The sequence below is a fragment of the Myotis myotis genome, unplaced genomic scaffold, assembly GCF_014108235.1.
Source record: "Myotis myotis isolate mMyoMyo1 unplaced genomic scaffold, mMyoMyo1.p scaffold_m19_p_1, whole genome shotgun sequence".
In the NCBI taxonomy this organism is placed as follows: domain Eukaryota; kingdom Metazoa; phylum Chordata; class Mammalia; order Chiroptera; family Vespertilionidae; genus Myotis; species Myotis myotis.
In genome coordinates, this window is record NW_023416313.1 from 49058308 (window position 1) to 49202150 (window position 143843).

At 42.6% G+C, this 143843-nt stretch overlaps 4 protein-coding genes, 1 long non-coding RNA gene and 1 pseudogene across 10 annotated transcripts; 1 reads left to right on the plus strand and 5 right to left on the minus strand.

Annotated features, from left to right (window-relative positions):
* Window positions 1–1062: 1062 nt before the first annotated feature.
* On the minus strand, window positions 1063–39123 carry PPEF2 (protein phosphatase with EF-hand domain 2). Its single transcript, XM_036336783.1, has 17 exons — window positions 38210–39123; window positions 30919–31035; window positions 21725–21852; window positions 21520–21577; window positions 20735–20910; window positions 19234–19348; window positions 18011–18057; window positions 16795–16961; window positions 16292–16328; window positions 16050–16199; window positions 11809–12195; window positions 10836–11021; window positions 8200–8342; window positions 5962–6068; window positions 4892–5055; window positions 3199–3286; window positions 1063–2853 (listed from the first exon to the last, which is right to left on the minus strand). Exons 2-17 carry the CDS (start codon window positions 30971–30973, stop codon window positions 2570–2572), a joined length of 2292 nt encoding a protein of 763 aa, XP_036192676.1. The 5' UTR covers window positions 30974–31035; window positions 38210–39123; the 3' UTR covers window positions 1063–2569.
* Window positions 39124–42879: 3756 nt separating this feature from the next.
* On the minus strand, window positions 42880–45063 carry LOC118670021. The gene is made up of 2 exons (XR_004972199.1): window positions 43157–45063; window positions 42880–43056 (listed from the first exon to the last, which is right to left on the minus strand). It is a non-coding gene; the product is annotated as an uncharacterized LOC118670021 (long non-coding RNA).
* Window positions 45064–48975: 3912 nt separating this feature from the next.
* On the minus strand, window positions 48976–72698 carry NAAA (N-acylethanolamine acid amidase). Of its 4 annotated transcripts, XM_036336802.1 has the most exons (11): window positions 72411–72697; window positions 71634–71798; window positions 66807–66933; window positions 64806–64896; window positions 61652–61728; window positions 55020–55192; window positions 54809–54871; window positions 54008–54074; window positions 53338–53366; window positions 49826–49941; window positions 48976–49021 (listed from the first exon to the last, which is right to left on the minus strand). In XM_036336802.1, exons 1-10 carry the CDS (start codon window positions 72617–72619, stop codon window positions 49866–49868), a joined length of 1077 nt encoding a protein of 358 aa, XP_036192695.1. In that variant the 5' UTR covers window positions 72620–72697; the 3' UTR covers window positions 48976–49021; window positions 49826–49865. The 4 variants fall into 4 exon arrangements, 3 of the variants coding, with proteins under 3 accessions (XP_036192695.1, XP_036192701.1, XP_036192710.1); XM_036336808.1 differs by lacking the exon at window positions 54809–54871 and having other exon boundaries at window positions 72411–72698; XR_004972204.1 differs by lacking the exons at window positions 54008–54074; window positions 54809–54871 and having other exon boundaries at window positions 72411–72698.
* Window positions 72699–82380: 9682 nt separating this feature from the next.
* On the minus strand, window positions 82381–117546 carry SDAD1 (SDA1 domain containing 1). 3 transcript variants are annotated; one of them, XM_036336834.1, is made up of 22 exons: window positions 117323–117546; window positions 114794–114898; window positions 113970–114068; window positions 111140–111250; window positions 109432–109503; window positions 109253–109353; window positions 104017–104074; window positions 102606–102680; window positions 98739–98840; window positions 98096–98165; window positions 96756–96859; window positions 95150–95207; window positions 94330–94388; window positions 93594–93670; window positions 92723–92820; window positions 92539–92615; window positions 91570–91699; window positions 89376–89470; window positions 89051–89241; window positions 88859–88943; window positions 87569–87730; window positions 82381–85755 (listed from the first exon to the last, which is right to left on the minus strand). In XM_036336834.1, exons 1-22 carry the CDS (start codon window positions 117410–117412, stop codon window positions 85708–85710), a joined length of 2067 nt encoding a protein of 688 aa, XP_036192727.1. In that variant the 5' UTR covers window positions 117413–117546; the 3' UTR covers window positions 82381–85707. The 3 variants fall into 3 exon arrangements, with proteins under 3 accessions (XP_036192727.1, XP_036192745.1, XP_036192736.1); XM_036336852.1 differs by having other exon boundaries at window positions 113970–114151; window positions 117323–117343; XM_036336843.1 differs by lacking the exon at window positions 117323–117546 and adding an exon at window positions 117032–117182.
* A 12923-nt stretch (window positions 117547–130469) lies between these two features.
* On the minus strand, window positions 130470–137037 carry CXCL9 (C-X-C motif chemokine ligand 9). Its single transcript, XM_036336864.1, is given in 5 exon segments — window positions 130470–132247; window positions 132249–132302; window positions 134296–134380; window positions 135705–135831; window positions 136916–137037. Coding segments are annotated over 5 exon segments (381 nt in total). The 5' UTR covers window positions 136980–137037; the 3' UTR covers window positions 130470–132196.
* A 4414-nt stretch (window positions 137038–141451) lies between these two features.
* On the plus strand, window positions 141452–141984 carry LOC118653408 (annotated as a pseudogene).
* Window positions 141985–143843: the final 1859 nt, after the last annotated feature.

Consider the following 143843-nt stretch of genomic DNA (forward strand, 5'->3'; position numbering starts at 1 on the left):
ACATCCCCCGAGGGGGTCCCAGACTGTGAGAGGGTGCAGGCCAGGCTAAGGGGAGCGCCCCCCCCCCCCCCAGTGCACAAACATCGTGCACCTGGCCCCTAGTAGTATTATATTGCACAATTCTGTGGGCTCTGCTTGGTGATTGTTCTCCATATGCTACCAGCTGGGGCTGCTATTGGCTGGGCTGCAACATTCAACAAACCTAACTTTGTTCAATTACAGGTGTGTTCCTGGTGATATTTGGCTGTATGGTACTGACAGCATAAACATTTTAATTGTATGGTTTCAAATTCCCCATTTCTACATTACCACTTGTCAACTTTTGGTATAGTATCAAAAAGAATATCCACAATTATCTGAAAAAGCTATTAAAATACTTCATCCTTTTTCAACTATATGTCTGTATGAGGCTCAGTTTTTTCATATACTTTACCCAACAAAATATATAAATAGTTGATTAATTGCAAAAACAGATGTAAAAATCTTTTATTAAGACAGTCATGAAAGATATTTGCAAATGTGTAAAACAATGCCACTGTTCTCACTAATTTTTTTTGTTTTGTTAATCTTCTTTAAAATACGTTATTTATTATCAATTTCTTGGTTTTGATAATGCTGTAGAGTTAAGTAAGATATCACCACTGGGAGAAGCTGAGTGATAGGAGCATGAGATCTCTGTATTATCTTTCAATTTCTTATGAATCTATAATTATTTCAAAAAAGTTTAAAAATGTTATTTATGATAATATGTGATAGATACATTATTTTAACTTGATTAATAAGTATCTTATATATTTTGTTTCAATTTCTAATATAGAAAACATCAACAGATATAACCCACATAAGCAAAAGCTCTTTGGGATCCTCAATAAGTTTTAAGAGTATAAAAGCAGCCAAAACCAGTTTGGCTCAGTGGATAGAGTGTTGGCCTGCGGACTGAAAGGTCCCAGGTTCGATTCCGGTCAAGGGCATGTACCTGGGTTGCAGGCACATCCGCAGTAGGAGATGTGCAGGAGGCAGCTGATCGATGTTTCTAACTCTCTATCTCTCTCCCTTCCTCTCTGTAAAAAATCAATAAAATATACTTTTTAAAAAAAGAGTATAAAAGCATCTTGCGATCAAAAAGTTTGATAATCCTGCTATATAGGTAAAGGAGGAAGTGGGGGGGTAATATGGCTTAGACTAGAGAGTTAGCAAAAGAGAAATAAGATGTTAAATTCTGTAGGTGTTTTGAAGGTAAAGCCATCAAATCTGCTGATGGATTAGATATGGGAAATACGGAAAAGAGAGAAGTCAAGCTTCTGTTTTCTGTTTAAAAATAAGGAAACTGGCAGAATGAAATTGACATTAATCAGATAGGGAAGATCTTAAGGGGAACTGATTGGGGGAGCTTATGATCACACCCAAAACATGTGAATTTATGGTGAAACGGGTGTACTCAGTTCTGAAAAGCAAACTGCCATAAAAATATTCACACCTGTGATGCTTAATTTCAGATGTCAACTTGATCATGGGGTGCCCAGATATTGGTTAAACATTATTTCTGGGTACACGTTTGAGGGTGTTTCTGGATGAGAGTAACATTTGAATTGGTAAAGTGAGTAAAGGCTTCACATAACTCCTTGAAGGTCTGAATAGCACAAAAAGGCTGAGTAAGAAAGAATTCTCTCTCTGCCTGATGGTCTTTGAGCTGGGACGTTGTCTTCTTCTGCCTTTGGATGTGGACTCAGACTGGGAACACACCATCAGCTCTCCTGGGTCTCCAGCTTGCTAACTGCAGATCTTGGGGCTTCTCAGACTCATAGCCATAGGGGCCAATTTTTAAATAGTAAATCTCTTTATAGACAAATACAACACCCTTTGATAAAGTAACCCCATTCCTGGAATTTGATCCTAAGAAAATGTATAATTTAAAAGATTTTTGTAGAAGAAGCTATGTGCATAAAATTATTAACCACAGTGTTACTTATAATAAAAGAAAACTGAAACAGTACACATGTTGGACAATTGAAGAATGGCTGACTAGACTATAGTGCATCCATTTGAAAGAAAATTATGCAGCCATTAAACTAGTAATCATGAGGACTATGTAGTAACATAGGAAAGTATTTATAATTAGGTGTGGATTTATTAAAAAAAATAAGAACATTAAATTATGTAATACTATAGTTATAATAAGAAAAAGTAATAAAAAGAATCCATATGTTTAGGTCATGGGATTACATAAATAATTTTCCATAACTTTCCTTTACCAATATGACATTTTAAAAGTAATAAATAAAAGGTGAAAATGGAAACAATGAGGGAGTTGAATTATCAGTGATTCATAACTGGGGTAGGCTTCAGACTTTAAAGATACTAATACTTGGGTCCCACCTTGTGAAAATTCTAAATACATAGGCTATGTCACCTATATATTTAAAAACACAACACACACGCACACACACCACCCTGCACCCACAAATACAAAGGTGATTCTGATGTATGCTGATTGGCAAATTCTCAGCATAAAGTTTCACAAATGTATGGAGAATAAGGAAGCTATTCCAGTGATATCGCTTGGCATCGCTTATGAGGCAACTTGGGTAACAGAGACCAGGCTGTCTTCAGTGGCAGGCCAGGAGCCACTGCCCTTCGTGTTGGTGGCTTGTGGGCAATCTGAGGCGTTTCCCTCTGAGCAGGACTGCTCCACGAGGCGGACGGCCTCCAGGAACTCATTGATGTCAATGTGGCCGTCCTTGTTGAAGTCAATGCTCCGGGCAAGGTCACAGATACCGTCGTCTGTGATGTCCATCTTCATATGGGAGCTGAACAGCTTCCAAGTCTGCCTGAACTCGTCCAGTGAGATGAACCCTTACCAGAGAAAGGGAAGTCATTCAGTTAGTCAGTCTAGTTTTCAAGGTTCATTTTCCTCTGACATTCTTACAAGAACACCTGCTCTCATCTACTAATTATTATTCTCCCTATAAGAAGTTCTCATTCAGTTGGTCTTGACTCTTCTCTGCCCAAGCCCTCTCCTATATAGACTGCTGGTATTGTTCAAGTACTTTTCTGGTTTCTGCCATTTATAAGCATTGCTATTATTTCCTTGGCTTCCAAAGGGCTTCAGTAGAGAGCCACATACTCAGGAAGAAGACCAAAGGGTGGGAGGTAAAATATTTGCTGTGTCAGAAATGACAGGAAAATGAGTGCCTTTACCTGAATGATCACTGTCTATGATCCTAAAAATGGTCTCCAGGTTAGATCGGTTGCGATACAGTGTTTCCAGCAAACTCGACTGTATGTTCTGTAAGAAAAACTCACCTTACTTCTGTATCTTATGTTTAGCTTTTCCTAATATATAATCAACACACAATCAATCCTGACAATAAGACACTCTTAGAAAAACCTGAAGATGTTTTATCATCTCTTCACCCTCAACCCCCTTCAGCCTGCCAAATGCTCTAATGCAGCGGTTCTCAACCTGTGGGTCACGACCCCTTTGGGGGTTGAACGACCCTTTCACAGGGGTCGCCTAAGACCATTGGAAAATACATATATAATTACATATTGTTTTTGTGATTAATCACTATGCTTTAATTATGTTCAATTTGTAACAATGAATTTGGGGGTCACCACAACATGAGGAACTGTATTAAAGGGTCTCGGCATTAGGAAGGTTGAGAACCACTGCAAATGGCTTAAGAGTTTGTAGCACCTGGTAAAAATGTTCTAAAGTTGACCAGGAAGGTCGCTGCACATATCTGCGAGTATACGAAAAATCATTGAACTCTACATTTCAAATGGATGAATTGTATAGAATGTGAATTATATTGCAATAGAGCTATTTTAATAAAGTACCTAGCCCAGAGCTTCAAATACATCACGCATTCAACAAGTTTTATTGAATAAATCCTTTTTTATTTTATTTTTATTTATTTTTTAAAAATATATTTTATTGATTTTTTACAGAGAGGAAGGGAGAGAGATAGAGAGTTAGAAACATCGATCAGCTGCCTCCTGCACATCTCCCACTGGGGATGTGCCCGCAACCCAGGTACATGCCCTTGACCGGAATCGAACCTGGGACCTTTCAGTCCACAGGCCGACGCTCTATCCACTGAGCCAAACCGGTTTCGGCATAAATCCTTTTTTAATGGAGGAAGCAGAATGAAATCAAAGAAGTCAGACCTGGGTTTGCGTCTCAGTTCTATAACTTAGGAACTCTATGATCTGAGGTTGGTAGCTCAACCTCTGTGATCAGTGTCCTCATGAGTACGATGGGGCTGATAATACCTATCTCTTGGTGTGATTTTAAGGATAAACTGAAGCAATATATGTAAATCCCTTACTGTAAAGTCTGACACATGGAAACTCAACAAATTGTTGTCCCCTTTCCCCATTCATCTTCCTTTTGGGGTTCTCAATATTCGGTTGATCTTATTCAAAGTTCTCCATAAAGTTCTTACCATTTGCAACAGCATGGATGGAACTGGAGAGCATTATGCTAAGTGAAATAAGCCAGTCAGAGAAGGATAAATACCACATGATCTCACTCATTTGTGGAATATAATGAACAACATAAACTGATGAACAAGGACAGATCCAGAGACAGAGAAGCATTGATTGGACCGTCGGGCCTCGGAGGGAAGGTAGGGGAGGGTGGGGGTAAGGGGGAAAGATCAATCAAAGGACTTATATGCAAGCATATAGGCCTAACCAATGGATACGGACAACGAGGGGGGTGAGGGCATAAGTGGGGGGAGATAGGGGGTAACGTGGGGATAAGGACACATATGTAATAACTTAATCAATAAAAAAATTTTAAAAAACACACAAAAAAACACAAAGTTCTCCATAAGGGGCTTCATGGTCCACAATATGCCCTCATCCACCATTTTCTCATCATTACCTCATGACTCAGTCTTTCTTTGGCCAAGTCCTCCAGCCAGGACTTGTACTCCAGCATGTTATCTGTGGAGCTGTTCACCAGCTGTGGCCTCAGCATCCGCCATGGCAGTCCTAGATGCAACACAGACTCCACAGCTGCTGCCCAGTCACTCAGGGTGATTAAACCTATAGGAAAAGGGCTAACTTGTTGTCTTGTCACCTATAAGCCCAGTTTCCTGCCCAACAGTGGGTACCATTTTAACCTGACATTCTTCTTACTATCCGTAGGTAATAAAAATATTATGCACTGTCACTATTTTTGTTGGTCATGGTCATGAAAGTAGAGTTGCCAGATAAAATCCAGAATATTCAGTTAGATTTAAATTTCAGACAGGCCAAGAGGTATAAGTATATCCCAAATACTGCATGGGACATACTTATATTTAAAGATTTTTATTATCTGTCCATAATTCAAATTTAATTTGGCATTCAAATTTAAATTGGCTATATTCGGCAATACTACTGGAAATCACACAAAACTCAGACAAATAACAGGAAAAACCATTATACAAATGCAGCACTGGTTGTTTACTTGGATAGGAAAAATATTGTTATGACTGTATGACAGTTACTGCTGTTTTTTAACCTGAGTACATGTAGTTAATGTCCATTACACATTCCAAAAGACAAAATTGCCAGTTTTTATAATAGAATGAAGAACAGATAAATACACACTTGACAACAACAAGAAGTCAAATCATTAAAATTTGCTAATCTTGGGCAAACTTCTGTAACCTGCCCCACCTGTTGCTTTTTGCTTAGTTCTGGCCTTGTCACCCTTCCCTTGACTTCATTTCTTTTCACCATCTCCATCTATATTTAGCCAAATTCATATTGTTAAGAGCATGGAATTTTAATATTTAGAAAAGATAACTGGGGCATTAACTTGAATTAAATGGAGGAAGTAGTCAAAGAAGTCTTTTGGCCATCTGTTCATTCAGCAAATATTTGTTTGCTAATTACTGCGAAACAAGTTTTTGTTTGTTTTTACCAGCTTCCTTCTCTTATGAATATCTTACTTGATTAACTTACCCGTGTTACCATTATCATGCTTCTTAAATTCCTCAAGAAGATCTGAGGAATGAGCAAATAACTTTCCCCGCAGAGCTCTTAGAGCTGACTCCTCTACTCTGCTAATCCTGGGATAGAAGAAAAAAAGGGACATTTTACTAAAGAAGAAATAGTCATGGGTTTTTAATATATTTTGCCTCTCTCGTCTTTAATGTCCCAACTTCCCAAGGGCTCAGTTTTTGAGGGAAGTGCTCCACCTCTTACTTCTGCCCCCGCCCCCCTGCTGCCCCACTTTTCCCTGCTGTGCACAAGTAGGATAAATTTGAAGTATTCTGTGGAATGCTGCTGCCCTGCCCAGTATAGGATACTATGTAAAGTTATGTGACTTCACTGTACCTCAGTTTGCCCATCTGCAAAATAGGGATAAAAATGTTACCTACCTCACAAGATTATTGTGAAGAATAAAAGAGTAAATTCATGTACTGCACTTAGAAGAAAGCCTGGCACTTAAAAAGCACTCAATAAATGATATGTTTCCAAAATCATGCTTTCCTTATAATTTATTATTACATTAAACAGTCACAAGGCAAGATTTATGAATAACAAAATAACACTTATTCCGTTTTCTCATAGTTACAATACCCACTGAGGTGGGTAAGACTATTATGCCCATTACAGAGTAAGGAACAAGCCTAAGGTCACATAACTAATAAGGGGTGGAGCTAGGAATCAATCTTGACAGGTAGACGCCAGTCTGGCTAACCTATTACTGTGAGATGTGGATTTACACCAAAAGTAAGTGAATTCTGAGTGAGGATTTCTCTAAGTAAAACACATGATCCTGAGTTCTTGTACAACAAGACATCAACTATGGCTGGTCAGAAGCACTTCCCCCCTTCCTTCTAAGTTCTCCATTGTGGTCCAAATAGTTGAAGTCGTTGGACAAGTGACTTCTGGGTGCTGAATCAATGAATATTTCAAAGAGCTGAGTGATCTTTCACTATGTTATTAAACATATTACTTATAGGATTCCCTACAGTGACTCCTCTTGTAGTGACAACACTGAAATCATATGAAATCATGGCATTTTGGGTGCCTGGGGCCCACCCTTGGATACTCTAATCTGGTGGAACTGGGATGAGGTTCAGATGACTGATTTATTTTTTTTTATAAAGCTCCACAGATGATTCTGCTGCACAGTAGGTTTAACTACTATTGTTTGGTGAGTTTAAATTTTCATATAATATTTCTTTTTAAAGTAATGCTGGCCTTAATTTTTTAAATAACTTGACTGTTTAATAACTCTGAGTGTTTTGGACTCAAGAATGATTTAAAATAATGTATTTTTATAGCACTCTCACAAGGCAGATGCTAAATATTAATGTGTTCTTTTCAATGGATTTATACTAACTTTGTTTTGATTTCGAATTTAGTTCATCTGATAATTTTAAAAGCTGGTTTAGTACCACTAAAACTGTATCTGTTAGTAGCTTTATATTCTGGAGCCCAGTTTTTGGTGGGAGGCAGTATTGCGTAATAAGTGTATGAGTTCTTAAATAAGACTACCTGGGTCAAAGCTAACTTTCACTGCTTATTAGCTGTGTGACCATGGGCCAGCTGATTTAACCTCTGTTCCTTAATAATTTAATATATAAAAGTAGAAATTATTACATGATGTATTTCATAAGTTCATTGTGAGACATATATGGTTTATAATAGCACTTAATGTGTGGTATGTTCTAACTAAGATTACAACTCAGAATCATCCCAACAAAAGCCATTTAAGTAACATTATATATTTCCTTCCCAGGAGGAAAGGGCCATTGTTAACAGGTTGTGTACACTGAAATCCATCCGTCAAATCCCCAGATAGTGCAGGGACCTTTGGCTGGGGTTGATGGGATAGCACAAATTCTTTAAGGATGAGAGAGAACAGAAGAGTGGCCCTGGAAAGACTTGGTGGCTGGTCCATGGATTTTACCCACGATGCACCCACTGAGGAAAACTTCAATAAAAGCAAATTTGCAGGAAACAAACTTGTTCCTTCCATTAATGAGGAGGAGGTAGAGATTTTGGAGTGTGTGGAGAAGGAAGAGGCCCCTGCCTATAATGTCTATGATAGATCCGCCTTACTTCTGAAAGAGCCAAATTCTGAATTCTCACTTAGAATTTAGATAAATGTAGTAACATTTGACACTTCAAAGGTTCCATAAACACTATAATTCTGCTTTTCTGAAATCACTCATGGGAAAGTCTTGCCTTTGCCTCATGGTCAGCATGTGGGTCGCCTTGTTAGCTTGATACTGCACGATGTGGGGGGTCAGGGCTGGCCCCAGTTTGACATAGGCCCCTCTGTTACTGCCAACTGCATAGTAGTTGGAAGCAGAAAAGATGGTTAACACCTAAATCAAGAGAAGAGAGACAGACACTCAGGTTCACTGGAGAAACCTTTGCCCTCCATCCTAGAGGGTCCAACCCAATTTCAGGGGCTGCTATTTCTCCTTGACCTCACCTATGGGTTTATTTAAAGTCATTAATGCTAGTAGGGCAGGAGTTGTGACCCAAGTAATAAAAACTTGAATTCTGATAGAACATCCACAACATACTTTCTTCACATTTTTGTCCCAAGTAAAACTAGGAGTCAGAGAAAAAACTTCATTGATTCCACTCAGAGGCCAGCTGGGCCCAATGAACTGAGGCGGCCATTATAACCAGCATGCAAATAAGCTACTAACTAGCTGGTGGGAGGCCTCACTGCAGTTTCCCACAGTGCCGAGCCCCCAAGATGCTCTGTGAAAAAAGTTTCCATTGTCAATATATTGGAAAATGCTAAACACTGCATCTTTTTTTGGAGATTTACAATGAATATAGGAAATTAAAAGTCCTTATAAGTCCTATAATAAAGAAACTTATATAAGTATTTAAACATTTCTCATATTACTTGATCTCTTATTTTTTCTGCATGGAAAACTGTTATTCTCCTGTAGAATTAGTATTCCTGGGAACACTCTCATCCAAATGGTATTAGCCCCTAGGCCAGCCGTGGGCAAACTACAGCCCGTGGGCCGGATCCGGCCCGTTTGAAATGAATAAAACTAAAAAAAAAAAAGACCGTACCCTTTTATGTAATGACTAGATGCCTGTGCACAAAAATTTGTTCACTCGGGCGGGAGGGGGGGTCCCTCAGCCTGGCCTGTGCCCCCTCGCAGTCTGGGACCCCTCGGGAGATAACCACCTGCTGGCTTAGGCCTGCTCCCGGGTGGCAGAGGGCAGGCCTAATCCCTAGGTGCAGCCCCTGGTCGGGCTCAGAGCAGGGCCGATTGGGGAGTTGGGGCCCCGCCCCATCATGCACAGAGCAGGGCAGATTGGGAGGTTGTGATGCCACCCTCAGTCACGCTCAGGGTAGGACCAATTGGGAGGTTGGGGCACCGTCCCCTGTCACACTCAAGGCAGGGTCGATGGGGAGGTTGTGGCACCACCCCCTGTCACGCACAGAGCAGGGCCCATCAGGGGGTTGGGGCACCGCCCTCTATCACCCACAGAGCAGGGCCGATCAGGGGGTTGGGGCGCCGCCACTCTCACACTCAGGGCAGGGCCGATGGGGAGGTTATGGCTCTACCCCGTCACACACAGAGCAGGGCCCGTGGGGGGGGGGGGGTTGGGGAGCTCCCCCCTATCAGGCACAGAGCAGGGCTGCTCAGGGGGTTGGGGCCCGCCCCCTGAAACACACAGAGCCGCAGGGCGATCAGGGGGTTTGGGCGCTGCCCCCTGTCATGCTGATCCTGGTGCCAGGAGGCATATTACCCTTTTACTATATAGGGTAGAGGCCTGGTGCATGGGTGGGGCCAGCTGGTTTGCCCTGAAGGGTGTCCTGGATCAGGGTGGGGGTCCCCACTGGGGTGCCTGGCCAGTCTGGGTGAAGGGCTGAGGGCTGTTTTCAGGCTGGGAGTGACTGAAGTTCCCAACCGCTCCTTTTTTCCTTTTTTTTTTTTTATTCTGGGCCAGCTTTACCTTGAGGCTTGGCTCCAGCTCTTAGGCCTCCGCGGCTGAAGTAGGTTTCTGGCCTTTGCTTACAATGTTGCAAATCTGCTGGCTGAAGTCCGGCGGTATTTGTTACAATGTTTCTTAAACTGCCCGCTCAGAGGCCTGCAGCCACAGGCAGGGAACATTGGTTTCCTCCAACAATCCTCCGTCACTGAGGCAAGCAAGCCTCATGTTAGTTTCAAGCTGCCTGGCTGTCGGCCGCCATCTTGGCTGACAGTTAATTTGCATATCTCGTTGATTAGCCAATGAAAAGGGTAGCGGTCGTACGCCAATTACCATGTTTCTCTTTTATTAGTGTAGATGTTTACTTTGAATTTATATTAGTTCACACAAACACTCCATCCATGCTTTTGTTCCGGCCCTCCGGTCCAGTTTAAGAACCCATTGTGGCCCTCAAGTCAAAAAGTTTGCCCACCCCTGCCCTAGGCAAACACTGCAGGATTTAGAGATGCCCAAAGGTTAGGCAGGAGCAGCCAATCCAGAATCCCTGCCTGGGGCACAGTGAGAAGTCCTGTTACTCTGTGCTGCTGTTTGAGACATGTGAGAGCGAGCAATGTGACTTAAAGAACAGAGATGTGGCAGGGAAAACCCCAGGCCATATTTGCATCCATGAGATGGAAGCAAACTTCCCCTTACTCTCCTCTCAGGGTATCGGTGAGTGGTGGCCTCAAACAAAACTGAATTTTAAAGAGTCTCTAAAAGCCAAGGGTAAATTACTGTGAAGGACTCAGTTATGGTCTGCAAGTGGGTAACAAATACAAGGCACAGTTGGTTGTGAGAAGCCTTCGCTAATCCAGACCTGGGAGGAGCAATAGGGACCACTCCTGTGCTACTGCAGAGGGCCCACCCACCTTGCGGCTGTGGCAGAATTCATAGCCTTCGGGTTTGCACTCGTGTGAGCGGATCAGGAACTGCAGGTTGTATTTCTGAAGCAGCTGTTTGGTCACATTCGGCCCAAAATAGCAGCCTCCGCCTCGAACAGTGTTGGCCTTGCAGCCCTCCTGAGCCATGGGATCACTCCACAGAATATCTACAACCTGGAGAGAACAGAGGTGGTGTCTTCCCTAAAAACTAGACAGATCTGCATTCAGGGTCATTTCTACGAATAGAGGAAGAAGAAGAGGAGGAAGAAGAGCAATGAAGCGAGTTGTAATCTTTTTGCTGATGGAAGGTTTTGCTTTCAATTGGGGAAAAAAAATGCAACATCTGTAGGGCACAACAAAGTGAGGTGCACTAAAACGAGGTATGCCTCTATTTTGGCAAGCACTGTGAATACATCCTTAGTAGCCATTCTTCTTCCTTGCTAACAAAACCCTGATTGGGCGTTTGGGGTGGCAATGTGCCAAGCTAAATATTTGGTTTCTCAGCCTCTCTTGCAGCTAGGGGTAGCCATGTGACACAGTTCAGAGATTTTGGAAAAGCCTTTGGCTGCCTGTTAACAGAGGAGGACAGGAGCTACTGACAGCCCTTTGGCTTTGAGCTACAGCAGCCATCTTTCTGACACATTAAAACAAACAAAAAATAAAACAACAGCGCCCAAGAAATCGTGGCTTACCTTTCACCCCAGCGATGTTACGTCACTAAACCAAGTTTACTCAGGCAATGGAGCCTACATCTTCCCATCCTTCACAAAACTCTAAAATATATGAGTCATCAGGCAAACACTAATCTCTTCCTGGGATGTTCTAACACCAGGGATAGAGAAAGGCGGGCAAAAAAAATACCCTGAATTTACATGGAAAGATGAGATTTGATGTTTTTTTAAATCCTTGGTCCCTCCTGATGGCAGCCAAATCCTAGGGAGCAGCTCCCGGCCACACCCACCTGCCTCCACTCCTCCTGAGAGGGCTCCAGCAGTTCCCCATCTGCAGAGTCAGCTTCTGGGTTGAAGACCCAGGGCTCCTCCTTCTCCTTGATCACCGGGAAGCCTGCTTGCTGCCGGCACCTCTCCAGCTCCAGGTCCACAGAGCGCCTCGCCTGCCGGGAGAGCCCTCTGGGGTTCAGGGGGATGCTGCAGGGGACGCTGGAGGAGCGTCCACCTTTGTGGGTCTTGTGGGAGCTGAGATGAAGGGGCGAAGAGGGGAGAGAGCGGCTTTGGAGGAGAAACCACGGGGAGAGGCTCCCTGCAGAGCTCGTCTGCTTGGCTTTTCCCTTCTCCTCTGCTTGCTTCTCGTTCTCTTTTCTTGTTTTGCACCTCAAAGTGGAAACAATCTACAAAAGTCCAGAAAACACAGATGAAGGAATGAAACCAGAGGTCCTTTTTGAGCATCAGGCCAATGCTCCTCACACTGGGGTCCACAGATAAGTGCTGGTCTGTGAACGGTTTGTCCTGACCCCGGACAAGAGAGGCACAGAACTTGGGAGTGAGCCTTTAGAAACTTCTATAGCCAGTTGGTAGTGCTACGGCACTCAAGCACATGATCAGTGGCCTTATATTTTTTGTTTGAATTTCATTTTTCTAGTCATTCAGATTTTACAAAAGTATTAATCTGTGAAAAATTGGAAATTAATTGCCCGGTTGGCATGGCTCAGTGGTTGGGCATCAACCTATGAACCAGGAGGTCATGGTTCAATTCCGAATCAGGGCACATGCCCAGGTTGCAGGCTCGATCCCCAGTGTGGGGTGTATAGGAGGCAGCCGGTCAATGATTCTCTCTCATCGTTGATCTTTCTATCACTCTCTCCCTCTCCCTTCTGCTCTGAAGTCAATAAAAATATTTTTTTTTAAATTAGAAAATTATAAAGCCTGGTCCTTCACCACAGATAACTCGATAAATGCTAACCTATGTCATGATTTCTCTCTGGGAGCTTAGTGATTTTAGACAAGGATGAAAAAGGGCACCTCTCTCTCAGGAAGACAAGCCCTTACTGGCTTTTCTGTTGTTTCACAGATACTACAGCAGAGGAGAAGAAATGCAGCTTATGGCTGAGAAATGTAGGAACAGGGAAATCTTGACACTTGCTGTGAGATCACATTTTACAGGAGTGCTAGCTCACTTGTTAGCTCACCGGGGCAGGGAACACCTCTTTTCAGCCTAATTGGGAAGAGGGTTGAGTATGGTCCCTCTCACTGACTCAGAGTCATCATGGTACTGGGACCAGGATAAGAACGTAGAGGACACAAGCAGAAAGAATTCTGATCATGGGAAAGAGAGGGGCCAGGCCACAGAGCAGAGCTGTGGCATCGAGCAGCCATTTGTGGCACACCTGCGTGCCACCGTGAAAACTGAGGGACACGCCTCCCACAGGGGTATCAGTGACAAAGGTCTGGTGCACAGCGGGATATCTGTGCAACACAGAATCAGAGAACAAGAGCCTTATATCTTCTGCAAATAGATATAAGAACACCAGAAACCTTGTCCTGGCGTGGACTGGCTGAGGGCAAGGACAAAGAAGGCCACTCAGAGAGGGTCAGCAGAACCTGAGTGATGTTTGAGGAGGAGTCCAGATTAAAGAGAACAGAACAGAGGTTATTCTCTAACACTGGACAAGTGCTAAGTATTTCCTAGGCAGGTCCAGCCCTGGGCACAGAGAGTGAAAGGCCACAAAATGTGAATGGACTCATAATCACCTCTTGCTCTTCTCATTGCCAACTCACATGGAGGGCCAGACTGTCTCCCTCAGGTACCTTTATTTTATTATTATCTGCTTCATGAGGCATCCCTAGCTTTGATTCTTAAGGAGAATAACAGTGCTAACATTTGGAGAACCCTTTCCTGGGCACTTTATATGAACTAATAGCTTAACCCTAAGGCCACCCCTATAAAATGCCATCCTCCTCTATAGTTTCACATGAATTAATTCATTGGGCGTCACACCTCAATGAAGTAGCATCCTTATTTATAGTAGAGATAAGAAAACTGAGGCACCAAGACTATACCAGGGCTGAATCCAGGTAACTGGCCCCAGAGTCCATTTTCTTTGTGTTTTCCTTCCAAGTGGCCCTGAACTCAGATCGAGACATCACCCCTCCCCAGAGCTTTGCAAACCAACTGCTGGGAAGTTAGCTTTTTGCTAAGCCACAGGAAGCTCTAGCAATCTTTCCCGAAGTCCCCACTTTTTCTATATTTACATAATTAAATGTGATTCTTCCCATGAGATAATCTGATCTATCATAACTTGCTGTCTCTACCTGGATGCAGCTGAATAAAAATGTTTGAATTGAAACAAACAAACAAACAAAAAAACACACAAGGACAATGAGCTACCAGACAACATGCAGAACTGACAAAGGAAATACTAAGAGCTGGTTTTACATCACCTGGGACCCTCCCTCTCAGTCAAGAACATGAAAGGGCTGAGACTGTGGAGACATTGAGAGGAGTTTTGCAGGGAGCTACTGAAAATATTGCCGGCCTCCCCTCTTCCACCTTTGCCAAGGGGTTAACCTTTTCTCTTCCCCACACGGAGTTTGGTGCGCAGGGACACATAACATCTTTTAGTCATCAGACACCCAAGGAGCCATAGTCAAACCAAGTAGATAGGACCTGAATCCAGAAACCTCAGACTGAGCTGGATGCAAGTGGATGAGACTTGAGTATAGACGCCCTCAGGGAGGGGATGAACATGATTCTGGGTGTGGGAAGAAAGGCGCGCATCTGGGAGCCACAGGGACAGACTGAGCAGTGTTGCTACACGAACATCTGTCTATCCGTCCTCGTTAGTAATAGAAACCCGGATTCTAACAGACACCCCCTGAAATAAAGACTACACCTTCCAACCTGCCTCTCAGTTAAGTGCTGACCTATGACAAAGCTGTGATCAGAAATTGTGCGTACAAACAAATGTCCTTAAAGGGGAGGAGCATGCCTTCCTTCTGCTAAGTTATGCTGCCTAGACTGGGGTCACGATGCCTGGAGCTCAAGCAGCCATGTTGGGCCATAATGCAACCTGGGAACCTGGGTCTCCGATGGCTTTGTGGTGTTACTCTATACCAGTCCTGGACCGCTGGCCTCCAGCTTCTATTTACATGAGAAACAAATAAATATTAAGCCATTTTTATTTGAAGTTGTCTGCTACTTTAGCCAAATGGAGTTAATACTATTTCCACTTACTAAGTATAAATTTTGTAAGGCAGATGCACATATATTTTCATTTAATTCTCACAACGTCTATGATATAGTTATTCATATCCCTATTGTACAGTTTTAGAAACTGAGGTTACACTAAGTTAAGTAACTTGTTCAAGGTTGCATAACTGTAAGTAACAGAACGGTTTTCTTCTCATCATAGACCCTTACACGTGTATGGTATCTTATGGCTTCTCTACTCCAACTGTTATTAGATCGGGGATGGCAGCACACTAGCTCCTCACTTTCATGTCCATGGCAAACATCACTAATTGGTCACAGCAACTTGTTCCCTGAGCCCAGCCGTGGATTCTCAGTCCTTCTCCTTTTAATGGTCTAATGCAGCAATTTTCGAACTGGTGTGCCATAAGAATTTTTAAAACATGCAACACCTGAACATTTATTCAGGGACACTGACCTCTTTTCCCTTAGATTGTCAAATTACTAGTAAAAAAAAAAATGACAACAGCTAACACAATAGCCATTCAGTGTGAATGGATAAAAATTATACCTATTTTTTTGTCAGATCAATAAAAAATATATTTTTTGGTGTACCACAGAATTTTATGTGCTATGAGTTAAAAAAAAAAAAGGTTAAAAGTTGCTGGTCTAATTTTAATAAATAATAATATATATATATATATATATATCTATATATATATATATATATATATATATATATATTTAAATATATATATAATGATTTCAGAGAGGGAGAGAGATAAAAACATCAATGATGAGAGAGAATCATTGATTGGCTGCTTCCTGCACGCCCCATATTGGGGTTCAAGCCCACAACCCCAGCACATGCCCTGACTAGGAACTGAACTGAACTGTGAGCTCCTGGTTCATAGGTTGATCCTCAACTACTGAACCACACTGGCCAGGCCTTTTTAGTCAACTGGAGTCAGCATGCAAGATAACATTTATTTTATGTTGATAGTGAAACGGGGTATTTTGGTAAAATGTGCACTAATTTCATTATCCAGTCAGTACCTTGTGCCTGTCTAGTTTAGACAAAAGCTCTAGGTCAGTCGTGTCTGACACACCACCGTGAAGAATCAGGACTTTCTCATCCACCAGAGTGGCCAGTGGAAGCCAACAGAAAACATCTTGCAGTCTTTGTAGTATTTTCTTGCCGTGTGTCTGAAAAATGATATGCACAAGACACTAAGTTTCAAATACTTCAGCCAACTATTCAGAGCTCAGAGAAACTTTTACTTTTAGAGGCAGCACACCTTATATTTTTGCATCACTTCCTTGGTGAAGCCATATCTAGATTTAAAAGCAAAAAAATAGATATTAAATTTAGTGACAATAGTTATGACACAATTGCATTTTTATAAAATACATATTCTTATACATGTACTTAACTATATAGAAAAGAGACTAATCATCAAAATGTCTACAATTAAACATTATCTCTGGGTAGACAAGTTATCGTATATTTTAATTTTTCTTCCTTTTGCTTATCTGTATTCCTTAATTTTTCTGTAGTTAAACTTTATTGTTTATATGATAAAGAGTATGGGTATGTAAAAAAAAATTAATGGTTTATTAGAATAGTAGGATAAGGTGTACATTTTTTAAAAAACTTTTAAAATGTTATATCTTGTGTATTCTACTTTATAAAATTGAAAAACTATTTTAAAAAGCATCTAACAGATAAGGAACTCTGACAAAATAACTTTTTACAATTGCAACAAGTAAATATCAAATACCAAGCATGTTTTGGTTTTACCGTAAGTTCACCATGTGGTCCTCATGGTTTCCTCGGTTAAGATGGAACTCTTTGGGGTAAACCAACATGAAGGCAAAAAGGACCATCAAGATCTCTACCGAATCCTTGCCTCGATCCACAAAATCACCGTTGAACACATAGGCTCGCTCTGGGGATGGGAGGCCATTCTTCCCAACAAGGATTCAAGTCCCAGAAGAGGTAGAGAAAGAAGGGAGTAGGAAGTCAGGTTAAGCCAACGTGTACTTGGCATTTACATCAGGTCTAACACCAGTTCTGAGTTTTGGCTCTCCTCCAAATGTAAAGCGCCAGTAAGAGGTGGAAACATTTTCTATTGGTCTTATATTTCCTTTCCAGCCAGGCTGAGGTTATGACATGTTCATAAAAATAAATGTTTTACGCAAAGCCAGAGTGTTGGAATATGGTATGTGCAAAGGACACTGAACTTGTGACCCAAAGGCCAGTTTAAAGTCCTGGCAGCATTGTTTTTAATTAACAATAACAACTGCCAGAGATTCCTTAGGATTAAACAACATAATACATGGCAACATGCTTTGGGAAATGCAGTATATCTATAAAGTTATATTACATAGCCAAAACCGGTTTGGCTCAATGGATAGAGCGTCGGCCTGCAGACTGAAAGGTCCCGGGTTCGATTCCGGTCAAGGGCATGTACCTTGGTTGCGGGCACATCCCCAGTGGGGAGTGTGCAGGAGGCAGCTGATCGATGTTTCTCTCTCATCGATGTTTCTAGCTCTCTATCTCTCTCCCTTCCTCTCTGTAAAAAATCAATAAAATATATTTTAAAAAAAAAGTTATATTACATAAACAGAATCTTCATATACTATATGTTGCTATATGCTCTGCATTTTATAATTAAAAATTGATATGAAAATAGCTTTCAACTGCTTTGATAATAAATGATTCTCTTTATTTGAAAAAAAGAAAATCAATTGCTGAATAATGATTCCTTCTCTTTATTAACCTCAGATTTTGTATTTTTTAAACAGTTTATATAGTGGAATATAATGCAATGCTGGCTTTTATATTATATATTTTCTACTGTGTGTTCTAATATTTTCTATATGTATAAATATGCTATGTATATCTAATATTTTAAAATCCAAGCAATACTTAATAATTTGTTTATTAGATACTGTATTCAAACTTCTAAATTATACCTCAGAGAAAGACAGAAACTTAAATTGAACACTCATACCTTATAAAATATGAATATTAAGTCATCCAACTGACCATGTAAATCTCCTAACAAAAACAGAAAAGGAATATCAGTTTTGATTGGTCCTTACCATTGTTTCTCATTTTTTTACTCTAAAAAAGGAAAATACCCAGAAAAAAACTAACAAGGTTAAGAAACTTACAGTTAGTCATTTTTCCACATGTAAGATAGGAATAATTATTAATTTCCCTTGTTGCAGGGGTAGTTAATATTGAAAGCAGAAACACAATATTTCTCCTGCATAATTATCATAAATAGTAAACAACCTGTGTTCTTACTGAAGCAAAGATGGGGCAGAATAGCACAGGGCTGCAAACCCAGGCGAGAATGGAAGACACTTCACCCGTCTAGAACAGAAGCTGCAACTCACCTATGGGTCAGTCTTGCAAGATTTTTCAAGAGAAGTTGGGAATCTGGATTTTAATATGAAATCCTCTAATTTTCAAATATTGGAAACTAATTTTTAAAATTTAAGACAATTTCAGGACCTATCTGTACACTGCATGTTCCTAGAAGTGCCATTTTACAATACCTGCTGTACCACAGTCTGCCTCCCTTAAATTAAAGGGTGGGGTGTTCATCTATAATATAAAGTGTGGGGGACCATCTAAAATATCACTGAAAACATAAGGAGGTGGAAAAATTGACACTAACAGGATTTCTGTCTGGGACAATATATGTGGATGGCAGGAATATTCACTAAGCTTTAGGGCCTGGTCAAACAATCTATATATATAAAAGCCAAGCAACTGGAATGCCGGAACGACAGGAACAACTGGTTGCTTTGACAGGCACTGCGGCCCTGATCGCCCCCTTCCCCAATTGGGGGCAGGGCCCCTACCTGTGCACGGATTCATGCACCCAGCCTCTAGTTATAAATAAACTAACAAGGGAGGGTCTGCAGGGTTTTTGTTCTGAATGGAGAGCATGAGTTTGGGGTCAAATATGAATTGCTTGGGAAAATAAAGAAGAGGCTGGCCCTGTGACCCCCTAGCCCTTCACTGAACCACCTCTAGTTTAAGAAACTGGAGCAAATATGCAATTGCTCTCAGTGTGAAGGAGTGAAGTCAGCCTGCCCACATGGCCATTGAGTCCCGTCCTCCTCCCCCCTCCCCCCAGCCTTGCCTTTCCTCCTCCCCCATCACAGGCAGAGTTTTCTAGTTTGGGTCTAGCATACAAAACCAATTCCGACCAGCTCTTACCACACACTGTGATCTCCTCACTGTAACAGGTGGAGACCCGATTGATGTTTGGCAGCTGTACCAGATGTTTTCTGGTTTCATGCAAAAGATTCAAGACATAGCGAGCATGTAGCTGCTACTAGGAGGAAGAGGAGGGAGGGAACAGAACAACACTGATATTTGTGAGGGAAGATGGGCCTCCCCAAAAGTGAGCCTAGTCACTGCCCCTGGGGCACTATGCACAGATCCTTCCTTTTTCACCCATTTCTACCCTTGTTTCTGCTTTTCACCGTCACCCAAATGCTGAACTAATTTCCTCTATCTGCTCTATGAAATCCCCCCTGGCCTTTAGCTGGGGAGAAACACATGATTGTTCAGCCAAGTATGAATAAGTGCACGCATGCTGATGGTACCGAGTAATCCTGACATTACTGAGAAAATCACCCCAACTCCTCCTGCAGTGAATTAATTCATATGAAAGAGGGGAAGGATTAGAATCTGGCATAGAGCCAGAATCCGACCACTTTTCCCCACCTCTGCTTCCACCACCAGCATTTCAAGCCACAATCATCTTTCGCCTGGACTATTGTAGTAGCCTCTTGACTTGGCCTCCCTGCTTCAGCCCTTGCTCCATACACTCTATTCAGCACAGAAAATGATTACTTTTAAAAGCAAGCCAGATGATAGCATTCCTGTGCTCAATGTCTCCCCATCTCTTTCAGAAGAATAAAACTCACCCCGTCCTCTTTGCCGCCATCTCCTAATACTCTTTCCCTGGCTCCCTCCTCTCTGGCCACAATGGCCTTCCCAGGCCCCTGAGCTGTCCAGGCAAGGACCCGCCTCAGGCCCTTTCCAATTGTTCCCTCGGCCTGAAATGCTTTCCCCCAGATGTCCACGTGGTGCATTCCCTCGCCACCTTCATTTGACCTTTGCTCAGAAATCACCTTTTTAGAGGCCTTCCCAGACCACTCGATAAAACTGCCCTCTCTCCCACCTAGAACTTAGTTGATTCTTTTGCATAGCTCTTACCACCTTCTAATACACACAATTTACTTGGGGCCTGGGCAAGTAATAATAAATAAACTGTTCTGACAAGGGAGGGCCTGGCTATTTGCTGGGATTTTGTTCTGAATGGAGAGAATGAGTACTCATTTATGGTCATTCATTTATTATGTGTCTGTATCCCACTAGAATGTCAGCCCCATGAGGACAAGGAGCTGTGTCTGATCTGCTCATTGCTATGTCCGCATGTCCAGAACACGCTGGTACATACCGGTGCTCAATACTTATCTGTGGGATGGATGAACAAAGGGGGATTACATTATTAGGAGAAGTTTTGAGTGCATAGGACCTGGTGATTGATCACAGGTCCTGGCTAAGCAAAGGAGGAGTGAATGGAATCTCTCCAGTGAACCCATGACACAAACACCCTAAGTCTGGGGCCCTGCCTTCTGCTCTGATCTGCTCTCCCCCTGCAGGTGACCAGGAGTTGGTGGTGACTCGAGTTCCTAGGTGAGCTTACTTGTTTCAGTCTGAAAGCTTCCACCAGGGCAGTTGCGTGGTCAGGAAGGAGTGGGAAGGAGAGGCGTGGCCCCGTGTAATTGTCTGGCACCTCTATGGATTCATAGTCGCTGCATTTCTCTACCTCAGAGTCACGGGGGACTCTCTCCTCGGTAAACATGCGGTTCAGGAAATCCCCTGCCAGGACAGAAAGGGTGGCGGCTTACAGACATGCAGTCAGTCCACAGGCAACACAGAGGAGTTTTTCCTTGGACCAGACAGTAGGTCCTCACTTAATGCTGTCAATAGGTTCAGTGACTTTAAGTGAAGCAACATATAAGAAAACAAGTTTCACCATAGGGGAGGGGGAGGGGGAGGGAGAGGGGGAGGGAGGGGAGGGGGAGGGGAGGGGAGGGGGAGGGGAGGGGGGGAGCTGCCAATATATGGACTCAGGTTCCCTCTGCCTTCAGGTGGGATCATTTGGGCCTGTGTTTTGCATTATTTCCCAGGCACATTGAGTTGTTAGCTTTCTTGGCTGCCTTCCCTTCCCTGAATCCCTTCCCACTCCTTCCCCACCCACCGTTTCCTGTATTTAACAAATACACTCCTTGCACTCAAACTCTTGTCTCCAGGTGTGCTTCTGGGACAACCCAGAATACAAGTCCACTCTGCATTTATTTGTGGTCCTCCTTGCTCATTCCCAGCTGTCACCAGATTCACATTTTCACTCCCTGTGCATCTCCCACCTCACCCCCAGACCTACGACCCCGAGACAGGAGGACACGCCGTGTGGCAGCCCATACTCACTCTCATTGTGACTGCTGGGGGTGAAGTGGTCCACAAGGTAGCTGAAGAAATCGTGGAGCTACAGAAGAACCCAAGAAGACTTGGCTTTAGAGGTGAGTGAGAAGAGACCCAGGAGTGGTCCAGATCAGCTACACCTCTGGGCACCTGGGCCTTGCTGCCCAGGGGCTGGAAGGCGGAGCCGGAGGCGTCCCACATCCCACCGCACCTTGACCTGGTCTTGCTGCCCAGCATACTCCATGGACTGGAAGATGCTCCAGGTGCACTGCCGCCTCATCTCCAGGCGTGCCATGTAGCGCCGGTACCATCTCTGGATCAGGGCCGCTGCCTTGAAGGCTGTGACATGGAGGGGGAAGCAAGCCTGTGAGCTGGGGTTCCCTGGGCCTGGGAGGAGGGGAGAGGCACCTCTCCCACTGTAATGTGGGGACAAGACGGTGGAGAAGGCACAGACCGTTAGTGCTGGTAGGAAGGACTAGCCTTCCCCCTGGCTGGGGTGCTCCGTTCCCTACTTATGCCTCAGGCCACCTCCATTCTTACCTCTTGGTTCTGCTCCTATCACTGGAGGTGTATTGGATTCCCACTTTTTAATGAAAATATTTAAATGAGTGGAGATGAAAAGGCTGGACTGTCAGGATTCTGAGGAGGATATGAAAACTGGAGCGATTGCAAGGATGCAGCATCCTTGAAAAGTGGGATAAAGCAGGTGTTGGTGGGGAGGGAGCATTTTGATATTGTAACAATACACCGACTGTCAGGAGATCTGGGTTCTGGGCTTGAAACTGTTTTGACCAGCTTTGTGGCCTCAGGTGAGGCACCTTCGTGGTCCTCAATGTTCTCATCTGGAAAAGGTGATGAATTACATGATGACAGGGGAAAACAAACAACAGAAAACATGCACATTACAACACACTGTAGGGTCAGGCGGCGATGAGCATGTGCTGGGTTCTGTGCTGCTCTCCCCATATTCCGACATCCCCAGCTGTAAGGGTCCCCATCGCAATACCGCAATACCGCCACGACGGTGCTGCCTATCGAACACACAGGCAGCCTTTGGGCTGTGCTTTTGCCAGGACCTGTGCGGGGTGACTGTCACCACAGGATGGCCTGAGGACTTTTAATTCTTCATATGGGCTTTGGGACCTGTGGTCCATAGAGCAGGACAGCTGTCCATATAAATAACTAGATTCGTCTTAAGCTCAAGTCCTGGATGTGCCGCCGGTGGTGAATGAAGTTATTTGTAGATAAAGCTGAATCGCACAGGAAAGCTTGCAGGTTCACCCAGGTCAGCCCCGTGAACGGTAGACAGACTGACTTAATATATTTAGCTTGCTTTAGGGAGCTAATACAATTCTTGCTGATTTCCCTAAGAAGAAAAATGATGGTGGAGTGGGAAGAGAGAACCTGGGAGGAATTTAAGCAGAGCTGAATTTGATTTCCTATGAGTGGGAAAAAAGTCATACCATAAATATTTCTCAAAGGCACTTACTAAATTATAAGTGATGAGGGTGAAGCTCTACCAATTGCATTCTGTAAATGCATGTTCAGAAGAGTGACAGACATGCCCAGGTAAGCTCTACAGATTCTTTAAGAACACGTGGGAAACACTTGGAGATCTGGACCTCGCCCTAGACTTGTAGCATCAGAATCTCTACAGGGAACCCAGAAATTTGCAGATTTAACAAGCTCCACATGTGACTCTTTTTTTAAAAATTAATCTTTATTGTTCAGATTATTACAGATGTTCCTCTTTTTTCCCCCCATAGTTCCCCTCCACCTGGTTCCCACCCGCCCCCCCCATGCCCTTACCCCCTGCCACCGTCCTCATCCATAGGTGTAAGATTTTTGTCCAGTCTCTTCCTGCACTCCCCACACCTCCATCCCCCCAAGAATTGTCAGCCCTGCTTCTATTATATTCACCATTTTATTATGACTTAATTTTTAGGTTCACTTGTTGATAGATATTTATTTGTTGTCACTTTGTTGTTCATAATTTTTATCTTTACCTTTCCTTCTTCTTCCTCTTCTTAAAGAATATCCTTCAGCATTTCATATAATACTGGTTTGGTGGTGATGAACTCCTTTAGCTTTTTCTTGTCTGTGAAGCTTTTTATCTGACCTTCAATTCTACATGATAGCTTTGCTGGGTAGAGTAATCTTGGTTGTAGGTTCTTGCTATTCATCACTTTGAATATTTCTTGCCACTCCCTTCTGGCCTGCATGGTTTCTATTGAGAAATCAGCAGACAGTAGTATGGGTACTCCCTTGTAGGTAACTAACTGTTTTTCTCTTGCTGCTTTTAAGATTCTCTCTTTGTCTTTAGCCCTTGGCATTTTAATTATGATGTGTCTTGGTGTGGTCCTCTTTGGATTTCTCTTATTTGGGGTTCTCTTCACTTCCTGGACTTGTAAGTCTATTTCTTTCATCAGGTAGGGGAAGTTTTCTGTCATGATTTCTTCTAATAGGCTTTCAGTATCTTGCACTCTCTCTTCTTCTGGCACCCCGATAATTTGGATGTTGGTACGTTTGAAGTTGTCCCAGAGGCTCCTTACACTATCTTCATATTTTTGGATTCTTTTTCATTTTGCTTTTCCAGATGGTGTTTTTGCTTCTGCGTATTTCAAATCTTTGGCTTGATTCTTGGATTCCTCTAGTCTGCTGTTGGATCTCTGTATATAATTTTTAATTTCAGTCAGTGTATGTTTAATTTCTGACTGGTCCTTTTCCATTTTTTTGGCATTCTCATTAAGATCCTTGAGGGTCTCATTAAGATCCTCGAAGGTCTCACTAAGTTCCTTGGAGGTTCGTAGAAGATTCTTTTTATTTTTTATTTATTTATTTTTTTGTGCTTATCATTACTCATTAAGGAAATGATTTTTTTTTCTTTTTTTTTCTTTTATTGCTTAAAGTATCGTAGAAGATTCTTGAGTAACCTTATAACTGTGGTTTTGAACTCTATGTCCTCCATTATTTTGCTTTCCTCCATTTCTTTCATTATTGACATGTTTCTTTGTCTCCACATTTTTGGCTGACTGCGAGGACCCACTGTGTCTACAGTGGAAGAACTGCTGTGCTGGGGACACCCTTATGGGGTAGGACTTGCTTCAGTGGGGCTTTGGTGCTCACTGAGTCTGCGTCTTGAGTGTGTCCCTTATGGATGTGAGGAGTTGAAATCTAGTATCTGACCAGGAGTACCCTGGCTCCTGGATCTCCAAGTCAACCACTGTGTGGGTCCAGCCAGCAGGGGCTACAGCAACATAAGCAGATTTCTCCTCTTTGTTTGGAGTTTGGAAGTTTTGGAGCTCTCTGATCCAGCTGCAGTTTGTTAGGCTGCAAAAGCGCAGGTGATTGCTTTGTGCCACTGCGCACCTCTTGGGTGGGGATGTAAATTGAGTGGGGTGGGGTCTCAGAGAATCACCAGGGTGGAGCAAAAAGCAATGGCTGTCATAAGCCGTCTCCGCAGACTTCGCATCTCTGCGAGTCTCGCGCCCCCACAGCAACAATGATCCCTGCGAGCAGCTCTGAGAAAGTCACCCTTGCTTTCCTACCCGCTGCAAGACAGTCCAGTTTCTCCCCGTAAGAATCTGGGACACCACAGTCTCGCCGTAAATGAGTTCAGTGTGTTCGAGAGCTTGTATCCCTTTCCTATTGAAAAAAACCGCGCACCCAGGTGCAGCTGCCTTGCATGCACCTCCGTACCTCTGTTCTTGTCGCCTCTGCACCTTCTACTTGGTCTCAAAGTGCTTTTTTCTTTCCTTCTAGTGGTAGAACTTCCACTCAGTCAGCTTTCCTGTGGTTCTGGATGATAGCTGTTTTGTCTTATAGTTGTATTTTTAATGTTGTTGTGGGGGGCAGCACGTACAGGTTTGTACCTTATGCCGCCATCTTGGTTCTCCACATGTGACTCTTACTTGCATTAAAGTGTAACCAGCACTGAAGAATATCATGGCCATTAAGTTTCCCTGAAAATGTTGTTTGCTAACACCTTGCCTCACGCATTTTAAGGCAAGTACTGCCAAGTAGACATACTTATAGCCTGTGTCCTGCTTCGGCCACTTAGGGTCAGGGGAGCAGGCAGCGCCTCTCTCTGCCTCTTTATTCTCCCTCCAGTTCTCTCTCTGGGGCTGGGGTTATCTTTAATTGAGATGGGCACTGTGAGGTACAAGATAGTTTTAGATCCTTTTTCCCATCCTCCCTCCCCACAGCACAATACATTACACTTGAGTACTTCTTGCTCCGGTATTGTGTAAACCAAATGCTAGGGTGCAAGTTACAAATACACCTGATTGCTAAGACCCCATAGGAAGATGCTAAAACCCCATATGAAGAGCAAGGCAATCATGTAGGGAGAGAGCGGTTAAAGGGCGCCAAGGCTTCAGATACTGAATGAAGAGCTGTCATAGAGGTAGAGCTTCCAGCCCCAGCTGCCTTGAGGATCAGAGACAAACCACCCCAGCTGGACCCTTTTCAAATTTCTGACCCACAAAATCATGAGCAGAATAAAATACTTGTCTTAAAGGACTAAGTTTTGGGATAGCTTGTTACACAGCAACATATAATTGGACCAGTAAATGTATAAATGTTTTACAAAATTATAAAACAAATTAAAGTGAAAACCTCAATCTCTAAAAATCCAAAGCAAAAGTTAAACAAGTGATTCTAACCATGTATAAGTTGGTGGCATCACCGCACAGAAAAGAGTTACTGCAAATGACTTGAAAGTTCAGTAATTTGTACATCCCTAGTGGATATATCTGAAGAACAAAAGAACTGCAAAGGGAGGTAGGAATCACTTCTGTAGCCAGGGCCACCAAATGAGACCCATCCAGCGGAGCTGCTCCAGCCTACTGCTAATCCACAACCCCGGAGACAGGCGCTCCATCTAAATGCAGGATAGAAAATTAAGACTCACGGAGGAAAAAGAATAAATCTGGACGGCAACTAAGATGGCGGCATAGGTAAACACCGGGAAATTATCGCCTCACACAACAATTGAAAATTACCGCAAAGGACTGAGCAAACATCATCCAGAACAACAGGAAGGCTGGCTGAGTGTAAATTCCACAACTAGAAGGAAAGAAAAGCACGCTGAGAGCCAGAGGCGCTGCGGAGGTGAAGTGCAGAGGTACGGCGGCGCGCGCTCGCGAGGAAAGGGGGTGGCACCTGAGGACGCGGCTGACTTTTTTGAGTCACAAACTCCCGACTGCTCTGAACTCCGGTTCCGGGAAGTCTCTGGGGACCCAGGACTCATACGGGGAGAGGCTGGTCTGTCCGGCAGCGAGCGAACTTGAGGGCGGCTTTCCCTCAGAGGTGCTTGCAGCCCTTACCGGGACACTGAGATGCGCGACTCCGGGCGGAGAATCGGCCATGGCTGCTTTCTCCGCCCTCTGACTCCCTGAGACCCCGCCCCACCCAGGCTGCGGCAGAGGCTTTTGCATGTGAATGTACCTAACTGCAGCCGAACCAGGCAGACCCGGAACTTCCAAGAGAAGGCCCAAGGCCCCGCAGCGGCTTGCATTGCTTCACAGCTGAGCCTCTTCGTGGCTCCTGCTGTGTGGCCTCAGGCAGAGGCTGAATTAGCACCTCCTTAGATCCAGGAGCCACTGTACCCAGTGATCAGAGGGGGTCCATCCAGACTGCAACTCCTCAGATCCATAAGGGACGCACTCAGGGAGCAGACTCAGTGAGCACCAAAGCCCCACTGAAGCAAGTCTTGCCCCAGAAGGGTGTCTTCAGCACAGAAGTTCTCCCACTTTAGACACAGCTGATTCTCACAGCCAATTGGCCTGGAGGTCAATTCCTCCCAGTGATTCTACAACAACCAAGGCACCAAGAGTGCACCAAGAGTGTCCACCCCAGGTAACTGGGGAGGCTGAGCTACTGGGCCCTACAGGACACCTGGCGCACAGGGCCACTCTATCAACACAGGGAAGCTGCCAAAATGCGGAGACAAAGAAACAGGTCACAAATGGCAGAAATGGAGGAAAGCAAACGATTGGATATAGAGTTTAAGGCCACGGTTATAAGGTTTTTCAAGAATTTTATGGAAACCGCCGATAAATTTAATGAATCCCTCAATAAGTATAGTGAGACCATGGAGGACATGAAAAAGGACCAACTAGAAATTAAGCATACACTGACTGAAATAAAGAATAATTTACAGAGATCCAGCAGCAGACAAGAGGATCCCAAGAATCAAGTCAAAGATTTGAAATACAAAGAAACAAAAAATACCCAACCGAAAAAGAAAAAAGAAAAGAGATTCCAAAAATATGAAGATAGTGTAAGGAACCTCTGGGACAACTTCAAGCGTACCAACATCAGAATTATAGGGGTACCAGAAGGAGAGAGAGGGCAAGATATTGAAAACCTTTTTGAAGAAATAATGACAGAAAACTTCCCATACCTGGTGAAAGAAATGGACTTACAAGTCCAGGAAGCGCAGAGAACCCCAAACAAAAGGAATCCAAAGAGGACCACACCAAGACACATCATAATTAAAATGCCAAGAGCAAAAGATAAAGAGAGAATCTTAAAAGCAGCAAGAGAAAGACAGTCAGTTACCTACAAGGGCGTACCCATATGACTGTCAGCTGATTTCTCAACAGAAACCATGCAGGCCAGAAGAGAGTGGCAAGAAATATTCAAAGTGATGAATAGCAAGAACCTGCAACCAAGATTACTTTATCCAGCAAAGCTATCATTCAGAATAGAAGGTCAGATAAAGAGCTTCACGGATAAGAAAAAGCTAAAGGAGTTCATCACCACCAAACCAGCATTATCTGAAATGCTGAAAGGTATTCTTTAAGAAGAGGAAGAAGAAAAAGGAACTCTTACCATTTGCCACAGCATGGATGGAACTTGAGAGCGGATAAATACCACAGGATCTCACTCATTTGTGGAATATAATGAACAACATAAGCTGATGAACAAGGACTGATCCAGAGACGGAGAGGCATTGATTGGACTGTCGGGACTTGGAGGGAAGGTAGGGGAGGGTGGGGGTAAGGGGGAAAGATCAACCAAAGGACTTATATGCAAGCATATAGGCCTAATCAATGGACATGGACAACGGGGGGGTGAGGGCATGAGCGGGGGTGGGGGGGGTGGGGGGTAGAGGGTAACGTGGGGACAAGGACACATATGTAATATCTTAATCAATAAAAAAAAATAAAAAAAAAAAGAACTGCAAAGGACTCTTAAAGAGTTTTCAGTAATCATATCGCTTATAATAGTATTTTTATATTATTCTGAAACTGTTCGTTAAATTTCATGGGACAGAGTAAATAATACTATATTGATGTCATTAAGGATAAAGAGAAAAGAGATCCTATATAATAGAAGGCTAATATGCAAATCAACCGAACGGCAGAATGACCAGTCGCTATGATGCACACTGACCACCAGGGGGCATGCTCAATGCAGGAGCTGCCCCCTGGTGGTCAGTGCACTTCCAAAGGGGGAGCACTGCTCAGCCAGAAGCCTGGCTCACGGCTGGCAAGCGCAGCGGCAGTGGCAGGGCCTCTCCTGCCTCCACTGCAGCGCTACGGAGCAGCAAGCCCAGTGGTAAGGAGCAGCCAGCAGGCAGGCAGTAAGGAGCGAAGGGTCCAAGACTGCGAGAGGGATGTCCAACTGCAAGAGGGCACAGGCCGGGCTGAGGGGACCACCACCACCCCCCCAAGTGCACATATTTCATGCACTGGGCCTCTAGTATAAATATATCAAGATTGATAAGTAAAAATATTGTGATCCTACATACAAATTGGTCATGATTATTTTTATTTAAATAATATATTTTTTCTGAATCTATTCACTAAAATAATGTAGAAATAATAACTGACCTGGTAGCAATGAATACCCTACACCCTGGAGAATAGCTATTCCTGGTCTGGGATCAAAAATGTGCAAGTTGAGCCTAGAACAAGGGTCCTCAAACTACGGCCCATGGGCCACATGCGGCCTGCTGAAAACATTTATCCGGCCCACTGGGTGTTTTTGCCATTGCTGCCTGTTGCTGAATTTGTTCATAGTTGTTTTTTTTAACTATAGTCCGGCCCTCCAACGGTCTGAGGGACGGTGAACTGGCCCCCTGTTTAAAAAGTTTGAGGACCCTGGCTAGGACATATTGCCCAACTACAAAGCAAGGAATCTGCAAGCTTACAGAGATGCACAGGCCCCTGTAAACAAGGTGCTGTCACTATTCCCTTTGCCTCCTCCCACACCTCCACTGCTCTCCTTAGCCTCCTTTGCTGGATCAGCCTCTTTCTACCTGATGCTTAAGTACTGGTATAAGTTTGGCTTTGTCCTAGGCCCTGGTCTCTGATCTGGTTTTACTCTCACTCTAGGCTACTTCAGTGACCCTCATGGCTTCAACAACCACCTACACTCTGATGCCTTCCAAATGCACATATCTCCAGCCCAACATTCCCCCAAATGCAGATCTGAATATGCAGCTGCCTACTTAGCACTTCCACTTGCATGTCTCATGGGCACCTCCAACCCAGAGTGCAGAAACTCATCAGCAGCATGTATAAACTCATCATCTTCCCTCTAGTCAAAATTGGTTCTTCTCCTTTATCATTACCTCAGTAAGTGGTATTATCATCTACACAGTGTTGATAGCCGGAAACCTGGAGATCATTCTTGACGGATCCTTCTCCCTCACCTCATACATCTAATCAGTTAGATTTTGTCAAATCCACCTCCTGAATATTATTGTAGTTTACCCTATTCTCTCCATCTCTACTGCCACCAACTCTGGACTAAGACGTCATCACCTCTTGCTTAGATGACTTTGGTAGCTTCTAAACTGTTCTTTCTTCTCCTTCTCTTACCCCCTTCAATCCCTTCTTCATGGAAGCCAGAAGAGTCTTTTAAATAAGGGTCTTTTAATATTAAAATCTTATTATAGAACTCTTATTTTTAATTCCTCAATGGGTCCCTCATGCCTTTAGGATAAAGTTTAAAATTCTATAAGATCTCAGTGCTTTGGGCTCTGTCTACCTCAGCAGCCTCATGTCATGCTACCCTCTATCTCACTCACTTCAAACCATTTAGTTCCTTGAATATGCTTCCCTCCTACCTACTTCATGACCTTTGTGCTGTACCCTCTACCCGGAATGCTCTTTCATCCCTTTTTTGCCCAACCCATGTCACTCACTTATATAGTTTGGGATAAACCCCAATGAACAGCCTGACCCCTTGAGTGTATTTTAATTCTGTCAAATATACTTCACCAAGTCTTAAGATACTCAGCTGAACATTCTACTGGTCATAGCACAAGAAGAAGCTGAAGAGTTGCATGAGGAAAATATATTGGTTTTTGCTTCTATCATGACAAGTCCCTCCTTTGCAACATAAACTTTGGGGTACCCAGAACTAGCTCGGAAGGTGGGAAGCACATACCTTTTTCTGCATTCTGGAAAGCAAAATGGTGGTGGGTTGAGGCGCCACTTCCCATGGTATAAGAACAATGTTTCTTCAGGGCTCAGATAGCAAGTCCAAGGAAAAGTGAATTGTTTGCTGACAAAAGGAAGAGGATATCTTCAATAGGGAGGTTCAGGCAGAGTATTAGTTCAGGTGCAGCAAATTATCTATGAACCTTGTCTCCCACATAATAAAAAAATTTGAGACTATCACCTCTCCAGTCTCAGTGCATGTGGTGTACCTGCCCTGAAAAGTCCCTCCATTTGTCAGTACATATCTCTCTTGTGCTTTGTACTTTTCTACTAGCTTTTCCCTTACAGTCAAGAAACATACAGAAGTCTCCTCTCTTCTCAAAGCAGTCCATCATCACCATCATCATCATCGTCGTCATCATCATCATTGTCATCATTGTCATCACTATCCTTTGACCTCCCATATTCCTCCAGCTATAACCCAACCTCTCTTTTCTTCACCTCCAGGAGTAGACTACATATTTTCTCCTTAATTCCTCTTCTGACTTTAGACTACTTTTTAGAGCAACTTGCTGTCGTCAGAACAGCAAGGCCATCTGCCTCCACAAGCCACCCCTTAATTATAATTCTACTCCTTGGGCTTCCAGGAGGCCAGACCCCCTTGTATTTACTCCTGCCTCTCTATTTACACTTTCTCCTTTTTGAGCTCGTTTTTCTCTGTCCCTTTCTCAAATGTTGATTTTTATTTGTAATCTAGTCTCAAATGTCAGCTCTCACTCTGTACAAACTCCCTGGATGATTTAATTAATTATCACATTTTTCAACTATCAATTCCCACCTCTCAAATTCATCCAAGGCCATCCCTAAACAACAGCCCCATATACCCAGCTTCCTGCTAAACTTTCACTGGAGTGTCTTGGATTCCATGTATCACAAATAGAGCTCATCTTCTCAAAAGCCTACTTTTCCAGCCTCATCTCCTTTCTTCAAACTCTGCGCTTTGACCACCATGACCTTTGTGGTTTTGCTCTTACCTGGAATAATCTTCCTATCCCATCCTTTCTAACTTGTCCAACTCCACTCATTCCTTAAGGCTCCCCTTAGGCATCACCTCTCTTAAGGAAGCCAGTTGGACATGCCCCCCTCTGAGGTCCTGAATATTCTATTCACATCTCCATCACTATAATACCATATTAAAAATTTCTACTTTGTGTCTTTCTTTTTTTTTTTTTTGTAAGTACTTTTTTTTTAAATATATTTTTTATTGATTAAGATATTACATATGTGTCCTTGTCCCCACGTTACCCTCTACCCCCCCCCACTCATGCCCTCACCCCCCCCCCCCCCGTTGTCCATGTCCATTGATTAGGCCTATATGCTTGCATATAAGTCCTTTGGTTGATCTTTCCCCCTTACCCCCACCCTCCCCTACCTTCCCTCCAAGTCCCGACAGTCCAATCAATGCCTCTCAGTCTCTGGATCAGTCCTTGTTCATCAGCTTATGGTGTTCATTATATTCCACAAATGAGTGAGATCCTGTGGTATTTATCCGCTCTCCAGTTCCATCCATGCTGTGGCAAATGGTAAGAGTTCCTTTTTCTTCTTCCTCTTCTTAAAGAATACCTTTCAGCATTTCAGATAATGCTGGTTTGGTGGTGATGAACTCCTTTAGCTTTTTCTTATCCGTGAAGCTCTTTATCTGACCTTCTATTCTGAATGATAGCTTTGCTGGATAAAGTAATCTTGGTTGCAGGTTCTTGCTATTCATCACTTTGAATATTTCTTGCCACTCTCTTCTGGCCTGCATGGTTTCTGTTGAGAAATCAGCTGACAGTCATATGGGTACGCCCTTGTAGGTAACTGACTGTCTTTCTCTTGCTGCTTTTAAGATTCTCTCTTTATCTTTTGCTCTTGGCATTTTAATTATGATGTGTCTTGGTGTGGTCCTCTTTGGATTCCTTTTGTTTGGGGTTCTCTGCGCTTCCTGGACTTGTAAGTCCATTTCTTTCACCAGGTATGGGAAGTTTTCTGTCATTATTTCTTCAAAAAGGTTTTCAATATCTTGCCCTCTCTCTCCTTCTGGTACCCCTATAATTCTGATGTTGGTACGCTTGAAGTTGTCCCAGAGGTTCCTTACACTATCTTCATATTTTTGGAATCTCTTTTCTTTTTTCTTTTTCGGTTGGGTATTTTTTGTTTCTTTGTATTTCAAATCTTTGACTTGATTCTTGGGATCCTCTTGTCTGCTGCTGGATCTCTGTAAATTATTCTTTATTTCAGTCAGTGTATGCTTAATTTCTAGTTGGTCCTTTTTCATGTCCTCCATGGTCTCACTATACTTATTGAGGGATTCATTAAATTTATCGGCGGTTTCCATAAAATTCTTGAAAAACATTATAAACGTGGCCTTGAACTCTATATCCAATCGTTTGCTTTCCTCCATTTCTGCCATTTGTGACCTGTTTCTTTGTCTCCGCATTTTGGCAGCTTCCCTGTGTTGATAGAGTGGCCCTGTGCGCCAGGTGTCCTGTAGGGCCCAGTAGCTCAGCCTCTCCAGTTACCTGGGGTGGACACTCTTGGTGCACTCTTGGTGCCTTGGTTGTTGTAGAATCACTGGGAGGAATTGACCTCCAGGCCAATTGGCTGTGAGAATCAGCTGTGTCTAAAGTGGGAGAACTTCTGTGCTGAAGACACCCTTCTGGGGCAAGACTTGCTTCAGTGGGGCTTTGGTGCTCACTGAGTCTGCTCCCTGAGTGTGTCCCTTATGGATCTGAGGAGTTGCAATCTGGATGGTCCCCCTTTGACCACTCGGTACAGTGGCTCCTGGATCTAAGGAGGTGCTAATTCAGCTTCTGCCTGAGGCCACACAGCAGGAGCCACGAAGAGGCTCAGCTGTGAAGCAATGCAAGCCGCTGCGGGGCCTTGGGCCTTCTCTTGGAAGTTCCGGGTCTGCCTGGCTGGGCTGCAGTTAGGTACATTCACATGCAAAAGCCTCTGCCGCAGCCTGGGTGGGGCGGGGTCTCAGGGAATCAAAGGGCGGATCAGGGAGCTATGGCTGATTCTCCGCCCGGAGTCACGGGTCTCAGTGACCCGCTAATTGCTGCAAGCACCTCTGAGGAAAAGCCGCCTTCAAGTTCGCCTGCTGCCGGACAGACCAGCTTCTCCCCGTATGAGACCTGGGTCCCCAGAGACTTCCCGGAACCGGAGTTCAGAGCAGTCGGGAGTTTGTGATTCAAAAAGACAGCCGCGTCCTCAGGTGCCACCCCCTTTCCTCGCGCGCGCGAGCCGCCGTACCTCTGCACTTCACCTCCGCAGCGCCTCTGGCTCTCAGCGTGCTTCTCTTTCCTTCTAGTTGTAGAATTTACACTCAGCCAGCCTTTCTGTTGTTCTGGATGATGTTTGCTCAGTCCTTTGCGGTAATTTTCAATTGTTGTGGGAGGCGACAATTTCCCGGTGTTTACCTATGCCGCCATCTTAGTTTCTCCTCTACTTTGTGTCTTTCTACCATTGGACTGTGAGTTCCTTCAGAGCAAAGACTGGGTGTGTGCAAATTCGCCATTTTTATATCCAGGACTTAGCATGGCGCCTGACACTAATAGGAATTCAATAAATATTAATTTAATTAACTTTATGCCATATTAATTTTTATACAACAAAGATGAATCTTTCTCTAGCTCTTCTTCAGGAATCAATGTGAGATGTACTGACAATGTCAACAGTGGATTTCATTTCAATATTTTCTCCCCTCCCTCACTTCTACCTCACTCTCCTTCCTCTATTTTTGAAGGTTATTATATTGGGGATGGTCAACAAATTATCTTTTTCTTTGCAAATCCAAATGAAAGGCCCACCTTACTTTTGTTGACTGACTTTTAAAAAGTTAATATTCAAAGAAGACTATAATTTCTTTTCTTGTGAGCAAAATTGTTTCCAGATATAAGAGATGTCATGTAGTCCTAGCCAGTACTCAGTTGTTAGAGCACCGGCCCATGGACTGAAGGGTCTCAGGTTTGATTCTGGTTAAGGGCACATACTTCAGCTGCAGGTTCGCAGCCCCAGGTGGGGACACATGCATGGGGCTACCAATCGATGTGTCTCTCTCACATTGATATTTCTCTGTCTCTGTCTCTCCCCCTTCCTTCCACTCTCTCTAAAAATCAATGGAAAAAATAGCCTCAGGTGAGGATTAACAAAAAGAAAAAAAGAAAGAAAGAAAGAAAAGATGTCATGTAATCAGAATCTGAGCAGGAGGTAAAGTGAGAAGCCAACATGAACAAATCAACCAAACTCCCCACACACTTTTAGAGCTGGAAGGGGCATCAGCAATGATTGAGTCTGTCAGTGACTCATAAACTGCTTTGATAATTAATAAACTCCCTAGAGAGCCACGTTGTATATTGAAGCCGTTGGATTTTGGAAGTGCATAGATGGGGTGGAGAATTCCAACTCAGCTTCTCACTAGATCTTAACCATTTAACCTCTCCGTTTTCTCACTTATCTATTACTGAGAAAAAATAAATATGTTTAAAGTGCTTTCAATAAACAGTAGAACCTCAATATATGGACCGAATCTGATATTATATTTATTTTAAAATATTAACAATAAAAAAAAAAAAAAACATGTCCCTGGCTCCAATTCAGGAGGCAGTATAAGACATACTATCTCGCTGAAACCAGTTTGGCTCAGTGGATAGAGCATCAGCCTGTAGACTGAAAGGTCCCAGGTTTGATTCCGGTCAAGGGCATGTACCTGGGTTGCGGGCACATCCCCAGTGGGAGATGTGCAGGAGGCAGCTGATCGATGTTTCTCTCTCATCGATGTTTCTAACTCTCTCTCTTCCTTCCTCTCTGTAAAAAATCAATAAAATATATTAAAAAAAAAAAAAAAAGACATACTATCTCAATGCAGCATTGTTATGAACTGAGTGTCAGGGCTCCCCTAACCTATATGTTGGCATCCTAACCTCCAATATGATTGTATTAGGAGGTGGGGCCCTTGGAAAGTAATTAAGTTTCGATGAGGTCATGAAAGTAGAGCCCCCATGATGGCACCAGTGTCCTTATAAGAAGAGAAACCAGAGCACTCTCTCTTTAACGGGAAGGTGGCTCTCACTAGGAACCAAATCTACTGGCACCTTGATCTTGGACTACTCAGCCTTCAGAACTGTGAGAAATAAATGTTTGTCGTCTAAGCCACCCAATCTATGGTATTTTGTTATAGCAGCCTGAGCTAAGCATAAACCGATGTGAAGGTTACTGAATATTGCTGGGTGAAGGCTTGTTGTTATCACATAAGTTCTCTTTTGCCCTTCAGATATCTTGTTTCTTATGTGCTTATAAATCCAAATACAGTGGTAGAATAAGACAAATCATCTATCCTATAAAAAAGTGTTGAAGGTAGAAATATGACACTGCTATAGAGTGAGAAAGTAATAACTCTCATGAGCCAAGAAACAACTTGAAACAACCTCTAGGAGTGAAAGGAATAAAGTCTCCCATCAGGCAGCATATCCAGTTGTAACTAACTCTGGGTCCCCGAGGACAAAAGGGATGTGCTTTCATATATCATGGGGGAGCGGAGCGGGGCCCCCAGCTGTTACTATGCCTGGGCTCCCTGCTCTGGGGCTCCAGGCCTCATCTGTTTCCCTGCCGTGTATGGGTCATGGTGACTCTATTTCAGGATTGTTATGAGGGTGAAATAAGGTTACATATGAGGAGTACTTTGCAAAGTTTTTCATTGTCATTTAAAACATAGAGGAGCTTTTTAATTGACACTTTCAGAAATTTCTTTAAAATTGTCTTCCCTCAAATTAAAAGCACCTTAAATGGTTATCAGTACAGAGTTGACAAAATACATCATGGTAAATTAAAAACAATGGGATAGCATTTAGCCATGAGCAGCCATGACAAAGGCTAGTCTACATGGACTAGTATGAAAATATCTCCAAGATATAGTGTTACATGAAGAAAAGCAAATTGCAAAACAGAATGCTTAATGTCGTCTCAGCTACATAAAATATATGCCCGTAAGTGTCTAATCAAAGAGTATACACCAAACTGTGAACAGTGATGGCCTCTGGAGAATGGGTGGGTGGGAAGTTTTCATTTTTAACGTACGTACTTCTATTATGTCTTTTATAATTAAAAATCATAAACTATATTTTTCAAAAATTTTTGCATATAAGAAATAAATTAGAAAAAGACACTGAAGAGGGCATAGAGGGGATAAATGGTGATGGAAAAAATAAAATAAAATAAATTTTTTTAAAAGAAAGACACTGACTAAATAGGTATCACATTCAGCTGCGTTAAGATAAGAAAGTGAACCCAACTGGTGTGGCTCAGTGGTTGAGTGTTCACCGATGAACCAGGAGCTCATACTGGGGTTGTGGGCTCGACCCCTAGTTGGGGGCTGCCTTGGGGTTTGCAGGAAGCAGCTGATCAATGATTCTCTCTCATCATTGATGTTTCTCTCTCTCTCTCCCTCTCTGAAATCAATACAAGTTTATTTTTTTAAAGATAAAAAAGTGATATTGTCTGCAGACCAGCTGAGAATATTTTAGAAGTCATAAAGAAAAATGAAGAGAAAAGAGCAATAAAATAATTCTCAAGGCAAAAAGTGAAAACTTCGTAAGATCGTGAAAAATTAACTTGACGTGGCCTCAGATTGTTGGATTATTCAGCACCTTTGGTAACTACTAGCTGTTTCTCTGCTAGTGAGGCCCCTGCCAAGCCTGCTTCCCAGGTATCCAGCACATCTCCACTGCATGGTGGAGACGCCATGTCCCTCTAGGACAGTGGTTCTCAACCTTCTGGCCCTTTAAAGATAGTTCCTCATGTTGTGACCCAACCATAAAATTATTTTCGTTGCTACTTCATAACTGTAATGTTGTTAGTGTTATGAATCATCATGTAAATATCTGATATGCAGGATGGTCTTAGGCGACCCTGTGAAAGGGTCGTTCGACCGCCAAAGGGGTCGCGACCCACAGGTTGAGAACTAGAGCAGTGATCTAGCACCATTCATATCTGACATTATCATTAAAAAGTGTAGGTAATTGTTTATCTGCCCACTAAGTGAACCCCCAAAATAGAAGGAAGATTCACCCAGGGCTTAACGACCTTGAACACGCAGAGCAAAGACCCTCTCGGGGTGAGTCAATGAGATAAACAAAGGGGTTTTCTCTGTCCTCTGTCCCCAAACCAAACCTATTTGCTTATTTCCTGTGTGAAAATACGTTTGTTGTCCTCATGGTCTCATCCATTTCTGTACTTCAGGCCAGAAAGAAAGCTCTTACCTTCTTCGGTATTTTCACTATGAGGCGCAAGGCAGGAGCCACGTTAACACACAGGTGTGCTCCACATCCTGACTTCACAGTTGGCTGAGGGATCCCTGGGTTGATCTTCCAGATCTAGAATCCAATAAATAAAGTACAGGCCTTGTCTGACACACCTCCTCCCCAAAAGGCAATGAGGACGTCCACTGCCCTGGCCACGCATCAGGGCTCCCCGCCTCGTGGCAGTATACACCCCGGGACCTCAGTCAGATCAGGCCTGCAGGAGGATTTGAAAGGGGAGACTGCATAGTCAGTACCTCCCTCATACGCAGGCTAACTTCTGAAGACAGTTTCTCCACCGCTCACTCCCACCCGTCCAGACTGTTAAACCTTCTTGCTCTCCTGGATTAGGAGGCTGTTTCCCAAGCCCTGTCTGAGCTCCTTAACCCAGAAATAGAAGAGTGCTGACCAGGCAGAGGGGACTGGGGGCTCGGGACACCGAACCTGGAGGGGTCCATGCTGAAGCCAAGCAGGAGACAAAGGCATTCTTCCTTGTAGCTGGCTTGTTTCTGTTTGCAAAACTTGATTAAAACACCCTGCCCTTCCTCATTTACTCCTGTCATGGATGCTTTTTCCCTAAGATATGACCAAAACCACTGTAAATCACTATTCCCAGACAGCATAGTTTTAAAATAAATCTTAAGATGCCCATATATGTCCTGGTAGGTACTAAATATTCCTTGGGAATTTGCAAAGAAACCTATACTCTGCTTACTAACATATAGTTAGTAGGTCAAGCTTGTTAATCACGTTACTCTAATCCTCTTTATCCATATTCTTCCTGATCTGCCCATCTTTGAAAAACATGTTTTAGAGCAGCGGTTCTCAACCTGTGGGTCGTGACCCCTTTGGCAGTCGAACGACCCTTTCACAGGGGTCGCTTAAGACCATCCTGCATATCAGATATTTACATGACGATTCATAACACTAACAACATTACAGTTATGAAGTAGCAACGAAAATAATTTTATGGTTGGGTCACAACATGAGGAACTGTCTTTAAAGGGCCAGAAGGTTGAGAACCACTGTTTTTTAGAGATTTCTATACATACAGATTTAACAATTTATCCTTGGAGTTCTGAATCTTTGCATTATATGTTTTGATGCTATGTAATTAAATAATTAGATTAAACCATATAAAATCGCTATTGGCAATTACTAGATCATTATAATACATGAAGGTTTATGGTTGTTTTATTTTCTTGGTAGAGGGTGACTTATCAAAATAAAATGAAACCCTTAGGAAGCCTTTTTGCCTTGATTTCTCTTTTGTCCAATATTAATATTTTCACATTGTCTTAATGCTTGTGAGTGGTTGACTGCTAACATTTTTTCTCCAAATTAACTAAAAGTTAAGACTGATACAATGCTCTATTATTGAGAGTATGAGGGAAAAGGCCCTCTCCATTCACTACTGGTGGGAATGTGGATTATCTCACATTTTTGGAATTAAACTAGATTAACTTTTAACTGAGACTTAGAAAATTATAATTTTTACTTTACTAAATTTGTAATATGTAAACTCTTTGGTCCAGCAATCCCACTTAGAAGTATCTGATAAAACTATATACCCACACAAAAATGTATATAAAAATGTTCATTAACATAGTCTGTGATCATGAAATATTAGAAACAACTTTTGAAAAGTTAAAAAATTGTAGAATGGTTAAATATCTTTTTCTTTTTCTTTTTTTTAAGCACATCAGTGCCCTTGCCGGGTGGTTCAGTTGGTCATTGAGTACACCACAAGGTTGTGGGTTCAGTTCCAGTCTGGGCACATACCTAGGCTGCAAGTTTAATCCGCATTGTCTAAGGGAGGCAATTGATTGATATTTCTCTCACATCTATGTTTCTCTCTCTCACTCTCTATAGTCCTCCCTCTCTCTCTAAAATCAATAAAAACATATCCTCCGTTGAGGAAGAAAGAAAGAAAAAAAGCAGATAAGTATCCTCTGTCATGAAAAGGTGCTCATGTTTTTTAAGTGAAAAGGCAAACTGCTGAAATAGAAGGGTGGGCAATAGCAGGTTTACAGTTGTAATACAAATAGAAATCCAGAGAGAGAACCAAGATGGCGGCATAAGTTAACGCCGAAGTTTGCTGCCTTGAACAACTACTTCAAAAGTGAAACTAAAAAACGGAACAGACATCACCCAGAACCACAGGAACGCTGGCTGAGTGGAAGTCCTACAACTAGGAGGAAAGAGAAACGCATATGGACACTCAGAGGAGGCGCAGTGCTGAAGTCAAACTCTGAGGTGCGGAGTGCGCGGAGCGGGCTGGTGGCAGAGGGCGCGGTTGGCGTTTTCAATTGGGAGGGAGTTGCAGACTCTGAGCTCCAGATACAGGCGAGTCTTTAGGGACCCAGACTCAAACGGGAGAAGCGGGACTGTCTGGCTTCGGTCAGAGCGAGTGCAGCTTTCTCTCCGAGGTTTGCAGCGGGTGCTGGGACTCAGAGAGGCAGAGCCCCTGGGGACAGGACTGAGAGCCGCCATAACCACTCTCTCTGGCCCACCCTGTTGATCCTGTGCAACCCGCCCCGCCCAAGCCCTGCACAGAGGCATTTGCCGGATAGCCTCAGGCAAAGGCTAGATTAGCACCTCCCTAGAGGACAGAAGTTCTCTCACTGCTGACACAGCTGATTCTCATAGCCACTTGGCCTGGAGGTCAAACCCTCCCTGGTATTAGCTACAACAATCAAGGTTTAACTATAAGACTGCGCACAAAGACCACTAGGGGGTGCACCAAGGAAGCATAACAAAATGTGGAGACAAAGAAACAGGACAAAATTGTCAATGGAAGATATAGAGTTCAGAACCACACTTTTAAGGTCTCTCAAGAACTGTTTAGAAGCCGCCGATAAACTTAATGAGATCTACAAGAAAACTAATGAGACCCTCGATGTTATATTGGGGAACCAACTAGAAATTAAGCATACACGGACTGAAATAACGAATATTATACAGACTCCTGACAGCAGACCAGAGGAGCGCAAGAATCAAGTCAATGATTTGAAATGCGAGGAAGCAAAAAACACCCAACCGGAAAAGCAAAATGAAAGAAGAATCCAAAAATGCGAGGATAGTGTAAGGAGCCTCTGGGACAGCTTCAAGCGTACCAACATCCGAATTATAGGGGTGCCAGAAGATGAGAGAGAGCAAGATATTGAAAACCTATTTGAAGAAATAATGACAGAAAACTTCCCCCACCTGGTGAAAGAAATGGACTTACAGGTCCAAGAAGCGCGGAGAACCCCAAACAAAAGGAATCCAAAGAGGACCACACCAAGACACATCATAATTAAAATGCCAAGAGCAAAAGATAAAGAGAGTCTTAAAAGCAGCAAGAGAAAGAAACTCAGTTACCTACAAGGGAATACCCATACGACTGTCAGCTGATTTCTCAACAGAAACTTTGCAGGCCAGAAGGGAGTGGCAAGAAATATTCAAAGTGATGAATACCAAGAATCTACAATCAAGATTACTTTATCCAGCAAAGCTATCATTCAGAATTGAAGGTCAGATAAAGAGCTTCACAGATAAGGAAAAGCTAAAGGAATTCATCACCACCAAACCAGGATTATATGAAATGCTGAAAGGTATCCTTTAAGAAGAGGAAGAAGAAGAAAAAGGTAAAGATACAAATTATGAACAACAAATATGCATCTATCAACAAGTGAATCTAAGAATCAAGTGAATAAATAATCTGATGAACAGAATGAACTGGTGATTATAATAGAATCAGGGACTGACTATTCTTGGGGGGGAAAGGGGTGTGGGAGATGCGGGAAGAGACTGGACAAAAATCGTGCACCTATGGATGAGGACAGTGGGTGGGGAGTGAGGGCAGAGGGTGGGGCGGGAACTGGGAGGAGGGGAGTTATGGGGGGGAAAAAAGAGGAACAAATGTAATAATATGAACAATAAAGATTTAATTAAAAAAATAATAAAATAAAAAAACAACAAATAATATAACAATAATAATACAAGAATAAACTATTTCATGTACTCACAACTATAAACCTATTTTTGCCCACCCCTTTCTAGCCTGAAGTATATTATTACTGCATTAGCCTCACAAATTACCTATTGACTATAACTAAATGATGGTAATTTTTTTAAAAAATATATTTTATTGATTTTTCACAGAGAGGAAGGGAGAGAGATAGAGAGTCAGAAACATCGATGAGAGAGAAACATCAATCAGCCGCCTCCTGCACATCTTCCAGTGGGGATGTGCCCGCAACCCAGGTACATGCCCTTGACCGGAATCGAACCTGGGACCTTTTAGTCCACAGGCCGACGCTCTATCCACTGAGCCAAACCGGTTTCGGCATGGTAATTTTTTTTAAAGGCTTGAAATCGAAATGTTTCCTGTTGGGCACAAGCACAGAAGCTGAGCCTGCTCATTCAATTGCCCTTAATGGAGATATAATAACCATTGGGATCTTTTCCAAATCCTTCGGTATTAGATGAGTTTTTTTGCAATTAGTGCAGCAGTAGCTTTTGGTTTTGAAGTCCCTGCAGCCATAACTTTGACTTTAAGCAGCTGATTACTTCCTCCAGTAGTAGATTAGATGATTTCTTATAACCACGTGAAATTTTTGTTCAGGTTTTTGTTTTGGGTTTTTTTTGGGGGGGGGAGGGGGGCGGGTAGATCTTCATTTATTCAAGGTCTTCTTGATGACTTGCCTCAGCCAGAATTGGCTGGTAGGTTTCACCTTGTGTGACAACTTGGTACACTGGGTTGAGATCGCGAGACCACATTTTGCTCAGTGGGAAAAGGTATCCTGCTCAGCTAGTGATGTCAGCTATGGAAAAAGAATGGATATTAGTGACGGCTGTGCATCAGCCATCAAGTCAGGATAGTAAAGCCTTACGTTACCTTTACAAATCCACTAAGGTACCTACCCTTAATGTGTGAAGGAAAACTCTACTTCTCCCTCTTTAAGTTTAGTGAACCTGGTTTGTGTATTTAACTGGACAAAAGACAGATTAACAGGAAGAAAGGAAAACAATTTTATTAATTTTGTATGTGCACAGGAGTGGGGAAAAGTATCACTATTTAATATATTGGCATTGCCCTGATGTCCCAGCATCATAAGAAAGAGAAATCAACAGATGTCCCACTCCCCACTGCTGCCTCTCTTGTTCTCCCTCCCTTCCATCCTCCCTCCTCCTCATAGGTCTGAATGAGGACTATCTCATGCAGATTTTCCACCTGTCAGTTCCTCTAAGATTGAAATTTTATGCTAAATGTTCATGTGGGGGTGGAAGATCCACATGGATTCTCAAAGGGGGTTGATGACTCCAAGAGAGGTGAAGACAGTGGCATGGAGCATGTCAGACAACCCTGGTCCTCACCATGTCCTAGGCCCTACGTGGTGTCCCCTGAGCACCTCCTATTGAATCCTCCCACGGGGACTACAATGAAGTGCTGCGCCCAGACTTGACACTAGTGGGGGTTCAGTGAGTGAATCTATGCAACAGCCAATGCTGAACTGTCCAATCCCATCCCTTAACTCTTACTTCCTCATCTATCAGAAAGAGGAGAGGGTTCTATGATTTATTTCACTCTGTGCCATTAAAGGGTATTTTTAGAAAGAAAATATAATCATGTGACCATAATGACCTCTTCTGCACTTGGGGGGTAGGGGAAAAGAGAGAGGGAGAAGTTCTCTGGTATCTTTCATAAGAGCACTAAGCCGATCATGAGGCCCCACTCACATGACTGTATCTAACCCTAATTATTTCCCAACCGCCCCCATTACATTGTGGGTTAGGGCTTTAGCATATACATTTTGGGTAACACGAATATTCAGTCCATACCACTGAGCAACTTAGTGAAACTGTGAGTCTTAGTTTCTTCCTGGAACTCATTATACCTACCTAGAAGGGTCTTGAGAGGATTAAATAAATTTTAATGTACATGTATAAATCTGCTTAGGCTGAGTTATGCTATGGAAACAAATGACTCCCAGAGGTCAACGGCTTACAACATCCAAGGGTACTTGTTCATGTTCACATCCTCAGCATGTCAGCTGTGCTCTGCTCCAAATCTTTATTCCAAGAGCAATACTGAAGAAGTGGCTTCCGTCTGGGACAGGCAGGTCTCATGGCAAAGGGAATAGAGAGATGGCGGAACCTCTCAGGGGCTCTCAGAACTGCTCAGAAATGCCATCACTTGCATTCACATTTCAACAGCCAAAGCAAGTCATGGCCAAGCTAATGCAAAGTACAGTGCTTCCATAGGGACAGGCCAAATAAATATTTTAGCAACCATACAATCTATCACAGTACATAAAAGTATAACCAGTAACTGCTAGTGTCCTTCCCTCCTGATCCTGCTGAGGAAGACAGTGGTAGAGCATGCCAAGGCAGTGCGAAGCCATAGTTAGCCGTCTAGATTCTGGAGATGACTGCCTGAGTTTGAATCCGGACTCTGCCATTTTCCAGCTGTGTGACTCTGGGCAAGTTTATTTAACTTCTGTGCCTCAATATCCTCCTCTGTAAAATAGGAATAATAACAGTATCTATGCCACAGAGCTGTGGATTAAGTTAGTTCATGTATGTAAAGTGTTTAGAGCAGTGCATGGCATATAGTAAACCCTATATAATTAACTACTGCTACGGCTGCTGTTATTGTTATTACTGAAGAAGCCTGGCTTGAAGTCAAAAGTTGATTTAAAATTCCAGCTTATCCCACTAATCGGTTTGGCTCAGTGGATAGAGCATCAGCCTGTGGACTGAAGGGTCCCAGGTTTGATTCCAGTCAAGGGCATGTACCTGGGTTGTGGGCACATCCCCAGTAGGGGGTGTGCAGGAGGCAGCCGATCGATGTTTCTCTCTCATTGATGTTTCTAACTCTCTATCCCTCTCCCTTCCTCTCTGTAAAAAAGCAATAAAATATATTTTTAAAAATAAAATTCCAGCTTATCATTCTGTTAATGACCTTGAGCAAGTCACTTAATTTCTGAGTATTGGTTATTTTTTCATCTGTAAAATTGAAGTAGCACTCATTTCTAGAGAGGCAGTGTAGGGCATGTCTCCGGACCTGGACTACTTGGAATCTGATTCCAACTATACCACTTTCAAGTTGTGTGAGTTGAGGCAAGTTACTTAACCCGTGTGCTCCAATTGCATTACCTGTAAAATCAGAATAATAATCACACCTTGTGTTCATAGGAATGTTGTGGGAGTTAAATGGTTAATATATGTAAATGTAAATATATAAATACATATATATATATATATATATATATATATATATATATATATATATACACACACACACATATATATATGTAAATGTGTTAGAACAGTGCCTGGCTCTTGGGAAATGACCGGTAACTGGATGGCACACATAAGTGCTTAGTAAGTTTCACTAGTATTCTTTTCTCACAGGGCTTTGAGGATTGACTAAATAATAGGCATGAAGGTGCTTTATATAATGTACTAGTCAAGTGTGAAGACAGGAATCTGCAGTGTAGACTTCTATGGCTATGTAATTAGGATTAATCAGATTACTCGGCATCAGTGAACACTTTTAAAAGTGTATCCAGTTCAGAGTGACCCTCTTCAATGCCTCCTTGAGGTGTGAATGGGTCCCGGCTGCTATTTTTGGAGCTTGTGAATTACAGAAGCAAAAGCTGGCCCTCTGCCCTGCTTCCAGTAGGACAGAGCACTTTGCACCCTGAGATGAAAAGAGATTGCCGTCATCCTAACTGGTTCTTAACTCCAAAATAATAAAGCCGAGAATTTCCTGCAAACCTGGACGTGCTAACCAAAACCATTTCATCTCTAAGTTCTGCTATGCTGGCATTCACAGGCGCACCATGGCCTTTGTGAAACTGACAGTCATGTGGGGAAGTTACTGTCTTCCCACCATAGCAGACATTGGTAACTGTCATAATCTTGGTGATTTGAGGTTCTATTTTAAAAGAACTTCTGTGGGTTTTTTTGGTTTTTGTTTTAATTTGGGAAATCTGTTCTCTTGTACTCTTTGTAAGTAAACTTTATTTGTCCTTTTCTAAATGTTTCTGTCTTGCCTAGAATTGATTGGACTAGGGGTCACACTTAACATGGGCCAAATTCTCCTTCCATGAATATGTATTTGTTTTCTTTTTCAGCTTCTTAAACCAGGAAGATATGAACTGGGGAGCTGTGGAGTAACCATCTTCACCAGATATGGGACAGAGGTGGAGAAAGTTCAGCCTGCAGAGTGAAATGAAGCGAGGCAAGATGAAGTGGGAATGAGATAGGGATGGGGGACAGTGCTGTCACCCAGTAGCCCAACAGCTTCCACCCTAGCACACTGCTTTATTCTCTTCGTAACACTAATCACTACCTACACGTTTGTTTGTTTGTTTGTTTGTTTGTTTGTTTGTGCCTCTGTTCCTACAAGAATGAATCTAAGTGCTGTGAGGGCAGGATAATTGTCTTGCCCATCTGACTCCGTGCCCAGATCAATGCTTGGCATATAGTGGAAATTCTATAAATACTGACTGGATAAATGAATTCCATTTAATTGTTTAGAATCAAATTAAAAATCTGAGAACTTATGTCCCACTGTTTCAAAAACCTTGTTATCTGCTATGAGCTATTACAACTTTAAAAGAATTAAGAATAGTGACCAAATAATAATCTTATATGGTTAATTTGGAAGCCTGAAACTAAAAATGACAAGAGCCTGCATTCCATGAAATGGGTTGCATTATAGCATCACTTCAAGAAGGCCAAGCCTCATGGGTCATAGGGTCTGGGATGATTTCTCCCAGCCATAACTGGGGTTAAAATGATGAGTCAGCAAAAACAAACAACGGAACTGGATACCTGAGGACTTGAAGATGGAATTTAGAAACAGGATATAAATAAGTATGGGGTAAAAAGCTTACCAAAAGATATCAAAGCAAAGCATAAGATGCTATTTAAAAAAAAAAAAAAAGGATTCTGGCAGGTTTAAAAAAGTACCAAATAGTCCATTAAAAAATACTATCCTTGATAGTAAAAACTCAATAAACCCACTGAAGAAATATTTCTGATTTAAAGGGAGGAAATCTTTAAATGCCTGGAATACATCATTGAGAGAGAAATCCACTCCTCTCACTTTCCCCTCCCCCCCAAAAAAAATTCCAGAAGGGCTAAGACAGCCCCTCACATACCTACTCAGATTTCAGGAGAAGGTGCACTGTAGTGCAAGCACATGGCACAAAGGACCAAGGTCTTAAAAGCAGCCAGAGGTTCAGATGCTTCAATGACTGTCCTGCTTCCAAGCTCTCGAGGGCTTCATTTCCACCCAAACTCACAGTATATATTCAAAAAAGAATGACATGTGACCAGTAAGTAGAAATTTCTGGTCTCAATCACAGTGTGATGTGTCTGGCAAGAGTAAACTACTCTTGATATTTGATTTTAAAAGGGGCATTGGATGATGGAAATTTAACAGTGTTGATCCAACACTTTCCAAGAAGAAACTGTATATTCCGGGCAACTAGAGAGATGTGTAGCGTGATGAGGCAGGATGACCTGTGCCTGGCCAGCTTTTCCTTCCAGACATGCCGTTTCCCTTCCTTAGACTGGTGCTCTGAACAAGAATACCCATCAACTCCTTTTCTCAGGCTTTTAGCCTTTTCTGACTTCATCCCAAAGAAGTTTCTTTCATATACATGTGAAAAAAATCCAGCTCTACAAAGCGGCTGTGCACGTCTTTGAATCCTGACACTCAACACCTGCAAGAGCTGCTTCCTCAGGACAGCTGTTCAGAAGGTGGGAAGAACACAGCACTAAATATCTTGGAAATTTTTATTTTCCTCGCCAACATCTTTTCCAGCATTTTATTAACTAATGATAAGTGACCATTAGAAATTATTTGGCTGTATATTGCTTTCAAAAAGCAGTAAGAAAGTGGCTATTTGAAAAAGGAGGTATATCAGGTTAGAAACATTATACAAAATGAGAATCCCATCACATGGAAATACGTAATCAAAGGTTAGACTAACAAACCAAACAGGCTCTATTCAAATGAGAGCTCCATTTCTTTGAGAAGAATTTTTCTTTCTCAGACTCTTCCACAAACACTTCATAATGAACAAAGAACTTATTTCTTTATAAGCTGAGGTATGACAACATAGCTATGCTATAGTGAGAAGCTGGGATACAGTTTGACCTCTGAAACCAATTATCTTTGAGTTAGTCATTCAAGCCAGGATAGAGGAAGCTTGGGGAGGGGCAAGGCAAACCGTGACAGGAAGGGAATGCAAGGAGCCTGCTCCCCATTTTACCAAAACAAGCTCCAAAGTGATCCTCGTGCTAACCCCCCCCCCCAACTTCACACAGTAGAAAAGTTTAATGAGGAATGAGCCTATATTGCTCACCTATATACATAAAAGCCTAAGAGACCGTCTCACCGTCCAACCAGTAGCTATGATGCACAGAGAGCAGACACTCAACACACAGGCATAGAAACATGGAACAGACTGATGAATCTCAGAGGGAAGTTGGGGGGGGGGAGGGCGGGAAGAGATTAACCAAAGATCTTATATGCATACTAGAGGCCTGATGCGGGTCCCTTGACCTGGCCTTCGGGGAATCGAGTCAAAACCAGCAGTCCAACATCCCCCAAGGGGTCCCGGACTGTGAGAGGGTGCAGGCCAGGCCAAGGGACCCCACTGGTGAATGGATCCGTGCACTGGGCCTCTAGTAAAATAATACAGTCCCTTCACTTTGTTTTATTTTTTAACGTGCAGCTCTTCAAGAATTCATTTTTTAAAAAATCACCTGCAAAGAAAGAAAAAAAAAAGAGAAAGAAATGCCTTTAATTCAAAAACTGACTTTTTTAAAAAATTGAATTTTTCCCATCACCATTCATTCCTCTATGCCCTCTTCCACCTCCACCCTCTTCTAGCTCCACCCTCCCCCTCCCCTGTGCAATTACCACACTGTTGTCCATGAGTTTTCTTTTTGCTCACCCCACCTCCTACATTCACCACCTCCCCGCAATCCCCAGCGGTCTGCCTGCTTTCTATCTATGAGTCTGTTTTTGACTTTTAACATCCCCAGGGTAAGTGAATGACCAAAACCAAAGCCAGGTTCACAAACTCCAGAAGATCCCTGCAGTAGGAAAAGGTGTCCTATCAGTAGGTGGCTGCCCAGAAGGTCTCAGCAAAAAGGGTTCCCACCCCTTCCTCAGGTCCTTCCTCTCATCCATGAGCTCACTGATGCCTAACATGAATTCTGTAAGCATCCCGTGACCTCAGTATCTGTCTTATGCTGCAAAGGTGATGGGCCTACCTCACTATTACTCTGGGGACACGTAAGCCCTACCTGCTATTTTCCTCTCCATATAATGAAGAGATAACACTTTGCCCTGAGCATAGGTTTTAATAAGGGAGCAAAGGGTACCAGGCACCAGGAGATTCGCTCTCATACAAACAATTCAAAATAAATACCTAATAGTGACATTCATTTGACACAAATGATATGATAACATCATATATGTATAAATGTTAAGTATGTTACCATCTTCTGTGAGAAATACCAGCACACACACACCTCTACCTCCCCCAACAAACTTTAACAAACCTTTCATAGCAGGTGAGTTCACTCTTCTGCTTACTTCCTTTTAACCCAGGTTTCTGACCCTCGTCATGTACTTGTCTGGGTTGGCAGCGCTCATTACTGTAGTATAAACCGTGAAGCTGAAAATAATGAGAGAAATGTTTATATAGGCATCATTTTCCCTAGTATTCCAAAGAAGAGAAAAAAATACTAAGCCCTTCCCTAACACTTGGGACCTAGGGTAAGAATACCAACAGAGGCCCACATATGTCAGAATATTTAAAATTTATAATTCAAGGGACCACACACTCAAGGTGATCGTTCCTCCTATTTTGATGACACTGTGAAAGGCCACGTTCAAATTTTAAAATTCTCAGACTTCTCAGAGTTGCATGCTGGGCACTGAGGGAGGTCCAGCCTTGACCCTCACCCCTTGCTCTGCCCTACGCTGCTGGGGAATGGGGGGACGTGTATGTGGACACCTCAGCCTTTGCATCTAGGCTTCATGCATGACCCCCAGCAAACATTCCTTGGCCACAGGATGCCCACAATGGCTGCACACCACCATCAGGAGACCACCGCCTCCCACAGAAATGAGCTAAGAATTCCTGAGTACTTGAGCCAGACTGGGTGGGCAAATGCACCTGGCCCAGGGGAATTTTAAAGGAAGACAGGGTCGAGGATGGCCAGGGCTCAGGAATCGAGATAGGAGGCCCACTTGCTCAAATCCAAGGATGAAAGTATGATGTCATTTACTCAACATTCTGCGTCATTCTGCCCAGCAGGAGACCTGAACAACCTGAGCCCAGGTGCACACACAAGGGCCTCTTCCCTTCACTCCCTTCACCTACCACTTGTGCTGGACACTAGCTGGGATGCATGTTCAAAGCACTTGGAGCTGGGTTGCTCAAGAACAGGCAGAGTTAGTGGCCCTGGGCCCTACAGCTGAATCAGACACCCAGCTAAAGAAAGCACTAAGGGCATGTTTCCTGAATGAGGACCTTGGCTGTTTATTTACCTTAACGATAATTCTATTCTCCAACACGGCTTTAAAATTTTCTCTGCTTTTAGCCACAGCAGAGCATGGAGTTCTACTGCAGGTGAGTGTAATTTTATAGCACAGCATAGAGCTAACTTCTGTTCAGGCTTATTTCTATTAACCTCATACAGTAAAGGGCCCGAGAGTCAGGGATCTGTGTTAATTCTGGCTCAGTGATGATTATTCTTTTTTAAAAAATTTATTGTCTAAAGTTTAGTGGTGATTATTCTTTAAGTGCAGTTCCTCTTGGGATTTCAATTACACAACAGAGAAAAATGCGACTCCGTAAACTTTATGATTTCTAACATTCTATTTCGACAAAACATTTCAGAGTCATTTCAACAAAACATTTCAGAGTCATTTCAACAAAACATTTCAGAGTCATTTCAACATTTACAGCCTTTAACTTAGTAACCCCACATTTGGGAATCCAGGCAAAGGAAATATTCAAAAGTTGGGGTGGGGGTGGGTAAGGCGGAGAGAGAATTGCACAAATGTGTTTATTTCAGAGCTTTAATAGAGGAAAACCTAACAACTGGAAAATGCTTAACTCAATTATACTACATTCTACTGCTATGCAGCTATTTAAAATTATAAGGGTTACTCACAACATTGAAATGCTTTATTAAAGTAAACGTAAGTATTTTATTATAATGCTAATTTAAAAATATATATTCATAATTTATATAATTATTTTCAAAACTATAAGTGAATATAATAGAATCAGGGGCATAGAAAGGGAGTGGACTGACAATTCTCGGAGGGGGGAAGGGGTGCAATGGGTGCAGGAAGAAACTGGACAAAAATCGTACACCTATGGATGAGGACAGTGAGGGGGGGGGAGTAAGGGCATAGGGTGGGGTGGGAACCGGGTGGAGGGGAGCTATGGGGGGAAAAAGAGGAACAACTGTAATAATCTGAACAATAAAGATTTATTTTAAAAAAAGAAAAAAAAACTATAAGAACACAAAAACAGGTTTTTAATCCCTATCTTTTGAATGAACACGAAAAAGGCAAAATTGTGCCTTTCCAGAAGGAGTACAGCCAGTGTTGCATTTGGAGTCAGTTCCTAACGGCTGGTGAGAGCCAGCTGTTAAATACGCAGGACATTTATAAATCAATTGTATGCTTGAAATAAGTACTCCCAGGTAGAAGTACTTATCCCATGGGGGCTAATAAATACTACAAATCAGGGGGGTCTTTTCTTTGTTTTTTGGTCCCCACCAAACAGCTAGTTTACTAGCATACCACTGGGTACCACTTGTTACCCAAGTAGCTCATTTGGGTAGAGTGGTAAAATACTGACTGACTAGGTAATTTGGTTTTTCTGTATTTGGTTGTTAGAATATTGTTTCTGGAACAAACTGTTTAGCATTCATCTTTTCATCAGGCCATTAAAAAAAAAAACCTTTAGAACAGGTATTTTGAGATATATATTCCTACTACTGTACAAAGTAAAAAAGAGTAACACCAGTTTTGAAAATGTCATTACACATAACAAACCTTAAAGCACCATATACGAGTTACTTTCGAGGCCATCAGGAAAACTCCTATTCTGTGCTTGTGTAAAAGAGGATTGTTTTTTAAAAAAAAAAAAAAAAAAAAAAAAAAGCCATTGGGTATTTGAAACTAAAACCCACTTTACAGGTTTTACCTGCATTCGCTATTTCTTGAAGAATACTATTTTGATATTTCTGTCTTGGAGAAAGTGGAAGTGAGGCTGAGGAGTCGGTAGGCAATGCTCGGCTCTGGAATGTACTGAGCAGAACTTAAAACTCTGTATCGACTTGCAGATGCTTCCTCTTTATTTTAGTCAGTTAAGTCCTACCACGGAAGCAAAACAAGGTGCCAGCACTCCTCCTGAGCGGCCTCAGGTGTGGGTAAGGCCATGGACAGCACCCGGAGGGGGCCGATCACCGATCACCAGAAGGCTGAGCTGTCCAGCCTGCGGCGATGGTGAAGTTCAGGTCCTCCTACGAGTTTGGAGGTGGCTGCCTCTCACCTTTAACTAAGAGCTTCCTGTGGCAGTGGTGGTGACAGCCCAGTGGTTCGCTTCAGAAAACGATGTGGGTACAGTCCCAGGCTGTGGACTGTCACGGGCATGGGGACTTAGATACCGAGTGATCTGCGGAATGAGCCCAGGGTAGCAGAACCTCCCCAGGAAGACAAAGGGAGGCCAAAGCTGTCTCAAGTTTAGATCTAACAGTGAAATGAAGGGGCTCCCACACAGAGTTAGGATGACAACAGCTCTGTTTTTCTTTACCTTTGTTTTTCTTGGTGGACTTGTCACCTGACTTATGACATACTTGTTTATCTACCTCTCCTGGGCCAGCAGAATGCTAGTCCCGTGAGAGCAGACTTTGTTTTGTCCACTGCCATTTCCACAGCACCTAGAAAGCCTGCTCCACAGGAGCCCTCAGATCCCTGTTGAGCCAAAGGGCACATGAGTCCACCTTCTGGGGTGACGTGAGAACAGATGTGAACAGATGCCACTTACTTGTTATACACCGGAAACACCGACAAAACCTGCACAGGAGAAAATTGTATTATAAAAACTGTCAGAGTGGAGAAGAAATCCATACAGGAAGAATAAAACCCCTTAACACTTCGGCCTGAGTGACAGTTACAGACTTCTGCATCCTTTAACATCCTGCACATTCAGATGTGACCATTTATCACATCTGTCCCTTTTTCTAACACGCAGAAAAATGTAGGTGAAGACGGATACTTCAACCCACAGAAGCAAATTCAGAAAATGTCATCTGACTTTTAAAAAAATGTTTTCAACCAGGTAAAACTTTTTTTTTTTTTAATTTTTTTTTTTAATATATTTTATTGATTTTTTACAGAGAGGAAGGGAGAGAGATAGAGAGTCAGAAACATCGATGAGAGAGAATCATCGATCAGCTGCCTCCTGCACATCCCCTACTGGGGATATGCCCGCAACCCAGGTACATGCCCTTGACCGGAATCGAACCTGGGACCTCTCAGTCCGCAGGCCGATGCTCCATCCACTGAGCCAAACCGGTTTCGGCCCGGTAAAACTTTTATTCTAGCGTTTGCTTCTACCACATCTGCTTGACTTTAGAGGAGAAAGTGTTCTTACGTCACTACTAACGAAGACACCAAACAGCCTGAGCGAAAACTGGGCGTCCCAATGAAGTTACCTGGAAGAGGGCCTCCAGGCTGAGGTTGGCCTGGCCCGTGGCATTAAGGGCTTTGATGGCGGGTGTTCTGTAAGGACAATGGTCAAAGGTCACTTGGCACTTCAGGAAACCCTGAGTCCCACCAGTTCTCATTTGGGGAGACTCAATGGGAGGCCCAGCCTCCTTATCTCCCTTTCCTCAAAACAGATTCGGCCCCCAAGCATGTTTCCTCCCTACTCCCAGACCCCCTCGGTGGAATGAATCCAACAGTCGCGCCCACTGGCCCCATCTGCTCAGGGAAGCTGGGCTGGGGAAGAACCTATCGCTGCAGGTTGAACAGTTGCCACCAAACCCCAAGGGGCCGTATAGCCAAGGGGAATATCTGCTCTTTGAGGATGCACTGACTTATAACCACAGAAGCTGCAAAATTAGCAGGGACAACAAAAGCCCCCAACTGGTCTAGTTATTTATTTCAGTATGAAAAAGATTTTCCTTCCAAAAAAAAGTCTTACATAGGAACCATGAATCTTGCTCTACCTTTTCCTTTTACAGATGGCTGAACAGAGACTCAAGAGAACTGAAATCATCTTTTTTCCCCACCACCAGCCAGAGCCAGCCTTACGCTCCCAATACGCGACCAACTGCCAAAAGGCTCTCCCTCGTGTCCCCACCACACTCTATCTCACCGCCACCTGGCACTGGCAAGGGGGCCCAGGTATATTTTCTGGGAGGGGATAGCACCTGTAGTGCTAGATAGTTCCTGTGAAGGAGGGGTACGTTCTCCTGACCACAGAATATACTGGGAAGCAGAGAGAGCCCCACCTTCGGTCATCCCTCGCAGGCGCTGGCTTCCAGTGGTCATAATTTGTCTCCACTCGGAACCACCTACAACACAGCACATCATCTTATCTTTCCAAGGTCATTGGAGACATTAAGTAGAGAAGAAATATACAAAAATGAAAAATACCTCCAGTTTCATCAATTAAATATAGATTATTAATGCGAAATGACCAGAGCCTTTCGTTCTACTCACGCTCCATTTAAAGGATCGAGAGGCCAAATGTCTGCCGGGCCTCTTCTGTCCCTCGTGATGACCACGCCTTCCCGGGGGGACATGCCACCAACAATGTAGTACACATCGGCAATAAGCGGAGTCTTGGCCAGTTTGTCAACAGCTGCTTCGAAGTTTTCCGATTCGCTCAGGGTCTGAACAGAGACAAACCTGTGTTAGCATCATCAGTCATACCAGTCGATGGCCAAGCGGTCCAAAGCACATCCTCCTGATATATGAACCCACGGTCACAACCTTGAACTGCTCTGACTTCATCCTCTTGTCATCGGGACTCTTGAAATGGAAGAAACCTCAGCGGGGAGCCAACTGCCCAGGATTTTTCCCACAGAAGGGAAGAACTGCTGACAAGCTCTAGGCCCAGCTCAGAAAACATGGGCCGCGTGTTTTTCTAAGCAGACCACTCCCCTTGTTTCCTCATTCATTTGCTCTTTCAACAGGTATTTTTAAAATATATTTGTATTTATTTCAGAGAGGAAGTGAGAGGGAGAAAGAGATAAAAACATCAGTGATGAATCATCTATTGGCTGCCTCCTGCACGCCCCACACTGGGGATTGAACTCGAAACCCGGGCATGTACCCTGACCAGGAATCGAACTGGTAACCTCTTGGTTCATGGGTCAACGCTCAACCACTGCACCACACTGGCTGGGCTCAACAGGTATTTCTTTTTTTAAAAAAAATATTTTATTGATTTTTTACAGAGAGGAAGAGAGAGGGATAGAGTTAGAAACATCAATAGGAGAGAAGCATCGATCAGCTGCCTCCTGCACACTCCCCACTGGGGATGTGCCCACAACCAAGGTACATGCCCTTGGCGGGAATCAAACCTGCGACGCTTCAGTCCGCAGGCCGATGCTCTATCCACTGAGCCAAACTGGTTAGGGCTCAACAGGTATTTCTTGAGTACCTAGTATGTGCTAGACACCATGTGGTATGGAGACAGCAGTGAATACAACAGACCCAGCCTTGTTCTCCCCAAACTTCTAAGGATGACAGGAAAATCAACAAAATGGTGATGCAATGTAATGAGTGTCAACAAGGAAAAGACGCTATGGAAGTCAGAGCAAGGGAACCATCCTCACCCATGGCATCGAGGAGGCATCTCAGGAAGGTATCACGTGAGCTGAGGCCAAAGAGACTCAGAAGTTAGAGTGGTGACAGTGGTAGCTGCGGGGTTGGGAGTGGCGATGGGGAAGAGAGTTCTATCTCCATGGAAGGGTTTGGCAAAGGCTCAGAGCTGCCACATTAGAGTAGTGAGCTGAACTGGTGTTCAGTGACCCCTGGGGCTTCGTGAAGACTTCCCACGGTCTGTGGCATGGACTGTCAGGAAATCACTTTCCAGATCTTCAGCTTCCAAGTATGACCCTCCTCCAACTGATCGCACAGGAATGTCCTGCACTGGACGGCCTGCCTGTCCCACCCGCGCCTTCACAATCAACCTTCTCCCCCTGTGCAAAAGCAGTACATTTTCTGCTCACCCATCCTGAACACCGCTGAGGCACAGTGTCAAGGGCAGGGTGAGGATAGGGCCAAATCAAAGAGCAATTCAAAATATTCATGTCTGCAAAGGCACCACATTCAGCACCATAACCCACCATCCCAGGGCAGGGGCATGTGGACGTTCCCCTGCCTTATACATATTGCTGTTCGGGGGGAGGTATTCAGACTTGAGTTATTTGTTCTGAACTCAGCAAAATTATAAAGTGAGGCAACAGGACTGATGAAACATTTTCATTTTTTTTTATTTGCTGCCTATACCATCCCCCAACTGCTATCTAAGCATGCATTCCTCTAACAGAACTGTATGAGAAAAAAAGCAAAAGAACACCAGTAAGAAAAACTGGAGGCAGTGCTGACTTATTTCACTCAGAGGTAAACTGTGGGTGAGAACATGTACCTTATGTTTATCTCAGGAAATGGAGGAAATAGATAGTGACGGCTAATGAGTACAGGGTTTCTTTTAAGGGAAATGAAAATGTTCTAAAATTGATTGTAGTGACAGCTGTACAACTCTGTGAGTATATCCTATCTAATAAAAGAGAAACATGGTAATTGGCGTACGACCGCTACCCTTCCCATTGGCTAATCAGCGAGGTATGCAAATTAACTGCCAGCCAAGATGGCGGCCGGCAGCCAGGCAGCTTGAAACTAACGTGAGGCTTGCTTGCTTCAGTGACAGAGGACTCCAACGTTCCCTGCCTTGCCGGCCTCTGAGCTTGCAGTTTAAGAAACATTGTAATGAATATAGAAGCTAAACAAAACCCCAGAAACCTGCTTTCAGCTAGCTGGGATCTCAGGGCTGGAATTGATACAGAGTTTCGATTACAGAACCAAAACAAACCAGATACCTGCTTTCAGGAGTGGAGGCCTAAGAGCTGGAGCCTCAGAGCTAAAGCTGGCCCAGAATAAAAAGAAAAAAAGGAGCAGTTGGGAGCTTCAGTCCCAGCCTGAAAACAGCCCTCAGCTCCTCACCCAGACTGGCCAGGCACCCCAGTGAAGACCCCACCCTGAAGGGTGTGTGACCAGCTGCAAACAGCCATCATCCCCTCACCCAGGCTGGCCAGGCACCCCAGTGGGGACCCCCAGCCTGATCCAGGACACCCTTCAGGGCAAACCAGCCAGCCCCACCCATGCACCAGGCCTCTATTCTATATAGTTAAAGGGTAATATGCCTCCCAGCACCGGGATCAGCGGAGCTGAGAGGCCTCCTGGCATCGGGATCAGCGTGACAGGGGGCAGCGCCCAAACCCCCTGATCGCTCTGCGGCTCTGTGTGTGACGGGGGCGGGGCCACAACCTCTCTATCGGCCCTGCTCTGTTCCTGACAGGGGAAGGTGCCCCAACCCCCTGATCGGCCCTGCTCTGTGCCTGATAGGGGGAGCTCCCCAACCCCCTGATCACCCTGCGGCTCTGTGTGTGACAGGGTGCGGCGCCCCAACCCCTCCCCCCACCACCACGAGCCCTGCTCTGTGATGGGGTAGAGCCATAACGTCCCCATCAGCCCTGCCCTGGGTGTGACAGTGGCGGCGCTCCAACCCCCTGATCCGCCCTGCTCTGTGTGTGATGGGGCAGTGCCCCAACTCCCCTATTGGCCCTACTCTGTGAGTGACAGGGGGGAGCTCCTCAACCCCCTGATGGGCCCTGCTCTGTGCGTGACAGGGGGGAGCTCCCCAACCCCCGATCGACCCTGCTCTGTGTGTGACAGGGTACGGAGCCCCAACCCCCCTGATGGGCCCGGCTCTGTGCCTGACAAGGGGCAGCGCCCCAACCCCCTGATTGGCCCTGCTCTGTGCGTGACAGGGGGTGGCACCGCAATCTCCTCATCAACCCTGCCTTGAGTGTGACAGGGGGAGGTGCCCCAACCCCCCAATCGGCCCTACCCTGAGCGTGACTGAGGGTGGCATCACAACCTCCCAATCCGCCCTGCTCTGTGCATGACAGGGGGCGGTGCCCCAACTCCCCAATCGGCCCTGCTCTGAGCCCGACCAGGGGCTGCACCTAGGGATTAGGCCTGCCCTCTGCCACCCGGGAGCAGGCCTAAGCCAGCAGGTCGTTATCTCCTGAGGGGTCCCAGACTGCGAGAGGGCACAGGCCAGGCTGAGGGACCCCCCCTCCCCCTTGAGTGCACAAATTTTTGTGCACCGGGCCTCTAGTTGAGTATATAAAAAACCAGTGAGTTGCATGCTTTAAATAGGTGAATTGTATGGCACTTATTTATATACCTCAATTAATTATACATCTACCTATGACCCACCAATTCCATCCTTAAGCATGACCCAACTGAAATGGATACATATGTTTACAAAAAGACTTGTACAAGAATTTCTATGGCAGGTTATTCATAATAACCCAAACTGGAAACAACCCAATCAATGTCTATCAACAAGAAAATGGATAAATTGTGGAATATTCATAGAATTGAATATTTTTCAGTAATAACAGGAACAAGCTAGTAACACAAATAACATGGATAAATCTGAAAAACATTATGCTGAGTGAAAGAAACAGAGTCCATATACTATGATTTCATTTATATGAATTCTAGAACAGGCAAAAGTTCTCTGTAGTGACAGAAGTCAAACAGTGGTTTCCTGGGGGAAGACTGGGTGTCAGAGGAGGTTGGGAACTTATTAGAAAGGACGCTAGGGAAATTTCCAGGGACTTAAAAACGCTCTGTGTCTTATTTTGTTTGTGGTTACAGGCATGGCTATATGAGTGAGTACAACTGTCAAAATACATTGAACTAAACTCTTAATATCTATGCATTACACTTTATGTAAATTATGGCAGGTTATTCATAATAGCCCCATGTTTTTTAATCCTCACCAGGGGATATTTTTTTTCCATTGATTTTCTTAGAGTGAAAGGAAGGGAGGGGGAGAGAGAAACATGGATGTGAGAGAGACACACCAATTGGTTGCCTCCCACATGCTCCCCCAACTGGGTCTGAATGAACCTGCAACCCAGGTCCATGCCCTTGACCAGGCATCAAACCCTCGACCCTTTGGTGCTCTACCACTGGGCCACACTAGCCTTCTATGGTAGAAGGACAACTTACATTCAGCCTGGAACTCTGCTATCTGGTAGGTCCTGTAACGGAGATGCTCCTTTTGTTTTGTGTAGAGCTACCTTCTAATGTAATTGTTTTGCTAATTCGAATATTTGCCACTGGGATTTCTAAAGGGGAGGTATATCTATGTCTGTAGAAAAGCATAGTATTATCTCTTATTTCAATCAGCTATCTTGGAAAACTAGAGCCTAGGACCAAGATTCTCTCCTTGCCCAAACTCTGGCCAGCCTCCTCTGAGCCCTCCTCTTGATCAGGCCTTAACCTCGGCCTACAAAGACTGGAACAAACACTAACAGTTTCCAACAGCTCAAGGCCACATCCCTACGACGCTAGCCCTCCTCCCCCCCCCCCCCCCCCCCCCCTTATAGTGACTGCCCAAGAAAACCCCAGGCTGCTGTAGGGGAGCAGAATTTACCTCCCCAAATATGTCTCTGTGGCATAAGGATTATTTTAAGTTGCTTATCTTTAAGAAACAGCAGACATGGCAGAAGCTTTGGAAACCAGGTGGAAGTTACCCTTTATAAAAGGCATTTCCATTCATCAGAGAACTCTCCATTTGTGAGGGTGTCTCCCTAACTGTACCAGAATAAGGGTATATGAATCTCTAGAAACTGTTATCAGTGGAGAAAGCTTAGACTCAAATCTGCATAGAAATCTTACTTTTCAAAAATTTTTTCAATTACAGTTTACATTCAACATTATTTTATATTAGTTTCAGGCATATAGCATAGTGGTTAGAAATCATATACTTTACAAAGTGTTCCCTAATATTTCCAGTACCCACCTGGCACCATCCATAGTTATTAGGATATTATTGACTCTATTGCTATGTTGTACTTTACAGCCCCACGACTATTTTATAACTACTGATCTGTTAAAAATCTTACTCTTGCCCAGCTGATGTGGTTCAGGGGTTGAGCACTGACCTATGAACCAGGAGATCACAGTTCGATTCCTGGTCAAGGCACGTGCGTGGGTTGTGAGCTTGATCCCCAGTAGGGGGTGTGCACTGATGTTTCTACCCCTCTCTCCCTCTATCTTTCTTTCTCTGAAATCAATAAAAACAAACAAAAATCTTACTCTTGCTATACTTTTTCCTGGTTGCCTCCCATAACTGACTCCCCACCCTCAACGTCTCCTTTTATCTTCAGTGAACGTATTTAAGGTGATGGCTTCCACCATTTTGGTGAGAGTTACAGTTTTCCTGGGTATTATACAAGAGGTATAGACGTTATTAAATATTGTTTCTCCTGCTAATCTGTCTCATGTCAATTTGATTATTAAACCAGCCAGAATAACCTAGAAGGGTCGAAGACAATTTTTCCTCCCTGGACACTGACAAAATAATTTACTGTCTGTTTCAGCCAACACCTGAAGATAGGGCCCTTGTCTCCCGGTCTGCTGGAGGGAAGGAGCCTAACAGTTAGCAAACTCAGGTTTTACACAAACAATCCCTCTTTTTGGCTTTTTGTAATTTGTCAATTCTCTGACTCTCCTGTGTTCCCCCTCACCTCCTCCATTACCCACTCTCCCTTTAAAACACCCAGGTACCGCTGTACAAATCAAAGTTGAGTGCAAGTCACGCTTTCTCCCATTGCAGTATTATACTGCTGATTAAAATCTGTCCTTACCACTTTAACATACTATCAAAAGGTCGTTATGCACTTTGCAAACCTTTAGATGCTTATGCTTTGCAGGAGTTTCTTTTTTTTTTAATATATTTTTTATTGATTTTGGAGAAGAAGGGAGAGGAAGAAAGAGTTAGAAACATCAATGATGAGAGGGAATCATTGACTGGCTGCCTCCTGCAGGCCCCCCACTGGGGACCGAGCCTGCAACCCAGGCAGTGCCCTTGACTAGAATCGAACCCTGGACCCTTCAGTCCGCAGGCCGATGCTCTATCCACTGAGTCAAACCAGCTAGGGCTGCAGGAGCTTCTTACGTTAAGAACAACATTGTTAGATGGCACAGAGTGTCACAGAAGATGAAGTCAGGGTGAGGTGGGCTCCAGTCAATATACTCACAGTGCGGATAAGCCAGCTGATCGGAGAGTGTCTCTGAAAAAAGGCAGCGATCGCATTCTCCCACCACCAGCCTTTATCTGCCGAGGTGAAGGAACAGTAAGTGTACACACAATTGCTGCCACTTTTTTAAATTCCTTAAGTCTTGCTTCCTTCCCATAGTCCAAGCTGGTGGGGGAAGGGGGGAAGGTTGGTAGATGAAGAGTGATTTTATTAGCATCCAGTTTTCAAAGATGAAGCTAAAAGCATTGTTTTCAGGCACCAAAGATTCTGTGTTCTGTGTAAACATGTGTGTGTGTGTATCACATCTCTACACAGAATTTCTGGTGCCGGGAAGCAATGATAATTATCTTAAAGGAAATCACTCTATGAATTACCTCAGGCAAAATAAATTTATGGAACTATCAGAAGTGGCTCAGTAAGTATTAGGAAGACTGTAAAGAGTATATATATCTTTCATGACTTTAAGTTTGACTGGGACTCACTTTAAAAAAACAACAACAAATTTACAATCATTTCCCAAAATTACTTTTTAACATCTTGAAATTTTTCTATAGGGGACTTATTTTCAAAGAATACTTTTCATTCAAGAAATAAGCATTGAACATCTGCTATGTGGTTGTTCAGACAGAGTTGACTCCCTGAAAAGCTGACTCCACTTAAAACTAACCCTCCAAGAAGCAGAAGACGGATGAGGATGACTAGACAGCCAAAAAGGAAAAGTTAAACTTAGGACTATATTAGAGATCAAAGAATCTCCTGGTACATCAGTTGATTAGCAGTGCCATTTCCTAAGACACACAAAACCAAGAGAGGAACAGATTTGGGTGGAAGCAGAGTGAGGGCAAGAAAAGGAAAGAAAAAGTCGAGAGATCTGCTTAAGCACGTGAAGTTTGAGATACTCGGTAGACGTCAAGGTAGAGATGCTGAGACGATGGATGGGTACTCCAATCTGGGTTTCAGAAGTCAGGCTTGGGGATGTGGTAATAATAACAGATGTTCCACCAGCCCTTACTGTGTGCCGGGCACTGCTCTGTGCACTTCATGTACATGAACTCATTTCATCCTCACAACAGTGATTATCATCCCTGCTTTCCAGATGAGGACACTGAAGTACAGACAGTTTAAGCACCTTGGTCCTGGGTACCCAGTTAGCAAGTGACAGCACCAAGATATAACCAAGGCAGGCTGGCTCTGGAGTCTGAGATCTTAACCGCCAGGTGGTTAGTTAAGGCTCTTCATCTCTATGCCATTAGTTAGTCTTCATATCCTTACCCCTTCTCACGGTGGTTAGAGGCACTGCTGCCACTCTCCATAATGCCCAGAAGCGTAACTGAATATCTTATCTCCATTAACCAAGAGATCTTACCTTACTGTTCAGGCATTTCAACTCAATCTTAGCAGATTAAAAGATAGTTTTCATTCAAATAAGGTTTTTAAAAGTTTTTACAAAGCAGTTTGACAGCCGAAACCGGTTTGGCTCAGTGGATAGAGCATTGGCCTGTGGACTGAAAGGTCCCAGGTTCGATTCCGGACAAGGGCATGTACCTAGGTTGCAGACACATCCTCAGTAGGGAGTGTGCAGGAGCAGCTGATCAATGTTTCTCTCTCATCAATGTTTCTAACTCTCTATCTCTCTCTCTTCCTCTGTAAAAAATAAATAAAATATATATATATTTTTAAAAAGCAGTTTGACAGTACTTAATTAAATGTGTATTATTTGTAAACTGCTCATACCTTAGGTTCTACTAATCAGTTTGTTAAACAATCTGAGTTGCAAAATGATGGAAACAAAGCCCACTTTTTAATAAATATATATGTGTTTACAGACATTCTGTGTAAAATTTTAATAACTGTCATGCTGTGGTTGGAGTACCACTTGAGAAACAGGCTCACACATAGCTGACATTTGAGAAAATGTTGAAGAAATACATTAGGATAAAGAACTGACTACTATAGCCCTGGCCAGTGTAGCTCAGTTGGTTGGAGCGTCGTCCCATACACCAAAAGGTTGAGGGTTTGATTCTCAGTCAGGGCACATACCCAGGTTGCATGTTTAATCCCTGGTCAGTGCTCATGCAGGAGGCAACTGATTGATGTTTCTCTCTCTCTCTCTCTCTCTCTCTCTCTCAACATATCCTTGGGTAAGGATGATTAATAAAGATTAAAAAAAAGAATAAACCTAATCAGAGGAAACAATAACAGGAAGTCAGTGGGGTTCATCAATGACCAACACTAAACTTTAAGAGACTCCTTGTGCCTGTCTCCTTCACTCAGCTGTAAGCTCCTGAGGACAGAGACAAGAGGTTACCATTGGCTTCCCACATACTGTGGAACTGAACGATGTCCCTGAGATTTGTGGAAGGGCAGCGGCTGTATAACAGAGCGTTGGGCCAGGACCCGTGAAATCAATTTGAGAACTACCTCCCCACCTACTAGCTCTCATTTCTTCTGAGCCTGTTTCCTCCTCTGCTCAGTGAAGGGGTTCATAATATCAGCCCTGCCAGTGTAGAAGGACCGTTGTAAGGCTCTAATGAGGAAACTTAGGAGAAAGTGCACAGGACACTGTAAAGTGCTTTACAGATGCTGCCTGTGGAGGCCATCATACAGCCTCCAGATCACCACAGCTTCCTAACCGTCTCTGCTTCCATCTTAATCCAACACAACTCAGTCTCTTCAGAGCTGCCAAAGTGAGAGCTAACATATAAATAATATCTGTTCACGCCCTGGCCTAAAGTCCTTAAGGGCTTCCATTGCGCTTAAATTCCAAACTCCTCATGCCCTGCACCATGGCCTCAGCCCTCCTCTCCTCCCCCCACCCCTCCCTCCTTCTCCCTTCTGTGACCACACTACTGAACCCATCAGGATGCATGGAGCCTGGCAGGGGTCTGGCAGGATCCCGTGAGTCAGGCCTTCCTGGACCCTCTAGCTATAGAAAGCGTCCTGCCCCTCCTTCATTCTCCATCACATCGTCCTGTTTTAATTCCTTGCACTTATAGCTACCTGCAGTCATCTTCCTTGCTGACGTGCCCACTGCCCGTCTAACCTCACCAGAATGCCCTCGAGTGTAGTAGTTGTTCTACATGTTCTGTTGGGTGAGTGAGTGAAGTACTCGGATAAAAATGAACAAGGATGCTTGGGCGTTCATTTTGATTACCTCGTTCGTCGCCAGAGATTGTAAACTTGTAAGGACTTTGACCAGTCCATAATCCTACATAGCCAATAAAAGTGGTTCCAGTGAATGCAACCTGAAATCAAGAGATAAGGTACCATTTTACCATCCAACCAAATATACTTTGAAATCACCTTATTTTGCCCCACAATTTCATGGATTTTTTTCTTCTAAGGTTCCAACATAATAGAATAAAAACTCTGAAATAACCTTGTAGAAGGTTTAACCTTGGATAGAATTCAGTGGACCTATGACCTTGGATGGGAAAAAAAGGTACATCTTTATTTTCACTAACTTCTAACTGAAATTTCATTTCTTCTGTAATGAATAATGCAATAAACCAGGGGTCCTCAAACTACGGCCCGCGGGCCACATGCAAATACAAATATTGTATTTGTTCCGGTTTTGTTTTTTTACTTCAAAATAAGATATGTGCAGTGTGCATAGGAATTTGTTCATAGTTTTTTTTTAAACTATAGTCCGGCCCTCCGACGGTCTGAGGGACAGTGAACTGGCCCCGTTTAAAAAGTTTGAGGACCCCTGCAATAAACCATGTCATCATAGCAGTGCCTGTCATTCTGTCACCAGCAGAAATTGCAGGTATTTTCACACACATAATGGTATCATACCTATCTTGCTATGCTATGCATACATAACTTGAAATATCATTCACACTTGTCACTACCCTGAAAATTATGGTAGTTATTAAAGCCACTGCCAAATTTTACTATTTAATGTGTTAAGAATAAATAAAATTGCCTGGCTTGTGTGGCTCAGTGGTTGAGTATTGACCTATGAACCAGGAGGTCATGGTTCCATTCCTGGTCAGAGCACATGACCAGTTTTCAGGCTGGAATCCTAGGAGGGGGTGTGCAGGAGGCAGCCTATCAATGATTCTCTCTCATCATTGATGTTTCTATCTTTCTTTCCCTCTTCCTTCCTCTCTGAAATCAATAAAAAATATTTTTTAAAAAAGAATAAATAAAATAATGAAATGGCTGTATTTCAACCTAATGGTTTTCTTTGCAATCCCATACCTCTTATTTTATGTATTATAAGCATAATTCTAAGAAGGGATCAGCAGCTTCACCAAAGGGGTTCCCACACAAAGGAGGTTAAGCAGCTCCATCCTACAAGTGGCCGCATGTGGGAAACCCGGTGCTGTTCGAACTTTTAATAAGAGATTCTGTTTGTAAATGCAGATGACCAAATGAGTAAATGAGTTTTTCATATCTGTGACTCAACCTCTAAATGCAAAGAACAAACAAAATATAGTCCTTGTCCTTAAACAATGTCCCTCAAAGCCAAAACCTGGCTTTAGCATGCTCTGTTCCATTTCATAGCAATAGCCTGCTATGTATAATCAATGAATATTGATGAATGCCATCTCCCTAAAAGTTTATACAGAAATGTGACAATAGTACCTATTAGACTATACTTTTAAATAAGTAACACCACAGAATACAGCTCAGCAGTGGTTTTCTTTTCAGTGTTACTAGACCGTACTATGATGAAAATAACTATCACCATAAAGTAATTATCAACCTCTGAGCTGTAGTCTGCAAAATGGGTTTAAGTGATTTCCCAGGTTCATAAAGGAAATAAGTGACAAAAGCAGGATTCAAAGTCAGGACTGTCAGACCCCAAAGCTGGGTGTTTCTAGCCATTAAACTACACAGGCCCTCCTCCCCCCTGAACAAGGGCAAGCAGAGGAAAGAGCTGGCTTGGTGTCATAAGTGGACGGCAGACCACACCCTTATAGAGATTTCCGCAAGGAATATGCATTGACCTCTTTATGCTAATAATAACAGATGACTCTTCTTTCTATAAGCATAATTGATGTAAACCTCTCTTCTGGTTTTGCTTTTCCAGGAGTTTGATGTTTTTTATATCTTAAACTGATAACACATTTAAGTAGCAGGCCATGATTGCTAACTTGGGTTATCAAGTCTCGGATTTCTGAATCTTATGCTGTATGGACTATACCTGCCCGTTCTTTAAGAATTGTACATCCATAGTCATTTTGCGTAAGAAATCCCCAAATGGATAATCCAGATTCCGGCCATGGTAAATGTGGCCTTTGGAGTCTTGAGCCACAATACTGGTGCAGAATCTGAGAAAAGGGGGGAAAGTTCAACAGGAATGAATGAAAAAAATAAGAAAAAGGAAAATGAGGTTTTCATTTTTAAGATAAATCATTAAAGTAAAACACAATTATTGCTCATTACAATGGACACATACACTATATAATCCTTGTGCAAAACTATGGACTCACAATTCCAGGTGAGAACACACTGGACACAGCGCATCAGCGTTCAGTGTTACTAGACCTTTGCCCTCAGCACACACGGCATTGAAAACATATGGAAAGAGAATTTCATCCTAAATCTAAATCTGGAATTGACCCATCTGGGCTCCACTAGAACTGAACTTTGCTTATTCCTCTGCATGGCAGAGTGTAGCCTATTCAATACATTGTTCAAAGCTTGCTCAAGGTCACCTCTCTAACCCATGAACTTCTCAGAGCAAGTAGATTGGCACTAAACCGTTCTGTTCCACAAACGTTTCATTTTCTCTCCTTGGAAGAATGGTCACCTCTTTAGGCGCTTGCATTTTTCCTGTCCCCTTTAGAACTCTTTGCACAGAGCTAACAGGAAGGAGCCAGAGAGAAGTCATTTGAGGAAGAAGGAAGGGGTGGGGTAAGGTATGTAAATTTTTTGAGGATATGAAATGTTATGTGAAAAGGATATTTACATACAGCATGTCCAATTCTGGAGAATGGGGAAGAAGATATGTTTATCCACACAAAACTGAGAGGAAACACCTTGAAGAACTGATGGCCATTTCTGAGTAACAGGATATCATTAATTTCTTTTCACTTCTCTGTACTTATTAATTTTCTAGAATGATTACATATTATTTTTATAGTTAGGAGAAAAGAAATGTTACTTAATTTTTATGTTTGTTTAAAGAAGGAAGCTTTTCCCAAGGTTTCCGATCTTAACTTCAAAGAATTCATGTCAAGGAGGGGACTGATAAAACATTGCAAGTGGCTAAAGCAAAGTTTGGTTTTTCAAAACTGGCAAGACAACACTACTTCCATGTCATGCCCAAATGAGGTAGCCCAGCAGCACAGGGGTCTTGGGGGGCAGGCTCTGCTTCAGGAAAGGCACTGTGGCACAACAGAGACATACGTGCTTTCAGTAGCAGCGGCTTGGTTTCCACATCACAGAAGGTAATACCATCTTCAGTGCCTGGCACCCAGCGGGCTCAATATGGGGTAGCTAGTCTTATCCTGATTCAAAAAGCCTTTAAACTTACATCAGAAATGAGAATAAAACATTTCCTTTGTTAAGGTTAGTGGAGTCTGCCTGTGTTTTGTATTGTTAGGCAATTCAATATGTACCTTAACATCACATCCCAAAGTTATAATATTCTTCCTGGAACTTTTGTTTCAATCAGTGACTCCAACAAAAGACGGTGAAAGTGTATATGAAAATCAATTTTTCTTTTCAGTGAGAAAGACACATGCCAGAACAAGGAAACAATGGGAGATAAAGAGTGGCAAAATTAGTTCAATTGCAAAGCACTTTAACAAGTTTGTGTCTTAAAACATTTTCCTGACGAGAAATGCAGTCACAATGCATGTTAACCTGCTCTGCCTAGTTGTTCTTGGAAGATGCCAGGGGAGGAGGGGCAGGGGGTAGTGGCAGTAAAGTGCCGGGGTCCAACCCCAGCGGGTCCAGGGGTCCCCAAAGGTGTGGACGGAGTCGGCGAAGAAGGAAGGACACGGAGACAGCGTTCAGTTGATCAGCAGCCTATCCAGGATCTCTAGCCAGGATCTTCAGCCAAGTTCTGGTCTGGATCTCCAGAGAGGTTCTGCTTAGGTTCTCCAGCCAGGTTCTGTCCAGGTTCTCCAGCCAGGTTCAGTCACCAGGTTCTAGTCAGGTTCTCTTGCCAATTTCTGTAGTCAGGTTCAGTCCAGGATCTTTTGCCATGTTCTCTCAATCTAAGTTCTGTGTTCTAAGTTCTGTGTTCTAAGTTCTGTGTCTTGCTGTCTTATTACATCTGTATTTATACCAGTTGATTCAATCCTATCAATCTCTATTACAAAGTTAGGGCGTTTCTTATCTCCATTCCAGGGAGTAAAGATTATGTAGCTTAAGCATGATTGTTCATAGTTAAAGTGATTAATTAACTGCCTGGCACTTAGTTAAGAGGTTTTATTCCCTCCCTAACTTCAGGGGAAAATCCCTACCTGGGGAAACAACCTTTCTCAGAGACCTTGGTTAAAACACATAGTGCCAAGAAGGTGAGCAAACATATTAAGAACAGTATGCCATATATGCCAGGTCCCTTGAAACAGCAAGCATGGACCAGCTCCCGGCAAATTCCCCCTTTTTTATTTTTTAAAAGCAGGCATTAAAAAGAAAACCCCCAAATGCTCTCTTATATCCATTTTAAGAGTAGGATTGACGCTTTCCACTATTACCTGAGTCCCGATCTATCACCCCAGGGAGAGCTTGCCAATCCTGCACTTTCCCAGGGTGGAAAGGCTGCAGTGGGGTTAAGGATAAGGCTCCTTGAGCCTACCTTCTCCCATGCCATTACATTTACCTTTCCTTCCTCAGAAAAGCATGGACATACCCCTTGTATAAAACATTCTGTCTGACTGGGAGTAACCTTAATTCCTCTGCTAGCAAGCATATGTGTTAAAAGATCAATACAGAGTCTTATTTCTTTAGACTCAGTATGGCACATCTTCTTAATCTAAAGATCAATACAGAGTCTTCTTTCTTTGGACTCAGTATGGCACATCTTCTCAATCTAAGTTCTGTACTATCCACCTTTTTACCCTACTTATCCTCTATAGGGGGGTCTGTAGCACCCTGGTGGAGGCCTATCCGTCCAGAGTGTGGGGGTTCTCAATGGGGGGGGGGGCTTACCTAGGGGAATCCTGTTCCAGGGGTTCCCAAAGGTGTGGATGGAGTCGGCAAAGACTATCCACCCTCTTCCTATGGTGGAGTCCTATCCATCCCGAGTGCGGGGGGGCTTACCTAAGGGAATCCTGTTCCAGGGGTTCCCAAAGGTGTGGACGGAGTCGGCGAAGACTATCCACCCTCTTCCTACGGTGGAGTCCTATCCATCCCGGGAGTGGGGCTTACCTAGGGGTTCCTGTTCGGGCGCCAGATGCCGGGGTCCAACCCCAGCAGGTCCAGGGGTCCCCAAAGGTGTAGACGGAGTCGGCGAAGAAGGAAGGACACGGAGACAGCGTTCAGTTGATCAGCAGCCTATCCAGGATCTCTAGCCAGGATCTTCAGCCAAGTTCTGGTCTGGATCTCCAGCCAGGTTCTGTCCAGGTTCTCCAGCCAGGTTCAGTCACCAGGTTCTAGTCAGGTTCTCTTGCCAATTTCTGTAGTCAGGTTCAGTCCAGGATCTTTTGCCATGTTCTCTCAATCTAAGTTCTGTGTTCTAAGTTCTGTGTTCTAAGTTCTGTGTCTTGCTGTCTTATTACATCTGTATTTATACCAGTTGATTCAATCCTATCAATCTCTATTACAAAGGTTAGGGCGTTTCTTATCTCCATTCCAGGGAGTAAAGATTATGTAGCTTAAGCATGATTGTTCATAGTTAAAGTGATTAATTAACTGCCTGGCACTTAGTTAAGAGGTTTTATTCCCTCCCTAACTTCAGGGGAAAATCCCTACCTGGGGAAACAACCTTTCTCAGAGACCTTGGTTAAAACACATAGTGCCAAGAAGGTGAGCAAACATATTAAGAACAGTATGCCATATATGCCAGGTCCCTTGAAACAGCAAGCATGGACCAGCTCCCGGCAGTAAAGTTTCATTATCCCAATAACTTTTTTCACCAATCTTTTGGTAGCCAGAAGCTGTTACCACATTGCGGACGAATCACGAGAATTCTCGCTTCATATTACACAGTGTTTTACAAAGTACCATACTTTAAAAAGATATTAGCTTGTAAGAACATGTAATAAATAACTTCAAAATGCAATGGGTATTTAATTTTAAAGCGTGCCTTTAACATTTATGTAAAATGTTTTTTGTACTCGTTCAATAGAAACTTACCTGGCCACTGGGTAAGGCTAGCAATAAAACTACTGGTCTGCAATGTGTTTAAGTAAATGCAAGATGTTACTAGATGAGGCTGGTCTGGTAGCAAAACAATTAAGTCCTGAAGGCAGAAACCTCTTAATTCCAGGACCTGTTACTGAGCCCATGGAGATTTTAGGCTTCCCTGCCCTTTGCCTGGGATCCACCAGGCACTCCATATTGCTTCCAGGTCTGTGCCCGGCATTTTATCATCCCCGCTCAGCACACCAAATATTGGCTGGCCTGTGGCCCAGCCCTGGAGGGAACAGACCGGGAAAGAGGAATCCGGATCACCAGCTATGACAGACATGGGAGGGGGGAGGACTGCAGGGACAAGTCAGTGCTAGGGCGGCCCGAGGGTCACCAGGTTAACTAGAGGGTCCAGGTGAGAGTGGGGTGAGTTCCAAAAACTTCTTGGAAAGTACACGTTGCGCAGAGTTTCCGAAGTGGGGTGCCACCTAGACTGGTGGTGGGAGAAAGGGGGCCTCAGGTAGAGGGAGAGCTCAGGGTGGAGGTCAGAGAAGCCGCTTGCCTGCGGGAAGCCCAGGCATGACCCGCTGCTCAGATTTAACCAGAGAAGCAGAGACGAAGTGCTGCGGGTTTCTGGGCGGCCCAGACACCACCCCGCTTTTGTCTCCCTGGAAACAAGCCCGCTCCCACTCGCGTGGCCAGAGTCGCTGGCCAGCCGGGCACTCACGCGGTGGACTCGTAGGCCAAGTTGATGAGGATGCAGTCCGCCAGGCTGAAGCCCAGGGCGTCGCACATGCCGCGGATCTCATCGGCGTAGGGCTGGGGCAGGGAGCCTTCCAGCTCCCCCACCGCCACTCGCATCACTGCGTGGACCCACTTGGGGACCTTATCCCTGGAAAAGAAAAGCCACGAGGGTGTTTGCGCTCAGAGGCTGCCGGGGTGCGAGTGTGTGTCTGGGGAGTTGGGGGGACCTACGGCTCTCATTCTTAGGAGCCATGCTGTTGCCCCCCTTCCCCGGGGAGCTGACAGTTCGGGTTACGCATCACCCGATCCGCAGCCTCCAGGAGAGAAAAAGGAAACCTCCACGGGAGGGAGGACGCGCGAGCGCGGTCCCCAAAGGGGCGGGCTGGGAGGGTCCGCAGGCGGGCGTGGGCTGCGTCCCCCGGCTCAGTAGCTGAGCGGCCGGGGCAACATCTCCTGCACCACCCTGACCTGGAATGTTCGAGGACGGGCGTGCCGCTGCTGACACCGAACCTGAAAGCCGAACCAGCCGCGCCGGGTCATCCCCGAGCTCGACGCCGCCTAGAGCAGCAGCAAATACCAGTTCTGGTCCCCGCCAACCCCTTCGCATTCCAGGGGCCGGGGTGCGGGGGAGGGGTGGGCGACCAGGCCGTGGCAGAGGGAGGGAAGGGGCTGAGTTTCGGCTCAAACACGCGCCTGTGGGCTTTCCCGCGCCCGCGCCGGGCAGCCCGTCCCCGCAGACCCGGTCGGGCGCCGCGCTCACCCGAGGATGTGCGCCATCGCGCTGCGCACGAAGTCCAGGTCGAAGTGCTGCAGCACCGGCAGCCAGCGCAGCTCGGGCGCCGCGTCCAGGCTCACGTTGAAGAGCGGCGGGGCTGGGGGCGCGGCGGCGGCAGGCACCCCGGTCCCGGCCCAAAGTAGCAGCAGCGCCAGCGCCGGCGCCGGGCGCGCACCCGGGCGCGCAGTGTGCATGGCTCGGGCTGGGACGGCCACAGCCTGATCGCAGCTGTCACGGCCGGAGCGGAGCCTGGGGAAGCGCTGAAGGAGGAGGAGGAGGAGGAGGAGCCGGGAGGGCTGGAGGCGGAGCCCGCGAGCGACCCGCCCCCTGGGTCACGCGGGACCCGGAACAGCCAAGTCGGTCGCTCCCGCCGGGGCCGCTCCCCCGGGTCCCGCTGCGCGCTCCCTCCCGCGGGGGCGCTGAGTGTTGCGGCCGGAGGCTACTCCCCCCTCCGCCCCCCACCCATCGCGCTCACGTGGGTGCGGAGGGTGCACGCTGCGCCCGCCAGATTAGTGAGGAAACGATTGTCGGTAGCGGAGGGCAGCAGGAGAGCCCGAACTGGTAGAAAGGGGTCCGTCCCTCCCTCCGCCTCTTTTGCTCACGTTCAAATTCTAAAAAGGTTTATGTGGATTTTATAAGGGGGAGGAGAGCCTTTTCTGTTCAACAGGCCCTCCTCCTTTAACTTTTTTTTTAAAAAGAGCTAAAAAGTTGCCAATATTTATGTGCCAAGTATTTTTGCCGACTCTCTCTCATTTCAGCATCAAAATAAGCCCAAACACAGGTTCTGCCAACCCACCCCCGCTGTTCTGGTGAGGAATTTGAGGCTTGTAGTGGTTCAGTAATTTGCTCAAGGTCACACCACTGGGGAGCCTTTGCGCAGGGAGCCAGGCTGTCAGAATCCAAACTCATCTTCTTAGTCTTGAGCCTGAAGGGTCCTCACCACTCTGCACCTCCAGTATCTCGGAGACAGAAAACTTGTCTTGGGAAATCACCTGACTTAGTAAGGCTGGGGCTTTTTTTCTTAAATCCTTACCCGAGGATATTTCCTCTGTTGATTTTTCAGAGAGTGGAAAGGAGGAGGGAAGGGAGGGAGAGAGGAGAGAGGGAGAGGGAGGGAAAGAGGGAGAGGGAGAGAGAAGGAGAGAGGGAGAGGGAGGGAGAGATGGAGAGAGATAGAGAGAGGGAGGGAGGGAGAGGTAGGGAAAGAGGGAGAGGGAGGGAGAGAGGGAGAGGGAAGGAGAGAAGGAGAGAGAGGAGGAGAGAGGGAGAGGGAAGGAGAGAAGGAGAGAGGGAGAGAGAGGGGGAGAGAGGGAGAGAGATGAGGAGAGAGGGAGAGGGAGGGAGAGAGGGAGAGGGAGAGAAGAAGAGGGAGAGAGAGGGAGAGAGGGAGACGGAGGGAGAGAGGGAGAGGGAAGGAGAGAGAGGAGGAGAGAGGGAGAGGGAAGGAGAGAAGGAGAGAGGGGGAGAGAGGGAGAGGGAAGGAGAGAGGGAGAGATGAGGAGAGAGGGAGAGGGAGGGAAAGAGGGAGAGGGAGAGAAGAAGAGGGAGAGGGAGGGAGAGAGGGAGAGAAGAAGAGGGAGAGGGAGGGAGAGAGGAAGAGGGAGGGAGAGAGGGAGAGGGAGGTAGAGAAGGAGAGAGGGAAGGAGAGAGGGAGAGAGAGAGGAGGAGAGAGGGAGAGGGAGAGAAGAAGAGGGAAAGGGAGGGAGAGAGGGAGAGGGAGAGGGAGAGAGAGAGGGAGAGGGAGAGGGAGAGAAGAAGAGGGAGAGGGAGGGAGAGATGGAGAGGGAAGGAGAGAGGGAGAGAGGGGGAGGGAGGGAGAGAGGGAGAGGGAAGGAGAAAGGGAGAGGGAGAGGGAGAAGAAGGGAGAGAGGGAGAGAGAAGGAGAGAAGGAGAGAAGGAGAGAGGGAGGGAGAGAGGGAGGGAGAGAGGGAGAGGGAGAAATATCCATGTGAAAAGCTTCTGCAGGCCGCAACCCAGGTGCATGCCCTTGACCTCCCTGACCATAATCGAGCCCAGGACCCTTCGGTATACAGGCCGACTCTATAACCACTGAGCCATGCCAATTTTAATGGTTAGCAGGATCATCTGTGGGTAAAATAGAGTAAATGTGTAGAGCAGTGGTTCTCAACCTTGGCTGCACATTAGAATCAGCTGGGAGTCTTTTTAAAAATCCTAATTTCTGGGCCTCACCTTCCGGAAATTCTGTTTCTTTGTTATGGGGTGGGGCCACAACATTAGTAACAAAGAAACAGAATTTCCGGAGGATGAGGCCCAGAAATCAGGATTTTAAAAATATTCCCAGGTGATTCTAATGTGCAGCCAAGGTTGGGAACCACTGGTGTAGAGAAAACTAGGAAAAAAATTTTTTTTCAGGGTTTTTCTCCCCCGTCAAATAGAACACCGCTGATTTTCTTCCTATTCTTATGGCTTGCATGTCCCTGGGCTAAAGTTTCACATCTTTGTTCCTGCTTCTTCCCAGTCTTTGCTTAAAATCTAAGCCAAGACCCAGGTCTTAATTTGTTTATTTGCACCTGAGTAACTGCATTGAGAGAATCACTAAGGGAGCAAATTAGCTGAGTTCAAAGAAGTGTGTTTGCATAAAAAAATAAAAAATAAAAAAAAGACTTCCAATCACTGCCAGACTTTAATTTTAAATAAAAATTAAAAACAAATACAAGATTTTGAAAACAACCCATGATAAAATGCATTGAGTGAACAAATCTACAGCATAATAAAAAAAGTATTATTCACAATTAGGCTGAGCTAAATATAATCCTACCTAATAATAGACAAACATGGTAATTAACCATACCTCCACTACACTTCCCATTGGCTAATCAGGGTGCTATGCAAATTAACTGCCAACCAAGATGGCGGCTGGCAGCCACGCAGCTGAAGTGAATATGAGGCTTGGTTGCCCCGGCAATGGAGGAAGCCAAGGTTCCCCGCCTGCTGCGCCCGGCTCTGAGCCTGAAAGCAACAGCTCCGAAATGGAACTATGTTTCAATTATAGAAGCGAAACAAACCCCAGAGACCTGCTTTCAGACAGCCTGGCATCGGAGCTGGAGCTGCAACAAAGTTTCAATTACAGAAGGTAAATAAATCCCAGAATAAAAAGAAAAAAAGGAGAGACTGGGAGCTTCAGTTGCAGGCTTGGTCTGCCTGAAAACAGCCCTCAGCCCCACATCCAGGCTGGCCAGGCACCCCAGTGGAAACCGCCACCCTGAAGGGGTGCGGGCAGCCTGAAAACAGCCCTCAGCCCCTCATCCAGGCTGGCCAGCCACTCCAGTGGGACGCCCACCCTGAAGGGGGTGTGGGCAGCCTGAAAACAACCCTCAGCCCCTCATCCAGGCTGGCCAGGCACCCCAGTGGGGACCCCCACCCTGAAGAGGGTGCGGGCAACCTGAAAACAGCCCTCAGCCCCTCATCCAGGCTGGCCAGGCACCCCAGTGGGGACCCCCACCCTGAAGGGGGTGCGAGCAGTCTGAAAACAGCCCTTAGCCCCTCATCCATGCTGGCCAGGCACCCCAGTGGGGACCCCCACCCTGAAGGGGGTGCGGGCAGCCTGAAAACAGCCATCAGCCCCTCACCCAGGCTGGCCAGGCACCCAAGTGGGCCCCACACCCTGATCCAGGACACACTTTAGGGCAAACCAGCTGGCCCCCATCAGTGCACCAGGCCTCTATCCTATACAGTAAAAGGGTAATATGCAAACTGACCCTAACAGCAGAACAACTGGGAATGACTCGTCACTATGACACACACTGACCACCAGGGGGCAGACGCTCAATGCAGGAGCTGCCCCCTGGTGGTCAGTGCCCTCTCACATGAAGGAGCTCTGCTCAGCCACAGGCCAGGCTGATGGCTGCCAGTACAGAGGTGGTGGTGGGAGCCTCTCCTGCCTCCTCAGCAGTGCTAAGGATGTCCGACTGCAGCTTAGGTCTGCTCCCCACTGGCAAGTGGACATCCCCTGAGGGCTGCCAGGCTGCCAGAGGAATGTCTGATTGCCATCTTAGGCCCATCCCCTGGGGAGCAGGCCTCAACCAGCAGATGGTCATCCCCCGAGGGGTCCCAGACTGTGAGAGGGCACAGGCCGGGCTGAGGGACCCCCCTCCCCGAGTGCACAAATTTTTGTGCACCGGGCCTCTAGTCTATATATAAAAGCCTAAGCGACCAGAATGCTGGAATGACCAGTCACTATGATGCACACTGACCACCAGGGGGCAGATGCTCAGTGCAGAGCTGCCCCCGGGTGGTCAGTGTGCTCCCACAGCCAACCTTCAGTAGCCAGACAACCTCCTGCAGTCCCTCCCCCCATCTGGCAGGAAGGCCTCAAATGGCCCTGATTGCCAGCCATGCTTAAGGACCCCACCCATGCATGAATTTTGTGCACCAGGCCTCTAGTTTTATATAATCTACTCCTCTACTCTTAAAAACTTATAGATATGGCCTTGGCTGGTGTGGCTCAGTAGTTGAATCAGGAGGCCATGGTTTGATTCCAGGTCAGAGCACATGTCCTGGTTGTGGGCTCAAACCCCTGTAGAGGACTTGCAGAAGGCAGCTGATCAATTATGCTGATCGATGATTCTCTCTCATCATTGATATTTCTATCTCTCTATCCCTCTCCCTTCCTCTCTGAAATCAATAAAATATATATATATATTTTAAAATGTATAGATATGTTATAGGACAGTTTAAAACAAAGATTAAAAGGGAGATCTGGCCTATTGATTATGTGAATGTCCCATGGGTTGTCATACTGGTCTTAGAAAGCACATTTTCCTTTACCTGGGAAGGACAGCACAGTTATCCCAAGGTCAGAGGGCTCCAGTTAACGTATCCTTGTTGACTCAGTGTTCCAGAGACCCAAAACTGTAATTTAGATAACATGCCTAAGTTTAACCCAGGTTCCTCATTCCAGACCCGAGGGCTCTAGACAATGTGTTTCTGTTAATTCAATGAGACCCAAAACTGTAATTAACATGCTGCTTCTGTAAACTGCTTTTTTGCAAACCAGGTTCCTCATTCCAAACCTTGAGATGTAATCAATACCTTTGTGATCTTTGCCTATATAAGTCTGGTTTTGCCACCATCTTATCACTATGAGATTTGGGGAATGGCCCCTCATAGTCTGAGATTGCAATAAACATGACTCTTTAATTCGGGGGGGGGGGGGGGAAGGAGATCTGGAATTGCAAAACTCTGAGCCTTCTCCTTTCTGCTGTTTCTGTGCTGTGCAGATTTCAGAGATGCTGGGCATTGCTCATGGTTTATCTGTGCACCAGAGTCTACAGTTTAAAAAATGCTTCTGTGGGGAATGAAAGAAGGTAGTTGATTGTATCAGAAACATGGAATATAACAGCTTTTTTATACCTGGCATCTCATTCTGTTCAGTTTAGAAGCAGTGCGGTAGTTAAGAAACACCACCACTCCTAACTATGGGCTACACTTAGTGACTTGCTTGTAATGAAGAGACTAAAGCCGACGTGGTGATGTCTGACTTCCAACACGAGGTCACAAGAGACATTGCAGCTTCCTCCTTGCACTCGCTCCTGGATGGCTCACCCTGAAGGAAGCCACACTAAAGAAGTCCTATATTGCCGAAACCGGTTTGGCTCAGTGGATAGAGCATCGGTCTGCGGACTGAAAGGTCCCAGGTTTGATTCCGGTCAAGGGCATGTGCCTGGGTTGCGGGCACATCCACAGTGGGAGATGTGCAGGAGGCAGCTGATCGATGTTTCTCTCTCATCGATGTTTCTAACTTTCTATCTCTCTCTCTTCCTCTCTGTGAAAAATCAATAAAATATATTTAAAAAAAAAAAAAGAAAAAAAAAAAGAAGTCCTATGAAAAAGTTCCTAGCGTGAGGAACTGAGACCTCTACCAAGAGCCAGAGAGGAATGAGTCTTCTTACTCATACAATCATGCACCGCTTAACGTTGGGGATACCTTTTGAGAAATGAGTTTGGTGATTTTGTCCAGACAATGGAATATTATTCAGCATTAAAAAGAAATGAGTGGTCCCACCATGAGAACACATGAAGGAAACTTATATGCATATTACTAAGCGAAAGGAGCCAATCTGGAAAGGCTACATACTGTGATGATTCCAACTCTATGACACTCTGGAAAAGGTAAAACTTTGTAAAAAGTAAAAAGATCAGAACTTGTCAGGGGAAAGAGAGGGAAACGGGCAGAGTAAAGAGGATGTTTAGGGCAGTGAAACTCCCTGGATGCTACTACAGTGGTAGATACATGTCATTATACATTTGTCCAAACCCAGGGAATGTACAGCACCAAGAGTGAACCCCAATGTAAATAATGGACTTTGGGTGATAATGTGTCAATGTAGGTTTATCAATTGTAACAAATGTAACATTCTGGTAGGAGATATTGATAATAGGGGAGGCTATACAGAAGTGGGGGGAGCAGGGGGTGCCGTATATGGGAACTCTCTACATTATGCTCAATTTTGCTGTGAACTTAGAACTGCTGTAAAAACGTCTATATTTTTAAAAGGATCTAGAACTTGTTTTGAAAGGTCCCAGACCCAAAGTATACATGGGAACTTAGTTTATCACAGAGATGGCATTTCCTGTCTGTGGAGATATTTGCAATATAAGTAATTGATAAAGAATTCATATCCAGAATATATAAAGACCCCTATGAATCAATAAGAAAAAAGAAAATTAAGTAGATATAAAAACAGGGAAATCAAATAGTAAAGATCCATGTGAAGCAATCTCAACCTCACTGTTAATCACTAAAATCCATCTTAAAACAATGATACCATTTCATCAACAACAGATTGTCTAGAGTTTTAGTCTAATAACCCCAAGTGTTGACAAGGATGTGCTAATATAAGAACTCATGAGTTGTTGGCAGGAATGTGCATTTTAGTAATACCTAGGGAAGTTGGAGAATCATGGGCCCTACAACCCAGAATTCCATTTCTAAGTTTCTATGTAAACTGGATAAAGAAAAGATTCTAACCCTGGCTGGTGTAGCTCAGTTGGTTGGAGTGTCATCCTTATACCAAAAGGTTGTGGGTTCGATTTTCAGTCTGGGCACATACCTAGGTTGTGGGTTCAATCCCTGGTTGGGGCACATACAGAAGTCAACCAATAGATGTTCTCTCTCACATCAATGTTTCTCTCTCCCTTTCTCCCTTCTCCTCTCTCTAAAATCAATGAGCATATCCTCTGGTAAGGATTAAAAAAAATTTTTTAAAAAGACTCTAAGACATATGCCCAAGGAGATATTTACAAAGACATTATGGGGCAAGACTTTTTAAATAGTGAAAAGGTGGACACAATCTAACTGCTCTGCAGTAGGGTAATGAACAGATGGAAAACTTTACAACAGTTAAAATGAAAGAATCTAATGTTGTTACATAGCAAAATAATATGAACAATTATATTTGTTAAATTTTAAAAGATACTAAATGATACTGTCTGCTGTATACATACACATACAAATACATGCACAAATATAGTAAAACATAACTAAAGGAATAACAGGCATGGAGAAGATAGCAGTTAGTCCTGAGAAAGGAGGAAAAATGGCTGAGTGGGGTGTTAGTTATGGTACTCTTAATGTTCTGTTTCTTTAAAAATGACTATGGCAAAAGTTAAAATTGAATAAATCTGGGAGATTGATGTTTATATTCTATATTTTTCTGAATCACAATGAAATGGTAAAATGTTTATAAAATTTTTCAAAAGGGAAACATTCAAGTATCCTTAAAGCAAGAAGTTGTGAAATACAATTTATTCTTAGTTTAGTTTCCATGTAATTATTTTAAACTTCCTCTTTCGTAACATTTTCTAGAATCAGGTTCCCATTTTGTCCACAATTTACCTTGCCACCTGGTCAAATTTCCTTTTTTAAAAAATGTATTTTATTGATTTTTTTACAGAGACGAAGGGAGAGGGATAGAGAGCTAGAAACATCGATGAAAAACGTCAGCTGCCTCCTGCACACCCTCTCCTGGGGATGTGCCCACAACCAAGGTACATGCCCTTGGCTGGAATCGAACATGGGACCCTTCAGTCCGCAGGCTGATGCTCTATCCACCGAGCCAAACCAGTTAGGGCCAAATTTCCTTTTAAAGTATTCCTGGATCTGATGTTAACTTAGATATTAGGCATAGCAGGTACTCCAAAATTGGATCTTGCTAAGAATGGAAGTAGAAGTAATGTTTTAGATTATTTTTTAAAAATGTTTATTATAAATGTTTTACAGCAACATTACAAAATGTTTTATGATGGTTAATTTTATGTGTCAGAGTGACAGGGCTACGAAATGCCCAGCTAAAGGACCTGCTCGTGACAGCAGATCACGGGCTATCTCAGCCTCCAATGTGTGTGTGAGGGACTTTCCAAAAGAGAAAGAATTTGGACAGACTGAGTAAGGAAGGTCACTCTCACTAACGCAGTGGGCATCATCCAACCCTTTGAGGGCCTGAACAGAAAAGGCAGAAGGGCAAATATGCTCTTTGAACTTGAGCTGGGACATTCATCTTCTCTTGCCTGGGACGTTGGCAGTCCTGGTTCTCGGGCCTTCAGGCTCAGACTGAATGGCACCACTTTTCCTGGTTCTCCAGCTTGTGATAGCAGATCATGGGATTCCTCAGCCTCCATAATCTCATGAGTCAATTCCTATTTTATATCTATTTCTCCGTCTCCCTCCTGCTGGTCCTGTTTCTCTGGAGAACTGTTATACATGCTTAATACGTACAGAAAGAGAAAACCTAATCAGCTATAGTACTACCATACAAACCCAGCAACTATTTTCATATGCATACTATATTTATAAAATTGTTAAATTGTAGACTGGTGCAGCCACTCTGGAAAACAGTATGGAGATTCTTCAAAAATTAAAAATGCCTTATGACCCAATGATTCCACTTAAGGGAATACATCTTAAGAATGCCCTTTCCTGTTGCCTTAAACACAGAAATACCTATGAAGGTAAAGGTATTATCATTATCTCCATTTTTACAGATAAGGAAACTGCAGCACAGAAATGTTGATTAAAACGTGGTCATACAGCTACATCAGTCAGCATCTGAATCCAGAGTTTGGCTTCAACACACTAAGAATGACAAAGCAGAGCCCAAGATCCTGAGGGCATGACAGCTCAGACCAGCAGCTGTCCACCTCCAGACTTCTCATGTGATTCTCCAATATTTGGTTATACTATTTTTAGATGTGTATTCAGTTACTTGCAGCAGAACAGCCCCAAACACAACTCTTGCCATATTTCGGACCATTTTCTTAGATTAGACTTTCAGATATAGGTTTGAGACAATGGTTATGACTATTTTCTAGGTCTTAGCACATACTGCAAATTATTTTCCCTAAGAATTATACTAACACTAGAGGCCCAGTGCACAAAATTCGTGCACAGGTAGAGTCCCTAGGCCTGGCAGGCAATCAGGGCCCATTTGTGGGGTGACCGGGGGCCCCCACTGGCACCCACCTTGGCCGGCCTGGCACCACCTGCTCGCTGGCCCCACCCCCCACTGCCACCGGTCACCTCCCTCTGTGGGGCGACTGGCGGGATTATCGGGGGGGGGGGGGGGGCCTTTTGCTAGTACCCGCCTTGGCTGGCCTGGGGCCTGTGGGCAGCTCCTGTGTTAAGTGTCTGCCCCCTGGTGGTCAATGCGCATCATAGTGACCAGTCATTCTGCCGTTCAGTCAATTTGCATATTAGGCTTTTATTATATAGGATAGCACTTTAGCTAACACTGGGGATTGCTGAGTAGAGAAAAAGGGTCCCATCTAGCACCCTATCAGTAAACAAGAGGAGAGAGTGGCTAAGAAGGGGAGATCACAATTCCTCTGGCGTATCTGCACATTAATCCTTGCCTTGGTTTAAGTACATTCCCCTCCAAATAGTCCAAAAAAAAAAAAAAAAAAAACCCCACCAAAAAAACAACAAAAAACACAGGAGTGTCTTAAAGCAACTTTATTCTCTGGCCTCAAATAAAGTTGTTTCTCATACAACGACATAAGTAAAAACATGTACACTGTAAAAGATTCAGAAAGTAAAGTAGAAAGAAAAAGCCCCTCACATGATTCCAACCAACATAAAAGAAAACCATGTTTAATATTTGGCATGTTTCTTGGGCTTTTATTAGTCCCTATTCGCTGTAATTGGATTATACTATAAATACTTTGTGTTTTGTTCATTTCATTTATAAGCATTTCCTATTGTAAACATTTTAAAGGCTACATAATATTCCACCACATGGATAAATCATAATTTAACCATTTCCATATTGAGATCAAATTGACAAATAAATGAAAGCAGAATTTGCAGGAGAAAATAAAATGATCACATAGGAGTGCCCTGATATATATGGTATTAAATAGTACAGAATGACCTGTGCTTTCCATTCTTGTTTCGTTTTAAACATGTACAGACCAAAAACTGTACTAAGAGAAAACGATCCATGTCAGCAATTTACCTTCCTATTCCGATTCAATACCTTCTAAAAATCTCATTATACATCCTAAAAATTTGTAAGCAACAGTTAATTTTAGTTTTATTTTTTATACAATGAAAGGATGTCACTTAGTACAACAGGTTTAAAGTGTTTAAAAAAGTTTTAAAACAGTTTTAATAGAATTTGAAGAACAGAGCATTCCAACTGATTTAACATTCTGGTTAATACAGAGCTGCCATACAACACTCCATATACATTATAAATTTTCAAAGGATTAGAATATGAAGTAACAAAAACAAAATTTAATTAACAATAACCTTTAAAAAGTTGTACCAATGTTTAAACCCTAACTTTTTTATGATGACTCAAGAATCCATTTCCTACTGCTGCCCTGTTCATCCTAAGCATGTTTGTCAGCAAACCCTCCTGCCAGCTGACCTGCCCCTTCGTCAGGATGCCCTGCCCTAAGCTGTGTGCCTTTTTTGATAGCTCTGTAAGTGGCTCTGTATTACATAGTTATTTTTAAAGTCTATTTCCTTCATGGGTTTCAAAGTTTCTGTATGACACAAACATTGTGTTTGCAACCCACTCAGCATCTAGCAGGCTGCTTTGCATACAGTGAGCATTCAATATATATTTTTGTATTTTAAACTAGTTCCCCCCAAAATGGATGAGGGATAAAACAAATACTTGTAGCAACTGCAATTGTCATTTCAAGAGTAAATTAAGCAAAAGATAAAATAAAAACTTAATCGATATCTAACCTTTGATGAGAAATGTACTGAATGCGTGCTTTGTGGCCAATACCACGCTAAGTTCTTATAAACGGCTATTAGTTCTCAGAACCTCAAAACACTCCGTGAGGTAGGTCGTTTCAAATATTTACTGCGCCTGGGGTAGAGCAGGGAACAGCCTCTGCCTTTTGTGGCGCTTATTTTCCGATGGAATTTGCTAAGATCACATACATAATACATTACCATTTCAGATTTATACATCACTTTATGTAACTATATACGAGCTTGGACAATATGAGTTCATCCCAGAAATGGATCCCTTCCCAGTGCGGGCAAAAAAGTGAGTCTGAAAAGCTGAGACGGAGACCCTGGTGGCTTCTTCAAGGTAAATTTCACCCTGAAAGGCTACTCTGCCTTTGCTGGCAGCAGCCACCCTTGTGAGGGCCTGATCTTCAAATTTATAGTAAACAAACATAAAATATTCTTGAGATTTATAAAATAATAAAAGGGACCATAGCAAGATAAGATACTATGGGAGTGAAGAAATAAAAGAGAGTTAAGACTGCACCCTTGTAAGCCAGCTAGTTTTCTATCTTGCATATAAATTTCAGTTAAGAGCAGGGTGAAGCCACATTAGAACAGAAGGCAGAACACATGGACTTTGGTGTCTTGGCACCTAGGTGGGTGTGAAAGTCTAGCGAAAGGATGAAATTTTCAGGTACCATCACAATTCAGGCAGCAAAGCTGTGGATCCTGGCTGCTATGTCATTTTGATTTTATTTATCCCTCTCTCAAGCTAGATACATGAGACAGTTCAAATGTGCAAAGAGAGCAGTTTCTAGTCTGAACCATTCAAATTTGCATGGGGCACATTCTGTGAAATACTGAAGTTGCCAAGGTTGACTCTGAGAGCTCCCCTCACTAGGCCAGTTCAACTGAGTCATTAAACCTCAAGGTCTTTACAACTAATCCCCAGTATTTTGGGGAAAGTCACACAGTTTCCTTCAAATAAAACTCCAGTTGAACTTAGAAAGTGAACAGAAGATACTGAAAGGGAAGGAGAAAAGTAGTTTTAGAAGCTGCTTTCTAATTCAGAGTAAGCAGAAAATTGCTTTTTACTTGAAAGCAATATAGAGTAATTTTATCATCTACAATATTATCTAAGAAATCTGAGGTAAAAGGCAACAAACTTTCCAAATGCAACAAGTTGCAAACAGAGAGACTGACCTGCTTTCATGGCCCCTGAAATCTACCCAAGCACACCTAGGGAAGGGAGACCAATGCAGCCGCTCAACACACACAAGAAGACCTATTTGATATTAGAAACCTTTCTTTGGACACAAGGCTGAAAATATTAAAGGTGAAAAAAGGCTAAGGAAACTAATTTGATTTTTTTTTTTCTCTATGGGGACGTGAGCAGCCCAAATGATAAAGACACTCCAAGATTACTATTTATACTTAAGGCAATATAAAAAGCAAGGTTTTAACCTGGCATTCAAAAAATATTTAAATCTTTTGGATGGACTAAAAGAGCTAAATAGTCTACCCAAAATCTGTACAGCAGGGACCTGTTTTCAGCAGGTAAGCCTATTTACAAGTAAGAACCTCTTACTCTTGTAACATTGTCCTGTTTCATTTGAAGAGAATATGTAACCCCGCCCCCTGCAGAGCTCATCTACAAGATCTCCATGACCCCACAGGAAGATGGACCTATCTCTACCAGAGAACTATTTACACTGCACACAGATACACATATACACACGTCTGTCCCCCGCATCCTCCAAATAGGCTGTGGATGCCTTTAATGGGGGAGTATGGTCATTTTTACATCGATAGTGATAATAGGCACTGAATAGTTTATTCTCACATGACTGCTAAATGAAAATGATCTTACAACATCACGACTGTTTACATTTCAGATATTCCCACCATTATCCACCTCCAAAATAAAAACACCAAAATGCTACCAAATTTACTTTGGTTTTCACAGTATAGTGTTTCTGGACTTTTTAATGTAAACATTCTCAGTTTATTAATTTTCAGAGTAATGACACAAATTGAGCATTCTCTTTGGAGTGCTAAACTTGCTTGTCCAGGTTACTTCATTCTTTTTCTCTTTTTCAAAAGCGCATCTCGTAGTGCCAACTGGAAGATAAGAAAAGGACAACTAAACATGGTAAGTCTTGGGCACCCAAGTATACTAATGTGGTTATATGAAAGTGTACCAAAATGGAATCACTAAGTCAATAAGTCATCCCCCTAAACTACAAATAGTGAAATATTCCATAACAGATCAGATCTGTAACCAGGCTAGGGCCTCCTTACTGCTAGGAAATAGGCAAAGCTCTTGAATACTGTTCTCACTCCATGGGACAAAAGCTCAAAACAGGAGCAGCTACAGAATGCAGAGATGGAGCATTAAGAATAAGCCCAACGTTAAAAAAAGACAACCAAGGTCAATGTACACATCTTAAGTGTGTAATGAATACTATCCCATTAATTCACAAGTACTATTCTTGGATTCCTAGAAACTTTTAAAGATCTGTAGTTTTTGAATTTTAAAGGACACGCGTTCATTTGGGGGGAGGGAGAAGAGGAAGCTGCCAGGCTCTACATCTAAATGTTCTAAGTTTTTAAATTTTATGATTTTAAGTTATTGGCTCCTTGCCTTTAGCTTTTATCTGCGTGTTGGTATTTCTTTGTTAGGCAGAATAGCTAGCATACTTGAGGCAGAAAAAAAAAATCAAGTTCATTTTAACCTAATTTCCATGGCTAAGAAGATATTTCTCAGACTCATCCATTTATGAAATATTTTCTCATCTGTAAAATTGGTTTAATCACAGTACATGCTCATATTGCTGTATGCTGATTAAACAAACATGCTGACAAGGAACAGGCCAAGCTTCTGTATCAAGCCAAAAAAGGCATGCTAAAATTGAGAGGAAGTAGCTAAAATGTAACAAAGCCACGAAAACCTCGTAATGAAGCAAGGCCTATAAACTATTACTATTTCCTCAACCCTAAATTCTTACAAAGGGCAGGTGAAGGATAAACTAATGGAATTAATAAATTCAACTATGAATTTAAATTGAACTGGGAAATTTTAAATATTAAATGGCAGCTTTCCTTTTACCTCAACTTCAACAACTTCTATTAAAAATATTGTCACTTTACTATTTACATAACACAGTTTAGAACCAGGAAGATTAAGTAAACAGACAGTAGACTTTAAATGGTACCTCAATTAAGTTAATACTGGCTTGGTTCCCAGACAGAACACTGCCCTGGAGAGCTGGCCATTGCATTCAGGCTGAGCATTTTGGAACACTGGTTCAGAATGTGAGACTAGTTTACCCTTGAACTAGTTTACCCTTGACCGGATACCCTGGAGATTCTTCAGAATAGTTTGATACACTCTGGTGTACCCCCAGTACAAAAAGACATTAAAATATAAATTTGTTTTACTACAGTGAATTACTGAAAAAAACTAACCATGAAAGATCAAACATAGACAAAATGTAATCCCAAAGGCCTGTGAGCGTAAAGGCTGTGCAAAAGGGCACATACCATTGGGGAGCCATTTCGTTTGTGTGCTTCACTAAAACTGTTTCTGAGCTGTTACCACATATAATTATTGCTTCTAAAAAAGTACCAGACATATAATAAGCACTCAAAAATTCTTACTCAATTTTTACACTATAGTTCACATAAATGTCAGAGAATTTTAGCAAGAGAATGAACTACACCCTTTTACTTAGAGGAGAAAAACAGACTCCCCTTTGGACAGATGAGTCCCAACCAAGTCAGGTCTAGGGCTGACACACCCTATTTTCCACCTCTCCAATAATACTCCCATTAATCCTAAGACACACACAATGCAAGGTCTTTAGAGACACAAGTCCATCCCAAAAGTAAAGGTGTCTTAGAATGACAATCATAAGCTTCAAGTTGAACTCACCTGCTTTTCTCGGAAGGAACGCTTATTTTTTGAGCGGACATTATGGCTATACCGCATCATCATGAAGTTCTTCTGTTTTTTCTTCTCTTTATTTGTGGAACTGGAAAATGGATTCATTTTGGTTTTCTTCCTCATAAATTCTTTTCGGTCTGTCTTTCCAGCCTATCAGCACACATACAAAAAACATTTCATAAGTTACCTAATCAATATACATATCTCTTCTGTGCCAGGTGCTCTACTGGATGCCAAGGACACAAAGATGAAGGGAACACAGTCCTTGCTCCCCAGTGACTCAGTCCAGGGGAAATGGACCATGATCAACTGTAATGGGGCAAGGAGCTCAACGGGAAAAAAAGGTCATAATTGAACAACGTAAACTGATGAACAAAAACAGAGACAGAGAAGCATTGATCAGATGCTCAAACCTCAGAGGGAAGGTAGGGGAGGGTGGGGGTAAGGAGGAGAGATCAACCAAAGGACCTGTATGCATGCATATAAGCATAACCAATGGACACAGACACCACGGGGGTGAGGGCATGAGCAGGGGGCTGGGGGAGCAATGGGGGGATAAGGACACATATGTAAAACCTTAATCAATAAAAAGAGGGAAAAAAAAGTGGAGGCAAAAAAAAGTCATAATAATTCAGCTTGGTGTGGTCCGAGGAACCTCCTAGAAAGGGAGACCTGTGAGCTTTTTTTGCAGGATGAAGGCATTCATGGTAAGGGGAAAGGAGAAAAAGGGGTAGAGCATTTCAGGAAATAGGAATAATAGCATATGGAAAGGTGTGGAGAAAGAACATGGGTTTTTTTAACTTATCTGAACAGATTTTAGTACAAACGAAATGCAGAGGGTGATGTGGAGCCAGGATGGCCTGATGCCTAAGACAAGCAAAGGCACAGAAAATAAAGGTGGAAATGTCGGCAGGGTGCAATCACACCGTACTTGCCAGAGGCAGACTCCAACTGTCTGCCTTTTCCTTAATGACTGCAAACACTCCCCTGCTTTTCTATAAGCTCTGGTAAGTGTTCTGAGCCTCCCTGATACCATGAACATGTAATGGTGCTTCCTGTTATCTACAACATGTTTTGGATGGTAGTTACATGGCTGCCTACTTGTTGAGCTCATCTAACTGAACGCCGCATACCTGTGCATTTTATTCTATGTTCAGTACAGCTTTAGTCAAAACATTAAAGTAAAATACTACCATTCTGTGCCTATCCAAGTTCTGGGTCATGTTTCATTTCTTTGTCTTCTGTTTACAGGACTAGGGAACAGTATGCCTCACTCACCATTGCTGTTGCTAGTCTTGTCTCCTTGTCAGACTTCGGCTTTTTATGAAGGCGTTCAATGTCCCGAAGAGAAAGCAACTCGCCCCTGAGATGAAGGAAAAAATGTAACATGAAACAAGGGTGGAATTCCTCTCTCTAATACATTCATTACCATGGGAGCTGCCTAAAGACCTAGGGCATGTGCTGCCGTACCTGGAATCTTCATCACTGTCTATTTCGACATACTTCCTCTTCTGGGCTTTCCCGGGGGCAGCGTCGAGTTCCTTCCTCATCTGGGCCAGGCGGATTTTTTGGAAGTCTTCCTGAGTTAAAACTCGGCTGGTGCTGACGGCTGCAGCTTTGGCTTTCCGCTCCTCCGCAGGCATGCTGCTCAGCTTCTTGGCCTTTAAGGACACAATAAAGGCTTTCAAGGCTACAAGCTCAGGTGAGAGCTCAGTCCCCCAGCAAGGCTCAGCATGAATTAAGTCCTAATGAACACTGGAGTGATGCACTGATAGAAGGAAATGTTGAAACTTACGATTTCTTGCTGTTCTTCATCAGAAGAGTGGTGCACGTCAACCCACTCCCCGTCGTCATCTGACTCCTCACTGAGACTGGCACTTTCCCACCCGTCTGTGTGAAAGAGAGCACAGGTAGGCTATCGCTTTGTGCTGAGTATTCATGGCAAGTGGAGATAAATCAAGTGAAAGTAAGGTTATGAACCTCAAATAGATGCTCTACAAACCAAACACTGATCAATATTTATTGTTAAATAAGCCACATCAATTTAATTCATTGTAGGAATGGGACTTAAACACTGACCAAGTATCTACCTTCGGCCGAATTCTTACACTTTCTCTAACCCTCAAGACTCAATAGAAGAGGAACACGATATTGCGTTAAGGCACCTGTTCCAGGCCAGTCAGAAAATGCAGCCTACACTGAAATTCTGAAAATCATGTTTGACTCCAGAGGCCACGTTCTTCCCACCAAACCATGAACATCAAAACTGCACTAGTACAGTACAGCTATCTTGGCTACACAGGAAGTACCCAACTCTTCTAAGCACATTAAGAAATGTTTTTAGAAACTAGCTAGAACAGTCATTCAGAGAACTGAGGTAGAAAATTCTGGATGTTAAAAAACCTTGCAGCCCTGGCTAGTGTGGCTCAGTTGGTTGGGCATCATCCTGTGCACCAAAAGGTCACTGGTTTCCCAGTCAGGGACCATGCCAGGTTGTGATCCAGATCCCCAGTAGGGTGCATGCAGGAGGCAGCCTATCAATGTGTTTCTCTCTCTCTCCCTTCCCCTTCCTTTTACTCTAGAAAATCAATAAAAAACATATTAAAAGCAAACAAATAAAAAACACCTTGCAGACACCACAATAAAGGGGTATTAGTGTTCTTAATGGAGCCACCATAGTATGCTTTCAAAATCAGCTACTTACAATCTCAGTGGTTCCTCATCCTATATAATAAAAGCCTAATATGCTAAGTGTCCGGTCGTCCATTCGACCAATCAAAGTGTAATATGCTAATGATATCTAAGGCCGCTCAACCGCTCGCTATGACGTGCACTGACCGCCAGGGGGCAGACACTCCGACCGGTAGGTTAGCTTGCTGCTGGGGTCCACAGCCAATTGGGACTGAGATGGGCTAGACATGCCCCGGAGCCCTCCCATGGTTCCTCCCTGGCTGGCCAACCTCCCATGGTTCCTTCCTGGCCCCAATCATGCACCGGTGGGGGCCTCAGCCTAGCCTGTGCCCTCTCGCAATCTGGGACCTCTCGGGGGATATCAGAGAGCCGGTTTTGGCCCGATCCCGCAGGCCAGGCCAAGGGACCCCACTAGTGCACAAATTCGTGCACCGGGCTTCTAGTGTTCTATATAATAGTGTCCCAGCTCTTTGGTATGGCATATACACAACCAGTCATGATAAGGCCCAACTCAGACTCTAGTCTACTATTTGACTATTGTCTACTTTATATTCTGTACTGTAAGTTGCCCAAATCCTTTAGGACTTTGCTCACAGTTTGCCTGGAAAGTCTCCATTGTTCTACCATTCCTCACTTATAATTCAAAATACAGCTTATGGGTTACCATCTCCTTGAGGCTTTTCTGAACCTTGGAGGTTGACCTGACCTCTCTCCTGCCCTTATGCCTCACTCCAATTATAAATCCTAGTAACACTTTATTCTCAGCTCTTTTCTTCATGCCTGCAGGGCAGGAACCATATCATTCATCTTTGTATTGAGAGTGGCCAGCCCACAGCTAATGCTTAAAAAAGCTTTTCTGAAATCATGAATGAATGAACAGGAAAAAGATAGGACTTTAGCAACCAATATAAGAAAGTCAGAATGGAGCCAGAATGGAGATCCTCAAGCATTCTTCAACAAATTCAACAAGCCTTTTTCAACAGGAGAATTTTGGAAGATTGCTAAGGACTAATAAATACCTCATCATTTTTTTTTCCAGGCAATAAGTATAAAACCATTATCTTTCCCAAGTGACCAGCATACCATTGGTAAGGGGCAGCCACCCTGAAGAACATGAAAATACATCTACACTCGAATGTAAGTTCCCTAATAGCAGGAACCATGGCCATTTGATCCCCAAGGCTTGTAACAGTGCCTGGCATAAAGTCACTGCTGAATGTTCAATAGCGTAAAGATTTCAAGGTCAATACAGATATAGGAGTGACTATGTCCCAAATAATGGTGAAATAAAAATGAACCTTCATTGTTTTCCACATTCTCTTCTCCTTTTTCAATTTCTAGAATTTCTGCTCCTGGGATGTAATCTTTAGCATCTAATTCTCCATATTCTTGTACTCTTGCTTCTACAGAGGCCTCTGTAGGCTTACCCTAAAGGAAAGGAAATCGTTTTAATATGGTTCTTACATTGTAAATCATTATTCATGAAAAGGATTTCCTAGGATTATGAATTTAGAAGGGAGAATCACAAAAAAATGAAGTAATCAAATGACAAAGATCAATCCACATATGCCTTGGGTCAATGTAAATTTCCCAGTGAGAACTCTGTCCACTATTTTCCCGCTCTCTTCTGATCCAGATCAGGAAACTGGAAGTTATTAGAGAATATCCATTAGGATTCCTTTTTTGTTGTTGTTGTTGAGAAAGAGAGAGAGATGGGGAGAGAGACATCAATGTGAGAAAGAGACATAGATTGATTGGTTGCCTCCTTCATACACCTTGACCGGGGACAGGATCAAACCTGCAACCCAGGTCCGCAACCCTGACCAGAATCAGACCCGAGACCCTTCGTGCGCAGGCTGATGCTCTCACCACTTAGCAACACTGGCCAGGGCTCCGTTCTGATTCTTAAGTCTTGAGATCACCATCTCTTTTTCTGTCACATACACCCATTTCTCTTCCCTTGCAACTCCAAAGAGGTGTTATCTGTCTGGGGATTGCCCATTCAATACTGGCATCAGCTACTGATTAATCTTTAGGATTCCAATCGATTAATGATTAAACAGCCTAACTGATCTATAAGACTCAGCTGTCATCAAATATTTAAGGCAATGGTATTCAATCAATTGTATTCTGAGCTTAAAGAATAAACCAGGCATATCACCAATACTCATAATGTAAGCCTCACAAACACTTAAACTCAAACTGTAGGATCACTCTCACCTTCTGAGACCATACCCTTTAGATCAACACATGCACGCTTCACCTACCCGGAATTTCTTCTGTAACATCTGAGGATTCAGTGTTCGGAAGAGCTGAATCAAAGTTCTAGCAGACATCATTACATCTGTAAAATAATACCTTTAATTTAGAAACTCCAGAGCTAAGTGTCTTTTGAGATAAAAATGAATCATCCTATATTCTTTGGTCTACAGAGACTAACATGCAACTTACTCTTATCTTTGTGTGTTTTATACTGAGCCAGGTCTTGGAGAAGTTCTTCAGTCATGGCTAGAGGACATCTAGCTGTTATCTCCTTTATAGCATTAATTCTAGAAAAGGAAAAAACATTTAAAAGAACCCAAAAAGCAATTTCATATGGTTCAATTTAAGAAGGTGTCCTAAAAAGACTAAAAAGGGATAGAAGAAGTTGGGTTTTATAGAGCTTAGGTCTCTAAAACTGCAACCCAGGAGAGAATGTGAGAGTGGGCAGCCTTAGAGGGCTTTGTTCCAGAGAGCTTACTACCATTTCCCCTACCAGTGGTATAAGAAATAGTATCTTCTTTACAAAGTAAATAACGGTAGCATTCACTCGATAACTCTAAGGGGAAATGGGACTAGGTCAAATAAGAAAAGCTAAAGGTCTTTAGAGCTGTTATCCTAGCAATAAGTCCATAAAAAGTAGCTCTCAACATACTGCTTAGTTATCAGGACAGATTAGATAATTGTTAAACCAGAACTCACACTCATTAAGCATTTTTAAATGAATCAAAAGGGCTACTGAATGGTCTAGGAATTAAAGGGTTATTCAGCAATACATCATTTGTTCCAGGGGAAGATATGAATTCAGGGTAGAGACAGGAGAAAAATCATTCATTTGAAAAAGTGAAGCTAGTAAAAAAACAAAGTGTTGATTAGAAAGACAAATACCTTTTCTCTGACTCCCTCCTCAAAATTCTGACCAATAAAGTAAAAATATCAAGCCTCCTGAGAAGACTAAAGCATATTTTGAGGCCACACTCCCAGCTGAAACTTCCATCCTGGTCATGTAAAGCTAACCTAGTACATTAAAAACATCCAGTGCCTCCAGCCACATTCTACATACCCTACTGTCATGACTTCCCCAGAGTTCTTGTCGGTAACAAAATTGTTGGCCACAGTCATGAGCAAGGATTGAATGACCTGAATTGGGAATAAAAGAAGAGTGCTGGTAAGATATCTGCACCTACCCAAATATTTGAGGATGAAGCACAACAGATTATTCACAGTAGGAAACAGCATTCCACCTCCAGTTTGGGAGTGTGACGGAATTAAGACTGAGGAAGACAGATAAAAATACTCCACTTTGGGTTTTCGTCTCTGTGGCGAACTTCAGATTAAATTTTGCTCTCCTTTAAGGTTAGTTTTCAATATGGATTAAAGAAATTGCTTTGACCCAGGATAATCCATTCCCAATACTGTTTAAATCAAAGAAAGGCATTATCAGCTTTGAAAAGTAATCACATTTAACCAAAAGTAAGGACAAACTTACTCATATTCTTGACCTCCCATCATAAAACTTGGCAATTAAAATAAGAATTCTCAACAACTTCTTCAAAACAGTTTACTTCCTATAGTAAATTTTTTTTCAGTTTCTGTAAGTAAACTTCTGTATATATCTCCCTAAGAGTTAAAGTCGCTTCTACTCAATAAATAAATAAATAAATAAATAAATAAATAAATAAATAAATAAATAAGGGTGGGAGGGACAGTAATCCCTGTGGGAAAAGCCACATGATACACTTAATGGTAACACTGCAATGCACTAGATCCAGACAGAAGTAAGGTTTAAGACTTCTCACCTCTGGGGGTACTAGGTGATGAGATGCTTGTGCAGCAAACAGAAGGATCTTTGTTACTTCTAAAAATGTAAGAGGTTAGAGAGGTCATTGTTGGTTTACTGCTGTTCTCTGAACTATAGCAAACATGGCAAGGACATTCTGGCCCTAATGCTGCTGCTTACTCCACATGAACACTCCGCCCCCTTGCTTCCTTCAAGCACCTACTCAACTGCTGCCTTATCAAAATGTCTTTTCTAACCACATAATCTAAAATAGAACCTGCCCCAGCACTCCCTACTGTCCTTATTTTGCTTCCTCTTTCCCTAAAACTCTTATTTTCACCTGGACATATATAGGATCTGACTACTTTATTCCCTTGTGACCACCCTAAGTTTCAAGGAAGAAATTGGCTATATTGTGCTAATGTTACACTTTTGAAGGAGCTATTCAAAATGGTGTGCAATATAAACTTATGAACTGTTTATTTCTGGAATTTTCCATTTACATTTTTTTTTTTTTTTTTTGGACCTTGGGTAACTGAAGCTATAAAAGCAAAACTGCAGATGAAGGACTACTTTAAAAAAAGACTTGCTTTGAGAAACCAATTTATTGGTCTTTCCACCCCCACCACCCATAATTGTTTTTTAAAGTTGATGAGCAGAACAATTAACCCAGGGAAGATTCTGGAAAGAAAACATGAGTTTCTCTCCCCTTCTCTGAAACAACACATCTCACTCCTAACTCTTTATCTTTACAAATTACAGAAGAAAAAATTCTGGATGGTTATTTTAACCCCTAGATGACCTAGATGACCAAAGGAACATATGAGTGGGCGGCTTACCTCTTTGGTGGGGCTGCAGAAACCTTTGCACAAAGGGATAGAAGTTGAAAAGAAAAAGCTGTGGGGGGAAAAACGCAAACTTTAAAATTTCTGTAACTGAAGCTAAACTATAAGTTCACTTTTCCAAATCCAATTATATCACTAAGTTCAAATCTAAATAGCATCTAGTATAATCTGATCACCCAAAACACCACAATTCTGGTTTTATTATTAAATACCAGAGCTCTATTTTAGAGAAAAAACACTACCACTCTGGAGTACACCTAATCAAGGTGACATGGGTCCAGTTATTCAAGCAACTGCCATTTTTAAAACCGATTTTAGAGAAAGGGAGAGGGGGAGAGAGAAGGAGGGAGAAAAACATTGATGTGAAAAACATGCATCGGTTGCCTCCCATCTGGGGTTGAACCAACAACCTGGGTATGTGCCCTGACTGGAAGTTGAACCTGCCGCCTTTTGGTGTATAGGACAATGCTCCAACCAACTGAGCCACACTGGCCAGGGCAAGCAGTTGCAATTTTTAACTTTAAGAAAAGGAAATTTGGAGATGGACTAGTCTTTATCAAAGTTCATTATGTGAAAATAAGTTAATTTTTTCTATTTTAGCCACAGAATAAAACCATGGCCAAAGTAACAGGGAAGGTTTGGGTTCAATATAAAGATGGATGTCCAATTGTAGTCAGTTGTGAAACTCTGTATCATTTCCATCAACCATGCTTAAATTACAAATCGCTTTTGGTTATCAAGCTCAAATTCAGGTTGGACATAAAATTACCACACAAATATATCAAGAATTGACTTGGTGATCCTGCCTTTGATCTGTAGACCATAGAGAAAAGGCAATTTATTCACTAAAGTGTTGTTTTTCTTAGAGAAAGAGAATGAGTGCTTTCATTTTTAAGTTGATCTATGTCTATACTGTTTAATTTTCAGTAAATAAGCCAAACCTGCTTTACTTTTTTAATTAAAAATTTTTTTTTTTGAAGAAAGCAACCTATTCAATGATTTTCAGAATAGCAGCACTAGTCACAAGAGCAAAATGATGGGGAACAACCTCAATGGTCATTTCTTCACAGCCTAAATTTTTGGGAATCTCTTCTACAATGCCATTTGGTCCAAGAGTGTGTGTGAAGTTTCCATATGTATATACAAATATATATACATTATATCACCAAGGAGCTCTTGCAGTCTAATTTAATATAAAATAAATGAGCACAGCTTTGCAAACATGACAATCTCCTACTAGAGGGGTCTGGAACTTAGGAAAGCTATGAAGGAATAAACTGTGAAATGTAGTAATAGGCAATAAAAATATGTAGGTTGTGTTGGCTCAGAAAAATGTATGTGAAACAAAGTTAAATAAGAAAAATAGAACACAAAATGTCTGTCCATAAATATATATACAATTTAACATTCATACTTACTAATAAGAAAAAAAATTATAAAAATAGTATTTTCAGAGTAAAAGATTTTATTCTTCTCTAAATTGTATAAATTTAAATGATTTGGGGGATAAAATTAAGCCACTCTACTACCTTAGAGGCTTTCTTTTAGCAAAAATAATTCTATTTCCAATATCCACCAAGAGAAACAATGTAATTCAAACCTCGTGAATTCCCACCAATCTGGAAATGAGGTTCATGAGCATCATCTTCACTTCAAACCTCTCCTTAGAGCTCTCTAGCTGCTTTAGTAGTTTTTCAGCAAAATCTAAAAGAAAGTATCAGAAAAGTACACTATGGGTCCATGGTCTGTACAACATTATCTTACAGATGTAGAGAAAGGCAGGCGTTAGATCAGCGACTCTGGTATGGCTGTACCTGAAGTCACTCTGTTGAACCAGGATGGTATCAACAGCAGTATGACAGAAGGGGAAAAGATTCACACACGGGTCAATACAGCTTCAATAATGCCGCAAGTTAGGTCTTAAGGATGCTCAAGGTTTTTAGCATCAACATGCTGAGTGACTGTTTAATAGGTGCTCCATTTAACAGTTGTTCTTCAACTTCAGTTTCTCAGCATGTGGTCCACAGACCACCAGCAGCTGGTCCACACGGTACTTTTGCAGAAATACAGAATCTCAGGTCCCAAGCCAGACCTACTGAGTCAATCTGCACTTTAACAGGATCTCCAGGTGATTCTATATGCACCTTAAAGTTTGAGAAACACTGACCTAGAGGAGGGGCCAGCAAACACTACTGTACAGAGCATTTAAAAGCCCGAATGTCGCCCAGCCAGTGTGGCTCAGTGGTTGAGCATCAGCCTATGCACCAGGAGATCATGGTTTGATTTCCTGGTCAGGGCATATGCCCAGGTTGCCGGTTCAATCCACAGTGTGGGGTGTGTAGGAGGCAACTGATCAATGATTCTCTCTCATCATTGATGTTTCTGTCTCTCTCTCTCCTTCTCCCTTCCTCTATGAAATCAATACCAATAAAAAAATAAAAATAAAAGCCCCAATGTCCAACTGCACCCAATACCAACTAATCAGTCTCTGGGGATAACAGGACCCAAGCACCAGTATAGTTTACAAATTCTCTAAGTGAGTCCAATTTGCATTCCAGTTTGAGAACTGGTGTTCTAGAATATGGTTTCTCAAACTTTTGGTTTCCACAGACCAGTTTTTTGTTTTTTCTTTAAAAAAAGGACAAAAGATCATCAGTTTTTCACTTTGTCAAGCACAATGTTGTCCTACCATTATTGTGTTGTTAAAATAAAAATTTTAGAGAGAGCTGTTCTTTCATGTTTTTCTTATTTTGCTATGACTGAGAATCACTGTTTCAGAACATAAACTAGTAACAGCTACCACCAACTAGTAACAACTAAGTATTTACTGATTGTCTACTAAGCCCCAGGGATCTTATATTCCCTGGTAACTCTGAAGGTAGGAAACTAACTAGGCAGAGATCAAGCCAATAAGAAATTGCAAAGTCATAATTATAGTACCTTGAGGATCATGAATCAAGTGAATAGCTGAAAAGTTAAACACCTCTGGTTTTTTCTTCTTCTTTTGTTTCTGAAACAAAGGGAAAGAAAAAACATTTACCTTCTGGATTACAGTAATGAGGCCCTTGGGGTTAAATGTGCTAATGTGCTAAAAGCTGTGATCAAGTCCACCACACAGTTTAAAAAGAAGGCAAAAGTTTTTGTTCCAAAAACCTTTCTTTCATAAAAAGAGGATAGATGGTTTTTGTCTTTTAAGATTCACTAGTAAAACTTAAAGGAATTTGGCAATATAAAAATTAACCACATAAGGGCCAAATTAATGATTTTCAGAATAATCATTACAAAATATAAAATGTATTTTATTCATGTACTCTTCTGAGAAGATATGCCTACCAAAGAGATCCTAATATAGATCATCTCAATCAGAAGTGAAAAGTAAATTTAATCTAATTTATTCAAGTCACAGATTTTGCTAGAGCTGAAAATTAAATTCATCCCAAAATTAGTGCTTAAAAACTCATTACACATTTCTTCTATAAGTCTTTTAGAAATGTGCTTTATTTTAAATTCTTAAAAGCTTTTGCTAAAAACCTTTTCTACATTCTAATGATTCCTACCCTCATTTCCCAGGTACAAATCTCACCTTGAGCACTTTCATAGCCTTTTCCAACCTCTTCTTGTGCTTGGAGCTTTTCTTCCCTGTGGCATACTGCACTAGCAGGTCTCTTGCTGTTGGTCCTTCATCCTAAAAAAAAAACACCTACTTTGTAAAACTGTAAATAAGGAAAGTCTACATAGAAGCTAAGAGTAATCCTTTCAACCACTTCTTCATACTTACACTCTTTGAACACAGCCATTAAAAATGAACAGGAGCCCTAACGGGTTTGGCTCAGTGGACAGAGCATCAGCCTGTGGACTGAAGGGTCCCAGGTTCGATTCCGGCCAAGGGCATGTACCTTGGTTGCGGGCACATCCCCAGTAGGAGGTGTGCGGGAGGCAGCTGATCGATGTTTCTCTCTCATTGATGTTTCTAACTCTCTATCCCTCTCTCTTCCTCTCTGTAAAAAATCAATAAATAAAAAAAAAAGAACAGGATTTCTAAAAGTCAATAAAAAATATTTTCCCATGTGCACAAACAGGCAAAAACAAAGACTTTGACTGCAGCATTGATTTTTACCTTTGTATTTTCTTTTTTTAAAAATATCAATATTTTTAAAATTTATCTTTATTGTTGGAAGTATTACATATGTCCCTCTTTTTCCCCATTGACCTCCTCCACCCGGTACCTCTTCCCTGCCCAGACTTCATCACACTACTGTCTGTGTCCATGGGTTATGCATATATGCATATAAGTTTTTGGTTAATCTCTCCCCACCCACCCCTGCCTTCCCTCTGAGATTCATCAGTCTGTTCCATGCTTCTATGTCTCTGGATCTATTTTGTTCATCAATTTATTTTGTTCATTAGATTCCACATATGAGTGAGATCATGTGATACTTGTCTTTCTTTGACTTATTTCACTTAGCATAATGCTCTCCAGGTCCCTCTATGATGTCTCAAAGCATAAGAGATCCTTCTTTTTTAATTTTCCTTTTAATTTTTATTAAAGTATAATTTATTGACAGACTGCAACTTTGCTCTAATTTGAAAAACAAACTGGAAACAAGTACTTATGAACAGGAAAATTTTTAACTATAATCCATTTATATTCAGAAATATGATGTGTAGGGTAAAAGCATATGACAGAGAGGAACAAAATAGAAACAGAGGAATGGATATATGGAACAGACTGACAAAGGCCAGAGGAGAAGGGGGTGGAGGTAGAGGTAGGGGGCTGGAAAGAAGGTTGAAGAGATTAGCCAAAGAACAAAGATGCATAACCCACAGACATAGACAACAGTATGGTGATAGCCAGAGAGATGGGGAGGCAGGGGCTGGGTGGAACAGGCAAAGGGGAGGGGTAAATGTTGGACCTCTGTAATAGTGTCAACAATTTTTTTAAAAAAGCATAGGGCAGATTTACATATACTAACAGAATAAGCTCTAAATGCATTGGTAAGTATATATTGACACAAAGAAAGCAATCTGCAGTATAATATGTGTATTATTTACATATTTTAAAAACCTACTGTGGCTTGGCTGGCATAGCTCAGTGGTTGAGCATCAACCTATGAACCAAGAGGTCACGGTTCCATTCCCGGTCAGGGCACATGCCTGGATTGCGGGCTCAATCCCCAGTGTGGGGTGTATAGGAGGCAGCCAATCAATGATTCTCTCTCATCATTGATGCTTCTATCTCTGTATTCCTCTCCCTTCCTCTCTGAAATCAATAAAAAATATTAAAAATAAAATAAAAAAATAAAAACCTACTGTGCATATAAGACAATCATATACACACCTACATATATAACTGCAAGGGAAAACAAAATGGTTATCTGTGAAGAAGGGATGGGGAAGTGGAAATAACACAGGGTCAAGCAAATTTCTATTTTATCTATAGTATCTGAAACTTTTTACAATAAAAATGTATTACTCATACACCATTTAATAAGATAAAATGAATTACAAAATATTATTATATACTAGTGGCCCAGTGCATGAATTTGTGCACATTGAAAGAAAATTAATTAGAAGAAATATTTTAATATTGCTATTCGCCCTTTCTCTATAATAGAAGTGTCAACCAAATTCACGATCAACAATGGCAGGTCAAAACACACACATACAACTGGCGCCAGCGAGAGCTTTATATGTATCGCGCATGTGCAAGTCAACTTAGTGTTTTATATATATAGAATAAACTTGCTTAATTAGACCTGCTTTCTGATGTAGCTAAACTTTTTCCAGCTCAGTGAAGCACCCCAATTTCTCTTTCAGGTAATTGTCAGTAACACAGCAGTAAATATCAACACGAAGCAGATTATTATTGTAGATCACACTGGGAGAACAAAGGGTAAAATATTTAACTGTAGCAGTGTTTGACTATATTTTGCACAGTGAGAAAACCTGAAGTCATTTTCAAGGTCCACCATTTCTTACTTCTTTTCAGTTGGGTCAAGTTTCTAAACTTTCTAAATCTCCATTTTCCAGTTAATGAAAAGAAAATAGGATTCCACCAAGTCTCCTATCTACCTACTCCAGGACTTCTGTGAGGATCAAATGAGATGAGGCACGTAAAAACCCTTCACAGACATTTGGTTAAAGTGTGAAATGTTTGCACCTGGCTATAAAGCAAGGCGTGTTCCTGAGCTGAAAAAACGCAAAGAGGCTAGGGAGAGTAAGACAGGCATGCTATATGACGTCGTTACCCAGCGCCCACAGCTACCGTTTCCGGACTGGGTTGGGCTGTGGGCCGCATTTTGTGCCATGGAGTCTCGGCAGCATTGGCTGCGATTTGGTGGGGTGTCACTCCGGGGTGGTGGCAGGGCCTGTGACCCACTTGGGGGAAGCCAAGTGTTGCTTTGTGGGCACCAGGTTTCTCTGTGTGCGTCATGGCAGCTCCTGTGTTGAGCTGCCCCCTGGTGGTCAGTGGGCATCATAGCAACCGGTCAGACACTTAGCATATTAGCCTTTTATGTATATAGACTAGAGGCCCATGATCAGGGATGATCGGGGCCTTCCTTCCCCTGGCTGCTGGCCAGGGCCTGCCTGCCTGCCTTCCTTCCTTCCTTCCTTCCTTCCTTCCTTCCGTGCCGCCCCCTGGTGGTCAGCGCACATCATAGTGAGCGGTTGAATTCCCAGTCGGTCAAATTCCAAGGGAACAATTTGCATGTTAGCCTTTTATTATATAGGATTTCAGTATTCTTATAAAAATGCTAAAATAGGAAGGGAAATTTTTCTCCTTTTAAATTTAATTAAAAGTACTTTTTTAATTAATAAAATTTCATATATCTTGATTTTTCCTTTTAAAGATGCCATGATATTACTCCTCTCCATTCCCCGACTTTGAACTTCTATGATGTCAATACTCACCTCAAAAATGTGTTGGCAGCATCGCCCTAACTGGTTTGGCTCAGTGGATAGAGCGTCAGCCTGCGGACTCAAGGGTCCCAGGTTTGATTCCGGTCAAGGGCATGTGCCTTGGTTGTGGGCACGTCCCCAGTAGGGAGTGTGCAGGAGGCAGCTGATCAATGTTTCTATCTCATCGATGTTTCTAACTCTCTATCCCTCTCCCTTCCTCTCTGTGAAAAATCAATGAAATATATTTTTTTAAAAATGTGTTGGCAGCAATTTTCATTCTAAGTTTATATAGTGAGGTATAGTAACTGCTTTAGAACTAATAACAAGGGTAAATGAATCTAAGTTTTATTAGTTACTTAACCAATCTTACTAAACTTAAGTGACAAATTCTAAACTATAAAATCTCCACATGGCAGAACTCAATAAAGGATAAATGTAACATGTAAGTTCCTTTCTAATGTAAGCAGTCATGGATTTTACCATTTTCCCTGAAAGCAATAATGAAATCTCATAAGCTGTAAAATTCAGAAGCATTTATGGTTAAACTAACCTCCGATTCTGAGTCGCTGTCTTGTTTTTCCTCTTCATCTTTCCCAAGGAAGAATGTTAAAGCAGCAACTAATATCTAAAGATCAATCAGAACAAAAAATTACTCATCCCACCTTACAACAAAGAATAAATACTTCTGCCTACTCTTTATATAAGTGTACACAAAAGGATCTAAAGAAAAAATTAAAAATGGGATTTGAGCTAATTTTCTCAATTAAAACATAATGCTTTTATAACATTACTTGTCCTAAAAAATATATAATTAAAAAAAATGTTAGATAAAAATATCTAGGCTCTACATAGTTATCTTTCAAGTAGACTGTCAAGAATTTCCATGCCATGGCTTGGTAGATCAGTTGGTTAGAGCCTCATCCTGATACATAACAGTTGTGGGTTTGATTCTTGGTCAGGGCACATACAAGAATCAATCAAGGAATGCATAATAAGAGGAACAACAAATCAATGTTTCTCTCTCTCGCTAAAAATAAAAAAAAAACAATAAAAAAAAAAAAAAGAATTTCTGCCGAGGCCGGTTTGGCTCAGTGGATAGATAGAGCGTCGGCTTGCAGACTGAAGGGTCCCAGGTTCGATTCCGGTCAAGGACATGTACCTGGGTTGCGGGCACATCCCCAGTGGGAGATGTACAGGAGGCAGAGATTGATGTTTCTCTCTCATCGATGTTTCTCTCTATCTCTCCCTTCTGCTCTGTAAAAAATCAATAAAATATATTAAAAAAAAAAAAAAGAATTTCTACTTCCCCCCTACAAAAAAGTGACATTACAGTCCTTTTAATAGAAAGTCAAACATATCCTTAATTATCTTTCATCTGTGTCTGAGCCCAATAAAATAGTCAACAATTATAGGAAAAACATAAAATCAACACTATTGTTTAATATACAGCATTTTACAAGACTCATATGTAGAATTGTGCACCTGAAACCATTATAATTTTATTAACCAGTGGCATCCCAATAATTTCAATAACAAGGGGGAGCCTTAGCCAGTTGGCTCAGTGGAAAGAGCGTTGGCCTGTGAACTGAAAGGTCCCAGGTTCGATTCCGATCAAGGGCACATGCCCAGGTTGTGGGCTTAATTCCCAGTGGGGGGCTTGCAAGAAGCAGCCAATCAATGATTCTCTCTCATCATTGATGTTTCTATCTCTCTCGCCCTCTCCCTTCCTCTCTGAAATCAATAAAAATATATTAAAAGAAAAAAAAGGGGGGGGGGGAACCTTCATGATAATTTTGACTCTTCTAAAGCACAGGTTGATGAAGCAGGAAATGGCATATACACAGAGCACCAGTAAAATGAACTACATACTCCCTCTTCCTCGTATACCATTCTGCTTTACTCTCTATGGAGAAGCAGACCACTCACAAACAGTGCCTTCACACAGCCACACAGATGCTCACCTTGGTGACCTTAGAGAAACACGCAGTTGTTATAACATTGACAGTTTTGGCATCGTTCCTGGGGAAAGACAAATGAATGTTATAAAGTAAGTTTTCATTCTATTGTATTTGACAGCACAAGGGCACAAAATAAATAATATAATAAACATTTCTGACTTGTTAGAATTCAGAGCTATAATAATTTTAAAAAGTCATAAGTTGCTAGTCAACCACAGTTTGATTACTTAATTTAATACTAATTAAACTAAAGCTCAGTCTTACTTCAGAAAATTACGCAGTCATTAAGACGCGCTCATTTTCCTGGCTGGGTAGCTCAGTTGGTTTGAGCAATATCCCGATACACCAAGATTGTGAGTTTGATCCCTGAGCAGGGCACATACAATAAGCATGTCAAATTCATGGCCGGCAGGCTGCATGTGGCCCACAGTGCATATTTTTGCAGCCCAGCCAATATAACGGTATGTAAGAAACGTTTAATAAAAATTCCGTAACTTAATTTTTACAATATCCTATTATACAGTGATGGCGAACCTGACACGTGTGTCAGAGGTGACACGCGAACTCAATTTTTTGGTTGATTTTTCTTTGTTAAATGGCATTTAAATATATAAAATAAATATCAAAAATATAAATCTTTGTTTTACTATGGTTGCAAATATCAAAAAATTTCTATATGTGACACGGCACCAGAGTTAAGTTAGGGTTTTTTAAAATGCTGACACGCCGAGCTCAAGGTTCACCATCACTGCTGTTATACATAATTATTAATAACGAACTACAACGTTCTCTAATGACTGATTACTATAATTGCGTTGCATTCACTTCCCTTACGCACCTTATGCACAGGCGCACCATTTCTCTCCACTAATATTAGCAGCGAATATTTTAGCAGCTGACTGCCACGACATTAGTCTTGTACTGACTTGTTTGGTGTGCTCAACAGGAAATATTTCACTTTCAGCGAACAAGAAAAATAGGTTTATTTGCATTACGCTTATTAATCTGTGCAATTATTCAATGTCTGGTAAGTTGAGGTTCAAGAGAAAATTAATTTTTATTAAAATGTTCTATAATTTTATGTTAACAATTACTCATTTATTTCAGCCCTTTGTATTTAGCATGTCTCTATTGAAATAAACCTACAGTTCTATGAAAATTGAAGCTTTTGTGTTTTTTTTGCAGCTCACATAAACTTAAACCTTGTTTATTTGGCCCAGGTTAGCCTTTGAGTTTGACATGCTTGACATACAAGAATCAACTAATGAAAGCATAAAAAGTGAAACAACAAATCGATGCTTCTCTCTCTTCCCTTCCTCTCTAAAAAAACAAACAAACAAAAAAAAACACACAAAAAGATGCCCTTAGGAAAACTTTAATGGAATGGGAGCCCATTGAAGAGAAGTGAAACAAATAAAAAACTATTAATGTAGCAAAATTCTAACAGTAAAAATTCATGCTAAAGAAAAGGCAGGAGGAATTACAAATTATTAATAGTGACTGTCTCTGGGTGGTGAGACTATCAATAATGTTTTAAAAAGACTTTTCTGGCTTCTTCAAATTTTCTGTTGCAATGAATATTACTACTTTTATTGTAAGTAAATAAATAAGAAAAGCAAAACACATGAGTTGGAGGCACTATATCAATAAACCAAAGTTCATAAAACATGACATTTTATAAAAATAGGAAAAATTGACTTGAAAATTGCCAGAGTGGCAAAGAAGAAAGAGCACAGATTTCAGAGTCAAGACAGATCTGGGTTTGAATTTTAGCTATGTCCTTTATTAGTTACTAAAATTAAACTCCATGAACTTTAGTGTCAATACCTATCAAATGTGAATAATTCCAGATAAGCTGCATTACTTTGTTCTGAACGGAGAACAATCCTATCTAATAAAAGAGAAACATGGTAATTGGCGTACAACTGCTACCCTTCCCATTGGCTAATCAGCGAGATATGCATATTAACTGCCAGCCAAGATGGCGGCCGGCAGCCAGGCAGCTTGAAACTAACATGAGGCTTGCTTACTTCAGTGACGGAGGAAACCAACGCTCCCTGCCTGCTTTCCGGCCTCTGAGCCTGCAGTTTAAGAAACATTGTAACGAATATAGAAGCTAAACAAAACCCCAGAAACCTGCTTTCAGCGAGGCCAGGATCTTAGAGCTGGAGTTATACAGTGTTTCGACTACAGAACCGAAAGAAACCAGATACCTCCTTTCAGCAGCAGAAGCCTCAGAGCTGGAGCCAGAGCTAAAGCTGGCCCAGAATAAAAAAGAAAAAGAAAAAAAGGAGCAGTTGGGAACTTCAGTCAGCCTGAAAACAGCCCTCAGCCCCTCACCCAGACTGGCCAGGCACCCCAGAGGGGACCCCACCCTGAAGGGTGTGTGACCAGCTGCAAACAGTCATCATCCCCTCATCCAGGCTGGCCAGGCACCCCAGTGGGGACCCCCACCCTGATCCAGGACACCCTTCAGGGCAAACCAGCCAGTCCCACCCATGCACCAGGCCTCTATCCTATATAGTAAAAGGGTAATATGCCTCTCAGCAACGGGATCAGCGGAGCCGAGAGGCCTCCTGGCACCGGGATCAGCGTGACAGGGGGCAGTGCCCAAACCCCTGATCGCCCTGGGGCTCTGTGTGTGACAGGGTGCAGCGCCTCAACCCCCTGATCAGCCCTGATCTGTGTGTGACAGGGGAAGGCGCCCCAACCCCCCGCCCCCCGATGGGCCCTGCGCTGTGTGTGATGGGGTAGAGCCATAACCTCCCCATCGGCCCTGCCCTGAGTGTGAGAGTGGCGGCACCCCAACTACCTGATCGGCCCTGCTCTGTGGGTGATAGAGGGCAGCACCCCAACCCCTGGCTGCCCACGGGCCCTGCTCTGTGTGTGATGGGGTAAAGCCATAACCTCCACATCGGCCCTGCCTTGAGTGTGACAGGGGGCGGTGCCCCAACCCCCCAATCAGCCCTACCCTGAGCGTGACTGAGGGTGGCATCGCAACCTCCTAATCCACCCTACTCTGTGCATGACGGGGCGGCGCCCCAACTCCCCAATTGGCCCTGCTCTGAGCCTGACCAGGGCTGCACCTAGGGATTGGGCCTGCCCTCTGCCACCCGGGAGCGGGCCTAAGCCAGCAGGTCGTTATCTTCCGAGGGGTCCCTGACTTCGAGAGGGCACAGGCCGGGCTGAGGAACTCCCCCTCCCCCCCGAGTGCACAAATTTTTGTGCACCGGGCCTCTAGTCCTATCTAATAAAAGAGAAACATGGTAATTGGCTTACGACCACTACCCTGCCCATTGGCTAATCAGGGCGATATGCAAATTAACTGCCAGCCAAGATGGCAGCCGGCAGCCAGGCAGCTTGAAACTAACATGAGGCTTGCTTACTTCAGTGATGGAGGACTCCAACGTTCCCCGCCTGCCGCTGCAGGCCTCTGAGCTGGCAGTTTGAAACATAGTTACAAAAATAGAAGCTAAACAAAACCACAGAAACCTGCTTTAGTCCGCATGGCTTCAGCCAGCAGGATCGCAAAATTGTAAGCAAAGGCCAGAAACCTACTTTCAGCAGCGGAGGCCTAAGAGCTGGAGCCAAGCCTCAAAGCTAAAGCTGGCCCAAAATAAAAAAAAAAAACAAAGAAAAAAAGGAGCGGTTGGGAGATTCAGTCACCCCTAGCCAGAAAACAGCCCTCAGCTCCTCACCCAGACTAGCCAGGCACCCCAGTGGGGACCCCCACCCTGAAGGATGTGTGACCAGCTGCAAACAGCCATCATCCCCTTACCCAGGCTGGCCAGGCACCCCAGTGGGGAACCCCACCCTGATCCAGGACACCCTTCAGGGCAAACCAGCCAGCACCCACCCATGCACCAGGCCTCTACCCTATATAGTAAAAGGGTAATATGCCTCCCAGCACCGGGATCAGCGGAGCCGTGAGGCCTCCCGGCACCAGGATCAGCGTTACAGGGGGCAGCGCCCAAACCTCCTGATCGCCCTGCGGCTCTGTGTGTGACAGGATGCGGCGCCCCAACCCCCCCCCCCCCATGGGCCCTGCTCTGTGTGTGACGGGGCAGAGCCATAACCTCCCCATCGACCCTGCCTTGAGTGTGACAGGGGGCGGTGCCCCAACCCCCCAATCGGCCCTACCCTGAGCGTGACTGAGAGTGGAATCACAACCTCCCGATCGCCCTGCTCTGTGTATGACAGGGGGCGGCACCCCAACTCCCCAATCGACCCTGCTCTGAGCCCGACCAGGGGCTGCACATAGGGATTGGGCCTGCCCTCTGCCACCCGGGAGCAGGCCTAAGCCAGCAGGTCGTTTTCTCCCGAGGGGTCCCTGACTGCGAGAGGGCACAGGCCGGGCTGAGGGACCCTCGCCCCCCGAGTGCACAAATTTTTGTGTACCAGGCCTCTAGTGTATATATATAAAACCCTAATATGCAAATAGACTGAATGGCGGAACAACCAAATAACCAGTTGCTATGACATGTGCTGACCACCAGGAGGGCGCATGCAGAACATGGCGGGTGTTGGCTGCGGTGGGATGGTGGAACAGATGAGTGGGGGTGGTAGACCAAGGTGGGGCGCTGGTCACTGTCATCAGGGCGAGCCTCTGATGGTTACTGAAAATTCTTTGTTCCCGTGCACCACTGTCCCACTAGGCACTTGCACCTGCTGCCAGCGCCGGCCCCGCTTGCACCCGCTGCTGGCACCAGAGTTGCCACTCACACCTGCTACCAGCGCTGGCCCCAATCACTCTGCACCATCAGCAGGTGTGAGCAGCATCTGCCGGCCCTGATCACCTCTGAGGGCTTCTCCACTTCCCCCTCCTCCTGAGGGGCTATTGGGGCAGCAGCAGTTGCTCGCACCCAATTGCTCTGTGCCATCAGCAGGTGTGAGCAGGGCCAGCACTGTCAGGCAGTGGGAGCGGGGCTGCCAGCAGACAGGGGACCGGGACCGCGGTGGGGGGGCTGGGCAGGGGCATGGAGGATGGGCTGAGACCCGCCCCTGTGCCCACTGCAGCCTCACGGCCTACAGTGCCTTTCAAGGTGCACGAATTCGTGCACTGGATCCCTAGTGTAATATAAGGTGTATGTGCTCAACAAATGGTAACCAGTGTTGCTGCCTCTGCGTATTTACTTCCATTCTTACTCAAGATCAAGAAAAATAATTGTGCATGTGCTCTGTAGTAATTACAAATGAACAAACAATTCTATTTCTCAAGCGACAAATACATATATATTACCAGATGTTTCTTCTGTAGAGTTCAATCATCACATCCAAGGATATCTTAGCTGCAGTTGCATTGCTGTCTCTCAGCATGGTGTACATGAAATTCTGCAAGACCTAAAGAAAAAGAGGAGAAAGAAGCCTTAATACACTGATGGTACAATGCTGCAACATGGAAAACAAAAGGATACTTACTACATTCACTTTATTGTTCTTGTGTTTTGCATTTATATTCTTGATATCAGTCACAATATGCGTGTATAAAGTCTGAGGAAAAGAAACAAAAACATATATATATTAACCAACATTTCAAACTTTGCTTAATTTGGAGAAAAGTACAAATGTACAAGAGGATTTAATATTATCTACTTTACATTTTATCACAAAAGAGACCAAAAACAAAATAAAAAGCAACAGCTAAAATGCAAAAGGAAAACTGCCCTGAAAAGGTTAATCATGGAGTTACCATATCACCCAATAATTCCACTCTTAAATAGTCAAAAAGTGAAAACAACCCAAATGTCCAATAACCTATGAATGTGGTATAATCATCAATGGAATAGTATTTGGCAACAACAAAAAATGAAGAAATACTAATATATGCTACAACATGGATAAACCTTGTAAACATTATGCTAAGAAGCCAGACACAAAAAGCTACATACTGTCTGCATCCATTTATATAAAATATCCAGAGTAGGCAAATCAAAAAGACCAAAAATAGATGGGTGGTTGCCTAGGGATTGGGAGAGATGGGGGCATGGGGAATAATTGCTCATGGGAATGGGATTTCTTTCAAGGGTGATAAAAATGTTCTAAAATTGATTGTTGTGATACTTGCAAAATCTGCGAGTATACCAAAAACCACTGAATAGTCCATTTAAATGGATGAAGTGTGTATGAATTATAGTTGCTCCATTTTCTGAGCCCCTAACTCCATGCAAGATCATGTTGGCAATACAAGTATCATTGGTGCCCAAAACATGTTCCTATAAACAACTTTTATCCTACAAGTTAGACCAGGGGTGGGCAAACTTTTTGACTCGAGGGCCACAATGGGTTCTTAAACTGGACCAGAGGGCCGGAACAAAAGCATGGATGGAGTGTTTGTGTGAACTAATATAAATTCAAAGTAAACATCATTACATAAAAGGGTACGGTCTTTTTTTGTTTGTTTTATTCATTTCAAACGGGCCGGATCCGGCCCGCGGGCCGTAGTTTGCCCACGGCTGAGTTAGACCAAGAAGTACAATTGCTAATATCAAATGGTGGCAGTTTCTAAACACTTTGAAAAAAACTACTAAGTTAATGAATGTGAACTTAAATTTTTTTTGCTTAAATTTCTTTTATAAACCTTCAGCTTCTGATCTTACTTATGTAAGCAAATTCAAAGTCATAGGAAAACAGTAATAACAAAAAAAGTGAGTTTCTTGGGGACTGAGGTTGGGGCAGTTATGGCTATGAGTGTTCAGTCCACGCTCTGATTTAGTCACTATAGTGCAGAGAAAAGGGATTGGGTTCTGGAGCCAGACTGCCTGGGTTTATATTCCTGCTCCACCACTCAGAATCTGTGTGACTCTGGGTATGTTACTCTATCTCAGCCTTTTCATCTATAAAATACTACTACTACTATCACTACTACTACTAATAAATCCTATATCATTAAGCAAGTAAACAAAGAAATATCTAAAAAGCTCTGAGAATGGTACCTGACAAAAAGTAAGCATTTAATAAATGTTTAGCTATTACCACCATATTGCATGCAAAAAATGGTCGATTTTTTTCCTATTAAAATTATTCTTAACTATATCCAATAATGTGAAGCATCAAGACTTCACTCTACAAGTTTTATGTTACTGCAAGGAAAAATGAGATATATGAAAAAAGCAATTTTGCTCTTTACCTTTCGCAGAAGCTTATCATGGCAACGCAGAAGTTCAAAGAATAGTTCTAGTAAACTTGATGGATCGATGAGATTCTTATTTCTCAGCAAGATCAAAGCTTTGCAAAATGTCTCAGGAAGGAAAAGAAAATATACTATAAGATAATGATAAAGTTAAGAAAATGGAGCATGTAAATCACAAAAGAGCCTATTAATCAGGCATCAGAACAGAGAGTCTCTGCCCTCATGGGCCTTACACACTGGGGGGTGTAGCAGAAGAGAGGACAGACAAGCAAGTAAGCACATAAACAGGAGTATCTCAGATAATAAATGTCACAAAGGAAGTAAAACAAGGTAATATATATATGATACATTGTGGCTACTTTACACAGGGAGGTCAGAATCTGACAAAACCCCAGTAATCAATGAATCCACAAAGATAAGAAAGATGGGCTAACAACAGTAACATCATACACTAAACTGGAATAATCAATCTGAACTTGTGGCCTTCTTTTGAAGTATTGTTAGTACTACAACAAAAGTTGCAGTACTCTTGCTTACCACCAACTTTTATGAGTACCCTTATCACTCAAATTTTTCCTCTAATTCTCTTCTCCATTGGATGGAACAAATAATCCTTGGAAAATAGCTGTCTTGGGGCAGGACAAACAGTAAGAAAGGGTTTGGAACTATTTCTGCCAGAATGCAAGGATGCTTTAAAAACATCAGGGCTATTGCTGAAAGAAAAAGCTCCCACCGGACAGGTGGTGACAGTTTGAAGGTGGCCATCACAATAGCCAAGTAAAAAGAGGATCCATCAATATGTTCTAAATGATTCTTCTAAAAAGGAATGCTAATTACAGATTCAATCCCTTGTCTCTTAGCAAAGAAAAATTTTAACTAGTGTTTTAAAAACCTACTAATCATCATAAAATACTATAAAGAAACATACACACATTTGTTTATTAATAATTAGAGGCCCAGTGCGCAAATTCGTGCACTGGTGGGGTCCAGCTGGCCCGTCCCGATGGGGCTTGCCATCGGCCTTGCCCCCTGGTTGAACTCCAGGTCGAACTCTCGGTTGAGAGGACAATTTGCATATTAGCCTTTTATTATATAGGATGCTTTGCAGACCAGTTTGGTTTGGTACTATTAGCTACACAAAACTTAAAGAAAACCTAATTACTTGGAAAGACACTGAGTCTCCATGCTCAAAATCTCAAATCTGTACAACCCAGAGGAACTTGAAAAGCTCCATGACTTAAGTAAAAGGCTTCTGACTAATGGTTGGAGTTTGAAGCCTTCTGTGCTATCAGGTCCTATGACCCCAAGGGTTAACCAGTTGACAACCCTAAACCTGCAACCTTGGTTTGTCTGAGATGACATTTTTTTTGTTTGGGCCTAATCAAATTAATAAAATCTTAGAGAAGTTGCCCTAACCGGTTTGGCTCAGCGGTTAGAGCATCGGCCTGTGGACTCAAGGGTCCCAGGTTCGATTCCGGTCAAGGGCATGTACCTTGGATGCAGGCACATCCCCAGTAGGTGTGCAGGAGGCAGCTGACCGATGTTTCTCTCTCATTGATGTTTCTAACTCTCTATCCTTCTCCCTTCCTCTCTGTAAAAAATCAATAAAATATATTTTAAAAAAAAATCTTAGGGAAGTATAAACAGAGTTAAACATATGGACTTAGCATTTTTACAAATATTTGTATAAGATATCAATGTTTTGTGATCATAATATTTATGTAAGTTCTACTTGCTATAAAGGTGTTTGGAAAGCTGATGTATACAATTTTAAAATGCCTAAGGCTGAGTTCCCTAGAAGTAGAGCCCTATTCATTACAGTGGTTTGTCTAGAAGGGAAGTAAGGCAGTAAAATAAGGCAGAGAAAAGCTGAGCAAGGATGTGTCCCTGGCTGAGACTAGCTCTAGTCAAATCACAAGCCCTGAAGTACAAACTGCAACAGAGAGTGGGACCCACCTTGAGGAACAGGGTCAGGGTTTTTTATACCACTGGGTTGGTCAGGTACCAGCTGTGAGCTGCAAGGTCAACCTCTCAGGTACTAGGCCTCCCATTTAGCTGAGAACAATGCTCCAGAGAACGGGCAGCTGGGGGCCATTAGGCAGGGGAAATGGATGCACTGGCTTGGTAAAGGGATCTTGGCCAGGACCCAATGTCAACCACTAGAGTAAGAATATTTAAATGTTCAAACTGGCTATTTAATGAATAAATTTATTAAATTAAGCATTATACAAACCATAAGGTGAAATTAAAGTTCTTCAGGCATATGATATTTGAATGACTAGAAGGAATCACCTATTCAATAGGGAAAAGAACATCTTAGGAGGGTTAGCATGCTGAAAGATCAGAAAAAAGAGTATAACTGAAAAGACAATGAGATTACACACACACACACATATAGGCAGGAAGCAGATGATGTAAGAACTTACAGGCTATGATAATGCGTTTGAGTTTTATCTATAATAATAAAAGCATAATATGCTAATTAGACTGGACATCCTTCTGGATAGCCTTCCTTCCAGACAAAGCCAAAGCGGGTGGGGGCTGAGGCAGAGGCGGCAGAGGCCGCCCGGCCGAGGCAGGCACAGAGGCCACCGGCCGTGGTGGCAGTGGCGGGCGGGGGTTAGGGCCAAGGCCCTTGCACGAATTTCGTGCATCGGGCGTCTAATTCTAAGTTTAAATAAGAAGCCACAGAAGGATTTTAAGCGGTGACACATTTTGTTACACAATTTAGAAAGATGTTTAGCCAAGAGGCTATTTTCATTTAAACACATATTATAAGAATACACATGAACACAGCACAAGTTATCAATCCAAATACTGGCTCTACCATTCGAAGATCTGGATCCAAGACAGTGTGATTGTAGGAAAGAAGATCTTTCAACTCTTGAGGAAAGTTACTTAAATGTTCCGGGTAGCAGTGGCCAATCTGTAACAAAACAAAGACTCTTCTGAAGTCTGTCTTTCTCTCCTATGATTCATGTGCATATATTTCGGATTTTCTGCAAAATTCTGCAAAAGGGGAATAAAGGCTATTTCATAGAGGTAGATGGCTCCAAATCATATCTTTTTCTTCTACAGGTAAATTTCTCTGACTCCTTTCATATTTCCTCTTAGTCTTATTAAAATGTGTGACATGATTTAGAATCTGATTTTATAATGAATTTGAAGAAAACAAAAAGTCTGAAATTTTGCTCTGGATGGTTCTGTGAAAAGCTCTAGCAAAATCTTCCAACTCACCATACAGAGAAAGTAAATTTGCAAAGAGGGAAAACTGCCTGGTCGTGGTGGCTCAATGGTTGAGCCTCGACCTATGAACCAGAAGATCACCATTCGATTTCCAGTCAGGGCACATGCCCAGGTTGTGGGACTGATCCCCCAAGCGGGGTGTGTAGGAGACAGCTGATCAATGATTTTCTCTCATTATTGATATTTTTCTCTCTCTTCCTCAGCCCTTCCTCTCTGAAATCAATAAAAATATATATTAAAAAAAATTAAAGTAATAATAAAAACATTTTTTTAAAAAGGGGGAAAATTTTTTTTTAAATGAAGCTTTCATTCCTGAATGGAATGAGGTTGGATATTACTGGAAAAATATTCTGCAAACTATGTGTAATAACTGATCTTTGTTTTACATAGAAATTATCTTCTTACCTGTGCCATAAACATCACCAGCTCTGCCAGTTCTTTGCTGGGTTTATTTGGTTGTAATCGGAAAATCTCCACATTGGACTTGTAGTGATTATACTGCTGTAGAAACTGTAGAAAAATAAAATTTAAGTTGGTCACCTTTTATTATATGACTTGCTCAGTATATTTAAGTCTTGGTTAGTGACATGGAGAAAATGATGTGGCAAAAGTATGCAGAAACTCTTTCCTTATCTGCACTTTCAAAGTAAGTGTTGGAAACTTTATGTACATCACAGGTAATCTAAAGATCCTTTCCTTTATCATTAGAAATTTAGGTGGTGTGGTGTAAAGAACAGTAAAGCCAAGAGTCAAAAACTCAGGTTCTGGCCCTATTCTGACATTTACTATCTAAATGACTCTTACTACATAGTCTGCGCATACAGAGCACTTATATCAGCAGAAAAACACCATGTCAGAAAATGTAAATTATGTATTTCTTAGGTACATGAAGCACTCCAGTCAAAATTCCCTTCTTCTTTTAAATACCGATTTAGATTCTATCCTGGAGTTCTAGATAGGATGTATTAACAACCAAAAACAATAGACACACAGAAATAATGATAATAGCTTCCATTTGTTCATCACTTGCTATATGCCAAGCTCACTGTGTCCATTATCTCATTTAATTATGTTTAATCCTAACAACAACTTAAGAAAGTTGAAACACCAGACATCAATTAGTTCCATGTATCTACTCTTCATCCATAGACCACAGCTTTGAGTGTGTGTGTACCAGAGAGTGAGAGAGTAAGAGACAGACAGACACTATGAGGACGAATATTTCTTAATACTGCAAGCCCTAAATGGTTAGTGACCTCCAAATCCATATATCCAATTAATTGTCTGATGTCTCTGTTTGGATGTCTACCAGACATTTTAAACTTAGCATGGTTAAAAAACATAACTCTTGATTTCCCCAACAAAACTGGTAGGCCTTCAGCTTTCTCCAAGAATAGGACTTCAGATAGCATGCAGCCCCTACATGCTTCAGGTAAGACCCCATCTCCTCTTGACTCCCTATTGCCATTGGCAAGAGCGAGGAGAGCACCCCAGAACTCAGTGTGCTTCCGGCAAGATCCTTTTCCCACTTCTTCCCCAATCCCACCCCAGCCCAGCCACCACTATCGAGGCATATTCATATACAAATTTACTTTCTTCATAGTCCTTACCACTGTATGTCTACCATCTAGAACAAAAGTCCAAGAAGAAGGCTCTCAGATCTGTCTTATTGATCACTGTATCCCCAGTGCCTAGAACTGTACTGACACACAGTAGGTATAGTATGTGTGGATTTGCATATGCATTCACCAAGTGAATGAAAGAGCAATTCTCTGAAGTAAGAATTATGTCTTTCTTACATATTAAAAAGGCTTAGTGATTAATGCTTCCAAGTAACACAACTGGTCAACAGCAGGGTCAGGATTAGTTAGCTGTGAAAACAATGTCCTTAAACACAGCACTGTACAGCTACAACTATTACTTTGTCAATGGTTGTGTACACAGCTTTACACATCGTTAGCGTCTCACCTATTACTTAATTTCTTGTATTTGTTTCTTACTCTTTATTTTCCTTGGAAAGGCTTTCTACACTGGTGACCTAAACCACTGGAACTGCTATTTGGTAAAAAGCATTCAATTAAACATTTCTAAGTGAAAAGCTGGGGCAGGAGGAAAATGAGAAGGGCAAAAGATGAGTAACTGTTAGCCATTGAACAAACCACCATCTAGTGAGGAAGCAGCACAAACAATGGCAGCAGATGCTTAGCAGATCTCTCATTAACGCCCGCAGGAAACGGGTGCCTGAGGAACACAACTGCCAAATTAATATAGTACCAAAATCACCACTTTCATTTTGTCGCTTCTTGGCTCAAACACCCTTATTGTTCACAATTTGTATGAAATCAGCATACAAAGTCCCTCGCAATCTGAACCTAACCTAATTTTTAACCTCATCTTTCCCCGAAGCAAATTCTGACATCCAGGTCATGCCCGCTTCCGATGCGACTGAATCCTGATTTCACAAACTAGACTAAGCCCCTGTCTATCCCTTATACCTGAGAATTCACCTCCTTCCCGACACAACCCACCGCAGAGCGCGGGGCAAACAGACGTCGGTCGCAAGCATCCTGAGAAACGACACGTCAAGTGTTACCAATGAATTCAAGTTAGGAGTTTCTGAAAAGAAAAGGCAGAGAAACCTACATGGAAGTTGGAGGTTGGAAGCGCGCCATCTGTCTCCCTAAAGCAAAATGCGGTATTTAAAGGTCTACGGAGCAGGTAGAAAAATCCGAAGGGGCAGAGTTCCAAGGGGTGGACCACGCGCCTTAAGGCATGTCCCTTTCCCAGCCCCTTCTCCCTTCCCGACAGACCCCAGAACCTAACGGTAGCACACGCGGCCAGCCAGGATCCCCAACTCCACTCCACGCCTCCCCAACCCCACTCGTGTCAACCAGGCGCGCCTCGGCCTCTAGCGTCGCCGCGGCGCAGTCCCACCTCCTCCACGTAGGCCGGCGGGTCCCGCTTGATCAGGTTCTGTAACTGTGGCAGGTTGCTGGGCAGTTTGTTGTTGTTTCTGCTGGACATTTTGGCTGCTGACGAACTCCACGGCGGGCAGTTTTAAAGAAAGAAAGAAAGAAAAAAAACACCCTACACCGATGGCAATTACCACCCGTCCCAGATCCTGCCGGGAATCTTGCAGCACGGTAGGACCGGAAGCAGCACGTGGGACGCGCAGCCAGGAGCTAGACTACGGGAGCCTCCGAGGGTCAAATTACTTTCACGGCCTTCACGCTCTGCGGTGGCTTTTGCGACACTTTTATTCCTCGGCCAACCGCTGCTACTATCAATCGTTTCTGAGACATTATGAAACGCAGTTTTTTGTGTTTTTTTTTTTTCCACACACGTTAATTTATTTCATCAACCCGACACACTCTTGGGAAACAGATGAGGATTATTAGTTTGTTTGGTGTTTTAATCCCACAGCCTAAAGTTAGAAGCTAAAAATACCCATGGGGAGTAGATAGCACTAGCTTATTTTTATAAAGGGGGATAAAAGAGCAACGACAGGCGTAAATTGGGGCGGGGTGGGGGGGGGGCGGTATAATTTTAATACGATTTTGTTTTGTTTGGCGTTGTTTCATCTCAACGTGACCCAGGTAAGGGAAAAGGGTGTGGACTGAAAAGTTGTATATTGATTACTTTAAAATGAAAATGAATTTGTACTGAAATGTCAGCCACTGTTAGAACATTTGTCAGTACTCCTCAGCCAGGGCTTTAAATTCAGATCCCAGCAATCCCAAGAGAATACATTTATACAATCTCACAGTGCAAAAATAAATATACAGAGAATGGATGTATGCGACAGGGTGCTGCTAATACAATACACTTGGTCACTCACCCTATGCCAGACACTGTTTCCAGCATTTCAAGTGTATCAACTCATTTAATCCTCAGAACAGCCCTCTAAAGAAGGTTCTATAATTATCTTCACTTTATAGATGAGGAAACAGCCTCAGACAAGTTAACTGCCCAAAGTCAGCTGGTGAGGAAGCTGGGATTTCAATCCAGGCAGTCAAGATTGTAACTAGATAAGAAAGAAAAAAATGTAGCCTGACAGCTGTCACCTGGTAACAAATTCGGCATTAATAGAGAACTTGGTGTTCTCTTGCTTAAAATAAGCAATTTCACAGAACACCAACTTCAGTCAAGGTCATCTGTGACTGAGCCAAAACCACGAAACTCTAATCACATCTGAGCACACACAGAATCAAGAACGCTGTGCAAACTAGGATTAGTTTTTCAGTTGCATTTGGAGAATGGCTTCTAGTTATTAATCATTGAATCGAGTATTGTGTAGTTAAGAAATGTATGCAATCCATATTTTATTTGCAAAACCATTCATAGATTTAATTTAAAATTCCTGTCAAAATTATAAGCTTATGTACTATGCATATTCATCCTGAGTCCCCAAAATGTGACTTGTGAATAAAATACTCAGGCTATGTCACAGCTTTTAGTCACAATCCATATGTCAGGCACTAAGGTAGGTGCTAGGAATACAAAAATAAATAAAACATGGGCATTTGCCCTCAAGAAAGTCACAGATTAATAAGGGAGACGAATAGATAAATACATTTAAAGTGAATAAACGTGTTTTTATAGTAGCTCAGTGGAAGCAATAGAAAGGACAAACAGCTGAGGAATCAGTATGTCTCACAGTTTTTGGTAGTATTTGATTGAAATCCCGAAAGATGAGTTGTTCTGCAGGAGGGAAAGGAAGGCTTTCTAAATAAAGAAAATAGCCTGTAGAAAGGTACAAAGACTTGAAAAAGTCTAGTGCAGTGGTTCTCAACCTGTGGGTCGTGACCCCTTTGGCGGTCGAACGACCCTTTCACAGGGGTCACCTAAGACCATCCTGCATATCAGATATTTACATGACGATTCATAACAGTAGCAACATTACAATTATGAAGTAGCAACGAAAATAATTTCATGGTTGGGTCACAACATGAGGAACTGTATTTAAAGGGCCAGAAGGTTGAGAACCACTGTTCTAGTGGCTTTAAGGGACAACCAGAAATTTGGTGCGACTAAAAGTTGGAGTGTGCAGCAGAAAAGATGAGGAAATTGAGTTGGGTGAGGTTATGCATGTGGGTGATGAAAGGCTTTACCTGCTAATCTAAGGAGCCCATTTTACCCCAAAACACCATGAAAGCAGGATTTTTTTTTCTTTTTGATAGATGAAAAAATTAAGGCTGAGAGTGGCTGAATACAGTCAGCCTCCCATATTCATGGGTTCCTTATCCTTGGATTCAACCAACCAAAGGTGAAAAATACTTGAAAAAAAATGTTGCATTGTTGTTGATATGTACTGTGTAGCTAACTACATATGATGGTTCCATCTGTAGTGACATGTACAGACTTTTTTCTTGTCATCATTCCCTAAGCAATGCTATATAACAATTTACATGGTATTAGTTATTATGAATACTAAAGAGATGATTTAAAATATACAGGAGGATGTGTGTAGGTTATATGCAAATACTATGCCAGTCCCCTACAGATACCGAGGGACAAATGTATGTATTTAGAGTGACTAACTGAATATGCATTTTTAAAATTATAAGTAATGGTTATATTATGTGTAATATGATATTTTTAATGTATATTAGCCAGACCAATGCCATATTCATTTCTATATTTAGTCTTGAGTGGGCAAAGGAAATTTCTATCTTTTTCTGATCCACAAATTATTTTTAAACTGAAGTAAATTATTCTAGAAAAGAAAATATCCTTTGCACAGGAGACCCTATTATAATTGTAAATTCTGAATTCAAATGGATTAAAAATTTATTTATTGAAGGAGCCTAGACGAGAGGGATTGTTTATTGCTGTTACAGAAAAACCGGAGAAGAACCAAGCAATGCTTAGAGAGATGGAGTTATATTTTTTACGCGTGGGCCCAGAGGAAAATGTCTCTCAAAATCTGGGTGTCTTCACACACGAAGTTTCTCATATTTATACGATCTTACCCTCTTTGTCTCCCAAATATGGGTTTTTTTCCGGTTCCCTTTGCAAGTTCTTTTTTTTTTTTACTTGAATTCTTTTTTTTCCTATTAATTAAATCTTTATTGTTCAGATTATTACATTTGTTCCTCTTTTTTCCCCCCATAACTCCCCTCCATCCAGTTCCCACCCCACCCTCCTCCCTCACTCCCCACCCACTGTCCTCATCCATAGGTGCACGATTTTTGTCCAGTCTCTCCCCGCATCCCCCTCACCCCTTTCCCCCCCAAGAATAGTCAGTCCACTCCCTTTCTATGCCCCTGATTCTATTATAATCACCAGTTCATTCTGTTCATCAGATTATTCATTTGATTTTCAGATTCACTTGTTGATAGATGTGTATTTGTTGTTCATAATTTGTATCTTTACCTTTTTCATCTTCTTCCTCTTCTTAAAGGATACCTTTCAGCATTTCATATAATACTGGTTTGGTGGTGATGAACTCCTTTAGCTTTTTCTTATCTCTGAAGCTCTTTATCTGACCTTCAATTCTGAATGATAGCTTTGCTGGATAAAGTAATCTTGGTTGTAGGTTCTTGGTATTCATCACTTTGAATATTTCTTGCCACTCCCTTCTGGCCTGCAAAGTTTCTGTTGAGAAGTCAGCTGACAGTCGTATGGGTACTCCCTTGTAGGTAACTGAGTTTCTTTCTCTTGCTGCTTTTAAGATTCTCTCTTTGTCTTTTGCTCTTGGCATTTTAATTATGATGTGTCTTGGTGTAGTCCTCTTTGGATTCCTTTTGTTTGGGGTTCTCTGCGCTTCCTGGACTTGTAAGTCTATTTTTTTCACCAGGTAGGGGAATTTTTCTGTCATTATTTCTTCAAATAGGTTTTCAATATCTTGCTCTCTCTCTTCTTCTGGCACCCCTATAATTCGGATGTTGGTACACTTGAAGCTGTCCCAGAGGCTCCTTACACTATCTTCGTATTTTTGGATTCTTTTTTTCATTTTGCTTTTCCGGTTGGGTGTTTTTTTTTTTATATATATATATTTTTTTATTGATTAAGATATTACATATGTGTCCTTGTCCCCACGTTTCCCTCTACCCCTCACCCCCCCCCACCCCCGCTCATGCCCTCACCCCCCCGTTGTCCATGTCCATTGATTAGGCCTATATGCTTGCATATAAGTCCTTTGGTTGATCTTTCCCCCTTACCCCCACCCTCCCCTACCTTCCCTCCAAGTCCCGACAGTCCAATCAATGCCTCTCCGTCTCTGGATCAGTCCTTGTTCATCAGCTTATGTTGTTCATTATATTCCACAAATGAGTGAGATCCTGTGGTATTTATCCGCTCTCAAGTTCCATCCATGCTGTGGCAAATGGTAAGAGTTCCTTTTTCTTCTTCCTCTTCTTAAAGAATACCTTTCAGCATTTCATATAATGCTGGTTTGGTGGTGATGAACTCCTTTAGCTTTTTCTTATCCGTGAAGCTCTTTATCTGACCTTCTATTCTGAATGATAGCTTTGCTGGATAAAGTAATCTTGGTTGCAGGTTCTTGCTATTCATCACTTTGAATATTTCTTGCCAGTCTCTTCTGGCCTGCATGGTTTCTGTTGAGAAATCAGCTGACAGTCGTATGGGTACTCCCTTGTAGGTAACTGACTGTCTTTCTCTTGCTGCTTTTAAGATTCTCTCTTTATCTTTTGCTCTTGGCATTTTAATTATGATGTGTCTTGGTGTGGTCCTCCTTGGATTCCTTTTGTTTGGGGTTCTCTGCGCTTCCTGGACTTGTAAGTCTATTTCTTTCACCAGGTAGGGGAAGTTTTCTGTCATTATTTCTTCAAAAAGGTTTCAATATCTTGCCCTCTCTCTCCTTCTGGTACCCCTATAATTCTGATGTTGGTACGCTTGAAGTTGTCCCAGAGGTTCCTTACACTATCTTCATATTTTTGGAATCTCTTTTCTTTTTTCTTTTTCGGTTGGGTATTTTTTGTTTCTTTGTATTTCAAATCTTTGACTTCATTCTTGGGATCCTCTTTTCTGCTGCTGGATCTCTGTAAATTATTCTTTATTTCAGTCAGTGTATGCTTAATTTCTAGTTGGTCCTTTTTCATGTCCTCCATGGTCTCCCTATACTTATTGAGGGATTCATTAAATTTATCGGCGGTTTCCATAAAATTCTTGAAAAACCTTATAACCGTGGCCTTAAACTCTATATCCAATCGTTTGCTTTCCTCCATTTCTGCCATTTGTGACCTGTTTCTTTGTCTCCGCATTTTGGCAGCTTCCCTGTGTTGATAGAGTGGCCCTGTGCGCCAGGTGTCCTGTAGGGCCCAGTAGCTCAGCCTCCCCAGTTACCTGGGGTGGACACTCTTGGTGCACTCTTGGTGCCTTGGTTGTTGTAGAATCACTGGGAGGAATTGGCCTCCAGGCCAATTGGCTGTGAGAATCAGCTGTGTCTAAAGTGGGAGAACTTCTGTGCTGAAGACACCCTTCTGGGGCAAGACTTGCTTCAGTGGGGCTTTGGTGCTCACTGAGTCTGCTCCCTGAGTGCGTCCCTTATGGATCTGAGGAGTTGCAGTCTGGATGGACCCCCTCTGACCACTGGGTACAGTGGCTCCTGGTTCTAAGGAGGTGCTAATTCAGCCTCTGCCTGAGGCCACACAGCAGGAGCCACGAAGAGGCTCAGCTGTGAAGCAATGCAAGCCGCTGCGGGGCCTTGGGCCTTCTCTTGGAAGTTCCGGGTCTGCCTGGCTCGGCTGCAGTTAGGTACATTCACATGCAAAAGCCTCTGCCGCAGCCTGGGTGGGGCGGGGTCTCAGGGAGTCAGAGGGCGGAGAAAGCAGCCATGGCCGATTCTCCGCCCGGAGTCGCGGGTCTCAGTGTTCCGGTAACGGCTGCAAGCACCTCTGAGGGAAAGCCGCCCTCAAGTTCGCTCGCTGCCGGATAGACCAGCCTCTCCCCGTATGAGTCCTGGGTCCCCAGAGACTTCCCGGAACCGGAGTTCAGAGCAGTCAGGAGCTTGTGACTCAAAAAGTCAGCCGCGTCCTCAGGTGCTACCCCCTTTCCTCGCGCGCGCGCGCCGCCGTACCTCTGCACTTCACCTCCGCAGCGCCTCTGGCTCTCAGCGTGCTTTTCTTTCCTTCTAGTTGTGGAATTTACACTCAGCCAGCCTTCCTGTTGTTCTGGATGATGTTTGCTCAGTCCTTTGCGGTAATTTTCAATTGTTGTGTGAGGCGATAATTTCCCGGTGTTTACCTATGCCGCCATCTTAGTTGCTCCTCCGGTTGGGTGTTTTTTGCTTCTTCGTATTTCAAATCGTTGACTTGATTCTTGCGATCCTCTGGTCTGCTGTTGGGAGTCTGTATAATATTCTTTATTTCAGTCGGTGTATGCTTAATTTCTAGTTGGTCCTTTATCACAACCTCGAGGGTCTCATTAGATTTCTTGTAGGTCTCATTAAGTTTATCGGCAGTTTCTAGAAAATTCTTGAAAAACCTTAAAAGTGTAGTTTTGAACTCTATATCCAGTAGTTTGCTTTCCTCCATTTCTGTCATTTGTGTCCTTTTTCTTTGTCTCCGCATTTTTTATGCTTCCCTGTGTTGATAAAGTGGTTTTCTATGCTAAGTGTCCTCTAGGGCCCAGTGGCTCAGCCTCCCCAATTACCTGAGGAGGACACTCTTGGTGCACCCCCTTGTGGTCTTTGTGTACAGTCTTGTTGTAGTTAAGCCTTGATTGTTGTAGGTATCACTGGGAGGAATTGACCTCCAGGCCACTTGGCTGTGAGAATCAGCTGTGTCTGCAGTGGGAGAACTTCTGTGCTGGAGACACCCCTCCGGGGCAAGACTTGCTTCAATGGGGCTCCCCTTTGCAAGTTCTTAAAGGGCCCTATGTGCTGGGGCTTTGAGACCTCGACCAAAGGCATGGCCTGGTGCCAGCACTGATAACTTCGTCTGGAGAAGGTTTAATGGTCTCTCTGAAATGGGAGTAGTCTTATTTTCCTTATTATTTAAGCCAGCAAGCATCTACAGAAGCCAGAAATAGCAGTGTTAAAATTTCAAACAGCAGTTTTTATATAAGATGGATGCTTCATTGCCTTTCTGCATTCAATTATGAGTTTAATGAGGATTTTGTTTTGTTCACTTCCCTATCCTCTGCATTTGGAGCAACTCATGGCAAATAGTAGGTAATCAGGTAATATTTGTTGAATGAACAATCTCTAGTCTCATTCAATTCTTCAATTGTGTGACTTATTAAAGTAAGAAATTATAATGTCTTAGATATCCACAATGGAAATTTACCTCAAAATCAGTAAGTAGCCGAAACCGGTTTGGCTCAGTGGATAGAGCGTCGGCCTGCGGACTCTAGGGCCCCGGGTTCGATTCTGGTCAAGGGCATGTACCTGGGTTGCGGGCACATCCCCGGGGGGGATGTGCAGGAGGCAGCTGATCGATGTTTCTCTCTCATCGATGTTTCTGACTATCTCTCTCCCTTCCTCTCTGTAAAAAAATCAATAAAATATATTTTAAAAAAATCAGTAAGTAACTAGCATGTGAATTCTAGTTATGGTCTCTCTCACTGGAAACCAATGATATTGACTATGTTCGGAAAAGCCAGGAAGGTTTCGGTACTTTTCTAATAAAAATATATTGTTTTAAAAATTGTTAATGTTAGCCACTGGAGGGAGCTCACGCTTTTCTTTTTAACAAGAAAATTACACCAGGGTTACAATATGACCTCATACAAACTCATCAGGAAACTGGTACCAGAAGAAATTTGTTCTTTTCAAGGCTAGCTACAATAGGGAAAGAGAACATACCATGTGTATAAATTCCCCATTTCTTTCTTTGCTTGTAAATCATTCTTGCTTGCTTTTCTATTTCTAGAAAATATGAAAGTTGTGGTGAGATGTCCTCAAGGATTCTATTTATTTTAGAAAACAAAAGTGGTGGGAATACCTCTCTCCTCTCCCACAGAATGTGCTCCTGGTTATACTACCCTCAGGGACTTAGTTACAAAAGGAACAGCCCCTCTTCTGTTGTCTGCCCCCAACCTGTGAGACCTACAGGGGTCACTGGGTGATTAGAGAATCTTACTTTCAAGCAGAGGAATGGAGCAGTGTGGGGACTACCTGGATACTATTTGGCATTGCATTTGATAGAGAATAAAGAAAGAATGAAACCCATTTGGAGTCTTCTGATTTTCATATAATTGTTAACAAAATAATTTAAGCCTAGAGAAGTGGCCTTTTCCCATTCTGGCAGTCCTAAACTAGTTCCGCATGGCAGTTATTTTATTTTTTATTTATTAAATTTTTTTCCCTTTATTGATTAAGGTATTACAAACGTGTCCTTATCCCCCCATTGTCCCCCCCACTCCCCCACTTATGACCTCACCCCCTCCCCCGTTTCCTGGTGTCCGTATCCATTGGTTATGCTTATATGCATTCATACAAGTCCTTTGGTTGATCTCTCCCCCTTAGCCCCACCTTCCCCTGCCTTCCCTCTGAGGTTCCCTCTGATCGATGCTTCTCTGTCTCTAGATCTATTTTTGTTCATCGGTTTATGTTGTTCATTATATTCCATAAATGAGTGAGATCATGTGATATTTATCTTTCTCTGACTGACTTATTTCACTTGGCATAATGCTCTCCAGCTCCATCCATGCTGTTGCAAATGGTAGGAGTTCCTTCCACATGGCAGCTATTTTAAAATATAAACATACTTACATGAGTACAGGGAGCATCACTATAAAAAGGTGGGTATTAGGTAGCTATTAATCAAAAGCTATAGTGTACAAGACGGAGCATGAAAGGGGATAATGTTTTGGGAGAAAACTTAGAGAAACCTTAGAGATCATAATCTCTCCTTCCTCAGTTTGCAGATGAAGAAATTGCTATTCAGAGAGGTCATAAGACTTGTCAAGGCTACTTAGCCAATGAGTGGCAGGACCAGAAACATACTCCAGTCTCTTGATTTCCAGGCTCCTGTTTGTATGTCCATCTAAAAGGTTTCTTCCAGTGTTAAGAGCCTCTGTTTGAGGCTGTATGAAATAATAATAAAGATAATAGCAGCTAACTAACACTTATTGCTCAAAATATAAAGTCTATCACATGTAGTCTGTGTCATTTGGGTTCTCTGAGAAGTAGGCACTGAGACAGAATCAGATGCACAAGAAGTTTATTGGAGGTAACCCTTATGAAAATAAACGTGGGAAAAAAGCAGAAAGATTGCCCCAGACTGTGATGAAGGTCTGAGAAAGTCTTAGTGAACCCGAGGGGGAGCACCTGACTAAAGATTGCCCATCAGAGGAGTCCTGAATTGGGCAGGAATGGTCAATCCTTAGTATTCCTTCAATACTCAGTCATTGGCTGGAGACTACTTGGATTTGGCCTTGGCTTGAAACCTGAGGTGAGTCTCCTCTTCAGTGCAGCAGCTAGAGGGTGTCAGCTAACTGCTCTCTCTCCCTGTGGTTGAAAGTAAGTTCTTTGTTGAAGGGTGATCCAAGCAGCACACCTTTACGGCTGCCACATAACCCAGCTGGCCCCAGAGTTTTCTAGCATTCTGGACTTACTTGCAATATCCAAAATGAATGCTACACAGCAGTGTTTTAAAGCTGGCATCTTACCACAGACAATTTCTCACTGGTCTCCTTTGCCTTTACTTCATTTTTACAGTCCTACTTCACTGCCTTCTCTTTTTGCTGTTTCAGGATCCCCAACATACTCCTTAGCTGCCAGAGGTAATTCCTGTTCCCTTATTATTCAGAGACATTTAGTTCCCTTTTGCAGCTCACTTTTGCTTTGAGTTCCAATCCATAAAAACTCCTAGCCAGTCTGGCCCTAATCAAAGGCCCCAAACAAGAGACACTTGCCCTGGCCCTGGTTGGGTAGCTCAGTTGGTTAGAGCCATGGTCAGCAAACTGCGGCTCGAAAGCCACATGCGGCTCTTTGGCCCCTTGAGTGTGGCTCTTCCTAAGCCTTAGGAGTACCCTAATTAAGTTAATAACAGTGTACCTACCTATATAGTTTAAGTTTAAAAAATTTGGCTCTCAAGAGAAATTTCAATCGTTGTACTGTTGATATTTGGCTCTGTTGACTAATGAGTTTGCCGACCACTGGGTTAGAGCATCGTCCAGATGGGCTGAAGTTGTGGGTTCAATCCCTGGGCACATACCAGAATCAACTAATGCGGGGGAGGGGGGGGAGGGGGAGAGAGAGAGAGAGAGAGAGAGAGAGAGAGAGAGAGAGAGAGAGAGAGACCTGCTTTTAATTCTGCTGCTTTTAATATTGTAGAAGTCATTACTGGTATTTCTCATTTTCAGTAACAACGCAGTTTTTTCTCTGTATTATATGGCTGACTTTGACATTGTGGAAATAAAGGAATTACTACAGGAATCAGATTTTCCACAGATGATGGAGGATCTCAAGAAGGGAAAGTCTGGGACGATAGTCAGGTATTGGAGAAAGATTCACTGATGAAGCCATCAGAAGCACTGGTACAGTTGGACAAAGAGCTCATGAGAAAAATCCAAGAAGCCAAGCCTGTCCAGCTGCCAATCTGGGGGCCTGTGGGAAGCTGTAGCTTCTGTGTAACTACAGTCTCTGTGAGTGCACTTCCAAGATCTGGTTGGGACCATTGTTGATCGAGAGGCCAGCAGTCATGAAGACAAGAGGAGAGCAAGGGCAAGCTGGGATCCTTGAATACCAAGGTGTCTGTCGTTCTATCTTATCAAGAGTAATGGCTATTCCTTCACTTCTCTTTTAAAAATCTCACACAGGTGTTTCTTTGGCTAACTCTTACATTATAACTACACAGGGAAGGGGATTCTGGGAAACAGAGCTCCCAGCTTAACCACTGATATAGCGCAACGGGGAACAGTGTAGGCAAAGGCCCCGAGAAGGAAGTAAACTCAGTGTGCTTGAGAGACAGAAAGAAGGTGAGGCTGGGCTCAATAAATGAGAATAGAGGGAGCCTGGTAAGAGAAGCAGGTAGAACTTAACTCACATATGGCTTGGTAGGCTGAGGTATGGTTGATTTAATTCAAAATTGATGGATTTTAAGCAAGGTGGTAGTATTCTGTGAGTTATTCTTTGAGAGGCTCATTCTGGCCCTAGCCGGTTTGGCTCAGTGGATAGGGTCCCAGGTTAGATTCTGGCCAAGGGCACATGCCTGGGTTGTGGGCTCAATCCCCAGTGTGGGGTGTACAGTGTTTCTTTTAAAAAATATATATATATATATTATTGATTTTTTACAGAGAGGAAGGGAGAGGGATAGAGAGTTAGAAACATCGATGAGAGAGAAACATCGATAAGCTGCCTCCTGCACATCTCCTACTGGGGATGTGCCCGCAACCAAGGTACATGTCCTTGACCAGAATCGAACCTGGGACCCTTGAGTCTGCAGGCCGACACTCTATCCACTGAGCCAAACCGGTTAGGGCTGTACAGTGTCTCTATCTCTCTCTCTCCCTCTCCCTTCCTCTCTGAAATAAATAAAAATATGAGAGAGAGAGAGAGAGAGAGAGAGAGAGAGAGAGAGAGAGACAGAGAGAGAGAGAATGAATATCATTCTGGCTGGCATGGAGGTAAGGAAGGAAAATTAAACTTGAAGAAAAGGGGCAGCAGGGAAACTATTATGGTAGCCCAGGAAAGAGACAAGGATAGCCTGGACTTTGAGTATAAAAATATAGATATGAAAAACTGGTCAGGCAGGCTTTTAATCTCTTCTCCAACATATATTTTTAGTCCTGGAAGCATCCCCGAGTGTGAGATGTGGAACACCGTTTGTTGTGAAGAAGGCGCGGCAGAAGTAAATAGTCAGAGAAGGGTGGAACTGACACTAAGTGCTTCCTCAGCACCAAGATCTATGCTGGGCCTATTCCTCACAACAGCCCTGAATGAGGACACTGGTGCATGGGGAGGTTAAATAGTATGGGTGAGCCAAGGTCACACAGCCAGTAAGTGGTGGGCTTTTGAGCTTAAACCAGGTATCTCAGAATCTAGAATCCTATCTTTCAGGTTAAGGCCCGTGTAGGTAGTCATGTCCGCAGCTGCCCAAATGTCACACCTGTCTGGCCTCTCAGTGTACCTCACTGATATTTTTTGTCCACATTCAACCTTCTTAGAGTCCACACTACATAATATCTCCAGCCCAAATTTTCTGCACTCGTAAGTATCTTATGCTTATTTAGATATCCACCATAGCTACTTATGACTTTATAATATTTAAACATATGTGCTTTCAGAATATGTAAAAGAGGACTTTTTTTGTTTCCTCAGGATACATCTGATTGGGCTAGGACTATCCTTCAGAATTAGACAATAAATTCCATTTCACGTAACTCTTATCCATCAATGTTGTTATAATAAGGCATTGTTGTCACATTTTCCATATTTTTTTTTTCTGTCCCCAAAGAGCCCTTTAAAGGGCTTCCAAGTCTTTATCTCCATTATCCTTTATCTGAGATGAAAGCAAATCAATAAAGACATGTGAGAACTACTGTTAAGCATGCAATAGTTGAAGTGTATGTTCAAGACATTAAAACAAGACTTGTTTTCTGATTAATGGTTCATTTATTGATACCATCTTTTAACAAAGAAATTATTTCAGAGTATAAGGTATATATGCTAATACTGCTTTGAACTTATTTGCTTAGAGAGTATACATGTATATGTAAATGATGAATATCATGCACTTATATGTTATAAAATGTGGTTTCTGATTATTAGTTATACACTACACTTTACCTGTGAGTTGTGTAGTAATTGGTTCACAAACTCTCAAATTAGGGAACATTTAGGTTTTTCAAGGATGTACATGGAAGGAGCTAGAGTTTCATGATTAGATCAGATATTGCTTGGGTGGGATCACCACTGGGCAGCACTGAAAATCATCTGTTGGGTAAGGAGTAACAAAATTTGCAGGAAGGCATTTGTTTAAATTCTGGCAAAAGACATCCTGTCCTACACAGTTCACCAAGCCTCCTCTTTAAGAGAGTTTCCAAGCCCGGCGGAAGCTATGTGAGCACCAGTCTTGTCTCCTCTAACAGAATTTGCTGCTCCCTCCAGCTCTTGGTATCTTAATATCACCTTTCTTCACGAGACCTGGTGAAATAATCAGTAATCACAATATTTTACCAACTCTGAGAAAAGTTTAATGACAAGGACATTCATATTTACCTAAAATGAGGTGTTTTTTTTTAAATATATTTTATTGATTTTTTACAGAGAGGAAGGGAGAGAGATAGTGAGTTAGAAACATCGATGAGAGAGAAACATCGATCAGCTGCCTCCTGCACATCTCCTACTGGGGATATGCCCGCAACCCAGGTACATGCCCTTGACCAGAATCGAACCTGGGACCTTTCAGTCTGCAGGCCGAGGCTCTATCCACTGAGCCAAACCGGTTTCAGCATAAAATGAGTTTTCAAAAGGATGTTGGCGGCTTTCTTGTCATATCATAGAAAACCGAGGCTTGTCAGGAATTGTACTGAAGGAATTTGCATGGGGTGGAGAAGGTTTTGACACTGGTTGATTTCTAAAGCTCCTTGTAAGATTCCCATTGTAAGATTCTGTGATTCTAGGTACCCTGTATATTTTATGAAAACAGTTCAGAACTTCCATAAATGGTTAAACATTTCCTTCTTATCTGCTCAAGAGGCCAAGTTAACATCCTGTCATAAGACAAGGATGTTGCATCACCCCGGGTGCTTTCAGGGATAATGGCCTGAAGATAATGAATTTACCCAGGGGTTACTCAATATTGAATCTTGCTATAGATAGCCAGCTCCTGCTCTGAGGGGATGGCCTGGCTTCCCTCCTACGTGTAACAACTGCAATTAAGAAATCATTCAAAATCTAGTCCCAGAGTATATGAGGCACTGGTGGCAGATTCAGGGAAATAAACTTGGCTCCTGCCCTTAAGGAGCTGGAGAGATAGAAAAAACACACAAAAAAATTAGAAAATAAGTAAGTGCTCACCTGTGTGGTGTGGAGCACATGTGAAATAGGGTTTTAAGATAATCTGAGTGTCCAGAAGGTTTTATTTAAGAGGCAGGATTGAATTGAATCGTGAAGCCTGGGTAAAGTGAAGATGAGTGGGGAGAAGGCATTCCTGTGGGGTGTTGGGGAAATAATGAGAAGAGAGGTCAGCACAGTAGAGGAGGCAGGCACTGAACTGTGGTAGGACAGTGAGGGACTGGCTTGACTGAGGCAAAGGGGAACAACAGAAACAAAGTGGGCAGCCTGGGCAGGTAAGATGGAGTCATATGGCCTCAAAAGTGAGATAGAAGGTTCTGAAAGCTAAGTGCTAGTGTTCTCCAGTGTTGGTTCCCAGAAACTACCAGCATTTACCTCTCAGATACATTGCATGTGAGGCCCGTAGGCGGATTCAAATACAGATGCTGATGGCCATGGCAGCTTAGTGAGGTCCAGCTCAATTCCAAACTGCTTGGCTTATCAGCAAGCTGACAAGCTGGCACTTGCTGACATGTGCTTCAGAATACGCTCTGAAAGCTGCAGGCTGTGGTCTTGGAAGCCTAAGGCTGCTCTCCCAGGCAGCTGTTGTGTATGAGCTGTTGTGTGGCCATCTGTCCACATGTGGGTGTTACTAAGATCCTGCTCTTAAACATGATGAAATTCAGCTGGCTATAGGCGGAAGAATAAGACAAACTATGGCCTCTAACAATTCTTAACATTTGGATTTTGAAAGCTACTTTTTAGCTTCAATTACAATTTCATAATGATGCTTTATAATTTCTAGTCAGATCAACAAGCTGATGGATTAAGGTGCTGGAATTATTTCAGTATAATTAAGAAGAACCTTTTAAACAGAAAATATTTGTCGGTAAAGCTGTCAATTATATAGTCTTCTTTTGATGAGGACATGGAGATCGTTTAACTTTTTGAATTCCCTGCTTTCTTGATGTTTTTTTTCTCTTTCTTTTGCTTTTTCTTTTGGCTGACCTGCAAAGAGGGGGGGGGGGGAAGACATTGTTTCTTCATCTTACCATTTTCCCTTTCTTATATTATAATTGAACTCTCTAGACCAGGGGTGGGCAAACTTTTTGACTCGAGGGCCACAATGGGTTCTTAAACTGGACCAGAGGGCCGGAACAAAAGCATGGATGGAGTGTTTGTGTGAACTAATATAAATTCAAAGTAAACATCATTACATAAAAGGGTACGGTCTTTTTTTTTTTTTAGTTTTATTCATTTCAAACGGGCCGGATCCGGCCCGTGGGCCATAGTTTGCCCATGGCTGCTCTAGACTGTGGTCCTTCTTCATCCTCAAAACAGGTTTAAAGTGCTTTACTCTCAAAGGAGCTCTTTTTAATTCTTTCTACTTCATCCACTTTGAGGAGGAGGCAACAGCCTTCTAATTGGTCTTCTTTTGTCCATTCTCCTGGCTCATTACTACCCTCACTCCAATCTTGCTTATGACCTAACTGTCCCAAGTACAACTCCTGATGTTGGAGGATAGAATTGCTAAGTTAAAGTACATATATACTTAAATCTACTTAAGTATCATCTACTTCTTACCTATGGGGAGACTGAGGCTCAGAGAGTGCGACTTGCCTAAAGTTGCATAGCTAGTATGTGGCAGAACCACTGTCTATCAGACTCCAAAAGCTACACTCCCAACTACATATTCTGTGTCCCTCTTCAGACATAATTCCTTAGCATGTCATACAGGTTTCTTCCCACTCTGTCCTGGTCTACTCTTTTACCTAATCCCTTAATTCCCTCCATACAAACTCCACCCACGTTACTAGAGGCTCCCTGAACACAGCAAGCTCTCTCATGATTCTATCTTTCATGATGTCCTTGCCCTCGTGGTGAACTACTTATCCTTCAAGACCTAAATCAAATGTCACCTTTTATGAAAAGTCTTCCTTAATAGTTTCTCCCTGCCCCTCCCTTCAGCAAAATTACTTACTCTTTCTTTAAGATTCTTGTACATATTTTTATTTAATATATGAAATTGTGCTTTAATTTATTGTTAGAATATTTGCTATAGCAGGATGGTACTATCTTATTACCTTTCTATTCTCAGTGTCTACTATTCATTTAAATACACATTCATTGTGTTATATAAGAAAGATAAGCTCCCTTTGCTCATGGAACCCACATTCTAGTGGTGCGATAGACAAGTGATACTCTATGCAGGAATATAACTATACTAGAGGCCCAGTGCATGAAAATTCAAGCACTGGAGCGGGGAGGGGGGGGGTGTCCCTCAGCCTGGCCTGCCCCCTCTCACAGTCCAGGAGCCCTCAGGGGTGGGAGGCAACCTGGCGACCAGGGGAAGGCGACACCCCATCACACCTCTGAGGCTGCCACTGCTGGCAGCGCAATCCTCAGCCGGCTCTGGTTACCTGAGCTGCTGGTGGCCCTGGGTGGCTGGGCAGCTGCCATCCGAGGCTTGCCTGCACCTTGGGCGGGCCCTGGGCAGCTGGGTGGCTGAGGGGACTGGGGGACTCCAGAGGCAGGCACACGGCAAGGCTGGGCCTGCCTGGGCCCGACCTTGTCGCACACCTGCTGCCCCGCGGGGCTGAAGGGACTGGGCATCGCCATCTTTGAGGGCATGGCAGTCAATTAGCATATTCCCTCCTTATTGACTGTGGATGCCACCATCTTTGAGGGCAGTGTAGGCAATTAGCATATCCCCTCCTTATTGGCTGTGGGTGCTGCCATCTTTGAGGGCAGGGCAGTCAATTAGCATATTCCCTCCTTATTGGCTGTGGGTGCCACCATATTTGTGATGGCACAAGGGTCAATTAGCATATCCCCTCTTTATCAGATAGGATACCAAAGTGAGGACATCATTCTAGTAACAAAACAGGAATACAATAATAAGAATTTTTTAAAATGTACCTTTAAAGGAACTACATAGATTCTTTGTCTTCCAAAGTTAATTTCTAAGGGAAAAAAAAAATTGTTCCTTCTTTTCACCAACCTGTTTCTCCCACTCTTTCATCAATTTTTTCACATTTGTTGAATCTGGGTTTAGACATGTTTGAGTCCCATTCTTCATTGTAGCGCTGCCAAGGTAATAGCAACAAGATTTTAACTTTTTAAAAAATATTTTAACTTTTAATAATTTAAATGCTTCATCTTATCCTCAGAATTCAATTTCCCAATTAGAGTGTACTTGTGTCATCACTATAAGCATCTGAGAATCCCAGTCTTTTTTCCTTTTTAATCGAATGAGAGACTTAGATAAATTTCTAGGATAGCACATAACCATAAATTTAAAAATCCCACAGGTGTATGCAGTGAGAGAAACATATCTAAAGATGATATTATTTTGTCCTAGAAATAGCTATTTAAGCTTAACTGAAGAAGAAAAATAGAAATGTTGTCAATATACCTACTTTCCCCCCCCCGAAACAATGAAAATCAGCATAAATTTTGCCAAATTTTCTAATGAAACTACTTAAAACATAATAAAATGTTATCCTAAGATTAACAGACTGTTTGAATTTTGATAAATTACAGCATACTCTCCTTGAATAATTCAAAGATTTTTTTTCTTTAATTTATCAATATAATCTGAGAATAAGAATAGCCAGTCTATATATCATTCTCGATTTAGGCTTCAAAAGACTTAAGTATACATGTACTTTAACTTATCAATTCTAATCTCTAGAAAGGTATTATTAGTAGGAAAGAATTCAAGACACAATATTGCCATAATAAGAGTTTGATTTCAATAGGAAAAAATAGAAAATAACCTACAATTAGCATTGGTTATACAGATTATGATACATGCATACGATGGGAATATAATTTGACCATTAAAAATGACATTATCAGAAAAAGATGGTATTATGACAGAAGATGTACTGACATGAAGAAACGTTCATGATATAGTATTAATGAAAAAACAGTATGTAGGGTATGATTTTATTTTTGTGTGCATATATATTATATTTATAAATATATGTATATATTTTTCGTGTCTATATATGTACACACAAAGCAAATGAGAGAGATCTGGAAAACCACATACCAAGAGATTAACAGCATTTGTCACTGGATGGTAGCATTATAAATAATATTTATTTTTTTTTCTTTTAGGTTATCTGCATTAAACATTCTCTCCAATGAACATATATTACTTTTGTGATATGTCTTTGTTCCTAACCCCCACCAGAAATTACTTGTTGGTTGTTGGCTTGTTTTATTTGTTTGTTTTGGGGTTTGTTTGTTTTTTAGAAAAGCAAGAAGTAGGCAAGATTTGCAGAGGAGCAACAATCTGAATTTTAAGTGTCTGTATAGGCAAGCATTCCAAGGGTAATACTCACACTAAATTTAATGTTCCTGCCAATAAGATGCATGCATGTTGGATGAGATTTTACTTACATGATTTCAGTTTTCTCACAAGAAGGACTTGGGGAAAACTGTTTAAGGTCCTTTAAGGATTTTAGGTGGATCATCCCTTGGTTGGTGTTGATGCAGAAACAGCGTCCTTTCTTCATTATTGGGACTCCTAAGAGAAAGGGAATGGTTAGCACACACTGGTTTAGGGCAATGTCTCAATTTAGGTGATCCATCAAAATGATACATTTGACTTAATCATGGTTATTACTATCATTTCCTGAGTTTCTAATAATTATTACCACAAACTTTGAAGTAGGTATCACTTTCATTTTATAGACAAAGAAGCTCAAGTTCAAAGAAGTAAAGAACAAAGGCATTCAGCTTTTAGGGGGCAGGGAAAGAGTTTGAATCCAAAGGCATTGCTCTTAACTACCATATTCTACAACCTTAGGAAAAAAGATTTTCACAATATTTAATAAATGCCTATTGCAGGTCAGACACATGGATACCTAATTCATGGGTGCTATGTGGGCCACAGTTTCCTAAGCAATTTCCAAAGCCATTTTATTACATGACCTTGCAGTTGGTGTTGATTTAGACAGAAACCTGTACATATAATAACCAGTTACCACCACCATCCTCCTCCTCCTCACTGCCTTGCTTTTCAATAGTGCTTTAAACTTTTGGAAATTCTTTAAAATACACTATCTTCATTCCTTAATTCTTTTATTTATTCAACATATATCATATATTTACTTAGTGCTTACTATATGCCATACATCATGAGGTAGAAAAATCATAACTATAAAATATCCATTTTTCAGCTGAGGAAACTGAAGTCTAGAAAAGTTCACTAATTTGCTTAAGGTAACAAAGGCCAACAGGAAACAAGTTAAAAACAATGTCTCTGATTATTGGATCTTTAATTGATTAAGCAGAGTAATACTTATCAAGAAAAAATATTAGGGTAAAAAAATAACTCTAGAGTCTTTAATCTCATTATCTACAGTTCAATAAACATTTATTGAACATTTACAACATGCCAGGAGTTCAAACACCAAGACTGAGAAGACTTTTTTGATTTGGCAAGTCTAAGATAGGAACTTGGGATAATCAACGACATCAATGAGCTTTTATGAGTGACTCATCACTTTCTGATGCATGCAATCACCTCTACTGGGCAATTCAAGAGGCTTTTTATAGCCATTTACATCTCTGAGTTTATTAACCTAATGTGAATCAGAACCCCTTACCTTGAACTTCAATCAGAGTCAGGAAGATGATACCCAAAAGGAGAGAAACACCACTTTTCTTCATAGCGGTAGAATGGAGTTCTACTGAGTCACTCCTCTATTGGAATTCAAGCCTGGGAAATTCTTTAGAGAACATGCTATTGAAAATCATATTTATATAGGAAAACATTTTCCCTCCGAAACTCTGATTGGCTAGTATTCTTAGCTGATCTAGCTAAACTGCCCACAAACAATTGTTCTAGGGGAAACCCTACTCTCAGATCCAAGGGAATTTCTGCATGATTTATGTCCATTTCACATAAATGGGTGGTTTATAGTAAGGGATGTGAAACCAGTATCACTGGCAGCCTTTAGTACACTCACAGCTGCTCACCTAGGATGAAGAATAGGTTATATAATGATATCATACAACAAGAGTTGGAAATGTGGTTTCCAGATGGGAAATACTGAAGTCCAGATAAGTAAAACACTCTTCCAATTTCCTTACTATTTATATAATATATGGCTGACTTATTTTTTCTTAACCTATGATAATTTCCTCCAGGACCAGGTCATTTCCTACTGTGATAAGCTTCCTTTGTTTTTTATGCCATCGCTGCTACAGTTTATTGTTATTTTTTAAAAAATATATTTTATTGATTTTTTTTTTTTTACAGAGAGGAAGGGAGAGGGATAGAGAGTTAGGAACATCAAAGAGAGAGAAACATGGATCAGCTGCCTCCTGCACACTCCCTACTGGGGATGTGCCCGCAACCGAGGTACATGCCCTTGACCGGAATCGAACCTGGGACCCTTGAGTCTGCAGGCTGACTCTCTATCCACTGAGCCAAACCGGTTAGGGCTATTGTTATTTTTAATGGTTGAATTAGTTATAGAATAAGGGATCAGTTGAAAATAGACAAATGGGACTACATCAAACTTAAAAACTTCTTTGCTTGTATCAAAGAAAACAATCAACAGAGTGAAAAAACAACCTATGGAATGGGAGAAAATAATTGCAAAACATATATCTGATTAGGAGTTAATGCCTAACAGTGATGGCGAACCTATGACACACGAGTTAGAGGTGACATGTGAACTCATTTTTTTGTTTGATTTTTCTTTGTTAAATGGCATTTAAATATATAAAATAAATATCAAAAATATAAATCTTTGTTTTACTATGGTTGCAAATATCAAAAAATTTCTATATGTGACACGGCACCAGAGTTAAGTTAGGGTTTTTCAAAATGCTGACACGCCGAGCTCAAAAGGTTCGCCATCACTGGCCTAGAATTTATAAGAAAATTCTACAACATAGCAACAGCAGCAACAACAAACCTGATTTTAAAAAGGGAGAGAAATTTGAATAGACATTTCTCTAAAGAAGATATAGAAATGGCCAATAAGCACATGAAATGTTCAACATCATAATTATAAAAGACAGGGAAATGCAAATCAAAACCACAATGATATACCTCATATTCATCAGGATGCCACTATCAAAAATTAGAAAATAACAACTGTTGGAGAAGGTGGAACCCTTGTGCACTATTGGTGGGAATGTAAAATAGTGCTTCCATTATGAAAAAGAATAGGGAGGCTCCTCAAAACATTAAAAATAGAATGACCATATGATGCAGCAATTCCACTTCTGGGAATAGGCCCAAAAGAATTCAAAGAAGGATCTCAAAGAGAAATTTGCTAACCCATATTCATGGTAGCATTATTCACAACAGCCTTATTTGCAAAGGTGAAGTGACCCAAATGTCTACTGACAGATGAATGGATGAAGAACGTGGTATAAGAACAAGCAATGAAACTTTAAGCAGCTTTAAGAAAGAAGGAAATCTTGTCCCATGCTACAACATGGATGGACTTTGAAGAGATTATACTAAGTGGAATAAGCCAGTCACAAAAGGAGAAATACTCATCTGAAGTATTTAAAGTCAAATCTAGAAGCAGAAGATAGGAAGGCTGCTGCCAAGGGATTGGGAAGAGGGTGAGGTGAAATTAGTCTTTAGTAGGTTTTAGAGTTTCAGTGTTGAAAAATGAAAAAGTTCTAGAGATCTGTTGTATAATGTGAATATACTTAAGACTACTGAACTGTACACTTAGAAATGGTTAAAATTGTAAATTTCATGTTATGCATTTTTTTACCATAATAATTAAAAAATAAAAATAGAGTAATGCTCTGGCTGGTGTGTCTCAGTTGCTTGAAGCATTGTCCCTGTACACTGAAAGGTTGTAGGTTCAATTCTCAGGACATATACCCAGGTTTCTGGTTTGATCCCCTCTGGGGGTGTGTACAGGAGGCAACCAATTGATGTTTCTCTCTAATATCGATGTTTCTCTCTCTTCCTTTCTCTCTCTCAAAAAAAAAAGAAAAAGAAAAAAAGAGTAAGGGATCAGTTGCATGTAATGGAGACCCAAATTAATAGTGGCTAATTAAGATATATGCATTTCTCCTTGAAAGAGGCAGGTTGATTAGAGTGTGTATGGTGGTTCTGCTCCATGAAGTCTCCTAGGTTCTATCTCATTGATTCACTGCCATCTCCAGGTTGCTGCCCTCTTGCATATGGCCCAAGGGGCTTTGACACCATGTCTGCTTTCCAAGTACAGGATGGTGGGAAGGCGGAAAAGGGATTGTTCCTCATTTTTAGACCCATCCTGGGATTGTACTCTGAGGCAGGGGGTCCCGCGGGGGTGAGGCCGACGGAGTCCTAACGAAGCATGCCCGACTCAGGAGACCAGGTTCAAAGACGCAGATCTGACTTTATTGTGTAAGTGCAGCAACATATATAACTTTTTGGACCAATCAGAAGTTTACACCATCCTTAGGGCAACCAATGGTAGGAAAGATCAGGGTACTATGTAGGGGCTCTAGGGGGCTTGCTCAGGCGGGCGCTGCCACTTCCTGGTGTGCAGAGGAAGCTTGTATAGGCGGAGTGCGCTCACGCCATTGCATCTGCCACTGCACTGAGATAAATCTCCTGAGCTCTTCCCACAGTACTCGTCACTTTCCATCATCTCCCATAAGCCAGAACTTAGTCACACTGCCATATCTATCTGCGGGGCAGGTTAAGAAATGTGACCTTTATTCTGGTGATCCACTAAAGTTTGGAGGTTCATTATTATAGAACAATGTTTCTCAACTTTTTTTTAAATTAGTGCCTCTCCTGAGATTAATTAAATTTAAATTAACTTAAATTTAAATTAAATTATGCCCTGGCCAGGTTGCTCAATTGGTTAGAGCATTGTCCCATACACCAAAAAGGTTGTGGGTTTGATTCCTGGTCAGGGCACATACCTACGTTGCAGGTTCAATTCCCATTTGGGGCACATACAGGAGGCAACCAATCAATGTTTTTCTCTCTCTTTTCCTCTCTCTCTCTCTCTCTCTCTCTTTTATTTATTTATTTTTTTTATTATTATTAGTTAAGGTATTACAAATGTGTCCTCATCCCCCCCATTAACCCCCAACCTCCCCCCCCCACACACAAACTCATGCTCCCATCCCCCTGTTGTCCATGTCCATTGGTTTGGCTTATATACATGTATACAAGTCCTTCGGTTGATCTCTTCCCCTTACTCCCACCCTCCCCTACTTTTCTCTCTCTCTTTTAAAAATATGTTTTTTTATTGATCTCAGAGAAGAAGAGAGAGGGAGAGAGAGATAGAAACATCAATGATTCTCACTGATCGGCTGCCTCCTGCACACCCCACACTGGGGATCAAAGCCACAACCCGCTGACCGGGAATCAAACCATGATTTCTGGTTCATGGTCGACGCTCAACCACTGAGCCAAACCAGCTGGGCTCTTACTCTCTCTCTTAAATCAATAAACATTTCTTTGGGTGAGGAAAAAAATTACTTCGTAAATTAAATTTTTCCTAAAGAAAAAAATTAAATAGTCATGCACTGCATAATGCTTTTTTGGTCAAGGATGAACCGCATATATGAAGGTGGTCCCTTCATATATGTTATAATAATGACATAATGTTATAATAAAATTATAATGGAGCTGAAAAATTCCTATAACCTAGTGCTGTAGCTGTTGTAACATCGTAGTGTAAAGATTGCAAAAGTCAACATGGCTGTGGTTGAGATTGTAAACTACTTTAACCTGGGTGTGGATGAGGATCACACCGAGGATCTCTTAGAAGTTGTTCCTGCCCTAACTGGTTTGGCTCAGTGGATAGAGCGTCGGCCTGCGGACTGAAAGGTCCCAGGTTCGATTCCGGTCAAGGGCATGTACCTTGGTTGCAGGCAAATCCCCAGTTGGGGGTGTGCAGAAGGCAGCTGATCAATGTTTCTCTCTCATCGATGTTTCTAACTCTCTATCCCTCTCCCTTCCTCTCTGTAAAAAATCAATAAAATGTATTAAAAAAATAATAATAAATGCTCCCCCACACACACACACACACAAAGAAGTTGTTCCTGAGGAACTGATGAAGGAGGAGTTGTTGGATAGCCTAGCTGAGCAAAGGAGGCAAGAGCCAAGAAAACTGCTGAAGAAGAAAAAAAGAAACCTCAGAAAACTCGGAGACATCAAGATGCCGGCTTACCATTCTTCTCTCATGGACTCTGACACCAAACTCATTGGGAAACATGGCACTGTTGCCCATCAGAAGTCAGTTCAAAGGACCTGCCCTTAGAAAGACAAAAGACACAGATTTTGTGGATGAAGCCATCTATTATTTCAAGGCCAATGACTTCTTCAAAAACCATGAGATTAAGAATAAAGCTGATAGGCCCTTGATATACACAACTCTCTACATTTCTGAGTGTCTAAAGGAACTCCAAAAGTGCAATTCTAAAAGCAAGGCAAGAAAGAAATGCATAAACTAGGAATCACTAATTTTCCCATTCCCAGAGAGCCAAGTTTTCCACTTAACACAATTTACGCCAAACCTGCAAACAAACAGGAAGACAAAGTGATGAAGGCCTATTGGCAGCAGTTAAGGCAAGAGGCTGGATTGAGACTTTGTAAGTTTTTGAGCCTCAGAATGAGAAACCCAGCAAGTGGTGGACTTGCTCTGTGAAGAGACAATTCATAAACAAGAGTTTTCTAGGACATGGACAGTAAAGAGAGTGGGGCAGACACCTTTTCCATAGCTGTGGGCAGCATTTTACAGCAAGATGTACATAGTTCTTTGCCTGTATTTAATAATTTTCCTGTATTAAAATACAGGAAAAAAGAAAAAGAAGAAAACTCAGTGAAGTGTTTAGCAGAAGCTTTTGCAGACCTTAGCAAGTTCCTTAAAACGTTTGAAAACATGGACCTCAACACCAAAAGGTTTTCATTAATAAAGAGCGAGAAAGGAAAGGGTGTTTAAGCAGCAGCTCCAACTTGATCAATAACCAAAGGAATATAGTAAGTTCCTAACCAAGGCCATCCAAAAGACCAGCCATGTACACTTTCCAACAGCTCCAATTAAAAAGATAAATGATTATAGAAGGCAGTGCCTATTCTTTCTGTATCCTGATAAAAATGTAGAAATAATTGCTTCCAGACTTCTTCCCATGACCCCCAACTCCAGGTGCTTGATGACCCTACCTTGTCTGCATATTCTCTTCACCTAATAGAAAACTGTTAATCCTTGAATGCATGCAACTAAAATGGCTGATGTATAGCTATTTTTTTCTTTGTCCTCCTGCTTCTATATAAGCATCTTATCACTTTCCTAAAGTTGGAGCACTATTTAAAGGCATCTTGGAACTCTGCTCTTGGATATGTCCTCAAATACGTCAAAATAAAAAAACTCTCTCTGTTTTTTAATCTACAAAGGTTCAAGTCTTCTTTTTGTTGACATGAGGAATGTTCATGGTGCAGTGTTTGCTTACAAGCAAATTTGTGGTGAACAACAAACCTAGCAAACCAGCAAACCACATAGACATATTTCTGAAGAGTGACACCTCCTCAAGAGCCTCAGGCAGGCCCTCCAGAAGGTGTTCCAAAAAAGGCACTGTTGTCCTAGGAGATGATAGCTCCATGCGTGTTATTGCCCCTGAACACTTTCCCTTTAAGTGGGACAAGATGTGAAAGTGGAAGATAATGATATTCATAATCCTCACCCTGTGTAGGCCTAGGCCAGTGGTTGGCAAACTGCGGCTCGCGAGCCACATGCGGCTCTTTGGCCCCTTGAGTGTGGCTCTTCCACAAAATACCGACTTCTGCGCATGGGCCACAATGTTTCAATCGCATTGTACATGCGCGCCCACATATGGTATTTTGTGGAAGAGCCACACTCAAGGGGCCAAAGAGCCGCATGTGGCTCACAAGCCGCAGTTTGCCGACCACTGGCCTAGGCTAAGGGTAGATTTATGTCTTAGATTTTTAAAAAGTTAATTTTAATAGAAAAAATGCTTATAGAATCTACAATAATAAAAGAGAAAGATGCAAATTGACAATACCTTTGCGTCACCCAACAGCCAATCAGGAGTGAGTATGCAAATTAACCCAACAAAGATGGTGGGTTGATTTGCATAGCAGGCACTGAGTAGGCAGGGCGGGACGCAGGCATTCCGAACAGCCCTAGCCACTCCAGGCCTCTGGGCAGTGTGGGAAGGCAGAAAGATGGCTCTGGCCAGAGTGAAGGCGGTGCTGGCAGCCTGGGGAAGGAAGGCCCATTCTTGCACGAATCTTCATGTATCGGGCTACTAGTAGGGATATAAAAAAAGAAAAGGTCTTTGTAAAACTGTGTATTTCTATTTTAATGTGTTATAAAAGAGTCAAAAGTTTAAAACTAAAAGATTTATAGTCAGAAAATTATAGTAAGTCAAGGTTAACTTATTATTGAATAAGTTTAAAAAATAAATTTAGTGTAGTCTAAGTGTACAGTGCTTATAAAGTCTACAGTAGTGTACAGTAATGCCCTGGGCCTTCAGATTCACTAACTGCTTACCCAGAAAAACTTCCAGTTCTGCATACTTCATTCATAAGTG

What these genes read in the sequence shown, in the direction of transcription:
- PPEF2 (XM_036336783.1), bottom strand. Translation starts at nt 30,973, where the DNA reads ATGGGAAGTGGCGCCTCAACCCACCACCATTTTGCTTTCCAGAATGCA. An exon ending in CCCCAGCAGTCACAATGAGA is followed by an intron (nt 20,911 to 21,519) that starts GTGAGTATGGGC and finishes CTGTCCTGGCAG; the next exon opens with GGGATTTCCTGAACCGCATG. An exon ending in GACCACATGGTGAACTTACG is followed by an intron (nt 16,329 to 16,794) that starts GTAAAACCAAAA and finishes TTTTAAATCTAG; the next exon opens with ATATGGCTTCACCAAGGAAG.
- NAAA (XM_036336802.1), bottom strand. Translation starts at nt 72,619, where the DNA reads ATGCACACTGCGCGCCCGGGTGCGCGCCCGGCGCCGGCGCTGGCGCTG. An exon ending in TCAGCTGGCTTATCCGCACT is followed by an intron (nt 55,193 to 61,651) that starts GTGAGTATATTG and finishes GTCTCTGTTCAG; the next exon opens with ACCCTGAGCGAATCGGAAAA. An exon ending in CTCGATCCTTTAAATGGAGC is followed by an intron (nt 54,872 to 55,019) that starts GTGAGTAGAACG and finishes GCTGTGTTGTAG; the next exon opens with GTGGTTCCGAGTGGAGACAA.
- SDAD1 (XM_036336834.1), bottom strand. Translation starts at nt 117,412, where the DNA reads ATGTCCAGCAGAAACAACAACAAACTGCCCAGCAACCTGCCACAGTTA. An exon ending in ATCACCTAGTACCCCCAGAG is followed by an intron (nt 93,671 to 94,329) that starts GTGAGAAGTCTT and finishes TTCCCAATTCAG; the next exon opens with GTCATTCAATCCTTGCTCAT. An exon ending in CAAGACTAGCAACAGCAATG is followed by an intron (nt 87,731 to 88,858) that starts GTGAGTGAGGCA and finishes GTGTGCTGATAG; the next exon opens with GCTGGAAAGACAGACCGAAA.